The following is a 144,179-nucleotide window of genomic DNA, read 5'->3' on the forward strand; positions in this document are numbered from 1 at the left end:
GAAACAACCACAAGGAAAAAGAGCATGGTAACCTCCTGCTGAACCTGCAGGCTGTCTTAAACAGATGCGTGTGGGGGAGCCTCCCATGGCAATCTGGGGCAGAAGGGAGCTTAGCGTGGTAGTGAAAGGAGAAGCTGGAGGAAATCATTTCATTTGCTCCTTCTTCACTCCATATTGGCTTGGTACAATCCTTGCAATCCATTCCCTAGAAATGAGCAAAACAGCCCACGCTCACGCATACTAGTGTCCTTTGATACCAGGGAGGTTCAAAAGCCCTGTGTATGCAGCTAATGACAGTGGTAGTGGTACTGATTGAATATCTACCCTTGGACAGTCAGTTATCCAACCCCTTTCCATCCAAACTTGCATGGCTCTCAGAAACTAATAGATCAAGTGAAGAAAAGTTAAGCAGAGATGCCAAAGATATGAGCAATATAATTAAGAAACTCAAGCTGTTCAGTTCAGTTGCTCAGTCGTGTCCAACTCTTTGCGACCCCATGAATCGCAGCACGCCAGGCTTCCCTGTCCATCACCAACTCCTGGAGTTCACTCAGACTCATGTCCATCAAATCGGTGATGCCATCCAGCCATCTCATCCTCTGTCGTCCCCTTCTCCTCCTGCCCCCAATCCCTCCCAGCATCAGAGTCTTTTCCAATGAGTCAACTCTTCACATGAGGTGGCCAAAGTACTGGAGTTTCAGCTTTAGCATCATTCCTTCCAAAAAAATCCCAGGGCTGATCTCCTTCAGAATGGACTGGTTGGATCTCCTTGAAGTCCAAGGGACTCTCAAGAGTCTTCTCCAACAAAACAGTTCAAAAGCATCAATTCTTCGGCACTCAGCTTTCTCCACAGTCCAACTCTCACATCCATACATGACCACTGGAAAAACCATAGCCTTGACTAGACGGACCTTTGTAGGCAAAGTAATGTCTCTGCTTTTCAATACACTATCTAGGTTGGTCATAACTTTTCTTCCAAGGAGTAAGCGTCTTTTAATTTCATGGCTGCAGTCACCATCTTCAGTGATTTTGAAGCCCAAAAAGATAAAGTCTGACACTGTTTCCACTGTTTGCCCATCTACTTCCCATGAAGTGATGGGACCATATGCCATGATCTTCGTTTTCTGAATGTTGAGCTTTAAGCCAACTTTTTCACTCTCCTCTTTCACTTTCATCAAGAGGCTTTTTAGTTCCTCTTCACTTTCTGCCATAAGGGTGGTGTCATCTGCATATCTGAGGTTATTGATATTTCTCCTGGCAATCTTGATTCCAGCTTGTGCTTCTTCCAGCCCAGCATTTCTCATGATGTACTCTGCATAGAAGTTCAATAAACAGGGTGACAATATACAGCCTTGACGTACTCCTTTTCCTATTTGGAACCAGTCTGTTGTTCCATGTCCAGTTCTAACTGTTGCTTCCTGACCTGCATACAGGTTTCTCAAGAGGCAGGTCAGGTGGTCTGGTATTCCCATCTCTTTCAGAATTTTCCACAGTTTGTGATCCACACAGTCAAGCTGTTAATAACAGGTAAAACTCAATACCAAATGTAGAATACATATGCAATATTTACAAAAGCAAACCATGCATTAGCTGCATAATGAACTCTAAATTTCAGCCTAAAAAATCCTAAATACTAAGTCATGTAATTTTCTCTCTTTCTTATAATCCAGTAAAATTATATTAGAAATAAAATAATAGGTTAAATGTTTTTAATTTACAAACTAAACATATTTCTAGATAACTACTGCAATAAAATGGAAATCACATAGGAAATTAACACTACAAAAAGATAAGCCTTCATCAGTATTGATTAGCTTTTCACATAATTTAAGACTGATTAAAAAAAAAAAAGTGGAATAAATTCCAAAACTGACCCAAAATGAATTCTTAATTCCTTGGGATATATCAGACCCCTAAATATTTTATCGAATGGGTTGAAAATGCTTAAGACTATGGCAAACAGTCTCCTTTTAGTGGTCATGATACCTGAACATTGCATCTTCTTACTAATCTACTTTGAAAAAGATGAGACCAAGTTTGCAAAATTACATTGTAATCTAGGTTCCCACAAGAACTTTTAGGACCTTCCCCTTTCTTGAGGATTTTTCAGAAATTCCTAATTCTTGATGATTAAATATTCCAAATAAGCCACTGTCCTGCCACTTTATATTAAATTAACAGCATGTGAAAACAAATTTTATAAAAATCCACAACAAAAATGTATGTCATGCTTAGAATTTGGTCAAATGCTAAACTCACAAGGACATTTTTACTCTTTGTAGAGAGAATGAAGAAGACAGAAAAAGGATGACAAGAACATTTAGAAAGTCATAAAAGGAGAATAGAAAAAGGAATAAAATGAGGGATGGAAGGTGACCTACAAAAAGAATTCATACCCTGGAGATAGAAGAAGCCCTAAGACAAGAAGGCCAAAACAATATTACACAGAGAATGCTAGGTGAGAGGTGAGCAATATCATCTAATTCCTAAATCCTGTTTTTTAAACAAATGCTAAAAGAAATGCTAATTAGTGCAAACCCCTGTTAGACCTGGGTTTATTCATTTGTCCTCTTTACCTTCCTCTCTTCTTACCTTTCTCTCCCTCCTTCCCTCCATCTCCTTGGACGTGGGTTTATCAGGAACACTTACAGCTTCCCATGGCAGAGATTTAGCTTCAAGACCTAGTTTAAAACTGTGCACTTGCCTCTGTCTGCCACAAGTCCAAAAATAGGGAGTTTATTGTCTTTAGTTCTCATTTGAGACTTTGGCTTCCTGACACTGAGCCTCTGGTACAACTTAATAGGTTACCAAACCAGGAAAATGGGAGGTCTTAGTTTCACTGATATCATTAAAAGGAAAGCAAACGCTGGTGTTACATATGTATAAATTCTTGAAAAGGCAGTCCGTAAGCTAATTTTGTGACAGCCACATACAAGTATGAACCAGGATGGGGTGCAATTTCCTTCTCAAATGAGTGCCTGCTGAGATGCATAAATCATCCATATTTTAGTTTGACTGAATATGTACATTTTTACCAAAGGCTGATAGGAATAAGAGAAACAGCTCAACTAGCTTCTGAAATGAAAAATTAAATCCAGTGTTTATCTTCTTAATGTGTTATAGACTGTACATTGGACCCAAAGACCACTAGACTTTATAAGCCTTGTTAGAGTCATTTCTATTTTCAACTCGTGGAACCTCTATAAATGTAACTATAGGTGCTACACCATAACTGTGACACCTTCTTGGTAGCTTGAAAGAGTTGGGGCTTTTTTGTAATACTGAACCACCAGGAAGTGATTCAGGACAGAACTGTGAGAATAAAGTGATGTAATGATATTTTAAAATATTCTTAGACGAGTGATTTCTGCCATTCTCATCCCACCCATCCGAAAAGCACTTGGGGATAGCTAGCTACTCCTTCAGGATTATTTGACCCTTTAAAAGGGATGTGAGAGAAAAGTCTTTTTACCAATTTAACAAAATTATGTGTTGATGATGGTTATTTGTGACTACCTATATATACCATGGGCTTCCCTTGTGGTTCAGCTGGTAAAGAATCTGCCTGCAATGTGGGCGACCTGAGTTCAATTCCTGTGTTGGGAAGATACCCTGGAGAAGGGAAAGGCTACCCTCTCCAGTATTCTGGCCTGGAGAATTCCATGGACTGTGTAGTCCATGGGGTCGCAAAGAGTTGGATACGACTGAATGACTTTCACTTTGATATACACCATATTCTGGGCAGTCTTAGTTGGTCAAGGAAAGCAAATGATCTCTAATATTGCCTCTAGAGTGACCTAAAATTCCAAACACAAACAACCGCACTCTCTATTTTGGAAAAGAGGAGGTATATTTTCTCCCACCTCCCTCCTTTCTTAAATGAAGCTGATAGAGGGGCAGGTAGATATGTGATGTGTATTTACAATTTCAGTACCTAAGACAAGACAGGAGGTATACCTTGAGTTATTTCTCAAAAGACCAAGGCATCTGGGTCACTCTGAAACACATCCACCCTGAGCATAAGAGAACTGGGATACGGAACCATTCCGGGTTCTGACGGTGAGCACAGTGCACAGCTAGGCAGAGTCCCTCTTAGTTCTGCCTCATCCACTGGGTGCATGCTAAGTCGCTTCAGTCATGTCTGACTCTGTGTGACACTATGGACTGTCTCCCCCCAGGCTCCTCAGTCCATGGAATTCTCCAGGCAAGAATACTGGAGTGGGTTGTCATGCCCTCCTCCAGGGGATCTTCCCGTCTCAGGGATTGAACCCACGTCTCTTACATCTCCTGCCTTGGCAGGCGGGTTCTTTACCACTAGCGCCACCTGGGAAGCCCCATCCACTACGGCAGCCACATAAATCAGTACCCCAGAACAGTTCACACTTGGTAAAAACCGTCCACTTTCCTCTCTGGATGCTATAGTGCAAGAAAAACGAACACACTTAGGAGCTGGTTCTTGTTACCATAAATTAGATACTGTCTGCTCAATGAAAAGGTGCCATTATCAAAAAGCGTTGCATGCTATTTTAAAATGAAAAATTGTATTGCTCTCTAAAAAAGAAAAACATACAAATTCACCCTACTTGAGGATACTAAATGTCCCAAATTACTGTTCACGCCAAATACATTTCCTCCCCACGTGCATCAGGATGTGGTCAGTCTAATATTGATAGTTGTACATTCAGTGATTGTGAAAACAGTCTTTACACTTTTTTATGGGGGCCCATGAGAGGCCATGTCCTCCTCACAGTACACAGGACACAATTCACTGTCTCATTAATTCAATTCTTTTGATCCAATTTGGAAGACCATACGTGAAATTTACGGTCTCCTCTCCAACTCTACTGTGACTCACTTTCAGAACTGTGCTCATTCTGCCGTGGCTTACCTTCAGCTTCTTTCAGTTGACCTTTCTCTGACTCCCTCATTACACTGGACTCATAAGCTGTCTTTCCCTTATGATAGCTTATTACTTGTTCCCCATTTTCGCAAGCCATTAAGACTGTTATTTTCTTAATCGCTCATCAAAGCACTTGAGCCTGAAATATTCACATATATTTGGCATGTAAGGAAACCCCAGCAAATCACCCCTGGAACAAGTTACGGTCAGTCTGCTGTGAAGTTTTATATTCTCAGTTGCCAGCATTGCCCCGTGATCTGAAAAGAAAGTCTCTAACACTTGGTGGGCTACAGTCCATGGGGTCACAAAGAGTTGGACATGACTTAGCAACTAAACAACATTACCACCAAAGATTTCAAAGCTAGGTCTTATATGATTAAATGTCAAGGCATTTCTCATCAAGGCCGAATCTAGGAAGAATAGAAGTTTATTCTTGCTTGGGAAAACTACAGGGAAAGTTTGATAGAAGAAGCCAAACTGATCTGGGGGCAGTTCCTCCTCCAAGCACAGTTGCAGGTCCTCTCATTGAAACATGTGAAAGGCTGTAAACTGAACATTTTTTATTAAAAATTATTAGTCTAATACTTTAATTGCCCAACCCTTGACTATGAGAATTGTCTCATTTAATTCCTTCAATAGAACAACACAATCTAAAACAGACTTCTGAATTTAAGGAGCTCAAATTCTCATCAATGAAAGACAAGCAACCCAAAGAATTTAGGGTTCTTAGCTTTGGGGTCTGAAACCAGCTACTTGCCTTGGTGTGTGCACAGTGGTGGAGACAGACCTAATTTAATGGAACCAGTGAACAGATTCCGCCTGCGTGGTGTGAAAGGGATGGGTTTTCAGCTAAAGCTTCTCAGAGCGGAAATCAGTAGAAGGGACACCTGGCCTGACTCCCAGCCACGCATTAGTTAGAAACTAGAGAAAGAACCACTTTTAAAACCACTAATGAGCCCCAGGTGAAAACACTGTTAACTAGAAAGCTCCTTTTTGCAAAATTTCCAGTGTTTTGATTGATGAGCAAGTTGTTTAGGATTCCTAATTTTCCATTACATTAAAACAGAACCTTTGTTTTCCCGACTAACACTTTTGTCTTCGGCTACCACATATGCCTGTAGTCAGTCGTAGAAAAGGCCAGCTTCCCCATTTTTGGAATCACTTGGAGAGACAGACATTCTTATGAGTCTGCAAAGTGTTTATGATCCAAAAGAGTAAAATGGAGACCACTTGGGGGTTTAAAGTGGCCAATGAATAAGCACATAGTCTTGCATTTTCTTCCATCTGTGACGCTGTCACATTTGACAAGATTTAGAATCTCCCAATACTTCCAGAGAAATTGCTTGTTTGCATTTGTAGTTAAAATGTGTAAATGTGCAGTTACTCTCAAGTCTCCGGTGCTGAGGACCACTGCCTCTAAGGAAAAAGGACCAAAGTGAAATTTCTTGTTTAGCATTGTTCATTCAGCAAATATTTATCAGGCCCATTGTAATATGATCTACCAAGAAGAGAGAAAAGTATATGTGGGAATTCAGTCACACACCATGTTTTTATTAAGAGCCAAGTTTTGTAGATATATGGTAGTGTTTTAAGATTTGTTTTTAGTCTGACCATTATCTATTCAAAAAATTATTTACTGTACAGCCACCATGGACACTAGGCAACACGGCAATGAATAAGATAAATATGGTTAATGCATTCATGGAATCAGAGTCTAGTGATGCTGATAAACACTAAACAAAGAAAAATACAGATGGAAACTGCTAGAACTATGATTGAATAAGCCATAAAGGAAGTAAGTGTCCAGGGTACAGTGGAGTAGGGTCTATAACAGAGGGACCTAATATTGACCAGAAAATCATGGAGGACCTCCTTGAGAAAGTAATGCTAAGCTATAACCTGAAAGATAAACAGAAATTAGCCAGGTGAAGAGAGAAGCAAAAAGAACCTTACACAGAGCAGAAAAGGACCGGAGGGGAAGCAAACTTCTGGATTAGAGAAAAAGACAGGAATTGCTGTGATGGTTTACATTTCCTTACCTTTGTAACTAAATGCACTGAATGTGTTATAAACACAAAGCTAACACAAGTCATCATTTTGATCATCAATGACTGATTAGCTGTGTCAAGAAATGGTTTCTTTAGGAGCTACAGAGATGCAGAAAGTTGCTGCCCCCGAAATAAATGGTCCCATGTAATTATGCTTGAGGCCTTGTTTTTAGTAGCATTCTTCTTATTGTAATTTTTATCTTATAATTTTATGTGGTTTGGAAATCTAGATAATACAAATAATTTTGTGATTCTTTCTAAAAGAAAATAAACGTTAAAACAATCAGACTCTGAGTAAGAGCATGAGTCATAAATAAAATAGAGAATCTTCAGGTCATGAACTAGATTACACCTATCTTGATGTTCAAAGATCTTTCTATGTCCAGGTCTATGTGAGTTCTTAAGCTATGCCAGTCCCGGCAAGTCTAAGTTTCTTGTAAAAGGAACACTGGGGGATATGCCCCTGTCTGTAAACTGAGCCCTAGAAATAACTAATGTCACTGTGTCTGCATCTCATTCTCCCCCATTCTTTCAATTCCCTTGGCTACTGAACCTAATGACACTTTCATTACAGCAGGAATGATGACATTAAAGACAACCGGGGCTGGGAAGGTCAAATAACCATGGAAGACAGATACTTTCCTAAAAGGTAACCATCACTCCAGCCAGTGGCTGCCAAGTTACCAAAGGACTCAGTTAGGCATTAATATACTACCAGTATGTTTTATTTTTCTAAGAAGTCTGGAATTCTGATTTTTTACATGAAGTTCTCATTTAGAAGTGCTATCGACTAATCCAAATAATTTTTTAAATATGGAAGGCAAATAGAATACATCTGTGAACAGGAATGCCTTCATTCTGAAATCTCTGCTCGAATTGCTGCTTCATGTATAATCTCTGCCTTCCTCATTTCCTCTTCTCAGCCTGACCCAGAAACCAGGTTCTCTCAGACCCAGGCTTCCCTCCAAGCAGTGCTGTGCTGGTAAACGTTTAACAATCAGCTCTCTCTCATGTAAATCCCTGTACAATTTCAAGCTACCAAAGTGACATCTCTGAGTTCGGAGTTAGTAAGAGACATCCAGTACCAGCACATCATATAGATATGATACATGTTAAGAAGTACAAGAGCATAGAGAAGAGCAAACCAATTGGGAAGTGAGGACTTTGAGTTTGTTACCTTTGGGTTTTTTCCTCTGTTTTTTGGTGTGTTTTTTAAAACTTTTAATTTTGGACTGTATAGCCAATTGACCAGCAATATTGTGACAGTTTCAGGTGAACAGTGAAGGGACTTAGCCATATATATACATGGATCTCTTCTCCCCAAACCGCCATCCCATCCAGGCTGCCACATAACATGGAGCAAAGCTCCCTGTGCTCTACTGTAGGTCTTGTTGGTTATCCATTTCAAACATAGCAATGTGTACATGTCCATCCCAAAATTCCTAACTATCCCTCCCCACCATCCTTCCCACCCCACGCTCCCCCCAACCTCCCGCATCCATGATTTCACTTTCTAAGTCTGTGAGTCTCTTTCTGTTTTGTTACCTCTTTTTAATGTAATTTATTTAATTGGAAGTTTATATAACTTAATTTTTAATAATGACTATATTTAACAATTGGCTTGCAAAACTCGTGAAGCTCTCAGCTCCCTTAAGCTTCAGCATGCCATCTTCTGCACACAGGTGCTACTAAAATATGCTCCAGTTTACGCTCACCAGCCACCTATGCCTTCAGACCTCTCCTTCCATTGATTGACTGGGCAGGCAGCCCCATCATGCCTTTAGCCCTCTCTCTGGACCAGCCCTTGGGGTACCCTTTGGGCATCATCCAATTAAAAATGAGAATGACTGAACTCTAGAAAAGAAGATTTTACTGAAGCTAAAATGTAATATTTCAAACAACTCTTTTAAGCCATTTTTATGCATTCACTTGGGTGGGTAGTCACAGTGGTATGCTAAAGAGACACAAAACCACAGACTAACTATAGCACTTCTGCCCGGAGTTACTAAGTTAGTTGGTGTTACTAAGTACCTTTAAAAAAAAAAAATTCAAAGTTTCTGTCATATATAGATGAAAGTAAAATTAGGAGAAATTTGCTTTCTCACATCTGCCAATCTTGAGGGTTTGGGGGATGCAGGAGTGAAACTGAGTGAGACAAATCAGGAGAGCTTTCATTTCTGTGCAAGTTTGTGACTTAAAACTGATCATTTCAAGCATAAACCCAGTAAAGCCAAGATCAATATCAGATCTCTCATGTAGATAGAAGAACATAGGAAGACAATAATGCGCCAAGCTCATGATATAGTGAAGATTAAATGAATGAGGATTTGTAGGGCTGTTAGAACATTACCTAGCCTAGATTCTGCATGCTTGCTATTTCTAGCAGTTTCACATACTTCACCTCTTCCATATTCTCCCCCTTTTTAATTTAGTGGAAAAAACCCAACCTCCTAAAAAAGCATCAGTCTGGTAGAGGCTGCAAAGGTGGAAAGGAAGGGAAAGGAAACACAATAGTCAGTAGTCTCCTTCAGGAGGCAAAGGTCAAAGATTGGTGATGCTCACAAGTCTGTGTGTGGGCACCAGACTGCCTGTAGCATCAGCGCTCCAGCTGGTGGTGCAAGGGATCACAGGAAAGAACAAGGAGCCCACACTCAGAGCACACTGCATATGTTCACAAGTGGTACCAAGGAGGCTGCCATGTCAGTGCAGGAGCTGTGACACAAGAGACAAGCTGCTGAACTGAGAGGAGGGAATATGGCTATCGCAGCCTGGCAGGATTTACTAAATAATAAAATCACTTCTCTGGGGATCAGTAGTTTAATTTTGTTTCTTTCTGATTTTACACAAAACTGGCTTTTTCCACATCAATTCAACTTATTGCTACAAGTGTACCTAATGGACTATTCATAAACATCTGGGTTACTCTTATTTGACTTATTTAGACACATCATTTTAAAATTATATTTTTATTTGCTAACGTGGATTGATATTTAAAAGGAAGGACATGTTAACTTCAAAAAACACAAGATAATAAGGGAACTTAAAACCACATTTAATTATCCTTCTGACTTTTATGGTATTGTTTCTAAGACTCAATATAACTATCTTGACAGTGAGAAAAATTAGAATGTCATAAACCCAATCAGTCAATCAGAATTAGGCATTAGCCTTCTTACAAATATTGGGTGTACACAAAATTTTTTAAATATGGGTTTTATTTTATAGATATGCAATGAATTCATTGCCATTTAAAAAACTGCCACAACAATTTGAATAGTCAGAAGCATTATATTAAATACAGTAGAGAGAATTTTTTAGCTAGGAGCATGACAATGGAAAGCACAATCAAAATTAAAGCAAATAAGGAAAATGAGATGAGGATGCCATGATGGCATAACTGAGACAATACTTCTCCTCCCACTGTAAACAATGACCTTTTTAAAAATGGACAAGCTATCTCAGACAAATGAGTTTTAAAACTTGATATCAGCACAGGACTGTCATTTCTGAAAGAAAGTAAGCAAGTGAATTCAACTCTAATCACTTAGGCATTCAGTCTGAGATACTTTTTGGTTCACGGTTCAGGGAAGAGGTTCATGCTTCCCTGGTGGCTCAGATGGTAAAACGTCTGTCTGCAATGCTGGAGACCAGGGTTCGATCCCTGGGTTGGGAAGATGCCCTGGAGAAGGAAATGGCAACCCACTCCAGTACTCTTGCCTGGAAAGTCCCATGGACAGAGGAGCCTGGTGGGCTAGAGTCGCAAAGAGTCGGACATGACTGAGCTACTTTACTTACTTACTCAGGGAGGAGGACTCACAAGGGGTACCAAAGAGTCTCACTGAGATTATGAGACAGAGATTAGAGTTCATGAGGCTGAATCAACTGGTATTTTAGCATCAGAGTTTGGGAGAAAAGGACACTTCATAGGAAAAAGTTCTAGAATTCTTCATCTCATTCATCTAGCCTCACTGGCTCACAACCAATGTACACACACGCAAGGTGAAATTCCGTGAAACTGGATAAAGAGCAATAAGAAGTCACAAGCTAAACAATTCCCAAAGCCCACATAGGGCTTAGAGGTGTTCATATTTCTTACTCATCTGTGTAAAGAACCCTTGATAACCACTCAGAATATTTAATAAAGACTCCAGAAGGGCCATACCCCGGAGTAAAGGCTCCTCTAAACTTTTACTAATAAAGATTCAAAACAAGCCTCAAAAGAATCAAGTGGATCCATGTCACTTAACTGCATGCATGCCTGTTCATTTTCAGGTACAAATACTAATTATCTAAATCTTTACCAGCCTACACATGATGCTTGAGTTTCAAAAGATTACTATGAGATGGAAAATAAGGAAGGAAAAAAAAAAGAAAGTTTGACTACCCTGGCAATCCATCCCTATGTATTATCGAGAAGAATTAAAATGTTATGGTCGCAAAAAAGTCTGTACACGATATTTACAGCAATTTTACTCATAAATTGCTGAAAACTGAAAGCCTAGATGGTCTTCAAATTATGGATAACTAGAATAGGATTCAACACTAAAAAGGAATGAACTACTGAATCACATAATGACACAGATGAAATATCAATGTATTTTTCTAAGTGAAATAAGCCAGTTCACAAATGCTTTTATTGCATTATTCCATTTATTGTTGTTGCTCAGTTGCTAAGTTGTGTCCTACTCTTTGTGACCCCATGAACTGCAGCACACCAGGTTTCCCTGCCCTTCACTATCTCCCAGAGTTTGCTCAAACTGTAGTCCTCTGTAGTCCCTTTTTTCTCTTGCCCTCAACCTGAACCAGCATCAGGGTCTTTCCCAAAGAGTTGATTCTTCACATCAGGTAGTCAAAGTATTAGAGCTTCAGCTTCAGCATCAGTCCTTACAATGAATATTCAGGGTTCATTTCCTTTAGGACTGACTGGCTGCATCTCCCTGCTGTCCAAAGAACTCTCAATGGGAGCACCACAATGCGAAAGCATCAATTCTTCAGTGCTCAGCTTTCTTTATGGCCCAACTCTCACATGTGTTATGTACATGACTACTGGAAAAACCATAGCTTTGACTAAACGGACCTTTGTTGGCAAAGTGATGTTTCTGCTTCTAATACTGTCTGCATTTGTCACAGCTTTTCTTCCAAGGAGCAAGAGTCTTTTAATTTTGTGGCTGCAGTCACCATCCACAGTGATTTTGGAGCCCAAGAAAATAAAATCTGTCACTGCTTCCAGTTTTCCCCCTTCTATTTGCAAAGAAGTGATGGGACCAGATGCCATGATCTTAGTTTTTTGAATGTTGAGTTTTAAGTCAGCTTTTTCACTCTCCTCTTCACCCTCATCAAGAGGTTCTTTAGTTCCTCTTCACTTCCTGTCGTTATGGTGGTGATATATTCATATCTGAGGTTGTTGATATTTCTCCTGAGAATCTTGATTTCCAGCTTCTGATTCATCCAGCTGGGTATTTCACATGATGTATGCTGCATATTGGGAGAAGGCAATGGCACCCCACTCCAGTACTCTTGCCTGGAAAATCCCATGGATGGAGGAGCCTGGTGGGCTGCAGTCCATGGGGTTGCTAAGAGTCGGACACGACTGAGCGATTTCACTCTCACTTTTCACTTTCATGCACTGGAGATGGAAATGGCAACCCACTCTGGTGTTCTTGCCTGGAGAATCCCAGAGACAGGGGAGCCTGGTGGGCTGCCATCTATGGGGTCGCACAGAGTCGGACATGACTGAAGTGACTTAGCAGTATGCTGAATATAAGTTAAATAAGCAAGGTGACAATATACAGCCTTGACATACTCCTTTTCCAATTTGGAACCAGCCCATTGTTCCATGTCCGGTTCTAACTGTTGCTTCTTGACCTGCATATAGGTTTCTCAGGAGGCAGATAAGGTGCTGTGGTATTCCCATCTCTTTAAGAATTTTCCAGTTTGTTGTGATCCACACAGCCAAAGGCTTTAGCGTAGTCAATGAAGCAGAAGTAGATATTTTTCTAGAATTCCCTTGCTTTTTCAGTGATTCAATGGATATTGGCAATTTGATCTCTGGTTCCTCTGCCTTTTCTAAATCTAGCTTGTACATCTAGAATTTCTCAGTTCATGTACTGTTGAAGTCTAACTTGAAGGATTTTCAGCATTATCTTGCCAGCATGTGAGATGAGCACAATTGTATGGTAGTTTTTGAACATTTTTTGTCATTGCCCTTCTTTGGGACTGGAATGAAAACTGACATGTTCCAGTCTTGCAGCCATTGCTGAGTGTTTTAAGTTTGCTGGCATGCTGAGTGCAACACTTTGACAGCATCACCTTTTAGGATTTGAAATAGCTCAGCTGGAATTCCATCACCTCTGCTAGCTTTGTTTTTATTAACACTTCCTAAGGCCCAGCTGACTTCACACTCCAGGATGTCTGGCTCTAATTGAGTGACCTCATGAGCATGGTTATCTGGGTGATTAAGAAAGGATAGAGGTGAACTAAAATAAACTGTTGTAAGGTTTTCTGGGGCTTCCAGGGTGGTGCTAGTGGTGAGGAACCCACCTGCCAATGCAGGAGACATAAGAGATGTGGGTGGGATCCCTGGGTTGGGAAGATTCCCTGGAGGAGGGCATGGCAACCCACTCTAGTATTCTTGCCTGCAGAATCTCATAAACAGAGAAGGCTAGCAGGCTACAGTCCATGGAGTCAAAAAGAGTCAGACACGACTGAAGAGACTTAGCACATGTGCAAGGTTTGTAAGTGAAATGTTATAAAATTATTTAAAGATAGAGTGAGTGAGTGAAGTTGCTCAGTCGTGTCCAACTCTTTGCGACCCCATGGACTATACAGTCCATTGAATTCTCCAGGTCAGAATAATGGAGTGGGTAGCCTTTCTCTTCTCCAGGGATGTTCCCAACCCAGGGATCAAGCCAAGGTCTCCTGTATTGCAGGCAGATTCTTTACCAGCTGAGCCACCAAGGAAGCCCAAAAGATAGAGTAGCAACATTAAATAAAAATTTTGAACAGATAGAGCAAGTAATAGTGAGAAAAATAAAGTACAAAAACATTTAACCAATGCAAAATAAAACAAGAACAAGGAAACAAATAAAATGGGAAAAAACAGAAAACATTTAAACTGAATCACATATGTAATTTTAATCACATAGGCAATTAATAAAAAAACCAATTAAAAGTCAGAAATGATCAAACTAGATTTAAAAAGTCCCCACTATATGTTGTCTATCAGCAACAAACATTAAATATAAAGACACATGTAATTTAAAAGTAAAAGGATTCAAAATGATATGTTATAAAATGCAAAATGTAAGAGAACTGAGGTGGCAATTTTTACATAAGACAAATTAGACTATGAACATAAATATTACATGGGATATATAGGATACATCAATGTTTTTAATATATCAAAAGATGTAACAATACAGATTTAATGAATTCCCATCAAAATCCCAGTAACTTTTATTGTAGATACAGGCAAGAGTATTCTAAAATTTATATGGAAAGGTAAAGAACTAGAATAGCTAGAATTATTTTGAAAAAGAAAATTAAATGGGAGGAATTAGTCTACTCAAATTCAAGACTTATTATATAGCTACAGTAATCAAGACAGTGTGGTACCAGGGGAGGGAAAGACACATAGATGAATGGACAAGAACAAGGAGTCCAGAAATATTACCCGTGTAGACACGTCCATTTATTTTCTATCATGGTTAAATATATACATATATATAACATAAAAGCATTAATTATATTCACAATGCTGTATAATCACCACCACTATCTATTTCTAAAACTTTTCCATCACACACGGAGAAAATTTAACCATTAAGCAATAACCCATTTACCTTTCCTTGAAGACCTCTGATCAACTTTTTGTTTCTATGGGTTTTCCCACTCTAGATAATTCATACAAGTGGAGTCATAATATGTATCCTTCCTGTGTGGTTTATTTCATGCAGCACAATGTTTTCAAGGTTCATCCATCTTGTAGCATGTATCAGAACTTCATTCCTTTCTATGGCTGAATAATACTTCATTGTACACATATACATTGATCCTTGAACAAAGGAGAGGATAGGCATGCCCACCCTCCATACAGTTAAGAATCCACCTATAACTTTAAGTCAACTGTCCTAATATACCCAGTGCCTCCATATTCGTGGTTATATACCTGTAGATTCAGCCAACTGTAGTATTTACTAGTGAAAAAAAAAATCCATTGATACGTGGATCCTTGAAGTTCAAACTGGTGTTGTTCAAGAGTCAAATATACTACATTTTGTTTAGCAATTCATCTGCTGATGAACACTTGAGTTGCTTCTACTTTTTGTCTATCGTTAGTAATGCTACAATAAACATTTGCATATCTGTTTCAGTCCACGTTCAAATATGTATATACTTGTAAGGGTTTTTAAGCATGTTGTTGTTCAGTCGCTAAGTCATGTCTGACTCTTTACGATCCCATGGACAACAGCACACCAGGTTCAGTTCAGTTCAGTTCAGTCGCTCAGTCGTGTTCGACTCTTTGCAACCCCATGAATTGCAGCACGCCAGGCCTCCCTGTCCATCACCAACTCCCAGAGTTCACTCAGACTCACGTCCATCGAGTCAGTGATGCCATCCAGCCATCTCATCCTCTGTCGTCCCCTTCTCCTCCTGCCCCCAATCCCTCCCAGCATCAGAGTCTTTTCCAATGAGTCAACACTTCGCATGAAGTGGCCAAAGTACTGGAGTTTCAGCTTTAGCATCATTCCCTCCAAAGAAATCCCAGGGCTGATCTCCTTCAGAATGGACTGGCTGGATCTCCTTGCAGTCCAAGGGTTACCCAGTCCTTCACCATCTCCCGGAGTTTTAAATGTTAAGGTTTAAAAAAAAAAAAAAAAAAAAACTGGTTCAAATACACAAGAGTGGCAAATAACCCAAAAGAGAACTAGGCAAAAGAGAAAAATAATTGCACACTTCTTTTCACAAAAGAGTAAAAATTAATGGCAAATAAACATGGCAAAAGGGCTCAGCGTTACTAGTAATCAGATAAATGAAAAACAAGAAAATAAGATACCCACACACATCTGCACATGCTTTTTTCTACTTGGAAGACTCACTGTGTCATATACTGCAGACACATACTTCTGACTGGCTGTATCTTTTTCCTGGTTTCCCTCTATCCTCTGAAAGGACCTAAAAGCAATGACACTCTCATAGCAATCAGCACATCTAGTACAAGGATCTTGGTTTCTAAATCCCTTTCTCTACTAAAAGGAGCCAGCACTTCTTGTAAAAATGCCTGAATCTAGGCCTGGGAAAGGAAAAGTACAAGATGAACCTAGTGCATCTTGTGTAAAATATTAGTAGGGAAGTGTTCAAAGAATGACAGGATATGTCAGTGGGTCACAGGAAACAACATAAGGGACTTCCCCATGGTCAATATGTAACAATTTGAGCATCAAAATGAATAATAAAAATAATACATTATTACTGACTTTACAAAGGAGACAATGTGTTGATATATGGCAGAAACCAATAAAATATTGTAAAGCAATTATCCTCCAATTAAAAACAAATAAATTTAAAAAATAAAACAAAAAGAAAGGAAGAGAGTAAAAAGAAAAGCACATTCTCAGGAGACAGAAAATTCCCTACAAGTGTTTTACATGCTAATTAACAACAATTTTCTGTACTCTCCACCCCCTGTGGATAGCAGGTCCTTTTCCTTTTCTATGTAAACAATTGTAGAGCAGAAGGTACACTCTGGGGAGTTACATGACATTCAGTATATTTCATTGTTTCCAACGAAGAAAATCAAAGGTTCACAAGATGAGTCCAGGTAGCACTCTACACTTACAATACCTTTATGTCAGTTCAGTCAGTTCAGTCACTCAGTCGTGTCCAACTCTGAGACCCTATAAATCGAAGCACGCCAGGCCTCCCTGTACATCACCAACTCCCGGAGTTCACTCAGACTCGTCCATCGAGTCAGTGATGCCATCCAGCCATCTCATCCTCTGTCATCCCCTTCTCCTCCTGCCCCCAATCCCTCCCAGCATCAGAGTCTTTTCCAATGAGTCAACTCTTCGCATGAGGTGGCCAAAGTACTGGAGTTTCAGCTTTAGCATCATTCCTTCAGAAGAACACCCAGGGCTGATCTCCTTCAGAATGGACTGGTTGGATCTCCTTGCAGTCCAAGGGACTCTCAAGAGTCTTCTCCAACACCACAGTTGAAAAGCATCAATTCTTCTTCGCTCAGCTTTCTTCACAGTCCAACTCTCACATCCATACATGACCACTGGGAAAACCACAGCCTTGACTAGACGGACCTTTGTTGGCAAAGTAATGTCTCTGCTTTTCAATATGCTGTCTAGGTTGGTCATAACTTTCCTTCCAAGGAGTAAGTGTTTTTTAATTTCAAGGCTGCAGTCACCATCTGCAGTGATTTTGGAGCCCCCAAAAATGAAGTCAGCTACTGTTTCCACTGTTTGCCCATCTATTTCCCATGAAGTGATGGGACCAGATGCCATGATCTTCGTTTTCTGAATGTTGAACTTTAAGCCAACTTTTTCACTCTCCACTTTCACTTTCATCAGGAGGCTTTTTAGTTCCTCTTCACTTTCTGCCACAAGGGTGGTGTCATCTGCATATCTGAGGTTATTGATATTTCCAGTTACTGGAAACAATGTGGCTCACGGAGTCAAGTAAATCGCAAAGATGGAGTTACAGATAAAGTGTTTCACCACTTCATTCATTGTTTTGAGAAATATGTTCTATGGAGCCTTAGGGAAGGTGTACTAACAATAGTCAGGTATGCTTGGTCCATTCTCACCCCACAGCAGAAAGAGCAAAGCCAAGGACGAGGCAATTTGCCTCATGGACCTGAGCAAGTTCAAAATTCAAAGGTCATGCTCTATTTCTGCACTGATTTACTCTGTAGTCAACTAATACTTGGGTGATACTAATTTTCTCATCTGTTTTACACTTCACAGGATAAAACATGGAGATCTATGATATAGACAGAAAGAAAGTTAAATCAGAATCTAAGTGCATGGAGAGAATTTTGCTTTTGATCTCACTAACACTTTCAGACTTCTACCCGGGATTTGCATGGGGCTGTTTGAATCTTGAGCCTGGGTTATTTGCAATATATGAAACCCTGTGAGTGAGCAGTGAAGTTTACATTTGCAACGAGATCTTCCTCTGAAAGGATTGAGGCTGAACTACTATTTAACTTTCCATGTTTGGAAAAGGAACTGAAATAAGCACTTAAATTCCTTTCCCCCCATTTTTGTAATATGAGTCCAACTTCAGGAAAGCACTCCTCTTTCCCCACACAAAGAAAATTTTTATGTTCCTATCTGGCGTAGAGCTATCTAATGACCAAAGAAAATCCCAAGATCTCTTTTCCTGGAAAAGCCCTTCGTTTTAATGGAACAGTCAGCCTGTCAGGGAGAACACAGCAAACTTAATTGGCGGCCTTGGAGCAGATGGTTTCTGGGGTCCATTCATGCACCTGATGTGGCTGAAAAAGTTATTGAAAGGACAACATGTGGTTTTCAAATTGTGGGGAACTGAATAGTATGGGAACTCCACTCTTCTAACTTTCGATGTCATTTGGCATTTGACAAACTGTTATTTCTCAGATTTATTCTGTGAATAAAGACATCCCAGAGTGGAACTGAAGGCATTCTTTATGATACCTGTTCTGGACACTCAGTTTCTCAATAAATTCTCAAACAACTCTCAACTTTAAAAAGCTAGGACTTCCCCAGTTTGTGCTGTTTAATATCAATATTCTAAAGTGTAATGCTTTGTGTTCAGCCAAGTGCTTTTGTATTTACTATCCATTCATTTACTCATTTAACAAATACTGTGCATCTCGAAAACACAAGATGCTGCAGGGAATACAAAATTACTGACCTAATCTTTTTGCTATGGAGCTTAAAATCCAGAAAAGGTGTAACAGCACCATTTAATTTATTAGTGAAACACAGACTGGGATAATAAGAGAAGTATTAAGTGCCTTGAGAATGCAAAGGAGGGGGAGATCCCCTAGATTTGGAGCAACAGTTGAAAGCTTTGTAGGGGAGAGGGCACTTTCTCTGAAGGCTAAGGACGATTTCACAGGCGAAGCTGTAGGATGGTGAGATGGCAACAGCAAAAGCAATGATATCCAGACAGAAACATGTGGACAAGTACACTGACAGTCAGTCTAATCAAAATGGTACTGTTGCTGACTATGGCAATCTACTGCTGCTCAAATTAAATTATTTGGACCCCAGCACTCCAATAATTTTTAATTGTTAATGGTTTCATGCTATTCCTATGATAATCCCTCAAAATGAATAAAACAATGAATAATATGGTACAGTACATCAATATTTAATGAATACGAACTATATTTGGAATGGAACAAGAACATTACCATTTATGTTACCTTTTCACAGAGTCAAACTTCAAATAGATAAATGTTGCTTTGAATGAATGGTCCATGGGCTTTCCTGGTGGTTCAGCTGGTAAAGAATCCACCTGCAATGCAGGATACGGATACCTGGGTTCAATCCCTGTGTTGAGAAGATCCCCTGGAGAAGGGAATGGCTACCCACTCCAGTATTCTGGCCTGGAGAATTCTATGGACTGTAGGGTCGCAAAGAGTCAGACACAACTGAGCAACTTTTGCTTCACTTCACTTCCATGACATTAGAACTTAAGTATTTTAAATTAATGGCCACTAGATTTTCCAGGCTTTTATTTCCTAATCTGCAAAGCAGGGGTCACTTGATCCAAATAACTCCTTCCAGCTGTATGATTCTCCAAACACACCTTAATCAATAGCACCCAGCTATACATTATCAGTTGCATTCTACATATTGTCCAAATGCAATCAGTTCTCAAACATCAATAACTTTACAAGAGCATTATTTTTTAAGTTAAGAGACAAGAAAGTGGTGCCCAGATACAGAAATGTCAAAAATAACCATCTGGAGATTGTGCTGAGAAAACCATCAGACCACTTGCGCTCTGGCCTGAGAGCCAAACACATCAAGGAGAAGAGGAAACAGATGTGGTGGAGGGGGAAGTGCTCTGACTGGGAATAGGAAATGCACTCTGTTCTCAGCTCTGCTGGACTAGCTGTGGGACCCTGGATAAGTCCTTTCAGCTCTCTGGGCCCCAGGCTCCCTGGCTATAGAGAAATTGATCCAAGGAAGACCTTTGATCCAACTGAGTGCTGTGAAAATCTATGATTCAAAATGAGACATATGATTCAACATCTTGGTGCCAGATCACAGCAACAATGCTCAGCTTCCCAGGTGGCTCAGTGGTAAAGAATCCGCCTGCCAATCCAAGAGCCACAGGAGATATGGGTTCATCCTGGGTTGGGAAGATCCCCTGAAGGAGGACATGTCAACCCACTCAGGTATGCTTGCCTGGGAAATCCCATGGACAGGGGAGCTTGGCAGACTACGGTCCATGGGGTCACAAAGAGTCAGACACAACTGAGCAACTGAACACACCACCAAAAGCATGTATATCATTATTTTATACTGGCACTTTATACCATCCAGGAAGCCTTTCTTACCATCCCTTCTGTTCCAGCCCAGTTTTCCACTTTTATGGCTTAGTCTTCTGATGAAAACTAATTGTTCCCAGTAGTGTAAATGTTCCTGCTTATCTCCTAAGCCCTTCCAACAGGGTTTCTGAAGCTTGTGGGTTACCTATGTCTCCTGTTCCACTCAGTTATGTGGGAAACAAGACTATCTTGATGCTTCCTATTGCTAAAAATGGCATGCATTCAGTCCAGACTTCCAAGTTATAACCCCAGAAGATAAGCAGAAAAATAATTGAAACTCACATCAGCTGCAGTCCCTGCTAGGTCCTTAAATTTCTAGTAATTCATTACTAAGGGGGGAACTTAGCAAACGTGAGCCTTTCATTTGTTTGTGAAGGTCATGAAATGAGCACAAAAAATGAAAGGTTATGACAGTTAACAGAACATATATATTTATGAAGCAATTATTAGTAGAAGGATGTTCTACCTGGCATTATGGTAACTTTTATCCTTACTTCACATGAATTATATCACTGGGTGAAAAGAAAAGGAATCCAAAATTAAATTCCTGTTTGTCAAGAAAGTTTAGCTTCATTTTTAGCTAAAATAGCTACAGAGTGAACTTCATATGGACATTATTTTTCGCTAAGCAGTCTGTGTGTGTGTCTGTATAATTTTGCTTATCTCATTCATTCATTCATTGTTCTAAGGTACCCAGTTTATAACTGGTTCAGAGCCTCAGGTGAGAGTACAGTCACTCAATAGACACAGTAATAGATACTGAAGGTAAATAACAGTCTCCTTCTACCTGTAAATTTACTCATTAATTTTGCAAGATATTTTAATAAACATTCCTCTCATCTTGCCTCCCCACAAACATGCTTTTTAAAAGAATTTTACAAGTTTGTTATTATCATGTCAATTTCTTATGTAAAAACTGAAAAAACTTGTATATTCTTTCCCACTTCATTTATTTGTTGGTTAAAATGGCTATGGGCTTTCTGCGTGGCTCAGTGGTAAAGAATCCACCTGCCAATTCAGAAGGAGCCTCAGGAGACTTGGGTTTGATCCCTGGTTCAGGAAGATCTCCCAGAGGAGGAAATGACAACCCACTTCAGTATTCTTGCCTGGAGAATCCCATGGTCAGAAAAGCCTGGTGGGCTACAGTCCACAGGATTGCAGAAGAGTCAGACACCACTTAGCAACTGAGCACGCACATAAAACAGCTACAGGACACACTCTGGAGTGAATTTTTAAGGCAAAGGAAGATATATATAATCTAGTGAATATGTAATATTTTCAGAGCTAAAGAAGAAACAGAAAATAAAAAGCTTATGAAATGAATAGAAAGGAAGGCATAAAGTATGTTCCAGAAATGCTCTAGATTGGGCTGAGGCTGGTGGACAGCAGGGCCCAGGCTTTTGAAGGCTAAGAAGGAGGACAATTGCATGACTGCATGGTGGAGATTTAGTCAGAGCGGTTAGTGAGAGTGTGGAGGGCTCACAGTGGCAGCCACTAGCAGTTTCAAAGTCCTCCAGGAGAGACATGTGGATGTTGAGATGACTGGGGGTGAGTGTGGAAGGCAGATGGAAGGTTTGTTGTTCAGTGCTACATGGTAAGAGAAGCCAGCATTCCTGAGCCTTAAACTGCATTAATTCCTGGGAAACAGCTCCTATTACTAGGTTTTTAATCAATAAAAATATCTTAAAACTAAAGCATATTATGATACCACTCTAATGGCAGAAGGTGAAGAGGAACTAAAGAGTCTCTTAAAGAGGGTGAAAGAGGAGAGTGAAAAAGCTGGCTTAAAACTCAACATTCAAAAAACTAAGATCATGGCATTCGGTCCCATCACTTCATGGCAAATGGATGGGGAAAAAGTGGAAACAGTGGCAGATTTTATTTTGGGGGGCTCCAAAACACTGCCATCAGTGACTGCAGTCATGAAATTAAAAGACACTCCTTGGAAGAAAAGCTATGACAAACCTAGACAGTGTATTAAAAAGCAGAGACATCACTTTGCCAACAAAGGTCCATACAGTCAAAGCTATGATTTTCTAGTAGTCATGTATGGATATGAGAGTTGGGCCATAAGAAGGTTGAGCACCAAAGAATTGTGAAGGTTCTTAAGAGTCCCTTGGATAGTAAGGGTATCAAACCAGTCAATCCTAAAGGAAATCAACCCTGAATATTCATTGGAAGGACTGATGCTGAAGCTGAAGCTCCAATACTTTAGCCACCTAATGGGAAGAGCCAACTCACTGGAAAAGACCTTGATGCTGGGAAAAACTGAGGCAAGAAGAGAAGGGGCAACAGAGGATGAGATGTTTGGATGGCATCACTGACTCAATGGACATGACTTAGAGCAAACTCCAGGAGACAGACAGTGAAGGGCATGGAAGCCTGGAATGCTGCAATTCATGGGGTCAGACAGGACTTAGTGGCTGAACAACAGCAAAGCATAAGCAATTAAGTCACCTTCTCAACATCTCAAAGCTAGTTTGTGCCTGAGTCAGTGCTCACCCTCATGTCTCCTCCAGTTCCAGAGTAGGGACACAGACTTTGCTTCTTCTCTGGTACCCTCCCTCAGTGCTGTTCTTCTGAGGCCCTGATTCTACTGGAAACTTATCACAAGAATAAGAGTTCTTTGTTACCCATGCAACGCTCCCACAAAGTGCTATAAACCTCTCCAGGAACTTCACATCTGATTGAATCATTACCCAATGCATGTGATAACATACAGGGTCTTTGGTATCCTATGAATGCTGGCATCCTCCTACTTAGCTTACATTTGCCTTATATTTTGTTAATGTGGCCGGCAAGTCCTTTCCCAACAGACTGCATTTTGGTGTCTAAAGAGAAGGGGAAAGACTTTGAATTTAGCTTATATTCTTTCTTTCTTTCCTTCCCCCTCCCCACCTTTCTTTCTTTCTTCCTTCCTTCTTTTTCTAAATGGTTCTATCCCCAGTACTAGCACCTGGAAATAAAACAGCATCTAATCCAATGAGTATAAATATTGTGTATGTGTATGTGTGTGTGTATGTGTGTGTTTGGGGGGGTTGAGAGGGAGAGAAATGTGTGAACTAATATGATATGAACTTTAAATTTTTTGATTTATTATGAATTACTCCAGACATAAACCTGTATTAATAGTAATACAATAAGTGACCCTATACTCATTTCTCATCTGAGGAAATAAAATCTTTCAAATACAGTTGAATTCCTCTAATGTTCCACTCCTAAATAAAGAAATATTTACTTTGTGATTAATTAACTAGAAAGTATAGTATCTGCTTCCATTTCATTTTCAAATTGACATTTTAAATTTCATTTTAAATTAACTTTTGAAAAATTTACTTCCATTAGTAATGAAAGATTCTGTCATCTTCTGTGACCCAATTCTTTGTGTATTTAGATGTCTTTCTGCCACTTCACACTGAAATCACCAAAACCAGAAATAACCAACTTCCCCACCAAACTGCCTTCCTCTCTGGGTTTCCCCACTCTGCGAGAAGCATCATGATTTTCTCAGGTCACCCAGGTCTGATGTGTGGATCATGTAGGATTCTTTCCTTCGCAGGGCCCCCTAAGCCTGATCAGTCTTCAGATGCTTCTGGTTTCTCTGTTTTTTCCCCCTCTGTGTTGGTTCCCTGTTTCTCATCTCCTCAACCACACTCTAGCCCGGCAGTCCTCAAACTGTCATCCAGGGACCCGTGAGTGTTCCTAAGACTCTTTCAGAGTGTCCTGGGGTCAACCGATTTTCATGATAACTTTAGAGTGTTATTTGCCTTTTTCACTGTCTCTCACAAGCATGAGTGGACTTTTCTTGCAACATTGCAACAAACTGAACACATGGCAACAGACTATATAACATTCCAGCTGGATCCTATTAAGCCAGGCAGTAAAGAAATTTGCAAAAGGGTAAAAGTCATTTTTCTCATTGTTTCTTATTTCAAAACCAAAGTTATTTTTTCATGAAAATGCTTGTATGTTAATACATAATGGGTTTATTATTTTAAAATAATTTAATATATATTTTAAAATTTATCTGTATTAACTTCAAATCTGATAAACATTGATCGATAAACACACACAAAAGGACCTTGGGGTCCTCCATCAATTTTAAGTGTATCAATGATCCCAAGACCAAAACTTGGAGAACTGCTTCTACACTACTCCAGGTCTTCACTGCCGTATCTCTGTCGCTTGTGCACACTGTTCTCAGTGATTTCCCAGCCTCCAGTCCTTCCCTTTTCTGTTTGCCTATACATGACTGCTGATTTCACCTTCTTAAGAAAATATTTTCTGCAGTACTATTTCCCTGCTCAGAATCCATTAATGTAGTCATCTTTAATTCCTAAAACTTTTTCAACTTTATCAGTTCTCTACTTTTATCCACCACAACTTCTCTTGCAAAACCATTCACTTGAGTCATCTACTGGTCAGCCCAACTGCACTGACCCCAGAGTATACCGATACTCTCATTCACCTCCCAACCTTTTTTTCAGATTGTTCTGTCCCCCAGTCCATCCCTGGACTCAGCACATCTCCTCTGCCCAGACTGAGTCAGCTCAGAGAACTGCAGAGTCAACAGCGTGTGCTGTATAGTCTGGTTTGAATTCCAGTTACCTCTGAACTGTGTGATATGGACCATTTACCTTCTGGAATTATAAAACAGAAAATAGAGCACAGTAGTACCTACTTCAAAGGGCTGCTGCAAAGATTACACCAGGCCATGTTTAATAATCGTAGGTATTCAGTAAGTGGTAAGCAAAATTGTTACCTAACTCCTACCTAGGATTTCAGCTATTCCATGAAGGCTTCTCAGTCTGTTCATCCAACACTGTTCTCTCTCTCTTCTACTCCACTTACTGGCCCAGAAGGTTCTGGCCCACACATCCCAAATGAGATAGGAAGTGGCCATGAGGTCTCTCTCCTTTCTCCTCTTCTCCTCTCCTCTCTTTTTCTCTTTCCTCTCCTTTCCTCCCGACCCTTTCATTCTCTCTTCCCTCTCTTCCTCTCCCTTTCTCTCTCCACACATGTATCTGTTTTCTTAGAACTCCCCAGTGCTATCACACCTGATTCAATAAATTCAATGTGTGTGTCACTGCTCCTTTGCTTTCCATAAAATGATACACATAAGCCAATTCTCAGCTGAATTGGCAACATAAAATGCATTTGATCTATAACCTTTCATTCATCCTGCCCTTTGCAGAACAGCTAGACCAAGTCTTCCTCTAGGATAATAAATCCATTCATTTGAAAAAGGAAACTCAAACAGGAAACACTTTATATAGAGAGGCAGATCTGATGATAGAATCATCCAAACTACACAAAAATGAGGCCAAAGGTTGGCTGATTCTGGCTACAAATCACTCCTACTGTGAAATGACTTCTAGCCACCCCCAACTTCTTAAAAGTGTGGTGGAAATTTATAAGCTTCGGAATCTTCAGTTAGGGCTCTGTCAGTAAGGGATGCATGTGGATTGTTACAGGCTAAAGCCTCCACCTTGGAGTCCAGACTTGTCCTGATCAGCTCTGAGGTCAGAGGTGGCTGCTTCATAACTGAGTTGGTCCTTTGACCTCTGGAGATCAGCTATGGTCTGTTAAATGGACCACAGTTGTCAAGGGATCAAATTATATATAAATACACACACATATATATAATATATATAATACATAATTATATATAATTTGATCTCTTAACAACCATGATCCATATACAATAATATATGTTATAATATATTATATAATATGTATCATTTAATATGTATATATATATATAATTTTATATAAAATATATATTATATATAATTTGATCCCTTAAGAACCATGGGCCATTTGGAGACCATAATGCTGATCTCCAGAGGTCAAAGGATCAACTCACAGTCATGGAGCAGCCATCCATTTTATGGGTTTCTCTGGCTTCCCTCGTGGCTCATACAATAGAGAATCCACCTGCAGTGTTGGAGACTTGGGTTCAAACCCTGGGCTGGGAAGATCCCCTGAAGAAGGGAACGTCTACCCACTTCAGTATTCTTGCCTGAAGAATTCAAGGGACAGAGGAGCCTGGTGGTCTACAGTCCATGGGGTAGCAAAGAGTCGGACACAACTGAGTGACTTTCATTGGTGGCTCAGATGGTAAAGAATGTGCCTGAAATGTAGGAGACCTATGTTTGATCCCAAGATCCCCCAGAGAAGGGAATGGCTACCCACTCCAGTATTGCTTGACTGGAGAATTCCATGGACAGAGGGGCCTGGAAGGCTACAGCCCATGGGATGGCAAAGAGTCAGACACAATTAAGCTTAACTAACAGTATATTTCATAAGATTGGTGTGTAATGCCGAAAGCCACCTAACACTTCAAACTTCAGAAGTTAAAATTCTTAAAGGTTTGTATATATCAGTCTTGAAAGGCTTCAATATTTTAAAAAATATATTCACAAATGACCTAAAAAATAAAGAGATTTGTCTTAAAAGCAAAACTATAGAATACAACCGCTTATTATGTCACAAGGCCATTATAATATTGTAGAAGGCAGGTACCAGAGCCTTTGTAATACATAGTATATTAACAATTAAGAAAAATAGCATTTTCCTAAAAGTTCTTTCTTAGAGAGTGCCACAAAGCCTTTACTTAAAGAGGAAACAAAGTCCGTATTCAGGAAATGCTTTGATACAACATTTTGGATCACATCAACCTTTTTGCTATTTTGGAGAGGCTAGCCACAAGGGACAGAGTAGCCAAGGGTTTGAACTCTAGTTTGCCTCGTGTTGGTGACATTGCTTGACTGACATCTAGTTCCCAAAGGCAGTGATGCCAACAGCTCCAACAGCTATAGCCCGTTAACTAGGACTGGTGATTAGCTATCTGCTGCTCTGTAACAAATTACCTGAAATGCGATGGCTTCAAACAACACTAAATATTTCTTTCTCTCACAGTGCTGTGGGTCAGAAATTCAGGCCAGCACAGCCGACTAACCTCAGACGCAGAGAACCTTAGGGGTTGGCACTCAAGATGTTAGGTGGTGCTGCAGTCATCTGAAGGTGTGACTGGGGACAGAGGGCCTGCTTCCAAGGTAGCTCTGCCCTGTGGCTACTAAGCTGGTGATGGTTGTCAGCAGGGGAATGCAGTTCCTCTCCATAGAGGTTCCTAGTGTATCCTCCACCCGTGGCAGCTGGTTTCCCTTTGAGTGCACAGTCTCAGAGACCAATGGGAAACTTCAATGTCCTCTATAACCTCGTCTCATGAGTCACACACTGTCACATCTGCCAAACTCTACCAGTCAGACAAAGAAGCCCTAATTTCAGGTGAAAGGACAGAGCACAGAACATGAATACCTGGATGGAGACTGGCTACCCAGGGCAGGCTGCGGGAATTTGAATCTGTATCCCAGAGCAGCTCTAAACCATGACTGAAATGTCTCCTTGGCTGGTTCTCCGACACTCTGAGAGACTGAGTGATTATTAAATACCTTCTAATCAAATCTCTTTTCTTTTCTGCTCAGTTAACCAGAATTGGTTTCAGTGGCTTGCAATTTAAAACGACCTGATATATTTTGAGAAGAAAGAAACACATCTCTACCTGACTATCCTGGAAAGCAACCTAGTATCTGTTTGTAACATGGAAGGTCTTGTTATGTAAGATTAGAATACACTCTTGTTCTGAACTGGGTTACAGCCTTGTCTCACGGTGATTCACCTTTCGCTGCAGAGCTGCCAGCCTGGGCTTCAGGTGGAGTTGTAGGTACCTTTATGAACAAGTTTTCACAAGTTATGATTTAGGTCTCGAAAAAGTTTCACTCAAAATAACTATATTAGCAAAATTATTTGGTTTTTCAGATTATTTTTTCAGTTTAAAACTCTCATGACAAATGAGATTGGGAAAAGCATTATAGTTTAGCTTGTGTGCGTGCTAAGTCACTTTAATCGTGTCTGATTCTTTGCGACCCTATGGACTGTAGCCCGCCAGGCTCCTCTGTCCATAGGATTTCCCAGGCAAGAATACTGGAGTGGGTTGCCATTCCCTTATCCAGGGTATCTTCCTGATCCAGGGATCAAACCCACATCTCTTATGTCTCCTGCATTAGCAGGTGGGTTCTTTACCCCTAGCTCCACCTGGGAAGCACATATTTTAGCATAGGCATACATTAAAAAGAAAAAAAAAAAAAAGCACATAGAATCACTTTGCAAACAGTTCAGCATTATCTACCATACAGTCCCTTGGACTGCAAGATCAAACCAGTCAATCCCACAGGAAATCAACTCTGAATACTCACTGGAAGGACTGATGCTGAAGCTGAAGCTACAACACTTTGGTCACCTGATGTGAAGGGCCGACTCATTGGAAAAGCCCCTGATGCTGGGAAAGATTGAGGGCAACAGGAGAAGGGGGCAAGAGAGGATGAGATGGTTGGATGGCATCACCATCTCAATAGATATGAGTTTGAATGAACTTTGGGAGATAGTGAAGAACAGGGAAGCCTGGCGTGCTGCAGTCCCTGGGGTCATGAAGAGTTGGACATGACTTAGTGACTGAACAACCACAACTGAACATATACATGCTCTCTCTATATGTATAACACACCAACTCTATGGTTTGGTTTATGCCTAAAAGATACGCATGTATGCTGCTGCTGCTGCTAAGTCGCTTCAGTCGTGTCCAACTCTGTGTGACCCCATAGATGGAAGCCCACCAGATTCCCCCGTCCCTGGGATTCTCCAGGCAAGAACACTGGAGTGGGTTGCCATTTCCTTCTCCAATGCATGAAAGTGAAAAGTGAAAGGGAAGTTGCTCAGTCGTGTCCGACTCTTCGTGACCCCATGGACTGCAGCCTACCAGGCTCCTCCATCCATGGGATTTTCCAGGCAAGAGTACTGGAATGGGGTGCCATTGCCTTCTCCTATGCATGTATGTATTCACTAGAAGATGTGTACAACCATGTTCCCACCAGCTTTACTCAGTATCCAGACAGAAAAAACGTACTTATTGAATAATTCCATTTATACAAGATATTAAGAGGCAAGATAAGCATATGATATCAAAAGTTAGAGCAATAATTACCCTAAAAGATAGGAAATGATATCGATTAGCAGAGAACAAGAGATGGGCTCCTGGGAGAATGCTATGGTTATAATCTAGTTCTCAGTTCTAGTGCTGGTTACCAGGGTGTACTCAGTTTCTTCAAGCTGCACATTTACAAACTGTATATATTTATACATACATTTTCCTTCAGAGAAAATATGTGTTTTACTTAAAAAAGCATATTATTTTAAAAAGTAATTATGCTTTTTGTCCGACTCTTTGCGACCCCGTGGACTGTAGCCTGCCAGGTTCCTCTGTCCATGGGATTCTCTAGGCAAGAATACTGGAGTGGGTTGCCATTTCCTTCTCCAGGGGAAAAAGCATAATAGGCACATTAATTTGCTATTTCTTATCTTTTTATCTTCTGTGGCTTTGCTTTTAAAAACCATAAAATAAGGATATTGTTTCTTATAACTTTAATTTGTAAAAAATTCATTTACCAAGATAAACAAGTTTATTGCTTTCACTGTGGCAGTAACTAAATGTGCTTATTTACAAATGCATTTGTATGTGAAAAGCTTCCTCTTAGGGGCAAGGAAGGGAAAACTTTTTAAGGTTTTCAAAAAAGGAGAGGTTGATTTTTCTCTGTTATACTTTAGAATCCATTGCTTTTTAAACTTGGCAAAGAACTAGTCCAGGTGGAATTTGCTGGGACAACCCGAGTAAGTGATGATGGAGTTGGAGTGAATGTTTGGACTTCAAGTACTATATATAACCATGACCAATGTGTTTAAACCAACTCCAGCTCCACCAAGTGACACCCGTGATGCGCGTCCCCTTGGATGAAAGTTGTGGCTAACTTGTTTACTCGACTGAATTTCCTGACCTGTATTTTAACATGAGCCTTGATGGGAAAAAATGTTCCTTCCGAAAACATTTTATCGGAAATCCTGGAGAAAAAAACCCTAAAGGATGGTTTGATTCTTTTGTGACACCATAACTGGCTTTCAGCACTGAAACTTATCGCTTCCTCAAAAATTTACGAACAAACCTAGAGATGTTCATCAATCACAAGCAGAATCTTTTGTGACAAAAGAGATCTTTGACTCTGGGAAGAATTCAAATTGCTCTTTATGAATCTATATTTTTTATTTTCAGAAAGCATGCATGGACCTTCCTAAAACAATAGCTACCTATCGTTAACCATCAAGACCGCACAGGGAACCATGATACAATCACATTCTGGGAATCACGGCGGCTAAAAAGAATGTGGGACTTCCCTGGTGGCTCAGTGGTAAAGAACCAACCTGCCAATGGAAGACGCAGGTTCAATTCCTGGGTTGGGAAGATCCTCTGGAGAAGAGAATGGCAACCCTCTCCGGTCTTCTTGCCTGGGAAATCCCTTGGACAGAGGAGCCTGGTGGGCTACAGTCCATGGGGTTGCAAAGAGTTGGACACGACTTAGCAACAGGACAACACAACTTCTTGGGCTAGACCTAGTAAAAGGGATCTGGTGTAAAGAAATGCCTCTTTCCTTGCTCTCTTAGCCCCCAAGTGTTTTAATTTTAACCTTTCACTTATAGCCACTTTTATTTTGAATTACATGCATGAATTCTGAGGGCACATTTAATAAGTTTTGACAAGTATGTGTATCTGTGTAATGCAAACCTCCATCAAAAGACAGAACATTGTCACCAGCACAGAAAACTCTCTCTTGCTCCCCTTCAGTTAACAACCACCCTCATTCCCCCCACCCTCCAGGTAACAGTGTTCAGATTTACTTTCTCCATAGAATAGTTTAGATTGTTCTAAAACTTCCACAAGTGTTTTATATTAAGTGCTACAAAAGTCTAAAATCCAACATCTGAATGATATGTTCCCATTTAATCAGTAATTCACTGATCTACTAAAATGTTGTGTAAAAAAGCATTTTTCTTTGGCATCCTGGGAATAATTCCAGAGGTCCATTCAGTCATTTCCTAGGTTACTTGTACATACCTCTGACACAATTTTCTTTCTGTCTCTAGAATCCAGCCAATTTCCCAGCAAATAGTAGGTTCTTAATAAATGTTTGATGGGTGCATGCACAAATGAGTAACATATGACCCTCAGGGGTAAGTGGTGTCAGAGTCCTTTACAGAGTTATAAGCTGATACTATTGAATAGAGTGGGCCTGATGAAGAAGACAAACCCAGTTTTTAGTATGGGGTTATTCTATGGCATCACCTGGACTGCCTTTAGAGCCCCTTGACTGCAAAGAGATCAAACCAATCAATCCCACAGGAAATCAACACTGAATATTCACTGGAAGGACTGATGCTTGAAACTGAAGCTCCAATACTTTGGCCACCTGATGCTAAGAGCCAACTTACTGGAAAAGACTAAGGCTAGGAAAAACTGAAGGCAGGAGAAGCGGGCGACAGATGATGAGATGGTTGGATAGCATCACCGACTCAGTGGACATGAATTTGAGCAAACTCTGGGAGACAGTGGAGGATAGAAGAAAGTGGTGTGCTGCAGTCCATGGGGTCGCACGGAGTCAGACACAACTCAGTGACTGAATGACAGCAACAGCGTATCATCTTCCAGGCATGCTGCCTAATCCCAGTTCTACACAAGAAGGTCTGTATCTCTAAATTCAGTTCAGTTCAGTTCAGTCGCTCAGTTGTGTCCAGCTCTTTGCGACCCCACAAATCGCAGCACGCCAGGCCTCCCTGTCCATCACCATCTCCTGGAGTTCACTCAAACTCATGTCCATCGAGTCGGTGATGCCATCCAGCCATCTCATCCTCTGTCATCCCCTTCTCCTCCTGCCCTCAATCCCTCCCAGCATCAGGGTTTTTTCCAATGAGTCAACTCTTTGCGTGAGGTGGCCAAAGTACTGGAGTTTCAGCTTTAGCATCATTCCTTCCAAAGAACACCTAGGGCTGATCTCCTTTAGAATGGACTGGTTGGATCTCCTTGCAGTAACTGTAAATTAGGAAGCAGCTGAATTTTTTTTTAAAAATGAGATATTACTGGAGGACATATCTTGAAGTGGCAATACAGCTAAAGAGCTGTGGTGGGCTTCTGTTTTAAACTAGGATATGTTTAGAATACTCTTTAAAAACACAGACGAAGTACAGAACGACTCAGCCATTTGTGACATGTCACCATTCCAAGAGCTCACAGAGGCAGCCTCTGATAAGCCTTTGTCAGTTTTCTTAAATATCAAACCAGGGTAACAATATGAGTTCCCCCTCAGCGTTCTCAGGAGGCATAGCTAATAACATCCCTGGGAAGCACTGTGCAGATATAAAAGCCACATGCATAGAGTGAGCTTCAGAAAATCATTTCATGGATGTGAAAAAATATTATGTTTGAAATGTGAAGAGTTCTGAAGATTTATTTGACTTTCAGGGAGAAAGACAGAAAAAATACAGAAGACATTTCCAATCCGTTTTAACTTTCAAACCTTATTCAGGTTCCAACCCCTGCTTCATTGCCCTTCACAACACCCCACAGAAGGGAGAACTCAATTGCTAAGCCCCTGCCAAATGTGACACAGGAAAGAACCATTACTGTTAAGCTTAACGGAAAAACCTTTGCAGATTTCAGGCCTCCATTTGAAGGGCACCTGTTTTATTTTGTTTTCATCACACTTAGTAAAACATAAAATTCAGTGGATCCCACCCCTTTTCTAAAGGTTCAGATCAGCCAACTTTATCCCCACACTTCTGCTTGAAAATAGAGCCACAAAGCTCATACGATTAGACATACTTCAGAATGTTTCTTACCCTTTTTGAATATGGGTGGGGGTGGGATGAAGACAGGAGACACACATGTCAGAAGAAAAGATTGCCTTGTGTAAATACACTGGGGCTTTAACCCTAAAATAAATTAAGAATAACAGATATGATTATTGCTTTCAAAATCCATGATGCCATCTCATTGAAAACAATCCAGAAACAAGTAAGAGAAAACATAATTGAGCATATTTTTTTGAACACGTGTTCCAACCTTTCCACAATTTTTCTCTTTCTCATTCTTACAGATTTCATTCTCTTTCTTCTCTAAACCAAATATCCCCCACTGACCTCATCTTAAAAGATCTACTAGCTTCAGTAGTACTAAGGACACACTACCCAAACTGCAGGAATGGAAATAAACCTTATTGTGGGTGAATCATCAATTTATCAAATTTTTGGAAAAATAGTTCAGAAAAAATTGACAGTGGGTAAAAGACTCTGACGCTGGGAGGGATTGGGGGCAGGAAGAGAAGGGGGCGACAGAGGATGAGATGGCTGGATGGCATCACTGACTCGATGGACATGAGTCTTAGTGAACTCCGGGAGTTGGTGATGGACAGGGAGGCCTGGCATGCTGCAATTCATGGGGTCGCAAAGAATCAGACATGACTGAGCGACTGAACTGAACTGAAGGTCACTAATGGATAATGTGCCATTGCATTTGTCGCTTATCCACGCAAGTGATGTCTTGTTAATTCCTCCAGGTGGTGTCACAGAATGTTGTCAAGAGGTTCTGCTGCCTCCCGGAGCTGACCCAGATATCTCCGAAACTTAGGACTACAACATGTACTGCAAAGTTTGAATAAAGAGAAAACACAAAAGATACATAGCAAGTTTCAAAAAAAAAAATCTTACTGTGGCCTCAACAAATCGAGGTTGATTTCTCTCATATTTCACGGATTCTGTAGACTGGCAAAAGCTAGTGTTAGTTCAGCAGCCTAACAATGTCAGGGACAGTGATTCTGAAGTCCTTTCTCTCCTTTATAAGATAGCTGCCCCCAGCTTAGGGCTTCCGTGGTGGCTCAGACAGTGAAGAATCTGCCTGCAGTGCAGGAGACCCAGGTTCTATCCCTGGGTCAGGAAGATCCCCTGGAGAAAGGAATGGCTACCCACTCCAGTATTCTTGCCTGGAGAATTCCGTGGACAAGAGGCACCTGGCAGGCTATAGTCCATGGTGTCGAAAAGAATTGGAAATGACTGAACAATGAATACTTTCACTTTCTGGTAACACATCCCCACCTAAGACAGAAAGAAGAGAAGAAAGGGGAAGGAGCAAAGAAGCCACATCAGTCTTTTTTAGTAGGAAAGCAGAAGTTTTTCCAGAATCCCACTCCCCACCCCACTCCCTACCCCAACTCCCCACCCCACAGCAGTTTTATGCTTCTGCCTCATGTCTGCTCCAGGCTGCAGGGGAGATTGTGACAATAGCATTTAGCTCTCCCAGCTGCTCTAGCAGAAGCAGGCAATGGGGAATGCACGCTGGGTTAACCAACTTGTGGTCTGTCCATGTATGAACTGTAAGTGAGAAGATAATCATGGTTTGCATTACCCTTTCACCTTGGCTGTCCTCACTGGGGCTTATTACTTTTCCCCTCCAGGAGGGTGAGATCTTGAGGGCACTGGGTCCTGTGTTCAGCTCCCCAGATGCTGGGACCTCGCTCTGTGCACTGAATCTTGAGAGCAGATACGAATTCTTGGAATTCCTTGTGTCCTCAGCATCTGACACCAAGTCCCTGGTTGAGTACCTCCCATCTTTTTGTATGATGCAAGACCCCTAGGCACCTAAAACATTTAGTCTTTTCTTCACCTGAGGCACAGGTGCCATTAAAACCTCTCTAGAGGGATATGAATTCCATTACTTGTTTTACTGTGGCCAACTTTTTCCTCTTTTCCCTGCCTGCTTTGCCAGAGTACCTGCGCTCATTAGGACCACCAGGGCAGGGGATGGGGGAAGACTTGGAACTGGTTCTAAGGAGTCAGTTAATTTATGCAAAAAACTATCAAACATATACATGTGGAGGAAAGGCAAAAGCTAACTCATCTTCTTCACAATTGCCTGCTCAGTTCATTAAGCAGAATTTATCCATGCTCATCATTAGCTGATTGGTCTGTCTGTGGGTTCTTTTATCAGCTTTTCAACCTGTACTGGCTGTCTCCTCAGTAGACTGAAGAATCACTCCTTCCCATAATTATTTAAAAATATTTCTAACATATCTATTTGGGAAACGGTTTACTCAATGCAGCAGCTAAAACAGCCATGAAAATAGCAGAAGTCCCATTGTTATTGTAACACTAAGGAAGCAGTTTGGTCAATACCAAAATTATCACCTGGATTTGCCTGGCCTCGGGAATCAGCAAAAATATTCCCCCTGCCTAGGTTTCGTCACACGTGAAGCTCCAGCATGAGAAATTTCTGCAAGTTCTTCCTCCTGGCTGTACCATGGCATTCGGGGAGGTATTTAGGGAGGGATGGCAGAGAAAATCACCAGAACTCCAGTGTCTTTATCTCAACCTCGTTATTCAGAGCACAGGGCCTGGTTTGGCACAGGACGATAGGTGGCTGCTGTTTAGTCGCTAAACTATGTCTGACTCTTTTGTGACCCCAGGGACTATAGCCCGTCAGGCTCCTCTGTCCATGGGATTCTCCAGGAAAGAATACTAGAGTAGATTGCCATTTCCTTCTCCAGAGGATCTTCCCAAACCAGGGATCAAACCCAAATCTCCTATATTGATGCGGGATTCTTTACCACCGTGCCATAATGACCAAGGTCCCAATGCCTTCAGATACCTACTTTCCCTGCCTAGTGACACCTCAGAGCAGACCCTTAGGCTTCAGTCTGGTTCAGCAGGCCTCCAGCAGCCAGGAAACATCACCATTCCTGATCTGAGAAGACCCACTAAGAGACTCTCAGGGTTCTGCTGGACTTTTGTGATGATGCATTAAGAGTACTTTGCAAAAACATAGAGCCCTTTGTAAATGTCAGATATGTGTCTGGCATGGTGCTTAGTGAATGAATGATGAATGAATGCTATTATTTAAATATTAATCTATATTAGGCCTAAGAATGCATATAAATTAAAATATATTGGGTTTTTTTTTTCAGTCTTTAGGTTCACATTTAAATAAAGCTATTTCTTTAAAACATGAATACGACTGAGCACACATGCACAATTGCCAAACTGCCAACAGAGCCAGGACGAAAAATCGACATCTTACTTACTTCCTACCAGCCTCACTCCTTCTTTCTTGGACCTTAGTTACCTCTCTGTATAATGGAATATCATTACTGAAATGTTATAAAATATCATTTGTCAGGCAGCAGAAAGGCCCACCTAACATCAGAATACATCTCTCTTTTTAAGCGGGATTAGGAAAACTTCTCCCAAACAGCCCTTCTCAAACCCTGTAGAGGCTCCACCCTTTGGAGGCCCTGATGATTCCAGGGCACAGGATCCATCTTCACCACTTTCCTTTCTCTGCCTCCCCTCCTCCAACCAGTTTTGTTTGTGAACGTGTATGATGTTGGCAAGTGGCCAGAGAATTTGCCATAAATAAATTTGCTCCCTCTCCAAGTAGGTAAATGACTGCTTGGCCTCACTAATTTGCTTCAGCATAACTGAGGGCTGGGGATGCTACAAGCTTCTGAAGGGTTGTGTGTATGGAAATTTAGAAAATCCTACATTCCTGAGCCTTCCACATGCTGGCTAGAGGCACAGAAGACAAGTTCCTGTGCCCCGAATTTACCACTAGTGAGTGCTAGGTTCACCAGAATTGTATCTCAAGGATTTCAAAGTCAAGTGAAAGAAATAGATCAATCTCTTCCCATCATTCTTCATTGAGGATAGTGGGAAAATCGAGAAAGTATAGTTTTGTCCAAGTTTTAAGTAGAAACAGCAGAAACACAAGACCAGAAATCCCTTCAATTTGTTGTACACTTGAGCTCTCAAAGATCCAAAAGCCACACGTTTCATTTGCTTACAGGTATGATTCATGCTAACATTCCTGTTGCTTCATTAAAGTCCAAAGTAGATTTTTCACAACTATGCATGTATGCTTTCCATAGCTGACTACTGATCTGGACAGTATGAGTCCCCCAAAGATTAATCTGCAATCTGATTTGATTCCAGCTCACTGTTCAGGATATACAGTTAACACACAGGAGGTGTTTTTCTTTTTCCTAAAAGCACCCTTATATTAAAATGCCTAGAAACGGAAACTTCTGATTTCTTCTGAACGTGTAATTTTTATTGAGAGACTGAATAGGTTCACTTTAATTTGGATTATCTGTGTGAGCTTTAAAACTGGGTTCCTGTTCAATTTACTTTTCTTAAAAACATGGAATGCAGTAAACCAGAAAATGGGAAAATTTGACAGCATCCAGTGTTAACAAATCTATACAACAAAGGGAACATGCAGGCTGCTCCTGGGAGAGTAACTTAGTGCAAATGACTGGAAATCAATTTGGCACTGTCTAATAACACTGAGAGTGTGCATAATATGCCACCCAGCAATTCCATTCCTGGTGTGAGTGCAATGTTTTAAAAATTGCTGGTTGACTGATTGTGAAGCATTAGTAGCTCAAGAAATCAATACAAATCTGCGACCATAGGCAAAATTTTTTAAAATGGAATGGAATAGAATAGAAAATATCAAAAGGCATCCCTTGTAATCCTTTGTTTTGTGAGTGGTATAAATTCCAAAACCAATTTGTATCTTCTGGAGGTCATGGTCAGAAAAGCTAATAAAATACAATTCTGAGAAACTTGTATTTCAGCTCAGTTTTATAACAGAAAAACAGGCTTCATAAATTATTTTACATTTACATGCTTACATCCACTAAGAGTAGGTCCAATTGCAATTGGAATGGATAAAAATATCTGTGGGACATTATTACAAGTGAACACTATAGAGCAGGAAACATGAATAACTAGAGCTCAGACTGATGCTGAAGCTGAAGCTCCAACACTCTGACCAGCTGATGTGAAGAGCCAACTCTTTGGAAAAGACCCTGATGCTGGAAAAGATTGAAGGCAGGAGGAGAAGAGGATGAGATGGTTAGACGGCATCACTGAAGCAACGGACAAGAAATTGAGCAAACTCTGGGAGATAGTTATGGACAGGGAAGCTTGGCATGCTGCAATTCATGGGATCACAAAGAGTTGGACACAACTTAGCAACTGAGCAACAACAGGCATCAACATGATGAAATGTTAAACCTAACACTGAGAAAAAAAGCAAATCACAGAGGAACACACACAGTAAATTTCATTTATATATGCCTCAGCAGTATGCAAAACTTAAAAATATTTACTGTTTATGTTACATTTATATGTAATAAAATCATTATGAAAGACAGAAGAATGATAAATACAAACTTTAGGCTCCACCCACCTCCAGGAGGGACGCAGAGGAAGGGCTCTAGAGGGTACATGAAGATTGCAAAGGCATTAGGAACATTCTGTTTCTTAAACTCATTGCCAGGAATGTGGCTATTTATTTTACTATTCTCTAAAGAGTGTATATGGGCTTCCTAGGTGGCTCAGTAGTGAAGAATCCATCTGCCAATGCAAGTAGGCACAGGAGATATGGGTTTGATCCTTGGATCAGGAAGACCCCATGGAGGAGGAAACGGCAACCCACTCTAGTCTTCTTGCCTGGGAAATCCCTGAACAGAGGATCCTGGCAGGCTATAGTCCATAGGGTTGCAAAGAATTGGACACAATTGAGCAACTGAACATGTATGCAGATAGTGTATATATAGCTATTTATATTCTTTTATAGAGATGATGTATGTCATAATAAAAAATATGGGTTGTGGTGTATACTTCTAGAATCTATCATCATGTTTTAGGTTTCACATTGCTCATCTCAAAAATGTCATAAATGAATTTCTTGATATAAATTAAAATAATACTTTTATCTATTAACTATGTAATTCAAGTATTACTTTCACCTTTAATTTATGACTTGATAACTTGAGAAGATTTCATTGCTTTTAGAGCTAAATGAAATACAATATTCAGTGAGGTCGCAACATTCCATATAGGAATCCATTCTTTGGCTTCAGTAGCTGTGATAAACACACTGAACTACATCTATAACACATGAAGAAGTTCTTTACAAGTTTATTGTATGCTCCCTTCATTGGTGTTGCTCCTAACCACCGATAAGCATGGGACAGGCAGACAGGTCCCCTTGAAAGTGAAAGTGGCTCAGTCATGTCTGACTCTTTGCAACCCCCTTGGAATTCTCCAGGCCAGGATACTGGAGTGGGTAGCCTTTCCCTTCTCCAGGGGATCTTCCCAATCCAGGGATCGAACCCAGGTCTCCTGCAAGTGATGCAATTCCTACCAGCATAGTCAAATTCATACTTTTAAAACTAAAATTTAAAAGGAGTTTTACTACTTACAATTTACAACTCTGGCTGATATCATTTGCTTGTATTAAATGTAAATTATTTTCACTATTCACAGTAGAATATTGAACATATTTCAGTGTCTACTCTTAGTGACATAAAAACATAGAAGCATCACATAATGTGGAATAGTGCACCAGTTTTGCAACTGGATGAAACTCAGTATGTTTTAAGAAAAACTAAAAGAAAGAACAATAATCATAAAAACAAAATATCTGAGCTTCATCTTGTAAGTGAAGAACCGATACAATGTATCACATTGCAACCTCTTCCCCAGTCCCGACCATTTAGTTCCAGCACAATCACCATCACTTATTCAGTGCAGACAAGGATATAGTTACACCAATCTAAGATGATCAGACTGTGTTAGAACACAGGGTCTATTTTCTAGCTATTTAGAATAGGTAAATACAAAAGTAGTGAAAATTCAGAAAAGATATTCAGTGGTGATCTGTTTGGATGAATGTAGAACCAAAATTCAGCAAATAGCTGTTCAGTTTGGATTGTAATTTGTCCAAATGCTATTTGCTTTTTAAGACCTTACTCAAATTCTTTATCCTCTGAAAACCTTTCCTGATCTCGTCTTCCCATCTGCACTCAGGTAAATATAATAGTTCTCCCTCTGAATCTGCATGAGTTTTCTTTTACACTTAGCACTATTCCACATTATGTAATACTTTTATGTTTCTATATTACTAAGAATGGACACTGAAATATATGTTAAATATTCTACTATGAAATGCTCAGTTGCTTCAGTCAGGTCTGACTCTTTGTGACCCCATGGACCATAGCCTGCCAGGCTTCTCTGTCCATGGGATTTTCCTGGCAAGAATACTAGAGTGCGTTGCCATTTCTTTCTCCAGGGGATCTTCCCAACCCAGGGATCGAACCTGAGTCTCCTGCATCTCGTGCACTGCAGATGGATTCTTTACTGCTAAACCACCAGGGAAACCCCTACTATGAATAATTAGTGAAGATAATTTACATTAAAAAAAAAAGAAAATGATATCAGCCAGCATTCTAAGTTGTAAGTAACAGATAACTGGCTAAATGAAGCAAAGGTTAATTTTGTGAGGGAAAAAAAAAAAAACACACATTGAAAGTCTGATGCTGCTAAGTCGCTTCAGTCGTGTCCAACCCTGTGCAACCCCACAGACAGCAGCCCACCAGGCTCCCCCGTCCCTGGGATTCTCAAGGTAAGAACACTGGACTGGGTTGCCATTTCCTTCTCCAATGCATGAAAGTGAAAAGTGAAAATGAAGTCACTCACATCATGTCTGACTCTTAGCGACCCCATGGACTGTAGGCTACCAGGCTCCTCCATCCATGGGATTTTCCAGCAAGAGTACTGGAGTGGGGTGCCATTGCCTTCTCCTGAAAGTCTCCTAGAAGGGTGTTTGAAGAAACAAGCTTGAGAGTAGATTGGGAATGGGTACCAAAAAGGAGAAGCCACAGCAGGAAGAGTGGCCAGCACCCCACCCTACAGTAAAAGATCCCTTCTCCCCTCCATGCACACAGCTCCCCACATACAAAAGGCAGGAACACAAATATCCATGGAGTGAAGTAGGAACCTACCTGAAAATGCCCTCATGGTAAAATACGGCACACAACGAGACAGGCGTGATTCTCAGGAAGAAAAGAAGTTTGGGGGAAAGAGAGAGGGAGAGAAGGAAGGGGAAGAGAGAGGGTGAGAGAAATATCAGAAACGTAAAAATAAAAAATAAAGGAAATATAGAATGCTGACTGGGACTTAGAGAAATTGAACCACACATGCACTATTGATGGAATACAAGATGGTACAGCCACTCTGGAAAACAATTTGGGGGTTCTGTTGTTGTTGTTCAGTCGCCCAGTCAGGTCTGACTCTGCGACCCCAGGACTGCAGCACGCCAGGCCTCCCTGTCCCTCACCACTTCCCAGAGTTTGCCCAAGTTCACATTCATTGCATCAGTGATGCCATCCAGCCATCTCATCTCTGATGCCCTCTTCTCCTACTGCCTTCAATCCTTCCCAGCACCAGGGACTTTTCCAATGAGTCGTCTGTTCACATCAGATGACCAAAATACTGGAGCTTCAGCTTCAGCATCAGTCCTTCCAGTGAATATTCAGGGTTGATCTCCCTTAAGATTGACTGGTTTGATCTCCTGGCTGCCTGAGGGACTTTTAGGAGTCTTCTCCAGCACCACAGCTCAAAAGCATCATTCCTTTGGCATTCTGCCTTCCTTATGGTCCAGCTCTTACAACTGTATGTGACCACTGGGAAGACCATAGCCTTTAGCCTTGAATATACAGTCCTTTGTCAGCAGAGTAGTGTCTCTGCTTTTCAACATGCTGTCTAGGTTTGCCATTGCTTTCCTGCCAAGAAGCAACCACCTTCTGACTTCATGCCTGCAGTCACCATCCGCAGTGATTTTGGAGCCTAAGAAGAGAGTTTCTTATAAAACTTAACATGCAATTACCATATGATCCAACATTTGCACTCTTGATTATTTATTCTAGAGAAAATGAAATTTACGGTCACCTAAAAATCTGAACACAAATTTTCATAGTAGCTTTATTCATAACAGCCCCCAAATGGAATCAGCCCATATGTCCTTCATCAGGTGAATGATTAAAGAAAGTGGAGTGCAGAATGCCAAGCAAGTGGAGTGCAGATATGCCACTGCGTGGAATACAATAAACGCAATAAAAGGAATGAACAATTAATATATGCAAAAACTTGGATGAATCTTCAGGGAGTAACACGGAGTTAAAACAGCCAATCCCAAAAGATTATGTACTACATGATTCCATTTTTGTAACATTTCTGAAATGACAACATCTTAGAAATGAAAGACAGATAAATGGTTGCCAGAGGTTAGGTAAGGCTGCCAAAGGATGTGGTAAGAAGTGGGCAAGGGAGGGAATGACATGAACTTGCTTATAAAAGGGCTCAGAAGGGACCCATGTGGTATTGGAACTGTTCAGTATTTTGATTGTGGTGGTAGATCCACAAACCTACATGGGTGATAAATTTTAAGTAATCTTAATACACACAGAAATGAGTGTGTATTATTTCCAAGTAAAACTGAAAAAAATCTAAATAAAATCAGCGGACTGTATCAACGTCAATTTCTTGGTTTTGATGTTATACTATAGTTTTACTAAAGGTTCCAGTGGCGCTAGTAGTAAAGAACCTGCCTACCGATGCAGGATACATAAGAGATGTGGCTTCAGTCCCTGGGTTGGGAAGGTCCCCTGGGGGAGAGCATGGCAACCCACTCCAGTATTCTTGCCTGGAGAATCCCATGGACAGAGAAGCCTGGAGGGCTAGGGCCCACAGGGTTGCAAAGAGTCAGACATGACTGAAGCGACTTAGCACACACACAGAACTAGAGGAAAATGAGCACCATGTAAGGGATCTCTATTGTTTCTTGTTACCACATGCGAATTAAAAGTATCTTAATAGAAATTCCAGCTTAATGCACACACACAATATACACCTTTATTAAACACCAAGTAGGTAGTAAAAATTCTTCTCCCTGTTAGAAGGGAGAAAGCTAGCAACTGAAGGATAGTAATAGTGTAATGAAAAGTGAAAGTGAAAGTCGCTCAGTCACGTCCAACTCTTCACAACCCCATGGAATTTACGGTCCATGGAATTTGCAGGCTAGAATACTACAGTGGGTAGCCGTTCCCTTCTCCAGGGGATCTTCCTGACCCAGGAATCGAACCGGGGTCTCCTGCATTGCAGGCAGATTCTTGACCAACTGAGCTATCAGGAAAGCCAGTAATAGTGTAATAGTTTAGTATAAATAATAGCATAGGAAAAGGAACAGATGAATTACTAATTTCCAAAGAGTATGAAAAGTGACAGTTACAAGCTTGTGTCACAGACTACAGAAGTTGGAGGGCCTGCAACAAGCTAGGAAGAATCATAGAAAGTTTGACATCCCAGACAGGCTGCAAAACGAGACAGCAAAAGAGACACTGATGTATAGATCAGTCTTATGGACTCTGTGGGAGAGGGAGAGGGTGGGGAGATTTGGGAGAATGGCATTTTGAAACATGTATAATATCATGTATGAAACAAGTCGCCAGTCCAGGTTCGATGCATGATACTGGATGCTTAGGGCTGGTGCACTGGGACAACACAGAGGGAGGGTATGGGGAGGGAGGAGGGAGGAGGGTTCAGGATGGGGAACACAGGTATACCTGTGGCGGATTCATTTCGATATTTGGCAAAACTAATACAATATTGTAAAGTTTAAAAATAAAATAAAATTAAAAAAAAAAACCTGAAGCTAACTGGATGGTTGGAGAAAGAACAGGGCACCGCAGGGAGTAATATGTGGAAAAGCAGGAAGCACAAAAGACATGGAATGTTTAAGGAATGGGTCTGAGTGTCCCTGAAGCTTCAGGTGGAAACACAGGAGTCCCAACCATGAAGAGAATTGTATTCTGTCCCGAAAAGCTGTCAATGGGTCCTGGGGGCAACCTGGAGCCAACCAAGACAGTGGACTGGCTGTGTCACCTTAGCTAAGTGTCATGACCTGAGGGAGATCTCATCTAAGACTTGCTGCCTCATCTGTAAAATAGGGATGACACTGTCGTGAAGATTAAGCTGTTGTTCAGTCGCTCAGTTGTGTCTGACTCTTTTGCAACCCCTTGGACTGTAGCCCACGAGGATCCTCTGTCTATGGGATTTCCCAGGCAAGAATACTGGAGTGGGTAGCCATTCCCTCCTTCAGGGGATCTTCCCGATCCCGGGATTGAACCCGCTTCTCCTGCATTGACAGGCAGATGCTTTACCACTGAGTCACCTGGGAAGCTTTACGTAGATAAACGTAATCATGTTATTATATATTATGTTATTAATTAAGTAGACATACACCTAAAGAATTTAACACTGTACTCAATAAATATTAACTTAGAGTAGGGAGAAGAGGAGGAGTAAGAATAGTCACCATGCTGAGACCTGCAGGAACCTGGAAGACCACAGGTGAGGTGGTGATGCTGGGTTGAAAGGAGGGCTGCAGAGCACACAGGGGTTACAGTGCTGGATCCCCCGAGAGCCAGAAGGAGCGAGGGGAATGATCTTGTGGAGAGAAGCATGAGGTGTCATCAAGGAAGGAAAACTAGAACGCACTAACTGCCTACCATGTACTTTATATTAGCTCGTTTATTCTTCACAACAGCTCTACTAGGACAGGTATTATAATTCCACCATGTAAAAGAGGAAACTGAGACTCAGAGATAAAATTCCCCAAAATTATATAGGTAGTAAGTGAAAATACTGAGATTCAAAACCTGGTCTTACTGTACAATGTCCATGCTTTTCCTGCTACACCAGTTAAATCATTTCCAAGTCTTAGGGAATGGCCCATAAAAACCATTCGCCATCAGTAATAAGTAATTCTATACAACAAATAATTCTCTATGACTAATAGGGTTTTTATGGCTCTCAGCTCCCCATTCCCCCAAATCACTCTATTAGAAAAAGAAAAGGAAAAAAAAGTCAACAGGAAAGGAACACGTAATTGATTATGATTATAGCTGGCATTCTAGATGCAGAGAAGATAAATGATTATCCAAGTTGAAGCTGAATCTTTGATAGCACCTTATACTGTCATCCAATAACAATTACCCCTCAGCCCTCACCTTTCTCCAGTTAAAATCCCTTAATGGTTTAAACATAATCTCCCAACCTACACACCAAATTAAAACACAAAGATCCAGGAATCTGAAGGAGGAAATTCATCAGTAGTGAGGGAATAATGGTGGTCAGCTCCTTGGCTTCTACCCTAGCTGGGTTTAAACTTTTCATTCCTTAAGTTAATTCACTATTTAGAACCCAGGTAACAAATCTACTCGATAGGCCAAAAACAAAAGTTCCAACAGTGATTCTCTTTAACCACTTTCTGCTACAACAAACAATAAAATCTGTGATTTGTGATTTATCTATTCTGCTTGTTTCTGAACTGCAGAGATATATGTTCAAGATATCTTATTCTCCTTGATACTCTATGTGTATCATATGTACAGTACACATGCTGCTGCTGCTGCTAAGTCACTTCAGTCGTGTCCGACTCTGTGCAACCCCATGGACGGCAGCCCACCAGGCTTCCCTGTCCCTGGGATTCTCCAGGCAAGAACACTGGAGTGAGTTGCCATTTCCTTCTCCAATGCATGCAAGTGAAAAGTGAAAGTGAAGTCGCTCAGTCGTGTCCCGTGTCCAACTCTTCACGACCCCATGGACTGCAGCCTACCAGGCTCCTCCGTCCATGGGATTTTCCAGGCAAGAGTATTGGAGTGGGTTGCCATTATACTGTCTAATACAGCAAGACGCAATTTTTTCATGAGTTATAATAGCCTAAATGATACAATATCTTTTTCCTAAAAGTACTATTTAGCACTTATTTGTTTAAAATTATATGCATGAAACATAGTTTTACTTTGCCATCTATTAGACAATGTAAGAAATCTTGGGCAGTGTAAAAAGGTAGGGAATTTAAATCCATTTTTGATCATTGTGTCATATATCCTTTCTTTACTGAAAACAGTGTTTTTCAACCCTGGTTGTATTAGAATCACCTAACATCTTTTAAAATAAATCCTTATATCTGGACATCTGTTCCCTTCTCTGGCTCCCCCAGCCCCTGCCTTAAGGTGACTATCTGGGGTGGAGATCACAAATTAAAGCTCTCTCCATGTGATAGCTCAGTTGGTAAAGAATCCACCTGCAATGCAGGAAACCCTAGTTCAATTGCTGGGTTGGGAAGATCCCCTGGAGAAGGGAAAGGCTACCCACTCCAGTATTCTGGCCTGGAGAAAAGTCAGACACAACTGAATGACTTTCACTTTTCCATGTGATTCTAATGTGCAGGCAGGTTGAAAATCACTACACCAGACTCTCCAAAAAGTGACTTTGTCAGCTTTATTTACCATACATCTCTGTTGATCACTGTTCAGACAAGTGATAAAAACTGAGTAAGACACATTGTTGCTCTCAAGGGACTTATCATATAGAGCTCTGTTGTCCAATATGAGAGTCTCCAGCCACATGTGGCTATTCAAATTTATGTTTGAATTAAAGTTGAATTAATTAAAATTTACCCCCTCAGTCATACTAGCCACATTTCAAGTGCTCAGCAGCCACATGTGACTAGTGGCTACCATACTGAATAGTAGATTTATAACAGTTCCATTGCTATAAAAATGGGCTTCCCCTGTGGTTCAGCTGGTAAAGAATCCATCTGTAATACGGGAGACCTGGGTTCAATCCCTAGGTTGGGAAGATCCTCTGGAGAAGGGAAAGGCTACCCACTCCAGTCAGTATTCTGTCCTGGAGAATTCCATGGACTGTATAGTCCATGGGGTTGAAAAGAGTTGGACACAACTGAGTGACTTTCTTTCGCTATAAAAAACTTTAATTGGGTAATACACAATAGATATTGTATCATTAGAAGAAACAAAAGAATAGATATTAATTAAACAATTGTGGGATGGACAGAACTACTTGTATATTAAGCATGCTCTATACTGCACCAAAATTATCTTCACTATCTTTTATATTTTATATAAAGGTAGTATGTTAAACTCTTTTGCACCAGAATTATTTTGTCACTCTATTATTTTTATATAAATGACTATGGCTATGCTAGGGACTTCCCCGGTGGCTTAGCAGTAAAGAACCTGCCTGCAATGCAGGAGATACAGGAGATGGTGGGTTCGATCCCTGGGTCAGGAAGATCTCCTGAAGGAGGAAAGGGCAACCCACTCCAGTATTCTTGCTTGAAAAATCCCATGGACAGAAGAGCCTGGTGGGCTACAGTCCATGGGATTGCAGAGTTGGACACGACTGAAGCAACAGAGCATGTGGCTATGCTAGTTTGTATGTTTCTTTGCCTACATCAAAGCACTGTCAAATTGCCTCACATATACCAAAACTTTACTACATGCCTTTAAAAAACATTTTAAATAATTTTAGATACACAGAAGAATTGCAAAGATAATACAGAATGTTCTTGTATACTCTTTACGCAGCTTTCTCACAGGTTAATGCTTACATAACTATAGTTTATCAAGACTTTTCACCAGGCTTTTCCCATGAAAGACTCTTTCCTGTTCCAGGATCCAATCCAATGCACCAGGTTGTATTTATTTGTTATTTCTCCTATCTGTGACTGTTTTAGTTTTTCCTTTTTATTTTTTGTTTTGTTTTTCCATGACCTTGACACTTTGGAAAAGTGCTGGTCAGATATTTTTGTAGACTGATTCTCTGTCTGTTTGATGTTCTCTCATTAGATAGGGAATACAGATTTGAGGAAAGAACATCACAGAGTCAAGTACCCTTCTCATATAACAAATCACTATATCAGCCTGAATTACTACTGGCTAATAAGGTTAGTGCAGTTAACTTGATTGTTTAGTTTTTGTTAACTGCATGTTTTTCCTCTGTAAAATTCATTTTCCCCCTTTCTATACTTCATTCATTAGAAAGCAAGTTACTAAATCTATATCTGACCCAAGAGGAGGGGGACTAAACTCCACCTCCTGGAAAGGCATCAGGAAACTGTGGAAACACGTTAAGACCACAATGCTGCTAAGTCGCTTCAGTCGTGTCCGACCCTGTTCGACCCCATAGATGGCAGCTCACCAGGCTCCCCCGTCCCTGGGATTCTCCAGGCAAGAACACTGGAGTGGGTTGCCATTTCCTTCTCTAATGCATGAAAGTGAAGAGTGAAAGTGAAGTCGCTCAGTTGAGTCTGACTCTTAGCGACCCCATGGACTGCAGCCTACCAGGCTCCTCCACCCATGGGATTTTCTAGGCAAGAGTACTGGAGTGGGGTGCCATTGCCTCTGATCCACAGATGAATGTCAATGTTAGCGGGCAGAACTTTACAAAGAAACAGGATATTTACATAGCCTTGGTGTATATTTCCTATGACATCTATTAATCACTATTGTGGTCTTAGTGATTAATAGATGTCATAGGAAATATACACCAAGGCTATGTAAATATCCTGTTTCTCCGTAAAGTTCTGCCCATTAACGTTGACATTCATCTGTGGATCATGCCCTGTTACCATTATTACTAAGATGATTGGATGGTAACTTTCTATTTCCCTCATCCTTTCTACATTTATTATTTGGAATTATTCTAAGGAAGTAAGGAAGGTAAGTCTGTTTTCCTCTTTTTGTTTACTTATTCAATAATTATATCAGTACAAACTCAAGAGATACTGATTTTATATCTTAGCTTATAATCCAATACCATTCATTTTGTTGTTCAAATTTGTTCCAGGTTTACTTATTGCAAGCTCTTATAGATTAGCTTTGGGCTTCCCCTATGGCTCAGGGGTAAAGAAACCTTCTGCAGTGCAGGAACCAAGGGAGATACAGCTTCGATCTCTGGCTTGGGAAGATCCCCTGGAAGAGCGCGTGGCAGCTGACTTGAGTATTCTTGCCTGAAGAATAAACAGTGAGGGGAGAAGGCATATTTTCCTTATTCTTGGTCTTGGAAAAAAGATACAAACTCTTACCATTCAACGTAACATAGGCAGTAGGTCTAGTTTTGTTTTGGGCTTTTTTTTTTGTTTTTGGCAGGGGTTGTTGTCTTTTGCTTTTTTTGGTAGATGCCCTTTACTAGGTTAGGAAACTCCTTTATATTCCTAGTTTACTAAATGTTTTTATTGAGCAAGAATGTAGAAATTTGTTAAATTCTTTTTTTACACCATATATTGAAATGACCATTTGGTGTTCCTCATACAACCTATGAATGCATCAAATTATATTAATTGGTTATAAAATGTGAAACTACCCTTGTATTTCTGGGATGAACCTAACTTGGTCATGATAGACTATGTTTTTTATCCAATGATGAATGCAACGTGATCATATTTTATTGAGGAATTTTGTTCTATGGTCATATAAGATATTGTTCTTCTTTCTTTGGCTTTAGTACTGGAATAATAACGGTCTTTTAAATTCATGGCTGCAGTCACCACCTGCAGTGATTTTGGAGCCCCCAAAAAATCACTCCAAAATCATTGCAGATGGTGACTGCAGCCATGACATTACAAGATGTTCACTCCTTGAAAGGAAAGCTATGACCAACCTCAGTCAGTTCAGTTCAGTTCAGTCACTCAGTCGTGTCCAACTCTTTGCGACCCCATGAATCGCAGCACACCAGGCCTCCCTGTCCATCACTAACTCCCAGAGTTCACTCAAACTCATATCCATTGAGTCAGTGATGCCATCCAGCCATCTCATCCTCTGTCGTCCCCTTCTCCTCCTGCTCCCAATCCCTCCCAGCATCAGAGTCTTTTCCAATAAGTCAACTCTTCACATGAGGTGGCCAAAGTATTGGAGTTTCAGCTTTAGCATCAGTCCTTCCAAAGAAATCCCTGGGCTGATCTCCTTTAGAATGGACTGGTTAGATCTCCTTGCAGTCCAAGGGACTCTCAAGAGTCTTCTCCAACACCACAGTTCAAAAGCATCAATTCTTCGGCACTCAGCTTTCTTCACAGTCCAACTCATACATGACCACTGGGAAAACCATAGCCTTGACTAGACGGACCTTTCTTGGCAAAGTAATGTCTCTGCTTTTGAATATGCTATCTAGGTTGGTCATAACTTTCCTTCCAAGGAGCAAGCATCTCTTAATTTCCAGGCTGCAATCACCATCTGCAGTGATTTTGGAGCTGCAAAAAATAAAGTCTGACACTGTTTCCACTGTTTCCCCATCTATTTCCCATGAAGTGATGGGACCAGATGCCATGATCTTAGTTTTATGAACGATAGACAGCATGTTAAAAAGCAGAGACATTACTTTACCAACAAAGGTCCCTCCAGTCAAAGCTATGGTTTTTCCCGTAGTCACATATAGATGTGAGAGTTGGACTATACAGAAAGCTGAGCACTGAAGAATTGATGCTTTTGAACTGTGGTGTTAGAGAAAACTCTTGAGAGTCCCTTGGACTGCAAGGAGATCCAATCAGTCCATCCTAAAGGAAATCAGTCCTGAATATTCTTTGGAAGGTGATGCTGAAACTGAAACTCCAATACTTTGGCTGCCTGATGCGAAGAGCTGACTCACTGAAAAAGACCCTGATGTTGGGAAAGACTGAAGGCAGGAGGAGAAGGGGATGACAGAGGATGAGATGGTTGGATGGCATCACCAACTCAACGGATATGAGCTTGAGTAGACTCTGGAAGTTGGTGATGGACAGGGAGGCCTGGCATGCTGTAGTCCATGGGGTCACAGAGAGTCGGACATGACTAAGCGGCTGAACTGAACTGAATGCTGGCCTTGTAGAATGAATTATTAAGTGAGCCCTGTCTATTTTCTGGAAGAAAATTTGAGGAACTGTCATTATTTATTCATTATTATTGAAATACCTGGGAGCCTGATCTGTGGCTGTATAATAAGACTATGTTTAGCTTTGTAAGAAACTGCCAAGCCGTCTCTTGAAGTACCTGTATCATTTTATATTTCCGCAAACAATGAGAGTTCTTGTTGTTACTCACCCGTGCCAACAATTAGTATTATCAGATTTTTAAAAACATTTTACCCATTGGAATACACATGTAATGGCATCTTGTTTTAATGTGAAATTCCCCAATGATAAATGATGTTGAGCATGTTTTCATATGCTTATTTGCATTTGTGTATTTTCTTCAGTGATGTTTCTGTTAAAATAATTTGCCTGGCTTCTTTGTTTTTCTCTTGTTGAGAGTTCAAAATATTTTTTTAAAATTTGCCTCAAGATTGCCTTTTGGATTCATGGGTTATTTAAAAATGTATTAATTTCCAAATATTTGGAAATTTTCCAGCTTTCTCTTATTAATTTATAATATAATTCTATAATGACCTGAGGACATAGTTGGTACCATGTCTGTTCTTTTAAATTTGTTAAAGTTCATTTGTGATCCAGAATATAGTTTATGTTAGTGAACGTTCCATGGGCACTTAAGAAGAATGTGTATTCTGAAGTTCTTTGGTGGAGTGATAAATGCCAACCATGTCAAGTTGATTGATAACATTGCTTAGATCATTTATGTCGCTACTGATTTTTTTTTTTTTCCCAATTGTTCTATCAGCAACTATAAAGGAGGGTTGGAGTCACCGTGATAATTGCAGATGTGTCTGTCTGTCCTCTCAGCTTTCTGCCTCCTGTATTCTGAAGCTCTCCTCTTAGGTATGTATACCTTTAGGACTGTTAGGTCCATTTGCAGAACTTACCACTTTATCATTATGTAATGTTCTACTTATTTCTGACAATATTCTTTTTCTGAAGTCTACTTTGACTGAATTTAACATAGTTTAGTCCAGCTTTGGCTTTTTTATGGAGGAGTCAGGACACAGTAATTGGTACAGGTATCTTCTGCTTTATACACTCCCCTTTTCTGAAAGACCTCCATTAGTACCTGTTTTAGCTAAGCAAAAAAAATTTGAAGAGGGTTTTTGCTCTTACAAAAACAGACAAAAATCAAAGTGGAAGAGGAAAGAGATGAGAGGCAAGATAGGGGTAGCAGACTGTGTGTGTGCTTAGTCACTCAGTCATGTCCGACTCTTTGGGGACCCATGGACTGTAGCCCACAGGCTCCTCTACCCATGGGGATTCTTCAGGGAAGACTACTGGAATAGGTTGTCATGCCCTCTTCCAGGGGATCTTCCCAACCCAGGAACAGAACCCACGTCTTCTGCATTGCAAGCGGATTCTTTACTGTCTGAACCACTAGGGAAGCCCATGAATAATGGAGTGGGTAGCCTATCCTTTCTCCAAGGGATCTTCCCAACCTAGGAATTGAACCGGGGTCTCCTGCATTGCAGGTGAATTCTTTACCCGCTGAGCTATCAGGGAAGCCCTGGTAGGAAGCAAATTAGGAGATACAAACAACTATGCATAAAATAAACAAGCAACAAGGCTATATAGCAGAGTACAGGGAAGTACAGCCATTATTTTGTAATAACTTACAAAGGGAGTATTGTCTATAAAAAATATTGAATCACTATGTTGTACATCCAAAACTAACACAATAGGGCAAACCAACTACAATAAACAATACGTAGTGTTCAGTATTATTCTGCGGCGTGGAGGTAGGGCACCCCTGGCAGCCAGTGGCACCACCAAACTTCTTCCCTAGGAAGCACATTCAGCATCCCAGCATGAAGCCACCGTTGCTTTGAACCGTATGAGCATCTGTGCTTTACCTTGATTTATTTTTTGCATCTGTTAGCAAGATGTGTCTTAAGATAAATGCTTCTTTGCTTTAAGGCATTTTTGCTTAGGAAAGGTTTCATAGGAACACTTTACTTGTGGATAGTTGGGGGACCTGTATATGCTTTTATTTTAACCTATCTATGTCTTTATATTTGAAGTGAGTCTCCTATAGACAACATAAAACTTAGTCTTCTTTCTAAATCCAATCTAACAATCTGCCTTTTACTGATGCATTTAGACATTTAAAGTGATTATCATTATGGTTGGCTTAAAATCTACTATCTTGCTAGCCATTTTTTTTTTTTTTATTTTTAACTTTACAATATTGTATTGGTTTTGCCATATATCAACATGAATCCGCCACAGGTATACACGTGTTCCCCATCCTGAACCCTCCTCCTTCCTCCCTCCCCGTACCATCCCTCTGGGTTGTCCCAGTGCACCAGCCCCAAGCATCCAGTATCGTGCATCAAACCTGCCATTTTCTATTTGTTCAATTTGGCCCTTGCTGCTTTTTTGTTCACTTTCTGCCTTTTCTGAATGACTAAACATTTTAAGCATATTAAAAAACAGAGACATCATCTTACTGACAAAGTTCTGTATAGTCAAAGCTATGGTTTTTCCAGAAGTCATATATGGATGTGAGAGTTGGATCATAAAGAAGGCTGAGTGCCAAAGAATTCATGCTCTCGAATTGCAGTATTGGAGAAGACTCTAGAGAGTCCCTTGGACAACAAGGAGATCAAACCCACCAATCCTAAAGGACACCAACCTTGAATATTCATTGGACGGACTGATGCTAAAGCTGAAGCTCCAATACTTTGGCCACCTGATGCAAAGAGCCGACTCACTGGGGAAAAAACCCTGATGCTGGGAAAGACTGAAGGCAGAAGAAGGTGACGACAGAAATGGTTGGATGGCATCACCGACTCAAAGGACATGAGTTTGAGCAAACTCCAGGAAATGGGGAACACAGGGCAGCCTGGTGTGCTGCAGTCCATGGGGTTGCAAAGCCAGACACGACTGAGCGACTGAACAACAAAGCGTTTCAATTATCTATTTTATCTCGTACAATTATTTACTATTTATGCCTCTTTTTTCAATGACTAATAATCAATTTATTAAAATAGTTGATTTAAGCAACACAATGGTGATTTCCCCTACTCTCGGCTCAATAATAATAAAAGTAATTTGCTTAGCTCTCTCAAAAGGATTGTCCAAGTGGATGAGTCACTTAAGAATCTTCTGGAAATGCTGGCAAGTCTTAGAACCTTCACTACAAAGCGTTTTTCTCATACTGATTGTCAGTCCTGGTAGACATCTGAACCAGCCCTTCCACTTTAAGGTTCTTTTCCTTTGAGCCTCTCATCAAGTCAGCACACATCTTCCCCAAGGATTTTATATGGCGGACAGTTAGGGTAAATCTTCAGTGAACCACCACTTCTGGGTCCACAAGTGTCATTCCAGGAGCATTAAAATCCGTGGCTGCCATGTGGCAGCAGCATAACTTCCTGACTGACTTCCTTCCTCAGCAAGAAGGAACCATGGAGAGTCAGTGTCTTCCTCATAGAGGCTTGCTGCCTTTTTTAATATTTAACTTTGTAATGGTTAATGAGTTTTCCTTCAAATAATATTATACCACTTCATATGCAACATGACAGTACATTCCCAAGTCCTTCCATTCCTTGTGCCACGGTTGCCATACATTTCATTTTATGGAATAAATACATTGCTACAAGTTTTGCTTTAAATAGTTAGCTTTTAGAACAAGTACAAATTAACAAAACATTCCATTTTAGCTTCATTCTTTATTCTCTGTATAAATCCAAGTTGCTGGTATCATATTTCTTCTACTTGAGAAACGTCAACACTTCTTGCAGAGTAGATCTGTGGTAATGATTTACATCAATTTTTGTTTATCTGAGAAAGGCTTTGCTTCTACTTCCAATTTTTACAAATCATTATTTATTTATGACTGTGCTGGGTCTTCATTGCTGTGTGTGGGCCCTCTCTAGTTGCGGCAGTCAGGGTCTACTCTTGACTTTGATGCACAGGCTTCTCACTGCAGTGGCTTCTCTTGTGGAGCACAGCATCCAGAGCAGTTTCAGTACGGGCTTAGCTGCTCTGCAGCATATGGGATCTTCCCGGACCAGGGCTTGAACACATGTCCCATATATAGGCAAGTGGATTCTTAACCACCGGACCACCAGAGAGGTCCCCTGCTTCATAATTGAAAGATATTTTTTACTAGATATGTCAGATATTTTTCCTTTTAAGAACTTTACAGACATCGTTCTATTGCCTTCTTATTTATATGATTTTTAATGAGAAGTCTGCTGTAATTCTCTTCCTTGTTCATCAATGTAACATCATTTTTCCCTCAGTCTGCCTTCAAGGTTTTTTCCTATGTCTTCAGCTTTCAGGATTTAGAGCATGATGTTCACAGGTGTTGGGTTTTTAAAAAATTCTTACTCATATTTCTTCAAATACTTTTTCTGCTCTCTACTCTTTTTGTTCTCCTGAAAGTTAAAGTAAGTGAAAGTGTTAATCACTCAATAGTATCAGATTCTTTGCGACCCCATGAACTGTAGCCTGCCAAGCTCCTCTGTCCATGGGATTCTCCAGGCAAGAATATTGGAATGGGTAGCTATTCCCTTCTCCAGGGGATCTTCCCAACCTGTGATCGAACCCAGGTCTCTCACATTGTGGACAGATTCTTTACCATCTGAGCTCCTGGAGTTTCAATTATGCATACGTTAGATCCTTTGGTATTGTCCTTTAGCCACTGGATGCTCTGTTCTCTTTTGTATCATTCTTTTTTTTTTTCTCTTTGTGTTTCACTTTGGGTAATTTCTATTGACCTAGCTCCATTTTCAAGTTCATTGGCTCTTTTTCCAGCTATCTTAAATCTACTGGCAAAATCACTGAAAGCATTCTTCATCTCTGCTACTGAACCATTCTTTTCTAGGATTTTCATTTTTATAGTTTCCATGTCTCTGCTCAAAGCATCTACTCAGCCAGGTATGTTGTCTCCCTTTTCAATTACAGCCTTTACCATATTAACCATAACTACTTTAAATCCCTATTGGATAGGTCCAACATATGGGTCATATCTGAGTCTGGCTTTATTGACTCCTTTGTCATTTTAAACTGTGTTTTTTCTTCCCTCTTTGTATGCCTAAATTTTTTTTGTTTAAAGTTGGATGTATTGTACAAGACAAAATAAATATCGGGATATATGATTGTTATACTTGGAGATGGGCACACATTTCCCCCTGTTGGGCTGTTAGTATAGGGGTTCATGCCCATCAAGTCAGGAATTGGGCTGGGTTTGAGGCTTGCTTCCTGCTTGGCTCTGGGTCTTCTACTTGGCTAAGGTTTTTTTTTGTTTCTTGTTTTTTTTGTTTTTTTTTTCTTTGTGCAAAAGACAGATTCTGTCTCCTGCAGCTCTCCCAGTTGTATTCCACTCTTAATTTTATTTGAGAATAATAGGGGGAGTGGTGAAAGGAGATGTTCTTATTAAGCCTCAGATTTAGGCAAGCATTATGAACCTGGATCTCAGGTCTGTGACATTCTTAAGTATTCCTGTTCCTTCTCCAGGGGTAATACTGGGTCTACATGGTCTCAGCTATCCCCCAGATGCCTTAGTCCATATCCTCGTTTCCCTTTCCCTGTATAGTAAGGCTTTGGTTCCTCTTAGATGATATAGAAGGTGAATCTGGCAGTGTTGGCAGTGGCTTCTGTTCCCTCCCCTGTTCCAGCCATATCACAGGGGAAGTTTGCCTAGGCCTCTCCTCAATCTGCCCTGGGAGTTCCTAGAGGAAAATTCTTCTGTGACTGTGACCCCATACACACACGAATGTCTGCAGCTCCAGGGGCTTCACCCTCCCACCCAGGCTTTATTTTTTTTTTTTTACCTTGTTAGAGACTTTTTTTTTTTTACAATATCACCTTTAAAATCACAACAAAGTTTAAGTATCTCAAACCACTATTTCAAATAGCATAGGGAAAAAAAGACTGTTCCAGCCACTTCTTTTTTTTCCCCTCATACATTTGTAGTTTTTATTTATATTTTTTGTTTTTATTTTTAAAATATAAATTTATTTATTTTAATTGGAGGCTCATTACAGTATTGTATTGGTTTTCCCATACACTGACATGAATCCACTACAGGTGTACATGTGTTCCCAATCCTGAACCCCACTACCACCTCCCTCCCCATACATCCCTCTGGGTCATCCCAGCGCACCAGCCCCGAGCATCCTGTATCATGCATCGAAACTGGACTGGTGATTAGTTTCACATACGATATTATACATGTTTCAATGCCATTCTCCCAAATCATCCCACCCTCGCCCTCTCCCACAGAGTCCAAAAGAGTGTTCTATACATGTGTCTCTTTTGCTGTCTTGCATACAGGGTTATTGCTACCATCTTTAGAAATTCATTAAAAACTTCTAGCTGAATCTTCTTATGAATCTGGCAACATCTTTCTTTGCAAGCACTTGTCTCTCCCCATATTTCAGGGTAGTTGTTCACCCTGAAATCTCAATTCTTTCACAGGTTCAAATATCATTAATTTCCACTTGTCAGGTTTTTTTTTTCCCTTGTTGTTTGTGTAGAAGTGATAGTCTTTTCAGCACTCTTAATTTCCAAATGAAGAAAGAAGTCTTTTCTACAAAGAGGCAATCTGACCCATCCCACATATTGCTTATATGACAGTGAATAGACAAAGGGCCTACAAGTGTTTAAAAGAAAAAAACCTAGTTTCTAGTTCCTGCCGTGTAATTAATTAGCCAGGAGTGTGACTTCAAACAAGAAAAATGGACTGATGAGACTTATTAGACTCATCACTCCAAAAGGATCAAGTGGTATAACTATGTGAAAGTGATCTGAAAAGGATTTTAAAAAGACATGGGATAAATGCAAAGTATGAGCTTATATTTTATTCTTTAGTTGAAGGCTGTATGATAAAAATAAAAAAGGGGTTTTATATCTGGCCACATAAAGATTTAGATCAATTCAGTCACATTTAATGAGCCCCTACTACATGCCAAATTCTGTCCTAGTCATTTCTCTATCTGGGGAATGAAAAAGACACAATGTGCACCCTTAAGGAGTTTTTAGTCCAATGAAGAAGACAAATTGTGTTTAATTTGACTCAACCATTTAATTATAAATATCTGAAACTAACATCTGTCCATTCTTAGAAGAAAATTGAGTAACAATATACACATGTGAAAATAATTTTTTTACAATTAAATTAGTCCAGAATTAGTATACTGTTTTAAATTAGGGAAAAAATGACAACTGATTTTCTCTCCAAATATCACCCTGATTAAAACTTCATTAAGTATATGAGAATTCTTCTTAAAACTAAATATTTTACTCTTTAAACAATTAATTTGTAATTCAGATATTACAGTAGCATGCTTTAAAGAGTTAAAATTTGTCATCACCAGGAAAATTACACTAATAACTTTATTTTTAAACAGAAATAACATTTGTATGTATTGCTTAGGTAGTTTCTTAAATGATTTACTCTTTTTTCCATTAGGTCATTTATAATTAAGGGGTTCCTAAGCTGAACAGTTAGATGCAAAAACATGTGTTCAAAGTTGAGACAGAAATGGCAAATGGCCACATTCTTAAGATCATGTAATTGAATGAATTAGGGAATTCAATACCTCAGCAGATGACAAGTTCAAGGATGACCCTGTTTTAGCAAAAGCTAAGTTGGAACACATGAAACCATCTGATTTTGAGTTTTCATGTGAATCATTTTGGAGCACAAGGATTAATGAATGTATGAGAATGTGTGCTTGGATTAGAATGCATTCCTACAGAATGAGAATAAGAAATATGAGAAATATTAAACAGAAACAAATACAGCATTGTTAATTTCTTACGATGTGACTTCAGAAGTGGGTTACTTTCCCACAATGCACCTGCATGCAACAGACAACTGTAAACAGTATATGATTCTGTTCAGAGCCTGTTCACAAGCCACCATCAACTTGGCTCAGTCCTCTTTACACACTACTAGGTTTGTCTTCTGGAACTAATAAGATTAAAAATTCAAATCTGCTTATGCTCTGGGCTAAACAGTAGAATTATCTAAAGACAGATATATATCAGTATCTATACATATACTGATACATAAAATTATGAATTGGAGGGCATGTTTTGAGAGCATTTCTGATTGTCAAAAATGTTTGAAAGTAAATCAACTGTATAATTTAAAACTCAGTTGGTATATGGAAGAATTCTGTCTTCCATTCATGTGAATTATTTCATCAAACATAACAAAAGGGACTTCCTTGGTGGTACAGTGGTTAAGACTCCTAGCTTCCAATGCAGGGGGTGCAAGTTCGATCCCTGGTTGGGGAACTAAGATCCCACATGCCACGTAGTGCAGCCAAAAAAGTTAAAATAAGATAAAATAATAGAGAATGAGCTAAATAGTTAATATAGTTCATTCAGACCTTGCTCTGTTTATAACAAAGGCAAGTCAAAGGCCTGTGAGAATTGTGAACTTCTCAACAGTTCAGGGTCAATATGAACAAGGGTACCAGCTGTTCCATTAGATAATGTCTTGGATAAAGTCACTCTTGAATGAAAATTTTCACACTTTGTAATAATAAGGCATCACTACTGAAATGAAAAAATTAAAAAAAAGATGATGACAAATATCTGAGATAGTCCAGAAATGAATTCTTTTCCATGACCAAATTTATTTTCTAAGCCAAGAAAGAAATAATTAGCATTTTGCCAAACTCTATGCTTTCGTGGTGGTTTAGAAATTAATAATACAGTATGAGTACAATGAGAACACATATTCAAAGTGAGAAAGCAGTTTACTGTGATCTTACTTCCCACTTTCAAGAGAAATAAAAATGAATGAACAGCTACTTTTAACTTTCAGAACTACTGAACAATAACTCGAAAAATTAGGACATGCAATGTACAAATGATGCTGGAATTGTTTTTTATTCCTTCTCCTAAAAGTGTCATTTTTCATCTTCCAAATACCAGATGGCTTGTGGGATCTTAGTTCCCCAACCAAGGATTGAACCCAGGCCTCAGCAGTGAAAGCACTGAGTCCTAACCATTGGACCACCAGAGAATTACTTTGATAAACTTATGATGGTAGCTGCTCTTGAGGTTGTAATGAAATTTAAAGAAAATACTTTATTTGTGCTGCCAAAATATGTTTACCAGTCGAAATGTTTAGCTATATAAATGAGAAGTTGCTTTTAGATTTCATTTTTATATTGAAAGTTTTCTTTTTAGATAGCACAAAATCACAGAACAGTTTGCTAAATTTTCTTCGTCCAAGCCATAATGATTTCTGGGAATTGAGCAGCAGTGTTGAAGATTTGCTTAATAGTAAATCATGTTCTTTATTGCAACTGTGGCTTTACAATGATTTGAGTTATGCCGGGATTCTGTTCTAGACAATTTGAAATCAAACAGGAGAATGTTAATTTCTTACAACCAAGACATCTCATACCACAATATGATACGCATGGCTGCTATACAGTAATAGCCGAGCAACATTTTTTAAGCTGAGAGCAGTTAGTGTTCTTTTTCAAGGCAGATGTTTTCCAGATTTGCTATTGTCACTCATTAAGAAAGTAAGAAGTCTGTGAGTTATGATAATGTGAGGTATGATATTGTGCATAAAATCTCATCCATAAAACACCACAGATTTTTCTCAGCTAATTCTTTCCTCTGCTTGCTTTAATTGGTTCAGTGTGACTATTGGTTTCCATTAGTCTAGAAATACTTATTTTGTCTGTGGGATAAAATGTAACCAAACAGAAAATAGGTAGGCGGTGAATATGCTGATAAAATGGAAAGAGGGTAGATATTTTAGTTAGCAGGACTTATATATTCAAAAATTATGCTGTTTTAAAGTAATTGTGAAAAAAATGATTTTGGGTATTTAATTTGGGGAACAATGTGCATACTTTGGAGGAATTCAAAGCAATGTACAAATATTATCCAATGAACTTTTCCATGTAAGATAATAGAGGAGATTTTACTGTGGCTATAGTTTACTGGAGTAAACACAGTTCACATAGTGACAATGAAGCCCTAAGTGAAACACAACAATGAAAAAAGCAAAGGCTGGGATTTTTTTTTTTTTTTACTCCTATAAATTGAGTTTAATGCCTAAATTATCAGAAAAATACTGTGGTGATAATACCAAAAAGAGACTATAATTTTCAATCTAACATATACTTTCTTAAAGCTATCTCCTTACCTAGAGTGATCTTAAAATGTGAAATAGGGTAGATGAGATATGTAATGTCTTGGTTAAATAACTACTGTTGACCTGATTGACATTACCATCAATTTAAAAAGTGTACTTATCATCTTTATTTCATTTCTTCTAAATGTTTGAATAGAAATATCTTCATTTAAAAAGTTGAGATTTTTAATAACTACTATGAAAAATATATATCTTTTTAAAAAGTTGATTGTCTCTATAGGGGTCATTAGTGGTGAGAGAGGTTTCTGTTTTCCCACAGAAGTGGCTCATGGTATCTGTGCGGGGCTCCCAGCTGGCCTGCTCCTCAGAACTGAATTTGCAAACCCACATTCCAGATTGCCTCAGTACTGCAACATGAGATGCCTTAAAGAAGTAAAAACACAAATAGCTTAAGAGACGATCAGTGGAAATACAATGATGGCTTTTTCACAAAACTTCAAACAAGAAGCCTTTAACAGGGACTACTTTTCTCAAACAACTCAAAAATGATGGCCAGATCCATATACTACTCATGACACTTGAACAATTTTATGCAAAGCACTGAACAAAATATTAAGCCTTCTAGTACAGAAGATTCATAATTCAGTAATGACACCCCCTGCACATAACTTACAGAAGTAGCACTTAGGAATTCATATACCAAATACAAACTCACAGACTCGGCTATGGGTATAACTATATTGGCTCCAAGTTTAGCAATTCCAAGTATGAGTATTATGCGTGCCTCTTCTCTTTTCCCATTATACTAAAACCATAAAATTTATTTCCATCCAGGCAGCCAGCATGCAGACCCAATTTATTATGATTATAATGACACAAGAGGAAGGAGGACAATGGATCAAGAGGAAGGGACTTCACAAATGCAGAACAACCTCTCCACACTGATGTCAATACCAAGGGAATTCTGAGGCCGACTGGGTATCCCAGATGTCATGGATGAGATTTCTACACAGATGAACTGTTGAGCTCTCAACTAGATTTTCTAATGCCCTTCAATGATACTGCTTGGCTAAACTGTACTCAGCCCTGATCTGAATCAAGTTTGTGGCAAGGGCTTGAGAATCCCATGTTGAAAGGGTGCAGTCCTGCAGAAAGATGCTGGACTTACTACCTTTTGATGACACTGTTTCTCTATAAAATAAATGATTCTGGCCTCAGGTAGATTAACTTTGTTGGTGCTGTGCCAAGTCTCATCAGTCATGTCTAACTCTTTGCAACCCTATGGACTGAAGCCCCCCAGGCTCTTCTGTCCATAGGGTTCTCCAGGCAAGAATACTGCTGTGGGTTGCCAGTTCCTTCTCCAGGGGGATCTTTCCAACCCAGGGATCAAACCCATGTCTCTCATGTCTCCTGCATTGGCAGGCAGGTTCTTTACCATTAGTGCCACCTGGGAAGCCCAATTTTATTGATAACAACCTCCAATTAGGTAGACTCTGGAACCAAGAGGCAGCTGGAGTTCATGAATTAGTTTCTGACCACCCAGAATGCCTCCACACAGTGAAAGGTAACAGATGGAGACAAAATCTCAGCACATTTAACAACCAGTCACAACTGAAAGACTTCTGGCTGTTGTTTAGTTGCTAAGTCATGTCTGACTCTTTGCGACCCTATGGACTGTAGCCCACCAGGCTCCTCTGTCCGTGGGATTTTCCAGGCAAGAATAGTGGAATGGGTTCTCATTTCCTTCTCTAGGAGATCTTCCCAAACCAGGGATAAAACCTGCATCTTTTGCATTGGCAGGCATTGACAGCGAATTCTTTATGGCTGAGCCAGCAAGGGAGAAACTCTACTCTTAGCCAAATGAGAATTTCTATCATCAAAAGATAAATTTCTGTAAAGCAATCCAACTACAACTCACTGAGTAACTACTGTGAATCTGGCTTTGTCTTAGGGTACATGTGTGCTAAGTTACGTCAGTCATGTTTGACTCTTTGGGACCCTTTGGACTGTAGCCCACCAAGCTCCTCTGTCCATGGGATTCTCCAGGCAAGAATATTGGAGTGGACTGACATGCTCTCCTCCAGGAGATCTTCCCAACCCAGGGATCAAACCTGAGTCCCTGATGTTCCCTGCATTGGCAGGCGGGTTCTTTACCACTAGTGCCACTTGGAAGCCCGTACTGGAATACATCACACAAGTTATTTCACTTGATTTTCAAAAGTCTTTGAGAAAGAATATATTACCCCCTATTTTACAAATTGAGGCTAAGTAGGGTGAATTTAACTCAGATGACCATTGTATCTATTACTGTGGACAGGAATCCCTTAGAAGAAATGGAGTAGCCATCAAGGTCAACAAAAGAGTCCGAAATGCAGTACTTCGATGCAATCTCAAAAACGACAGAATGATCTCTGTTCGTTTCCAAGGCAAACCATTCAATATTACAGTAATCCAAGTCTATGCCCCAACCAGTAACACTGAAGAAGCTGAAGTTGAACAGTTCTATGAAGACCTACAGGACCTTTTAGAACTAACACCCAAAAAAGATGTCCTTTTCATTATAGGGGACTGGAATGCAAAAGTAGGAAGTCAAGAAACACCTGGAGTAACAGGCAAATTTGGCCTTGGAGTAAGGAATGAAGCAGGGCAAAGGCTAATAGAGTTTTGCCAAGAGAATGCACTGGTCACAGCAAACACCCTCTTCCAACAACACAAGAGAAGACTCTACACATGGACATCTTCAGATGGTCAACACCGAAATCAGATTGATTATATTCTTTGCAGCCAAAGATGGAGAAGCTCTATACAGTCAGCAAAAACAAGACTGGGAACTGACTGTGGCTCAGATCATGAGCTCCTTATTTCCAAATTCAGACTTAAATTGAAGAAAGTGGGGGAAACCACTAGACCATTCAGGTATGACCTAAATCAAATCCCTTATTATTATACAGTGGAAGTGAGAAGTAGATTTAAGGGACGAGATCTGATAGACAGACTGCCTGATGAACTATGGAATGAGGTTTGCGACATTGTACAGGAGACAGGGATCAAGACCATCCTCATGGAAAATAAATGCAAAAAAGCAAAATGGCTGTCTGGGGAGGCCTTACAAATAACTGTGAAAAGAAGAGAAGCGAAAAGCAAAGGAGAAAAGACAAGATATAAGCATCCGAATGCAGAGTTCCAAAGAATAGCAAAGAGAGATAAGAAAGCCTTCCTCAGTGATCAGTGCAAAGAAATAGAGGAAAACAACAGAATGGCAAAGACTAGAGATCTCTTCAAGAAAATTAGAGATACCAAGAGAACATTTCATGCAAAGATGGGCTCGATAAAGGACAGAAATGGTATGGACCTAACAGAAGCAGAAGATATTCTGAAGAGGTGGCAAGAATACACAGAAGAACTGTACAAAAAAGATCCTCATGACCAAGATAATCATGATGTTGTGATCACTCAACTAGAGCCAGACATCCTGGAATGTGAAGTCAAGTGGGCCTTAGAAAGCATCACTAGGAACAAAGCTAGTGGAGGTGATAGAATTCCAGTTGAGCTATTTCAAATACTAAAAGATGATGCTGTGAAAGTGCTGCACTCAATATGCCAGCACATTTGGAAAACTCAGCAGTGGCCACAGGACTGGAAAAGGTCAGTTTTCATTCCAATCCCAAAAAAAGGCAATGCCAAAGAATGCTCAAACTACCGCACAATTGCACTCATCTCACACGTTAATAAAGTAATGCTCAAAATTCTCCAAGCCAGGCTTCAGGAATACGTGAACCGTGAACTTCCAGATGTTCAAGGTGGTTTTAGAAAAGGCAGAGGAACCAGAGATCAAATTGCCAACATCCACTGGATCATGGAAAAAGCAAGAGAGTTCTAGAAAAACATCTATTTCTGCTTTATTGACTAAGCCAAAGCCTTTGACTGTGTGGATCACAATAAACTGTGGAAAATTCTGAAAGAGATGGGAATACCAGACCACCTGACCTGCCTCTTGAGAAACCTATATGAAGGTCAGGAAGCAACAGTTAGAACTGGACATGGAACAACAGACTGGTTCCAAATAGGAAAAGGAGTATGTCAAGGCTGTATATTGTCACCCTGCTTATTTAACTTATATGCAGAGTACGTCATGAGAAACGCTGGGCTGGAAGAAGCACAAGTTAGAATCAAGATTGCTGGGAGAAATATCAATAACCTCAGATATGCAGATGACACCACCCTTATGGCAGAAAGTGAAGAGGAACTCAAAAGCCTCTTGATGAAAGTGAAAGAGGAGAGTGAAAAGGTTGGCTTAAAGTTCAACATTCAGAAAATGAAGATCATGGCATCTGATCCCATCACTTCATGGGAAATAGGTGGGGAAACAGTGGAAACAGTGTCAGACTTTATTTTTTGGGCTCCAAAATCACTGCAGATGGTGACTGCAGCCATGAAATTAAAAGACACTTACTCCTTGGAAGGAAAGTTATGACCAACCTAGACAGCATATTAAAAAGTAGAGATATTACTTTGCCAACAAAAGTCCGTCTAGTCAAGGTTATGGTTTTTCCAGTGGTCATGTATGGATGTGAGATTTGGACTGTGAAGAAAGCTGAGCACCGAAGAATTGATGCTTTGAACTGTGGTGCTGGAGAAGACTCTTGCGAGTCCCTTGGACTGCAAGGAGGTCCAACCAGTCCATCCTAAAGGAGACCAATCCTGGGTGTTCATTGATAGGACTGATGCTGAGGCTGAAACTCCAGTACTTTGGCCACCTCATGCGAAGAGTTGACTCATTGGAAAAGACCCTGATGCTGGGAGGGATAGGGGGCAGGAGAAGGGGACAACAGAGGATGAGATGGCTGGATGGCATCACCGACTCAATGGACATGAGTCTGGGTAAACACTGGGCGTTGGTGATGGACAGGGAGGCCTGGCGTGCTGCGATTCATGGGGTCGCAAAGAGTCAGCACGACTGAGTGACTGAACTGAACTGACTGATGTACAGGATCATGTCATCTGCAAACAGTGATAGTTTTACTTCTTTTCCAATCTGGATTCCTTTTATTTCATTTTCTCCTCTGATTGCTGTGGCCAAAACTTTCAAAATTATGTTGAATAGTAGTGGTGAGAGTGGGCACCCTTGTCTTGTTCCTGACTTTAGGGGAAATCCTTTCAATTTTTCACCATTGAGGATAATGTTTGCTGTGGGTTTATCATATATGGCTTTTATTATGTTGATATATGTTCCTTCTATGCCTGCTTTCTGGAGGGTTTTTATCATAAATGGATGTTGAATTTTGTCAAAGGCTTTCTCTGCATCTATTGAGATAATCATATGGTTTTTATCTTTCAATTTGTTAATGTGGTGTATCACATTGATTGATTTGCGGATATTGAAGAATCCTTGCATCCCTGGGATAAAGCCCACTTAGTCATGGTGTATGATCTTTTTAATGTGTTGTTGGATTCTGATTGCTAGAATTTTGTTAAGGATTTTTGCATCTATGTTGATCAGTGATATTGGCCTGTAGTTTTCTTTTTTTGTGGCATCGTCTGGTTTTGGTATTAGGGTGATGGTGGCCTCATAGAATGAGTTTGGCAGTTTACCTTCCTCTGCAATTTTCTGGAAGAGTTTGAGTAGGATAGGTGTTAGCTCTTCTCTAAATTTTTGGTAGAATTCATCTGTGAAGTCATCTGGTTCTGGGCTTTTGAATGTTGGAAGATTTTTGATTGCAGTTTCAATTTCCATGCTTGTGACGGATCTGTTAAGATTTTCTATTTCTTCCTGGTTCAGTTTTGGAAAGTTGTACTTTTCTAAGAATTTGTCCATTTCTTCCAAGTTGTCCATTTTATTGGCATATAGTTGCTGATAGTAGTCTCTTATGATCCTTCATATTTCTGTGTTGTCTGTTGTGATCTCTCCATTTTCATTTCTAATTCTGTTGATTTGATTCTTCTCCCTTTTTTTCTTGATGAGTATGGGTAATGGTTTGCCTTATTTATTTATCTTTTCAAAGAACCAGCTTTTAGTTTTGTTGATTTTTGCTATAGTCTCCTTTGTTTCTCTTTCATTTATTTCTGCCCTATATTTATGATTTATTTCCTTCTACTAATCCTGGGGTTCTTCATTTCTTCTTTTTCTAGTTGCTTTAGGTGTAAAGTTAGGTTATTTATTTTATTTTTCTCTTGTTTCTGGAGGTAAGCTTGTATTGCTATGAAACTTCCCCTTAGCACTGTTTTTACTGAATCCCATAGGTTTTGGGTTGTCATGTTTTCATTTTCATTTGTTTCTATGCATATTTTGATTTTTTTTATTTCTTATGTGATTTGTTGGTTATTCAGAAGCGTGTTGTTTAGCCTCCATATGTTTGTATTTTTAATAGTTTTTTTCCCCTGTAGTTGACATCTAATCTTACTGCATTGTGATCAGAAAACATGCTTGAAATGATTTCAATTTTTTTTTTAATTTACCAAGGCTAGATTTATGTCCCAGGATGTGATCTAACCTGGAGAATGTTCCGTATGCACTTGAGAAAAAGGTGAAATTCATTGTGTTGGGGTGAAATGTCCTATAGATATCAATTAGGTCTAACTATTACATTGCATCATTTAAAATTTGTGTTTCCTTGCTAATTTTCTGTTTGGTTGATCTATCCACAGATGTTAGTAGGGTATTAAAGTCTCCCACTATTATTGTGTTACTGACAGCCTTCAGAATGGAAGAAAATAATAGCAAATGAAGCAACTGACAAAGAATTAATCTCTAAAATATATAAGCAGCTCATGCAGCTCAATTCCAGAAAAATAAATGACCCAATCAAAAAATGGACCAAAGAACTAAACAGACATTTCTCCAAAGAAGACATACAGATGGCTAACAAACACAGGAAAAGATGTTCAAAATCACTCATTATTAGAGAAATGCAAATCAAAACCACAGTGAGGTACCATCTCATGCCAGTCAGAATGGCTGCTATCAAAAAGTCTACAAACAACAAATGCTGGAGAGGGTGTGGAGAAAAGGGAATCCTCTTACAGTGTTGGTGGAAATGCAAGCTAGTACAGCTACTATGGAGAATAGTATGGAGATTCCTTTAAAAACTGAATATAGAACTGCCACATGACCCAGCAATCCCACTGCTGGGCAAACACACCAAGGAAACCAGAACTGAAAGAGACACATGTACTCCAATGTTCATCGCAGCATTGTTTACAGTAGCTAGGACATGGAACCAATCTAGATGTCCATTGGCAGATGAATGGATAAGAAAGCTGTGGTACATATACACAATGGAATATTACTCAGCTGTTAAAAAAAAAACACATTTGAGTCAGTTCTAATGAGGTGGATGAAACTGGAGCCTATTATACAAAGGGAAGTAAGTCAGAAAGAAAAACACCAATACAGTATATTAACATATATATATATGGAATTTAGAAAGATGGTAATGATGACCCTATGTGAGATAGCAAAAGAAACACAGACATAAAGAACAGACTTTTGGATTCTGTGGGAGAAGGTGAGGATGGGGTGATTTGAGAAAATAGCATTGAACCATGTATATTACCATATGTGAAATAGATTGCCAGTCCAGGTTCGATGTATGAGACAGGGCACTCAGGGCCGGTGCACTGGGACAACCCTGAGGGATGGGATGGAGAGGGAGGTGGGAGGTGGGTTGAGGATGGGGGACACACATACACCCATGGCTGATTCATGTCAGTGTATGGCAAAAACCACTACAATATTGTAATTAGCCTCCAATTAAAATAAATAAATAAATTTACCAAAAAAAAAGAGTCAGACATGACTGAAGTGACTTAGCATGCACACTCCTGTTTGAAGGACTTCCTAGATGGGGCTAGCGGTAAAGAACCTGCCTGCCAGTAGACATAAATGACATGGGTTCAATCCCTGGGTCAGGAAGATCCCCTAGAGGAAATGGCAAACCACCCTAGTATTCTTGCCTGGAGAATCCCCATGGACAGAGGAGCCTGGCAGTTATAGTCCACAGGGTTGCAAAGAGTTGGACGCGGCTGAAGCAACTTGGAACACAACACACACATACACTTCTGTTTGAGAACACACTCCCAAACTCCCCTACTTGTCTCTGGCTGCCCAGGGGCACCACCCAAGTCCTACCCTCCCTGGTAAGCGTTCTGTTCTCTAGACCTAATCTTCTTTCTGAAGACTAGAAAACTGACATCAACTAATTGAGCCAGTCACCCACCTGCCCTTGGCCCCTTCTCCCTACAAAACGAGGGGACTGTTAAATATCCTCTAATGTACCTTACGGAGAAAGCAATGGTACCACACTCCAGTACTCTTGCCTGGAAAATCCCATGGACGCAGGAGCCTGGTAGGCTGCAGCCCATGGGGTCGCTAAGAGTCAGACACGACAGAGCGACTTCACTTTCAGTTTTCACTTTCATGCATTGCAGAAGGAAATGGCAACCCACTCCAATGTTCTTGCCTGGAGAATCCCAGGGACGGGGGAGCCTGGTGGGCTGCCGTCTATGGGGTCGCATAGAGTCGGACACGACCGAAGAGACTTAGCAGCAGCAGCAGCAGCAGCAGCAATGTACCTTAATAAACAAGTTCCTCAGACTTTTCACTTATAGGCAAATCCTATAAAGGCAAACCCCGATCCCTCTGTATGCCTCACCACCGTGACTGGGCGACAGGAGGGGACTCTTGCCCTCCTTCACAAATCCACAAACTTCCAGTCACTTCCTCCCTCTAGAGTGATGAAGTCAACACTCCCCCCCTTACTTGTTCTTCTCCTCAGGAAGGAGGAGTGCTCATCTGTTTGAGGAGCCTGTTTCCCTGCTTGAGGAGATGGCAGGTCACTACTCATTGGTGGCAGGATGTCTAGCTCTCTTTGACCACGTGGGCTCAGGCAGTAGAAGCCCCCTCCTCCTCTGGGGTGAGCCAGCGCTTCCTACCTCTGAGCACAGACCACTGTGGGAGGACCCGCACCACCATTGTGTGTGTGGACTGCTTGCCATTCTGTGTCCCAGCTCCTCTCATCCTCCAGAAGCATCCTTGAATTGGCAGTGAGTGGACTGGACTGCTGCCCAGTCAATTTGGCTCTCTTTGCCAATACAAAGGTTTTTATTTGAGGTGGGAGGCAGGGGACACAATTTTAGCCTCAGGTCTAAGCCACATTCTCCAATTCCAATTTCCCAAGCCCCAAATTTTGTTTGCTACAGCTCTAACAGGATGGCACTCTGAAGCCCTATTTGGCTGGTTCTTCTCTCTCGAGGTGAGAACCTGGCAGGGAGGAGAGGTAATCTTGAGCTCTTATCTGCCTCTAACAGTCATTTCCAAACTACTTTCACACACATTCTTATCATTTCATTCTCAAAACTACCTCATAAGGCCACCAGGCAGGGGTTATTTGTTTTAATTTCCAGCCAAGAAAATGGAGATTTAGAAAACTCAAGTGACTCATCCATGGTCTAGTTAGTTAGTGATGGATGGGGACTAAGTTCATTCATCAGACAATGAGACTAGACTCTCCAAACCAGAGGTAAATGAACTTGCTGCTGCTGCTGCTGCTGCTGCTAAGTCACTTCAGTCGTGTCCAACTCTGTGCAACCCCATAGACGGCAGCCCACCAGGCTCCCCCATCCCTGGGATTCTCCAGGAAAGAACACTGGAGTGGGTTGCCATTTCTTTCTTCAATGCATGAAAGTGAAAAGTGAAAGTGAAGTCACTTAGTCGTGTCCGACTCTTAGCGACCCCATGGACTGCAGCCCACCAGGCTCCTCCATCTATGGGATTTTCCAGGCAAGAGTACTGGAGTGGGGTGTCACTGCCTTCTCCGAATGAACATTGTACAGCTTCAGAATTCTACACCAACTTTCTACCAGAAGAATAATTCACCCAGCAGTTACTACCTGTCCCTTGAACTGCTCTGGCAAGGAACTGTTACACACCCTTAAAAGTTCTAATCTTTACAGAGCATACAGGGTGTAAGTGAAAAAAATATCATGCAAACACCAATGCATCATAACGTCAGGGGCATGATTTAATTTCTAAGCTGCTGGGACGGGGGACCATGCAAATCACACAAAAAAACACATTGCAGATGTTTTATCTACGTAGATCTGAGTGAATATTATGGAACTGGATGCCCTGATGAAGTTGCATTACTGGGTTGCTTCTGTTGTTTTGAAGGACCGTATTGGTCAGGATATTGGATACCACTAGAGATAATGCGAGCCTTAAAGCCTGTCAAATCGAGGCAGGCTGTGCACCTGCATCCAGCCGTCTACCGCCACAGCCGTCCTGGCAGCTGCCAGCGTTCCCACCCTCCCCCACAGGACTGGGAGTACCCAGCCCCGGGCAGACCTTGCAAGCTTATGTACAAAGAGGAAACAAGGTGACACGCAGAAAACTGGAAAATCTTGGCAATCTCATCACTTCTGAGGCTAAACCAGCAAATTCTGAACTCTACCCAGTAAATTCATGAAATATTTTTGAATATGATACCAGGCACGTACTGGATGTAGAGGTGGAAACTTTCAAGAGGAGAATTGCCCCCACGATCCCCAAATCTCTAATTAGGATCTAAGGATGTTGAGCAGGACCAGAAAAAACAGATGACCGTGCCCTAGTATGCCTTGTCTCAGGAAGTGGTATGAGCTTAAAAAATTATTTGCACTTAACATTCCTTGATTTTATAGGCAGTTTTCCTGTTTCACTTCGTGTGTATGATGTGTTTGTGTGTCTGTGAGAAAGCAGAGGGAGCACTGAATATTTTGTGTGGCATATAGATCACTTTGTTCTGTGTTTCTGGATAAAGCAAGAGAAGTAACGAAGTCAATTTCATAGTTTACACCCAAGATATGGAAGGAATAGGAAAATTCTGGAATTCTGGGAGAATGAGAGCAACAAACTTAATCATATGCCTAGTCCATAGTAAGTTCTCACCATCTCCTTGCTGAGGGAGTGAACTTATTTACCTGGGTTCATTACAGAATTTACTGACTGAATATATGCTAAAATGACTACTGTTGCTTATTAGCAACAGGCAACTTGTGCTTATATGTGCAAGTATTATTAAGGAGATAAGAAAAAAAGAAAGAAACTAAACACCTATTGTTTCTTTTTATTCACCTTGGAACAGTCTTACAAAAGTACTACATAATATTAACTTGTTGTCATCAATGATACAAATAGTTAAGGGCACCCATTCTTTTAAGTAGCTTTCCTTCTTGAATGTGCAAGGAAAGTTTTTACAACACAGCAGTTCTTACATCAGACTCTCTCAGTGGAATGATTCAGTCCTCACCCTGGGAAGTCTAATCACAGGAAAGCTATTATGGAAGATGGAGAGGCAAAAACACAAATGCACAGGAGTGTGGTTTACAGGAACGATGTGGTAGACCAGCAATGTGAAAACAGTCTTGCTGAATACAAGCTGCTCCTTGATTCCTCTGATTCTTGCACCAAGAGAAGTTCAAGAAAAGACTGAAAGCAAATTCCTCAACATATGTGAGACCTCTTAACATTCTCCTTCCTACACATGAACAGGATAACTGGCACTTCATGTACTGCCTTTCTAATTGGATCTCAAGATATATATAATCTATTGATACATCACAATTCAGTGGGCCAGGGAAATGATGTCAGCAAAAATGGCAGATCAAGGAACTACAGAAATTCTCTCTTCATTTTCTCCATTAAAGCAACTAGAAAACTCACAAACAATTGTCAGGTTAAGTATTTTAAGAATTCTAGAAATTGATCAAAAGATCCCAGAAATCTGGGTAGTGGTTTTTCAAGGCAAACTGCTTAATCTTGGTAAGAACAATGTGCTTCGAGGCATTTTCATTTGCCCTGTGCTCACTGCTCCTCTCTAGCTCCACAGTAGCCTTGAAAACTGACAGCTCACAATCAGAGTAAAACTCAGCTGACTTGGATACATATACACTACCATATGTAAAATAGTCAGTGGGAATTTGCTGTATGCCTCAGGGAACTCAAATCTGGCTTCTGTGACAACCTAGAGGAGTGGGATGGTGTGGGAGGTGGGAGATTCAAGAAGGGGATATATATATACCTATGGCTGATTCATTGAGTCAACTCTTCGCATGAGGTGGCCAAAGTACTGGAGTTTCAGCTTTAGCATCATTCCCTCCAAAGAAATCCCAGGGCTGATCTCCTTCAGAGTGGACTGGTTGGATCTCCTTGCAGTCCAAGAGACTCTCAAGAGTCTTCTCCAACACCATAGTTCAAAGCATCAATTCTTCGGCGCTCAGCCTTCTTCACAGTCCAACTCTCACATCCATACATGACCACAGGAAAAACCATAGCCTTGACTAGATGAACCTTTGTTGGCAAAGTAATGTCTCTGCTTTTGAATATGCTATCTAGGTTGGTCATAACTTTCCTTCCAAGGTGTAAGCGTCTTTTAATTTCATGGCTGCAGTCACCATCTGTAGTGATTTTGGAGCCCAGAAAAATAAAGTCTGATGCTGTTTCCACTGTTTCCCCATCTATTTCCCATGAAGTGATGGGACCAGATGCCATGATCTTCGTTTTCTGAATGCTGAGCTTTAAGCCAACTTTTTCACTCTCCACTTTCACTTTCATCAAGAGGCTTTTGAGTTCCTCTTCACTTTCTGCCATAAGGGTGGTGTCATCTGCATATCTGAGGTTATTGATATTTCTCCAGGCAATCTTGATTCCAGCTTGTGTTTCTTCCAGTCCAGCGTTTCTCATGATGTACTCTGCATATAAGTTAAATAAACAGGGTGACTACGATTCATGGGGTCGCAAAGAGTCGGACACGACTGAGCGACTGATCTGATCTGATCTGATGGCTGATTCGTATGGATATATGGCAAAAAAACAACACAATATTGTAAAACAATTATCCTTCAGTTAAAAATAAATAATTTAAAAAAAAAAATCAGCAGACTGGCAGCTGCTGGAGGGAGAAAAATGAGGTGGGGCTCTGTTAACTTTCATTCCAAGAGAAATGTCGTTATCTGACCTGTTAGTTCCCTAGAAGACCCCACTTGAAGTGATGCCTTTATTTGACCTCACTCAGCTCAACCAGTGCAAAAAGTCTCTCCTCCAGGTGCATTCGTCAAAAATTACAGGCAGCTGCTCAACTCTGAAGCTGCCTAAGGTGGTGAATAAAGCTTGGGGAAAATAATAGGCTAACCAAAAATGTTAAAAGGAAAAGCTTGGGAAGGAGAATCTTTGTGGGCTTTGAAAAGCTCTGCCATGCTTCTGGGAATTAAGAAAGCCACAAACACAAGTAGCTCTGTGCACATTCCCAGAGCCGTGTACATGCTTAAGAAAGACCTGAATTTAGGGCCTAAATTCTGGATGATCTGGAGGTTCTGTGCAAATAGGAAGAGAAGGTTAAGGCAGAACCTGTCTGATTAAGGGCTGAAGGTTTGAAGCTGTACTTCAAAACACACAGAAAGCCCCTCAGCAAAGACTGGGAAATGTTTTGGTTCCAGGTATGTAAGGAAATCCCTATCTAATCAGCAGACCACTATGATAATCAAGTGGAAACCAAGTAGAAACACAAAAAAGAATGCCGGCTTCATGGGATTGCTGCCGAAAAGTTACTAAACAAACAAAACCAAAAATAAACAATAGAAAACCCTGGGGAGGAAGAAACTCTGATTTCCAGAATTGCCACATTACATTAAATGTCTGATTATCTAAAAAAAATCACGAGGCATGCAAAGAAACAATAAAGCATGGTCCATACATGGAAGGATATTTGTATTAGGGTTCTCCAGAGAAACAAAACCCAACAGGATACATACAACAGAAGATTTATTATAGGAATTGGCTCACAGGATTATGGAAGCTGAGAAGTCCCACACTTGCCCTGTACAAGCTGGAGAACCAGGAAACTAGGTAGTGTAATTCAGTCTGTCTCAAGGTCCAAGCTTCCCTCGTGGCTCAGATGGTAAAAGCATCTGTTTGCAATGCGGGAGACCTGGGTTTGATCCCTGGGTGGGGTAGATCCTCTGGAGAAGGAAATGGCAACCCACTCCAGTACTCTTGCCTGGAAAATTCCATGGATGGAGGAGCCTGGTGGGCTACAGTCCATGGGGTAGCAAAGAGTCGGACACGACTGAGCGACTTCACTTTCACTTTCACTTTCAAGGTCCAAGAACCAGGATGGCTGATGTCCAAGGGCAAGGAGAAGATGGATATCTCAACTCAAGAAGAAAGAGTGAACTTACCCTTCCTCCACCTTTTTGTTCTAATCAGACCCTTCAAGGGATTGGATAATGTCCATCTACATTAGTGAGGACCATCACATTTAGGTAGTCTACTGATTTAAGTATCAATCTCTTCTGGAGAGACCCAAACGGATGCATCCAGAAACACTGTTCTCCCAGCTATCTAGGAGATAGCTTAGCCCAAGCTGACATGTAAAATTATTCACCACCCCTGTAAATGCCTATACTAACAAAAAAAAAGACTTCAAATCAATAACCTAAACTTCCACATTTAGGAAACCAGAAGAAGAAAGAGTAAAGTAAACCAAATGCAAGCAGAAGGAAGAAAACAATGCTTACTGTGGAAATATAAAATATGAAAATAAAGAATAATCAACAAAACCAAAAGTTGGCTCTTTGAAAAGATCAGTGAAATCAAAACTTTAGTTAGACTGACTGAAAAGAAGAGACTGGACTCAAGTGACTAAAATCAAGAATTAAAGACGGGACACTATTACTGACTTTACAAAAATTAATGGGCTTCCCGGGTGGTGCGGTCGTAAAGAATCTGCCTGCCAAGACAGGAGATGCAAGAGATGTGGGTTCAATTCCTGGGTCAGGAAGATCCCCTGGAGGAGGAACTGGCAACTCACTCCAGTATTCTTGCCTGGAAAATTCCATGGACAAAGGAGCCTGGCAGGCTACAGTCCATGAGGTCACAAAGAGTTGGTCAGACACGGCTGTGCACATGTGTGCGTGTGCACACACACACACACATACAGTTACAAAAATAAAAAGGATTATAAGGAGATACTAAAAACGACTGTAAGCCATCAAATTAGATAACCTAAATTATATGTACACAAAGACACAAACTACAAAAACAGATTCAAGAAGAAATAAAATTTCTGAATAGACTTGTGACAAGAGATTAAATTAGTAATCACAAAATTACCCACAAAAAAAGCCTGTAAATTCTTCTCAACATTTAAAGAACATTCACACACTCTTTCAAAAAGCAGAAGTGGAGGGAACACTTCCTAACTTGTTCTGTGATGCCAGTATTACCCTAATACCAAGAACATAAAGATGTACCAAGAAAACAAAATCCGTATTTCACTGATATAGACACAGATATCCTGTTACAAGACAAATATCTTGTCTCTTGAGAAACCAAGAGTTGGACCATAAGGAAGGCTTAGTGCCAAAGAATTGATGCTTCTGAATTGTGGTGCTGAGGAAGACTCTTGAGAGCCCCTTGGACTTTAAGGAGATAAAACCAGTCAATCCTAAAGGAAATCAACCCTGGATATTCACTGGAAGGGCTGATACTAAAGCTGAAGCTCCAATACTTTGGCCACCTGAGGCTAGGAGCCAACTCATAGGAAAAAGACTCTGATGCAGGGAAAGACTGAAGGCAAAAGGAGAAGGGGGCAGCAGAGGATAAGATGGTTAGACAGCATCACCAATTCAACAGACATGAATCTGAGCAAAGTCCGGAAGACAGCGAAGGACAAGGAAGACTGGCATGCTGCAGTCTATGGGGTCATGAAGAGTCAGACAAGACTAGTGACTGAACAACAGCAACAAATAAAATACTAGCAAACCAAACCCAGCATTATATAAAAAGGAATTACATGTGATGATCAATTAGGATTTAATCCAGGAATGTAAAGTTGGTAGTTCAACATCCAAAAGCCAATTATTTCACCATATCAATTGAATAAAGTACAAAAAAGTCACTCACATGATTATCTCAATAGATGCATAAAAAGCGTTTTGCAAAATCCAATCCCTTTCATGGTAAAATATAGATGCCCATCAGCAGATGAATGGATAAGAAAGCTGTGGTACATATACACAATGGAGTATTACTCAGCCATTAAAAAGAATACATTTGAATCAGTTCTAATGAGATGGATGAAACTGGAATCTATTATACAGAGTGAAGTAAGCCAGAAAGAAAAACACCAATACAGTATACTAACGCATATATATGGAATTTAGAAAGATGGAAACAATAACCCTGTGTACGAGACAGCACAAGAGACACTGATGTATAGATCAGTCTTATGGACTCTGTGGGAGAGGGAGAGGGTGGGGAGATTTGGGAAAATAGCATTGAAACATGTATAATATCATGTATGAAACGAGTCGCCAGTCCAGGTTCGATGCACGGTACTGGATGCTTGGGGCTGGTGCACTGGGATGACCCAGAGGGAGGGGAGGGGAGGGAGGAGGGTGGAGGGTTCAGGATGGGGAACGCAGGTATACCTGTGGCGGATTCATTTCGATATTTGGCAAAACTAATACAATATTGTAAAGTTTAAAAATAAAATAAAATTTAAAAAAAAAATTGGGGATAGAATGATACATCCTCAATATGAAAAATGCATCTATAAAAAATCCACAACAAAGATCATACTTCTTGATGAAAGAATGAATGCTTTTCCCCTAAGATCAAGAATAAGAGAAGGATTTACACTGTTACTTCTTGTTTTCAACATTTTAACAAGGACAATTAGACCAAAAAGAAAATGCAAGAAAGCAAGAGAGAGGGAACGATGCAGGAAGGTGGGATGAGGGGGTAGAAGAAGAAAGAAAGAGGCATCCAAATTGGAAAGAAACAAGTAAAACTATCTCTACTTGAAGATGACAAACTTACATACAGAAAATCCTCAGCAATCTACTATAAAAGCACTGAAACTAATAAAAGAGTACAGAAAGGTTGCAGGGTACAAGAATAATGTGCGAAAATAGATTGTATTTATACACACTAGTAATGAACAGTCCAAAATGGAAATTAAGAAAACAATTCCATTTATTGTATACAATGGAATATCATTCAGACATAAAAAGGAATGAAACTGGGTCATTTGTAGAGATGTGCATGGACCTAGAGACTGTCAAACAGCATGAAGTGAGTCAGAAAGAGAAAAACAAATATTGGAAAATAACACATATACATGGAATCTAGAAAAACGGTATAGATGACCTTATCTGCAAGGCAGAAATACAGACACAAAGGTAGGAAACAAATGCATGGATAACAAGAGGGAAAGGAGTTGGGTAGGAGGAACGAGGAGACTGGGACTGACTCAGATACAGTGCGCTCCTGACAGGATCTATAGAACAGACAAGCGATGGGACCACATGCATGGTACAGGGAGCTTTACTTAAGCTCTGTGGCGGCCTGAATTGGAAGGAAGTCCAAAAAGGAAGGGGATATATGTCTATGTATGGCTGATTCATTTCTCTCTGTAGTAGAAGCCAACACAACATTTTAAAGCAACTACACTCCAAGAAAAAGTAATTAATAAAAAAATAAAATAAAAATATTTAGGACTAAATTTAACAAATGAAGTATAAAGGCTATACTCTGAAAACTACAAAGCACTGTTGAAAGATAGTAACAAATATCTAAATGAATGAATATCCTATGTTAATGGGTCAGAAGCTTTAAAACGAAGATGGCAATACTCTTCCCCAGTTAGTCTACAGGCTCAACGCCATTCCTATCAAAATTCCAGCTGGCTGTTTGAAAAGCCGACAGACTGATCATAAAATTCAGGTGGAAATTCAAGGGAGGCAGAATAACCAGAACAATCTTGAAAAACATCCCCAATTTCAAAACTTACTAGAAAGATAGACTTGTGTGCTGCAGTCCATGGGGTCGCAGAGTCAGACATGACTGAGCGACTGATTAGAAAGATGCAGTAATCAAGACTTTACGGTACTGGAATAAAAGTAGACATATAGATTAGTGGAACAGAATTGAGGGTCCATAAATATTGCCTTATTTGGTAAGAAATATTATTCCCATATTCCTCAATTCATTTTGGTCAAGGAGACCTTGACCAAATCTAAGTAGGAAAGAACAATCTTTTCAACAAATGGTGCTGGGAAAAGTAGATATTCACAGGCAAAAAAAAAGAAAAGAATTTGGATCTCTACCTCATACCATACACAAAAAGTAACTACAAATCAAGCACAGAGACAGATATAAACGCTGAAACTATAAAACTCTTATAAGAAAACAGAGGTAAATCTCTGTGACCATAGATTATACAGTGGTTTCTTAGACCTGACACCCAAAGCCTAAGCAATCAAAGAAAAAAAACAGACTTTGTCAAAATAAAAATTCTGTGCTTTAAAGGATACTACCAAATGAAAAGACAAACCCACAGGATGGAAGAACATATTTGCAAATCATATTATTTGATTAGGTTCTAGTAATCCTAATCTTTATTATAAATAAAGAATAGTTACAATTCAACCACAAAAAGACAAATAATCCAATTTAAAAATGGACAAATGGACATTTCTTCACAAAAGATATACAGATGGCCAACAAGCACATAAAAAGATGTTGAACATCGTTAGTCATCAGGAAAATGCAAATCAAAACCAAAATGACACATCACTTTACACTCACTGGAATGACTATAATCAGAAAAAAGCACAATAAAGAGTGTTGGTGAGGATGCAAAGAAATTGGAACCTTTCTACTTTGCTTCTGGAAATGTAAAATGGTACAGCCACTTTGGAAAACAACCTGATTCTCAAAAAGTTAAACAAAGTTACCATACAACCAGGCATTTCCACCGCTAGATATATACCCAAGAGGCTTGGAAACATGTTCACACAAACCTTGTACACAAATATTCATAGCATCATTATTCATAATAGCCAAAAAGTGGATACAACCCAAATGCCATCAATTGATGATTGGATAAACAAAATTTGGTATATATACACAACGGAATATTATCCATCCGTGTAAAATGAAGAACTAATATATGTTAAAATATGGATCAACCTTGAAAAATATTATACTTAGTGAAATAAACTAAGATGGAAAGGTCTATAGTTTACTATACAGATGGCTTATAGATGTAATTAGATGATTCCATTTATGTAATAATGTCCAGAATAGACAAATACACAGAGACTGAGAGATCAGCGGTTTCCGGGAGTTGTGGAAGGGAAGTTTCCAGGAGGTGAAGAGTGACTGCTAAATGTTACGGGGTTTCAGTTTGGGATGATAAAAATGTTTGGGAAATACATAATGGAAATGATTGCACAATGTTGTGAATATACTAAAAACCACTGAACTACATATTTGGAAAGGGTGAATTTTTATGGTACGAGATTTATATTTCTATTAGAGAAAGAGACTCAGTCGTTACATCCAACCAAACAATGTAAAGAAAACTTTGTAATTAAATTCACCATCTTTCAACCAAGTAGCATAATACTATTAAAAAAAAAAAAAAAAACATGAAAAGTCAGTGCATTGATACTTACAGTTACCTGGGGCAGTTTCCTTCCTGGCTAGATTCATTTTTCCACGACTTCTAAAATAAGGACTAAATTTCAAAGACTATGAGATTCACTATCCCTTTATAACACTCCCAATTTAGGAGTGCCTGATAGTACACATTATCTTGCTTACTAAATTCTTTAAGATTCAACAGTTTTTGGTTAAGAACATTATCTGCAGGGTAGGCCAGCAGACTAGACACAGAAGGAAGAGATGAAGTCCAAGTCTGAAGGCGGTCTCCTGGCAGAATCTCCTCTTCTTCTTCTAGGGAGGTCAGTCTTTTTCTATTAAGACAGTCAACTGATGAGATAAGGCCCACTCACATGATAGAGGATGATCTGTTTCACTTAGAGTCTATCTGTTTCAAAGTGAAGCTCATCCAAAAGAGAGAGAGGAATACCTTCACAAAAACATCTAGAACAACATTTGACCAAGTAACTGGGAACTGTGGCCTAGCCAAACTGACACACGAAATTAACCATCATGGGCATGAAATGGTAAATGCAGAGCTAGACTCCTAATCTAGAAGTCTGAGTTCACCTTCAACTATTTCTCAGCAAGGGACTTTGCCTCTCTTAAACTCAATATCTTTAATATAAAATGTAGAGGAATACTAGTGAGAAAATAAGGGCATTTGGGGACCAATCCGACCCACCCTACCTTTTTCCCCCATTAAACTATCTATCACATGCCAGTGAGTACCCTCTAACTAATATCAAGACATCAGGGGGCCTATCATTGATTTAAAATACACAATATTTGCTGTGTTCTAAACTGCTGTGGGATATGTTGAAAAAAAATCTGCTAATACCTCCAGGTAGCCTAAATTTCGAAGAATAGTTTACATGTATGTAGGCATATGTGCATGTATTTATGTATTCTGGTTGCAAGGCCAAGGCACAACTACAAAAATATAAGAAACAGATATTCAATTAAAAACTCAATAATAGATAAATGATAATTGAATATATGGTTCTTCCACATTGAATTCTGTGTCAGTGACACCCTCAAAGCTTGTGCAACATAGTGGTACTGTGTCTCTGCAAATCCTTTCCTCTCCACTAACCCCAAAAGAAAAAAAAAAATTAAAATACACTTTCATTTTTGCCTCCCTCCTGTGTACCACGGGACCCCAACTAAGAAGCTTCATCTAAATCCCTAACAGTGTCTCCCCTAAACTCCATATTACTAACTTGGCTCTCTACCTCATCAAAACATAATGAATCCATTTGCGGCTTATTCTTGCAATTTCTTGTTACCAGAGATGTAAACCTGGCATCTTATTATCAAGATTCAACTATTTCTAATAACCACTATGCTAGAAAACTTCATATTTATTAATGAGAATAAATGCTCAAACTCACCAGGTCCCTTTTTTCTTTTATTTTAGGTGGGCTCTTTTAAAAATCTTTATTGACTTTGTTACAATATTGCTTCTGCTTTATGTTTGGGGGGTGGGGGGAGCAGTTGGCCCCAAGGCACAGTGGGATCCTAGCTCTGACCAGAGATCGAACCCCACAGCCCCTGCTTTGGAAGGAAGTCTCAACCACAGGACCACCAGGAAAGTCCCTCATCAGGGCCCTTAACAGTCTTTGAAACACTTGGTCTTACACCTACTCAGTCCTTTATTCTATTCTCCAAAAGGTTACTCCTCACATTCCCCACCTCTGTTAACCTCAATACCTCATTCCTACTCACAGGGGCTAACCTCTTAACTTCCTATGAGAAACCATTCCTGATCTACAGTGGCATCCTACATTATTTAGTTTCAACTCATTTCAGGCAAAGAGGTGTATTTTATGCTCATCAAAGCTACCTTCCCATCTCCTTCCACCTCCTCTGGGGAACTCCTGTTTCTCATATTTTTAACATCTTTAATTTTTCCTCAAAACATAAGCATGCTTAAGCAATTCTAACCCTTAAAAGCAAACCAAAAAGAAACCAGTTTCCTACCAAGGAGTAATTTCAAAAACTTCCACTTAGGGCCAAAATTGAGTTCCAGTGATAAGACTCACCCTTCCATCTGGAGCAACCACAAAACAGGCAAAAGAGATGAAACAATGCTTCTCCAAACATTGGACAGGAGGCAGTAAAGGACAGTGGACCCTAAGAGATGGGAAACAAGGAAAGGCCTATAATCATTGCCGTTGCCCCAGATCTTGCCATCATAGATGTTTCCAAAGTGAGCAGCAGAAAGGGAGAACCCAGGCAGACCCCTGAGTGGAGAAGCCAGAGCCAAGATAGTGGGGAGAACGAGGCAGCTAGAATCCACCCAACAGAAGACCAGAGAGAAGGCAGGGGCCCAGAGGGTGAACTCCAGAGATCTGCAGGAGGTCCCCCTGGAGTTTTCAGTGGAGCAGCACAAGCACAGGAGGAAACTACCAGAGGTTGAAGGAACTCTCACCAAAAAAGATTAAAGGGAACAGAGTCAGGTAGGGATACAGGGCCAGGAATAACACATGCTCCAGCCAGACTGGAAAGCCTCCATTATGCACAGGGCTTCGGGCTGAGTGCTCAGAAGAGTCTTCCCTCAGTATGGGGAAGAATTAACTTAGAATGAGCACCGTTGATTCCTTCTACCGAGCCATCTGAATAGCAAGACTGAAAAGGATTACACTATTTCCAAGTAACTGCATCCCAGAACGAATATTGATAGTATTTATAAGAATACATAGAAATCCAGCACCAACAGGCAAAATTCACAATGTCTGCTGCCCTCCAAACAAAAGGCACCAAAGCATGCAAAGAAGCAGGAAAAAGCGACCCACAATTAAGAGAGAAAAAAAAAAAAAAAATGAAACTGATTCAGTCACAGAGCCAGTAGGCTAGCTGGGCTTGCTTTCTTTGTTTCCTTGGTGGTTGCACTCACTAAGGTGGACCTCCATCCTAATTTAAGTAGTGACCCACACCAGTCCCCCTCCTCACAGGGGACAATGATGTTCCCCCTTTCTGCAAAGGAACTCAACTCCTGGATGCTCTTGCCTGGAGGATCTGCCAGGAGCTCCAACTGCACTCAACATTCAGTTTCTGTTCTACTCCTGGTCCACAGGGGTATTTTTCTTGCTCTTGAACCTGGCTGCGCCTTTCGAGTTTCCTATTTTTACACTTTAACTCATTGCCATGTGCTTGGAGCACAAGGGCAGCTTCAAAACGTGACTTTACCATACCACCTCAACTGGAAGTCCCCACCCATTATTTCCTGAAACCCCTCCCTTGCTTTCAAAACCAGTAATCTTGGTTTTCCTCTCACCTCTCTGATGATGGCCTTACTTTCTCTGAATCCCCTGCTCTGCTCACCCATTAAATGTGTGGGCCTTTCAGGGCTCCATTCTCCCCTTACACTATGATAAAGGTTTAATGTGAGGCTTTATAGATCTATGACCCTCTGAAATTTTATAAAAATTCTGAATTTTTTTCAATCAGGAAAAAAAATTCTTGATACTATTTAAAGCCAGATTTCATTTTTATAAGGAGAAATTTCATTGCTGGGATGTTTATAATAAACATAATTCTTCAATTATTTAGAATTAACACTCAGATTGTGGCAACTACATTATGAGTAAACTGACATATAAGCTACATTCAAAAACAGAAAATAGTTTCCATAAATCCATTCAGGTAATCAGAAATGTAATTGGATCTCTGTAAGTACTGATAGTGGGGCAGAGCACACAGGAGTAAATTGAGTTGGTTAAGTGAAGGGCAAATAATGGTTTGAGTATGTCTTCCAGTAATTACGGGTGAAGATTAGATCGGGTTCCTGTGTTTTTCAATGTTTTCAATGATCAAATACTTAGGTACTGTCTGTTACAGACAGGGGGAATACCCAGATGAACAAGGCACAGTCTCTGTCATCACTGAGTTGACAATTTAGTCTTTTTGTTTTCTTATTAATTTTAATTCTGCTACTCTCCTCTCTAAAGGAAGTTGCCTAAATGTGGCAATTTAAGAAGAAATAGGGACAGAGTGATGAAACAGGCATGAAGATTCCTTATCTACTTCTGTTTCCAACATCCTCAAGGAGTTCGTCTTTGAAACTTAAAGAGGGCAGCGTTTTCCCCCTGCTAACTGGCTCATTATCCTTGCTAATTGGGCAGAGCAGCACAAATAATCCAAAGGACAAAACATTCAGGAAAAGTGCGCACATTGCCCCAAACACCTCCCTTTTCTCTGATCCCTATGGGAGCTCATTTTAGAATTGGAGGTGAGAGGGACTTAGGGCCAGGGAGACAAAGTTTGTATGTAAATAAGCCAGGCTCCCTTTTACAGAAGACTTTAAGGGACTGGTTGACAAAGTGCACAGGATCCCTGCTCTCTGACACCACGAAGTATCTATTACAGGACAACTTCCTCTGGCGCCAGGCGGCATTTAGTTTTCACTTGATGTTCAATAGGGGATGAGACGCTGAGGGGAAGGGGGTAGAGGGTAGAGGGCTGCTAACATGAGGGTGACACGGAGCAGGGCTCACAATTGAGAGAAGGGGGTAGGACAAAGATGAGTCCCTAGGAAAGAGAATGAAGACAGCAATGTAATAACTGACCTTGTACAATGTTCTGCACTTTCCAGGGAAGCTTACACATGGGTTTGCAGTTCCCCTCACCGCCACCTGGTTGGTGGGCTATACACAGAGAAAGAGCTCCAAGGCAGCCAGCAAGTGTCCCAAGGCCACTGAGGTGATAGGCAGAGATCTCCTAATGTCCACAGCAGAGGGGCCTCTTTCCAGTACATGCCACATGGCAGGATGTCATCTTCTTTTAGGTTAACTCCACAGTTAAATCCAAGGCTTGGGGCAACATACCAGAGACCCTCTACGTTTCAAGGGATGTTTTGGAAATGTAGCATTGTCACAGTTTCAAAGTATTGCCAATAAAAATCAACAGTAAAAGAAAAACTTCTTAGAGACTCAGCTTCTAAGAATGGAAGGCTGTCACAAAGAGTTTTTAAAAAATAAGACTTCTGTCAGACCCATGAATCACAGCGCAGACCAACTTGTGTCTCAGGATCCTCCAAATAAGTGAAGTCCAGGAATTCTGCAGACAAACCTCCAGGGGCCAAGCCATCGCCATGTGTTTCCTCCTGAGAGCTGGGCTGGCTGCTTAACTCTGCTAATGGAGAATTCAAAGTCGTTTGCAGGAATTTGTTGTTGTTGTTCAGTAGCCAAGTCCTGTCCTACTCTCAGCGACCCCATGGACTGTAGCCTACCAGGCTCCTCTGTCCATGGGATTATCCAGGCAAAAATACTGGAGTGGGTTGCCATTCTCTCCTCCAGAGGACACCTTCTCAACCCAGGGATGGAACCTGCCTCTCCTGCTTGGCAGGCAGGTTCTTTACAGCCAAGCCATCTGGAAAGTCCATCTGTAGGAGGCCCGCAGCTTTCTAGTCCTAACCTGGAGTTTGTAGAAATATTGGTTAGTGCCCACACGTATAGCTTTTAAAAAAATCTATTTCAAAGTCACCTGCATTTTAGTTATCAAGACAAATTACTGAGGACTTTTTTTTTTTTCTTCTGTCCTAAATGGCAGAGAAAATCAGGTCTCTGGGTCTGATCACATTCCCTATTTCCTTTTTCATTCTTAACTCCAGTTTTTCCACTTTCAGACTCCGAAAACCTGACCTGTCCAGGCCCAGCCTCTCTAAAGGGCTAAGGTCTCACGGAACTCCACAGAGGCAAAAATCTAGCAGCAAATCTTGGATAAATAACTGGCGGAGGACCGATTGCCTTAGGAACAACAGAAGACTCAACTCGCAGGCCCCACAGTTCCCACAGGCACCTGACCACGTGGCCGTCAGGGTCCAAGTGAGGAGCGTTCCTTTCCTTCGGGTCAGGGAGCGTGGGAACACGCTGGATGAGCCCAATCAGCTCCCCGGCTTCGCGAGACAAAGAAACATGGCAACACTATGCTCCCCACGTGACTGTCCCGCCCCACCGTGTAACCGTATACCACATGACCTGTGCTCCACGTGACTTGCACACTGCCAGACCCTGAGCCTCCCACGCGTGGACGTCGTACTTTGTATCCAGGGATGTTCTGAAAAGACCAAGGAACTGGGCATCCGGAGCCCTGGCATCCGCTGTCTGTGGGGTGACCCAAACTACCTGCGGAACAGATGCCTCCATGTAACTTTTCCCCGTGAGAAGCGCTGCGGAAATTCAAACCCACCAGAAGCCCAAAACCACCGGAAGCATTTCTCCCCGTGTTCTGGGGTTGGACCTATTAGATGGGGTAGGGTACACGTAGAGGGTGCAGGCGAGATGACAGAAGTTAGTGAGAGCAGACGTGCTTCCCGCATTATGGTGCTTTTTCCCACGAGAATGTGCCTTCCGAGTGGGCGGGAGTCGGGCTCACCAACACCTGCCACAGCAAACACTAGACACTCAATGCACAATTGCATCGTTAATCCCTGAATTATCCAAGAGAAATATAATGCGAGCCACATCTGTAAATCCCAATGTCTAGTAGCCACATTATAAAAATACAAAGCCATGGAAAATTATTGTTAATAATATACTTCCTTTAACCCAATATATCAAAACATTATCATTGTTTGACATATAGTTTTTAAAATATTAGATATTTTACATCTTTTCTTCACATTGTCTTCAATCTCCAGTGTGTATTTTACAATACTGGACATGACTAGCCACATTCCAAGTGCTCAGTTGCCTCATGTGGCTGGTGACATCAATAATATTAGCCAGTGTTGGTCTAGACTCTTATTTTTCTAGATCAAAGAAACAGGCAATTTGTTCAGCCAACAGGACAACCCAGAACATCAAGAGTATCTGGGGAGACACCACCAGGAAAATCATATGGGAAATGCATTCCCATTTCTTAAGCACCTACTTTGTACATGCTTTGACTTGGTGTCCAAGAGTATAGACACAGTCCCTACTCTCCCTAAACTCTCAACTATTTGATCTGCACAGCCTCAAACTTCTTCCTCCAGCACTTACTTTGGAGTAATGTGGCATTAAATGCCCTTGGTACCTACTTCGGGGGTGGAAAGGGTGGGTGTGTGGCATTAAATGGCCTTTCCTGTGGCCTGTGACCTCATTCTTTCTTTTTAGAAAACCAGAGTCTGCGAATTTTATATTTCAGCAAATTAAGCACTAAGTGTTACACTTAGTGTGTTGCTTCCCCACAATTTCATTTAACCCTTTCAGTAACTGATTTAGGAGTTTTATTTATATTTATTTATTTAGCAGTTTTCAAATAGGGCAAGGGAGACTGGGAGAATTGCTGTGGCTTTATGGGGAGAAAACGTGGGGAAAGAAAGTCTCTAATGTAGTCCCATCAGTTCCTCTCAGTGAGGTCTTTTCTGAGGCCTGGGGGAAATGTCAGGTAATAGGACCACGCACTTGAACCACAGAAGCCTGCAGTTAAAGAAAAGAAACCTCTGGTGCTGCCTGAAACCCAGAACAAGCCCTTGCTTACAAACCCTGGGTCAGTTCTGGACCCTGACACTTATTAGATGTGTGATGTTGGGCATCACACAATTCATAGTAATAAAAATAACTAGCATTTATTGATTTTTTTTCTCATGCATCAGGCTGTGGCCCAGGCAATTACTCATAGACTCCCCCTTCCTCACAACAAGATAGATATTTCATATTATATATCAGTAATCTGGGCCTTGAAAAAAAAATTGCCAAAGGTCATACAGTTAATAAGCAGGAGAGCTGGGATTATTAATGTTTTAACCATTATTAAATGTATTTAATGTTTGATAATGTAACTTTAACCCACCTCCCACTGCATACTTAAAAAAACATCTTAAAAGAATTTCAAAATCATCAATATATACCATAGAAACCTGTATATTTGTGTTACAAATCTCAAAGGTTATTAGCATGGGCAGATAGGAATTGTTTTCAGTGTGCTTGTTTTTAAAATACAAAAGTAAAGGTTTCATTTTTTTATTTGCAGTGTATGGGGACTTGCTGAAACAATCAAAACAACTGGTTTTTCAAAACAGATATTATATTAGCACTGTTCAGCTTATGAGGTTTTTGTAATCACTGAGAGAGAAGGAAAAGTAAAAGCATTTTGAAAGTATAATATCAGATGTCATTACAAACCTGTTAAAGCAAACTGCAGTTATATACTAACATGCAGTGTATATGAAGATACATTTCTTAATCTTCATTAGGAGTCTGCGACTTGAAAAAAAAAAAAAGAATGAAAGAATAAAAATATAATTAGAAAGAAATGGAGGGAAAGGGAAAATGAAAATAAAATAATGGGAAAATAGAGGAAATGGCTATATGTCTTGAAAGAGATCAGAGGGAGTAAGGGAAAAAGAAGGATGGGAAGGATGGAAGAAAAGAAAGTAGGAAGGAAGGGAAAAAAAAAAAACAGGAAAGAGCTAGTTTTAAAACAACAACAACAACAACATGAATAGTTGGGGTCAGGCAGTTTCTTCAAGAAAAAGAAACTGGCCATGACCTGCTTGGCGTTGAGGCTGGGTACAGTTTTTGTGACTGTTTAGAGAAAATCTAGCGGTCTCCCTGCCATTAATCTTTTCCAAAGAAAGACTTTGTTCTGCACCTGTATAAACAATCCCGTTTTTTAAAACCTATATGCCTGCCTCTAATGTATGAGGCTCTGTATTTATACTGATAGCTTCAGGTCATCAATAGGCGGTGCAAAAAGCGGCCTGAGATCTTCCCTTTACATCTTTTTGCTCCCCTTTCCCTGCCACCCTCCCTTCTCTCTCCTCTCCCCAACCGCCCCTCCTTCCCCTCCTTCTCCCAGCACCTAGAGTCAAGTTCAAGTTCAAGCAGCGGTCCAGGAAAGATTTCTAGCTCTGTCAAGTATTCCTTGACTTTTCCCAGCACCGAGAGAACTGAGAGCGAGCGTTTTACTCAACTGACCTCAGAGGAGACCCTCCCCCAGCTCTCGCCACCCCCACCCCCACCCCCACCCCCGCCACCACCACCCTCTCCCCAAAATGGCAAAATATATCGGGAGAAAACCTCTGCAAACGGGGCGAGCGGGAGAGGTTTGGCAAAACATCCCCACAGGGAGGCCTGGCCTGGGAGACGAAGGTGGAACGATGATGCCTGAGTGATGAAGTCAGCCCTGGCCAGCCACCTGTTGCGGCATTTCAGGCACCAAGCCCGGCGCATTTGTTCTGCTGGAGGAGTCGGCGGGGCGAGGCTGGCCTGCGCCTCTGCCCGCACCGTCCCGGGTCTACTGCCCATCTGTCTCCTTAAGCTTCTCTCAGCTTGGCTGTAGGCTTGTAGGGAAAGGACGGTAAATACCTAATTCGGGTGTGACTACTAAGTTTCCTCAGTGCAGAATGGCACGGCCAACCCAAACCCACTCACAGAATTTTAATTATTTTGCTGTTGTTTCAGTTTTAATTACTCAAGGGGTGCACCGGACGCCTAATCCAGTGCCTGACACTGCAGGCACTCAACAGCTGGCCATTGATGTCCACTCCCAAAATGAAGCACACAGTCCCAGACCACGTATTGCCAAGGCTCTCCCAGTTAGCAAACAAGGAGACCGCAGTTATGCCTTGTCTCCTTTGAGGGGCATACTTCTGGGTGCTGTTTTATCGTGGTTTCTTGTTTGTTTTGTTTTACTTTGGATGGTTGTGCTGACTTTGCATGCTGAATCCAGGAGCGTGCTCTTCAACACACCATCGAAAATAGTCATCGATTCCCTAGACTGTAACTCAGAGCGCGGGCAGGACCCCTCTAGCTTACCGCACTCTGGTGTTGAAAACAGAATTAACGCGTGGAACTCCCCAGATAGCAGAAAACAGACGCAGAGCATCCTGTGCTGTGCGACAGAAATACCGAGGGGCCTGGGATTCTACACACGGATTTTGAGTCCATATTCTGCTTACCAGCCCGTCGATATGGGGTCCTTTACTTAACATCCATCTCTGCGGCTTAGCTTCAAGTTCTGCAAAGTGGAGATAATAATATTTAAGTCACAGATGTTGGAAAAGGAAACGAACCACTGTAGATGAAAGTGCTTTGTAAATCAAACTGCGACGTTTAAGGAAAAGAGGGGAGGAAAATGAGAGGTAATTCGCCCATTGTTCGGTGTTGCTTGTTTAGCTCTTACGCTTTTGTCGGGCCGGGCTTGACTAGCAGTCATACATTATGAGTGATGAACTTGGAAAATACATTTCGGCTGACAAGAGGGGAAGGACGCAGAGGTCGAGATCCTGGGGTTTCCAAGTGTCCGGCGATCTTCGCCTCCGTTAAGATCAGTAGAGGGTGGAAGTGGGTACCTGGGTACGAACAAGGTCCCCTCCTTCACTCACCCAGGAGCACTCATCTCGCAGTGATGGGTCCCTCGAGCCCAGGGGTCCAGATCCGAGTTCAAGAGACTTCCCCTTCCCCGCCCCCACCGGCAGATTCTCGGCACTCTGAAAAGCGGTCCCCACCCATTCCACGCCCCCGCCCCACCTCTTGCCCCCCTTTCCCACCCCCTCTTCTTTGCCGGGGTGGTTTGTTCCGAGGAGTACAGAATAAATAGTCCGGTCAAAACGCGCGGTGCGCGGTAGTGAGCGCCGAGGCTGGGCCCAGGCGCCGACTTCTCGGTCACGCTCTCCCGGATCAGTCTCGGGGCTCCGCGGTTCACGACCCAGATCTCTCGTCGCCTGCGGAGTTCAGCCTGGCCCCCGCCTCCGCGAGGGAGCGGAAGGCGGAGGCCGCGAGACTGGCCTGGGGGAGGAAAGCTGGGGCGCGGGGACGCAACGATGTCCACCGGCTCGGTGAGCGACCCCGAGGAGATGGAGCTGCAGGGACTGCAGCGAGGGTACCCGGTCCCCGTCTCCAAGAGGCCGTCCCTCCGCGGCGCCGAGCGCAGCTACGTGTCGCCCAGCGACAACTCGTCTGCGGAGGAGGATGACCCCGACGGCGAGGAGGAGCGCTGTGCACTGGGCGCGGCGGGCGGCGCGGGAGGCTGCAAGAGGAAGCGGCCTCGGGTGGCTGGGGGCGGCGGCAAGAAGCCCCTCCCGCCCAAGGGTTCGGCGGCCGAGTGCAAGCAGTCTCAGAGGAACGCGGCCAACGCCCGAGAGCGCGCCCGGATGCGCGTGCTGAGCAAAGCCTTCTCCAGACTCAAGACCAGCCTGCCCTGGGTGCCCCCCGATACCAAGCTTTCGAAGCTGGACACGCTCCGGCTGGCTTCCAGTTACATCGCGCACCTGCGGCAGCTGCTGCAGGAGGACCGCTACGAGAACGGCTACGTGCACCCGGTGAACCTGGTAAGCGCCGCGCGCGAGGCCCGGGCCGGGGCGGTCGAGTGATGCCCAGCGCGCTTCCCGGCGCCCGGCAGAGTCTGGCCGCTGGGAAGAACCCGAAGTGGGGCGGGGGGAGGTCTGGTAGGGGTGGTGAGGAGGCCAGTTTGTTCTCCCAAGTCACGGGAGGAGCCAGTCGTTTTCCTGGAAGAGAACCATCCACCCTTCTGTGTTTGCATCAGTCTGATCATTGTGCGTGACGCTTTTGCCGGTTGATGGTTACTATCACTATGGCTAATATCCTGCTTCCGGGGTAAATCTACGTTCCATTGGAGTCCACTGTCCCTTTGCAGATAGAACGAAAAGTCTCCCTTCCTATCTTTTTCCAGATAAGAGTCTGACAGGTTTAAATCAACCAGCCCTACTTTCTGAAAGGAGGGAGGGAAGACCGAGACCTTTTTAAAAGCCTTTGGGTTTTTTCAATTCTTGAATAGCAGAGGTTTCCCCAAACGGGATTTGTCTGGAAAGTCCCTCTCCGACCTGCCAACTCTCCCGGCTTGAGAAAGATCATATCCCAGTTCCTTCTTGGAGTGAATGGCTGATGGGTGTGTGTGTGTGTGTGTGTGTGTGTGTTTGGGGGGAAGGGAACTAAGCCACAAAATCCCAAATTCATGCAAATTTCTCGGAATCACCGCGAGGACAGCAGGAACGGAAAACTCCCTTCTTACGTGATCAAAATCCAGTAAAATTAAAGTCTTGGTTTAGAGAGAAGACGCGAAAAATTCCCAGAATACTGATAAAATCGGAGCTACACAAAGCCAGGGATATCCCGGGGTTTCTTTTGGAGAGCGGTTTCGGTTTGAAATGATCGTTTCTCCGGTATCTGATGTTCTTTCTGGTTTACAGACGTGGCCATTTGTGGTCTCGGGACGACCCGACTCTGACACCAAAGAAGTCTCCGCGGCCAACAGATTATGTGGGACCACCGCTTAGACCGAACTCTAACTCACTTGAATTGTTGGTTGAGCACACGGATTTGGGGAGGAGGGAGACAGTGTGAGAAGCCCCAAGAACGGGAAGAACGTTCCATTGGATTCTCCCAGACTCCCCCAGCCAGGACCGTGAACTGGACAGGTGGCGGGCGTTGGGGGGGTTAGGGGTGGGGGTGGGCAGTTCCCAGGTGTCGGCAGTGAGCCTTGCATCGCAGGGCGCAGACGGCTGGCTCTGCTGCCGAGGGTCTGGGCGACGACACTACACGCGGACCCAGATCAAGCCTCGGGCTTTAGCTGTATAGACTACCCCCGCGGTACAGTCAGAGCCCAGCGCGCAGCCGCCTAGGGGTTAGTTTCCAAACTGAGCCAGATCTACCGTGTGATGGCACGACTTTGCACTGCCCAGGCTTCTCACGGTTAGACCATGGTCAGAACGCGCTCTGGACAACCGGCTTCAAAGACCGAAGTCTTCACGCCAGACCCTACATCGGGGTGTGTTTTTAAGTTGCAAAGAGAGGAGCGCGGCACACCTGGGCCAGAATTGTATCGCACAGGGTTGCTCCCTCTGGGCCGGACGCACGATGCCCTGCCAGTTTGGGGAGAGGTGGGAGCGCGATCGCAGAGACCCACCCTACCGGGTCTGCCCGGAGCGCTCCCTGCGGTCGTGCTTCCGGGGGCCAGTGACGCCCCTCCGTTCCCCGAGGCGAGCATCTCCCCTTAACCAGGCTTAGGTGTGCCCCCTCCCCTTCTAAGGCTTGAGCCTCCCATCCGCCTCTCCTCACCGACCTGGCTTGCGTCTGCTTGGGCACCTCCCTCTGCTCCCTCCTCCCACACCTACTTGCAGGCCCCCTCCCCACCCCTCACTCCCAACTGTCCCCACCTGGTTTCCCCCTCGGGTGGCACCCGCCTCCGACTCCACCTCTCGGCGCCCCCATTCTTCCTCCGGGCGGGATGGGGCGCGGAGGCTGTTCCGTACTAGAGACCATGATGCGGCGGAAGGCGCCGCTGCCCCAGGCAGCACTACCACAATAATTAGCAAATGTAAATAAATTTATTTTTTTATGAATAATAAAACGCATTGTGAAAAGTGCCCTGGGGCGTCAAAACGTGGTCTTTTTGCCCGTGGCTGTTTGGTCTGGGAATTAATTTAAAGCTGCCCTTTGGCTCTGTGTGGGAATTGGGTCATTGTTGGAGGCGGAGGGGTTGATCAGGTTTGGATCGCTGCAATTTTAAGTATAACTCTGCTTTTCTCTGATTCTGATTCCTCTTCGTAAGGCAAGGGTTCTTTGGAAGCCAGGGACTAGAGGCTTGTAAGGCCCTTAATAGTCTTTTGGGGTCAGGGCCACGTGGAAAGAAAGGTATACACTCTTCAAAGCAATATAGGCGCACTTCTTTCTTACACACACACACACACACACACACACACACACACACGAGAATTTCTCCAGCCTAAAAGACACTACAGTGCTAACAATTGCAAGTAGTTCAAGAACTCCCTACAGCCAACACATCCAAAGTAGGGATGAGTCTTGGGTCTAACTGGCACTGATTTGTATTTCAGGAGAGTTTTGTTTTTTTTTTTTTTAATGTTTATATAGACTTTTGATCCAGCCACCCGCAATTTTCACAGGAAGTAATAACTGGGGAAACCCATCACAGGGTTTTTAAATGCAGGTCTTTTTACAGAGGAGCATTCTCTTTGTAGAACCTTAAAAATTTAGAAAAGTGTGAAGGATGAAACTAAACAAATGCCCAATTTGGGGTGTGTCCATTATTTTATGAAATCAAAAGGCAGTTCACTTACCAGAGAGAGAAAATATAGCTGGAGTTTAGGAGGTGAGAGGGAAGTGGGGGAGCATGGTTTCCTGTGTTGCACTAAACCGAACCCAAACTCTGGAGAACTGGTTTCTAGCAGGATTTTCTGGGGCTTTTGTTCATATCCCGGTGGGGGATCCAGCCCTCAGGATCCAGTCTTCAGTGGCAGAAGCTGGCAGGAGCTTTCCCTGGCATCAAGGATCTCTGATTAAAGGAGTACTTGGGAGTAACTAGTGACAGGAAACCTTGTCATGGTGGCTAAAGGCACTTCGTGTGCGTGTTAGTTGCTCAGTTTTGTCTGACTCTTTGTGACCCCAAGGACTGTAGCCTGCCAGGCTCCTCTACCTGCGGGATTCTCCAGGCAAGAGTACTGAAGTGAGCTGCTATTCCCTTCTCCAGGGAACCTTCCCGACCCAGGAATCGAACCCAGGTCTCCTGCATTGGAAGCAGATTCTTTACCATCTGAGCCACCCGGGAAGCCCACTTAGGCCAGTTTTGGGGACCCAGCTTCTTGGGAGTTGGGTATCTGCTGGAAGCCAGACCTGAGTCGAGGTCTTTTACAAAGCTGCCAGCAAATGAGGTCGTTTTAAAGGAAAGGAGGCAATGTCCTAGCTTATAATGTGAACCTGAAAGTCTGCAGAAGCTACCTTGGGATCCAAGCTCAGGCACACCCCCCCACAGACTGGTGACTATGCAACTCCCCTCAGCCTCACTTTCCCCATCTACAAAATGGGGTAGTAACAGTGGCTGCCTCAGAAGATGGTCATCAGGAATAAAAGTGACAGCAGTGTTTAAGCATCCTTTCTAAGGCAGTGAGCCGTGTCCTAAAGGCTTATTGATGACTGAAGGAAACAGAAGGGAAGACTTTGGTAAAAGGGAACATTTTAAGGGGAGGGGGGAGCCACTTTAAACAGGTGGTACCACTTTAAACAGGTGGGACATTTCAGGAATCCATTCTTTAAGACTGGGTCCTGTTTTGAGATGCCTGGATTAAAACAGTGAGAGAAAAGTGCCCCCCACCAGAGTAGAAACAGAGACAGAAAAGAAAAGAAAAAGACCACTTGCAGTGAATATAAGCAGGAAAAAGCATTGGATAAACAAGGAAATATATTAGGGCACATTTTCATAAATAAAATATTTAAAATGTGTGTTACCATGATTATATCCTTTCAGGACACTTCAGGGGCAAACCCACAGATTTTCTGCCCCTCCTCTGCCCCCCACCCCCAAGAAGGGGGTGCTTTCATGATTCACATATCCAGAGTGGTGTTCTCTGCAAGCTCATTTTTTATTGCACTTGATAACCTAATAATTTATAGAGAAGAGAAAAAACTTTCTCAAGAATTTTTTTGCCCCATGGTTTCAGTAAGAAGTTCAATGCCAAGAATTATGTAGTTAAAAAAAGAGGAGAGGCCAATTTCTAGTAAGTCCAAATGAATCAGTATAAATTGCTCAAACTTCTGGGCAAGGGTTGCTGCTGGGAGAGGCCTGGAGTACCCTGAACTGTCCTTTCTTGATCTCCAGTGAATATGGTGATTACTATGTGCTCTAAGGGGTAGAAAGACATCCCAAAGCCTTCCTTCTTTTTTCCCTTCATCAGTTTCTTTTAGGGATTTGGGCTGGATAAACAGGAATTGGGACTGGGGAAATCAGCAAATTAAAAAAAGAGAAGTAAGTTTGTCCTTAGGGTTATTTCGATTTGATTATACTACTGTGAGAGAAAAGTTGAAGGAAGAAAGGTTAAGAAATGTAAAAAGTACTGAATAACAAATCAAATGAGTAAATTGAAAAATACTTTTCCGGGGGCTTTTTGAGGGACCAAAGCATTATTATTAGTGAGACTGACTCAATCAAAAAGAACAAAAATCCCCTTTCACAGGCTCTTCCTAAGATGAATATTCTACATGAAATACTTTCGGCACTGTAATTTTGAAACATTTAGGCGTTTCTCTTGGTTGTGGATGAAGAATTGATTTGGGGCATTTTCTTTTGCACCGAGCTTCAAGTTACAACTTTATTTCAATCTGATATCTCCTTCAACAGATAGTGACAATGACCATTACAATTTAAAGTGGAGATTTTTTTTTACAGGCGCAGCTTTTTTCCCTCTGGCAATAAAATCTTCATAAGTCAAAAATAAATAAGAAAGACATCTCCCCTCTATAAAAAGAACTAAATGGAACACATCCTATTTTAATAGGTAGTAGGTAAATAGCTTGGCTAACACTTTTTTTTTTTTTTTTCCTAATGTCTGGAAAGACAAAACCCAGGAAAGTTCATAATTGACTTCTCATTGCCAAGCATCTAACTTATGGGCACCACCTTTGTACCTGGGCACCTGGCTATTCTCTTTTCGTTGGGCACTTCTGTTTATCTACCTGAGGATGATCAGAATGCTTGCATCTTTGTATTAACTACCCCACCATTCAGGCTTCTCAGGTGGCTCAGTGGTAAAGAATCCACCTGCCAGTGCAGGAGACCCGGGTTCTGTCTCTGGGTTGGGCAGATCCCCTGGAGAAGAAAATGGCAACCCACTCCAGTATTCTTGCCTGGGAAATCTCATGGACAGAGGAGCCAGATGGGCTGCAGTCCATGGGGTCGCAAAAGAGTCGGACACAACTTAGTGACTAAACAACAAAAAGACACCATTCATCTCCTTTTCTACACTATTTTGTCATTTTTATTATCTTTTTTTCTCTCTCCCACAATGGTGAAAAATGATCCATAAAATTTCTTGAAATCCAATGACTCTAAGAAGGTCTAGAAAGTAGCCAGAACTTGAAATCTATATATAATGGTGTTGCTGCTGCTGCTGCTCAGTCGCTTCAGTCGTGTCCGACTCTGAGCGACCCCATAGACGGCAGCCCACTAGGCTCCTCTGTCCCTGGGATTCTCCAGGCAAGAATGCTGGAGTGGGTTACCATTTCCTTCTCCAATGCACGAAAGTGAAAAGTGAAAGTGAAGTCGCTCAGTTGTGCCCGACTCTCAGCGACCCCATGGACTGCAGCCTACCAAGCTCCTCCGTCCATGGGATTTTCCAGGCAAGAGTACTGGAGTGGGTTGCCATTGCCTTCTCCAATATAATGGTATAGATAAACCTAATTAGCACTAAGTACTAGTGCCTTGAATTTTCTCAGCCCTTGTGGTTCTTCTATCACCAAGATGGGTTACAGATCAACTTTGGGGTCCTTCATTGCTTATGGAGCAGCTTTCAGTTGGGTGAAAATATGGTATTTATATTGATTATTACTCTTATCAGTTAACATGTGGAGAAGAGGGGAACAAGGAGCAAGAAACTTGTATTTTTTACTTTGTTTATTAAGAAAGTTTATATATCGAGTTGGCCAAAAAGTTCATTTGGGTTTTTCCATAAGCTCTTACATAGAAAAATACAAATGAACTTTTTGGATAACCCAATGTTATATATTTATTTTTGGAATTATTAAAAACTCAATTTTTTAAAAAGCCTGAAAGTTGCCATGTCATATGTAGCTGATTTCAGTCTAGTCCCACCGTTTCACAGCTCAGCATCCTCATGCACTTTCTTCACTGTGAGATGAGAATCAGTTCAGTCACTCAGTCATGTCCAACTCCTTGGGACCCCATGGACTGCAGCATGCTAGGCCTCCCTGTCCATCACCAACTCCCGGAGCTTGCTCAAACTCATGTCCATAGAGTCAGTGATGCCATTCAACCATCTCATCCTCTGTTATCCCCTTCTCCTCCTGCCCTCAATCTTTCCCAACATCAGAATCTTTTCCAATGACTCAGTTCTTCGCATCAGGTGGCTAAAGTATTGGAGTTTCAGCTTCAGCATCAGTCCTTCCAATGAATATTCAGGACTGATTTCCTTTAGGATTGTGAGATGAGAATAATACGTCCTATATCCCCAAAAGTATTAAAAGTGGATTAAATACAATAATTCTATTAAACACCTAGGCAATGTTCCATAAGTGCCAATTAAAAACAAATTGAATCTTTGATTTCTTTCCTTTCCTCTACGAGTAGTTCAGATGTCTTTCACTCTCCTGAGAATTTGTTCTGTCATTCCCCCCTGCCACTTTTATCACCTTGTACTTTTACACCACACCAGTTTTCCTATATTGACCTTTCTTTTTGTTGTCACTAAGGAGAAATGTTCATTTGGTTTTCTCTTAAAAAATAAAGATCAAACCACTCACCATCAAAACTTATCCATGGGTTAAAAAAAAATTCATTTAGGAGTGCAAGATAGTCCAATGGATTTTGATATAATAGAGTATAAAATTTTCATTGATATGATTCTGTATTGCAACCAACCTTTCAGAAGCTAGATTCGAGGAGCCTTGGTGTTATATCAAAAGAATATCCACAATGACCTAAAACAGCCATTAAAATACTTCTTCCCTTTACAACTACATATCTGTGTAAGGCTGGGTTTTCTTCATATACGTCAATCAAAATAACATATCACAACAAATTGATGTAGAAAGTAGAAATGAGAGTTCAGCTATCTTCTATTGTCAGATATTGAAGAGACTTGCATAAATATAAAACTTTTTGCCCTTTGCCCATTCAACTGTTTGGGAAAATACAGTTATTATAATTGAAAATATGTTATTTACATTCACATGTAATTACTTCCTTATTATTTTTAAATGAATTAACAAATATTTTCTCTCAGGTTTTAATTCTAATCCAGTAAATATCAACAGATAGAAGCCACATAAACAAAAGCTTTTCAGGGTTTAAAAAAAATTTTTTTTAATGTCAAAAAAGACAGAAGCAAAGAAAAGTTTGAGAACCACTGGCCTAGATAATTCCTAAGGCTTATCAATTGATAAGATTGATGTTTTCTTGATTTTGTGATCATCTCAGTAGGACAGGAGCCTGTAGATAAAATCTACATTGGATATAGAAGCAAACACTCGATCAGAAAGATTCTCTAGAGAGGTTAAGTGAAAGTGTTAGTTGCTCAGTCATGTCCGATTCTTTGTGACACCATGGACTATAGCCTGTCAGGCTCCTCTGTCCATGGAACTCTCCAGGCAAGAATACTAAAGTGCATAGCCATTCCCTTCTCCAGGGGATCTTCCTAACCCAAGGGTCAAACACAGGTCTTCTGTGTTGCAGGCAGATTCTTTACCATCTGAGCCATCAGGGAATGGCTTAGGATGAGAGGTTAGGATGATAGCTTAGATGTAAAGGACTTTCTCCATGCAACACTTTCTCCATACATTCTTCCTGTATCTCGCAGGGAAAGCAGTTGGACCAACACGTGCATGGTTCCATGGAGGCGGAAGGATATTTGTATCACTTCCTACTCTTTCTTCCTCATTCCCATCTCTCCTGTCTCCTCCAGGCTCTTAATTTGGTAGCCTCAGGACTGGCCCCCTTTTTCAGATGAAAGGGAAAGTGATGGCCAAAGTTCAAGACCTCAAAATCCCTTTTTCTTTTGTCCATATATTAATATTCTCTTATGGCTATATTAGAATCACAGCCATTATATCATACTGCTGCTGCTGCCGCTGCTAAGTCACTTCAGTCGTGTCCAACTCTGTGCGACCCCATAGACGGCAGCCCACCAGGCTCCGCAGTGCCTGGGATTCTCCAGGCAAGAACACTGGAGTGGGTTGCCATTTCCTTCTCCAATGCATGAAAGTGAAAAGTGAAAGTGAAGTCGCTCAGTCCTCCTAGCGACCCCATGGACCGCAGCCCACCAGGCCCCTTGGTCCTTGGGATTTTCCAGGCAAGAGTACTGGAGTGGGTTGCCATTGCCTTCTCCGTATATTATACTAATAAAGCCTACTTGGCAAACCTACAGATAAAAATAAATTCTTTATTGAGAACCACTAAAAGCAATGCCCATATTCCCTTAAATAAATTTCTCTATATCATACTAATAAATAAATTAATTTAAGGAAATACGGGCATTGCTTTTAGTGGTCCTCAATAAAGAATTTATTTTTATCTGTAGGTTTGCCAAGTAGGGAAAGATACATTTATTCATGATAATATTGATTAACTTATACTGGGCACATCACTAAAGCAACTAAATGCCTGGACATGCATAATTAGAGTAGAAAAGAAACAAAAACAAACAACAACAAAAACCCAGAGAATCCTCAAATGCTTTGGTTGTTGATGTTTAGTTGCTAAGTCGTGTCCAACTCTTTGTGACCCATGGGCTGTAGCCCACCAGGCTTCTCTGTCAGTGGGATTTTTCCAAGCAAGAATACTGAAATAGATTGCCATTTCACCCAGGGATCTAACCCACATCTCTTGCATTGGTAAGCAGATTCTTTACCACTGAGCCATCAAATGCTTTGGAAGCAAGCATCTTCAAATGCAAAGAAAGGAACCCATAAAATAAAAAACTCAGTGACATGAGATCTAAGGCACTTGGCTGATCCTTAAAGAAACTGTTTTAAGAGCCAGGCAGTTGGACAGCATATTATCTGTGCAAAGTAATAGCAGAAACACCTCAGGCTAAATCCAATTAAGGAGAATCAAAATTGCAATGGACAGTGCTTGAGGGGCTTCAAACCAAGGCCTCAGGAGCCTGATGGGTCAAGATGGGTAAACCAGATATACACAGAGAAAAGGAAGAAGCTGTCAGGAGAGGAAAGAGCACAGTCCTAATGCTGTCTCAGACCTCTGCCTTGCTGGACATGGGCTGTGTGTTATGTTCTAAACAGAACACCTGAGGTGTTTCTGACCAGGCCCTGTATGGCTGGCTGTTTACACAGACAGAAATCTCTGGAAATCCCTAACTTTCATGGGCTTTAATTACAGGTTTTCCCTTAAATGTTGGTGGTGGAATAGGTTCAGCTATCTACCTTCTCTGCCTAGGCCCTCTTCCGACCAACACCATTTCTTTGGAGGCTTGGGTTGGGATGGGTTAGGTTCCACTAGATGATGGGGTATCTAATCACCAAAGATGGTCCCCGATGAACCAGACCCCTTGTGTAGGGCTGGTCCAGTGATCTGCTGTAACCAATAGAAGGTGGTGGAAGTGACTCTCTGACAGTTCTGGGCCTGAGCCTTAAGGACCAGCCACTTCTGCTTGTACTTATTTGGGATCCTGGAGCTTTCACATGAGAATTCCAACCACCTTCCTGAAGGGACTACATGGAGAGGCCACAGGACAAAGAGAGAAACCTTGAGTCTACACCTAAGAATGGAGGAGCCTTGCTGAAAGCAAGGTCAGTGAGACCGATGATCCCAGCAGAGGCAACTCTGACGCATATTGTGGCAAATGAAGAAGCCACAGAGAACGGACAGCAGAAGTAAGCCAGTCCCACTGGGCCCTGCCCTAATTCCCCATGCACAGAATTGTGAGAGATAATAATAACAAGGGCTTCCCTGATGGCTCAGCAGGTAAAGAATCCGCCTGCAATGCAAAAGACACAGGAGACGTGGGTTCGATCCCTGGGTCAGGAAGATCCCCTGGAGAAGGAAATGGCAACCCACTCCAGTATTCTTGCCAGAAAAATCCCAAGGACAGAGGAGCCTGGCAGGCTACAGTCCATAGGGGTCACACAGAGTCAAACACTACTGAAGCGACTCAGCACGCATGCATTAATAATAGAGTTGTTTTAAGCTACTAAACTGGGGGTGGTTTATGACTCAGCAATAGATAACTGAAACTTATTGTCAGTTTCCACATCATCCATTTATTCAAGAAACACTTATAGGTCATCCGCAATGAGCCAGGACAACATTGGGTAGAGTGAAATGAATGACAGCTGCCGGCCTCAAAGAACCATAAAGGAAAAGAGAAACAGTCAGATGGACTGATCTGTGAAGTACGAGGGTGCTGCACGCTTTGGAGGGACATGGCCTTTCAGGAGGCAGGGTATAACACACAGCCTTGGATCATCGTGGAAGGCTTCCCAGAGAGCTGACAGGTGAGGCTGGAAGACAAGGTAGGGGAAAGACATCCCAGAAAGAACTATAAGTTATGAAGAGCTTCCAGTACTGGTCAAGAGGCTGAAGTTCACAGCCAGTATGGCAGTGGAGAGCATGGACTCTTACCAGTGACTTAAAATCACTGAATCTCAATTTCCTCACTTGTAGAATGAAGATATAATAGAACCTACCTGAGAGGGTTGTTTATGAAGGTTCAAAGCCACAGTGACTATCAAACACTTAGTGCCTGGTCATCAACAAATGTTCATCTATTAGTATCAGCGTTCCTATCACCATTATCATCACACTGAGATAACCATCTGGGAAGAGTCATTTTCTCAGCATGTAGGAGAAAATGCTAAGTCCCTGACCATTCAGAGCCCCTTATTTTTCCATAAATCTGAAAAATCTCAGCCTTTAACTCTGACTGTGTTTCAATTCTCCTCTAAAGGGATTGGCCTTTTCAGAATTTTGAAATCTTCAGGGTATTGATTTGCACAACAAGCAACACATCTAGCTCATTTGGAGAATAGGTCTCTAAAATATATCTATATGGTCACGACAGCTGGATAGAACAGCGGGTAGATTGACTCTACGGCCATTATAACATATTGAGATTATAAACAGCACCAACCATCTGCGTGGATTCAGATGCACCCAGTCATACTTGATCTGTCCCAGGACCTCGGCTCTGGAGGGAAATTTAAGACCCTATGACCAGAACTGTCCAGGATTAGAATTCACAGACTCTGAGTTTCCCGTTGGCATTCAGCCCACCCGATCTGAAGGACACCAGCAGATAAGAATTTGGCACCAGGACAGCTATTTTCTGCAGCTGCTTGTGATGTGCGCTGGCCAAGCACTGGGAGTCTGCCGAGGGTGACAAGTGGGGGCTATCAGAGAAACTGACTAGTTGGGTGGCCCGGGGCAATCGCTCATGTTCCAACTTTGGGTTCTCATCAAAAATGAGGGGCCTGAGCGAGATGAAACCTCTGGTCTTTTTCAGTTCTAAAATGCTCTACTTCTTACAGGTCTTCCATTCGACATCAGTGATCCAGTTCATTAGTACATAGCAAAAGGGAGGCTGAACCCCTGAGCAGAAGGACAAAGTTCACTTAAAGGTTTCAGGTGAAATCAAACTCCTCAGGTGTCTTTTGACTTGTACAGAAGAATTGTGCTATTATAATACAATTTAACTGTCAGTTATAAACTTTGATACAGACTCTTCATTTTCCTCATACTCAATCTGACGAAGGTGCTAAAGCCTTCTTCGATGTGATGTAGAAATCAAATAAGTGTGGAAATTGTGGTATTTAAAGCTATTCTCGGGACTTCCCTGGTGATCCAGTGGTTAAGACTTTGCCCTCCAGTGCAGGGGGTAAGGGTCCCATCCAAGGGGAGCTAAGATCCACATGCCACATGCCTTGAGGCCAGGAAAAAAAACAAACAAAGACAACAGAAGCAATATTGTAACAAATTCAATAAAGACTTTAAAAATGGCTCACATTTTAAAAACATTTTTTAAAAATAAAGCCATTCCCTTCTAAAAACAGATTTTAATTAGTTTTTCTTTTTTTAATGAGACAAGGAGACTGGTCAGACCTTTGAACAAGCGTTCAATGATTGTAGTTAATTTGCCTCAGACTAAAAATTATAGTGGAAAAATCTGATCCAAATCAAAGCAACTTCAGCAAAAAAAAAAAAAAAAGAAGAAGAAGAAAAGGATGGCTTTCTTTAAACTCCTAGAAGCCTAGGAAATGTTGAAACCCTGTCTGTTGTTCTGAGAATCTGGTGAGCTTTTTCTCCCTTTAGGTAGGATATTTTCCCATTGCTTTCCTTTAGTAAGTTTCACCTTGGTAATTTCTCAAAATCTCTGTTGGTGCTTTAGCATCACACCTGTGAGTTGTTTCACACCCAGAGATGAGATGTGGTCACCTGAGCCTAGACGCTTGGAACACTCCCTGGACTGCAGTGTGCAGGATGGGCTGAAGGACCTGTGGATTGAGCAGACCAGGCAAGAGAAGCTGAGCTCTCAGGCTGAGGGTAATGGTGAGAATGCCTCCCATAAAGGGGAGGATTCAAGAGGCATTTTGTTGCTAGAACTGAGTTGACTGGGTTGTGAACTGGATGTGGGTGATGAAAGACAGGAAGAAATTAAGGATGACTACAAGGTTTCTAACTTGGGCCAGACAGTATACATCATGAGTCATCATTTATCACCGAAGTTTAAAAAGGCAAGTTTGAAAGAGTACAGAATTTAGAAACTCTTTCATTCATTTAGGAACTCTACTGTCCATTGGCCTAACAAGATTCTTACCACATTTGGTCTTGGTCTTGGGGTTCAGATTCTAAACCGGTACACTAGCAACTAAAAGCTGAGAGAGAGAGAGAGAGAGAAAAGGACTCCTTGGTTCAAAGACACACATCTTGGAAACAATGTCCCTGCCACCCTTCTGCATGAGCTTGACTTTCTCCTGTCCCTGAATTGTAAATGTATTCAGATCAGGGATCTTGGTTTTTCATTTTGAGTTTTTATGAAATCATAAGCTCAATAAATATTTAATGAATTAGTCCTAATAGAGAATAGTTACTGTTACACTTGGTTGGGCTTTCCTGGTGGCTCAGTGGTAAAGAACCTGCCCACCAATGCAGGAGACGCAGACTATGTAATTCTGTGAGCTAAAACCCCCAATTCAGGAGTCGTAAGAGACACGGGTTCAATCCCTGGGTCAGGAAGATCTTCTGGAGAAGGAAATGGCAACCCACTCCAGTGTTCTTGTCTGGAGAATCCCATGACAGAGAAGCCTGGTGGGCTGTAGCCCATGGGGTCAAAAAAGAGTCAGACACAATTTAGTGACTAAGCAACAACTGTTGGGGTAAGTTATTTTTTTGTTGTGAAATGATGGTGATTGGGGAAAGTCCATTCTTTAGAGCCCCTGTGAGATACTTAATCATCACAAGCATCCAGGACACGGCTTGACAATGATACTAATTCTTGCCAAACAGGAGGTGCCTCAGCTCTGCCCAGGATCTGATAGTTCCTGGGAGCCCTCAGACAGAAAGGAAACTCACTGCTTGAGTATAATAAAGGACAAAAGCTTTAAAATGGGAAGAGACACACTAACACTGTATACACGCTAAGTCCTATGCTATGCACTTTGTAGACAGTATCTCGTTTAAGTCTCTCCTCAGAACATTACAAAGTCTCTGCTTTTCTTCATTTATAGGTAGGAAAACTGAAGGCCACAGAGCTTCAGGAGCTTGCTGAGAGCCACACGGGTGTTAGTGATAGACTCAGAGGTTAAACCTGGTTCTCTTTAGTTCAGAATCTGAACCCTTAATCAACCCCATCCTGTTATCTTCCTCAATATGTCTCTCAGGTATAAAGGAAGCTGGTGGGAAAATGGTGCCCACCAACCAGGCCACCTTAGCCTTGGATGTGAACTTGGAACAGTGGATGAGTCTACAGAGTTTTACCTGGTTTTGAGTGCTTAAAACAGTGTGAACCTTGGGAAAAGAGCCAGGGTCTGTCTGCTTAGCTGGTAGTATCAACTGAGGCAGACAGGGGAAGGCATTTGTCATCTGTAAAGACATCTGTTTCTTTTTGGTTATGCTTTCCTCTTTATCTCCTAATGAAGACAATTTGAAAAATGCCTGCTCTCTATGCGCTGAACTAAAAGAGGTAAAGCTATTGTCATGCATGCATGCTAAGTCGCTTCAGTCGTGTCCAACTCTGTGTGACCCTATGGACTGTAGCCCGCCAGGCTCCTCTGTCCATGGGAGTCTCCAGGCAAGAATACTGGAGTGGGTTGCCATGCCCTTCTCTAGCGGATCTTCCTGACCCAGGGATTGAACCCGCATCTCTTATGTCTCCCGCACTGGGGTTTTTAGCTCATAGAATTACAGTCTTGGAGAATACAGCACTGGACGCACTCCCACTCTACCTAGAATAGCCAATCAGATCAGAGGTGTTTAATAGAGAATTGCTGAAGTGAGTTTTGGAAGTGACAACTTTCCACCAGCAATGGGTGATTTACTCTTAACCATTTTCACAATGACAGGACAAGAAATGATACGTCTGAATTGAGCCGTGAAAATCAGGGTAAACCTAAGGATATCTGATAGAGAGGTTTTCTAACCATTACTATTAGGGACTGCTGCTGCTGCTGCTGCTAAGTCGCTTCAGTCGTGTCCAACTCTGTGCGACCCCATAGACGGCAGCCCACCAGGCTCCGCAGTGCCTGGGATTCTCCAGGCAAGAATACTGGAGTGGGTTGCCGTTTCCTTCTCCAATGCATGAAAGTGAAAAGTGAAAGTGAAGTTGTTCAGTCGTGTCTGACTCCTAGCGACCCCATGGACTGCAGCCTTCCAGGCTCCTCCATCCATGGGATTTTCCAGGCAAGAGTACTGGAGTGGGTTGCCATTGCCTTCTCCACTATTAGGGATTAGTAATCATGAAATTAAGTAGGATCTGTGTTACCTATTTCATAGAATCATGAAGCCACAACACTTTAGAGCTAGAAGGTGTCTCATAGATATCTACTTTAGCTTCATCACAGTATGCTAAAAATAATTAAAAATAAAGACTAATCTAAATGTCTACTGTGATTACCTAACCACAGACTCTTATGCAACAATTAAAAACTATGGTCTCCAAATTGTGTAACTACATGGGAAAGGCTTATGCTATGAGCAGATAAGAAATTATAATTTTAATAATGGTAATTGAAACCAAGACAATCTATTCATTTTACAGAGAAGGAAAATGAATTTGTATTTTGGAAATTGGATGTGGCTTCTCAACTATCTGGGATTAGAGGAAGACTCTGCTTGAAGATTCAGCTTTCATTCCCTTATCATTTGAGATAATTTCTTAGCTATTTTTTACTGGCTGGTTTGCCTTCCTTTGTCCATGGGCTTGCAAAAGAGTCGGACCCTACTTAGCAACTAAACAACAACAGCAAATGGTATTGGGACAACAGGGCATCCACAGGCCAAAGAATGAACTTGGACTCCTACGTCACACCAAAAATTAACTCAAAATGCCTAAGTGACTTATGCGTTAAATATAATATCCAGAACCATGAAACTATTAGAGGTAAACGTAGGGGTGAATCTTTAAGACCTTGGACTTGGCAGTGGGTATAATACCAAAACCCTGGAAAAAGAAATGGCAATCTGCTCCAGTATTCTTGCCTGGAGAATTCCATGGACAAAGAAGCCTGGCAGGCTACAGTCCATGGGATCGCAAAGAGTTGGACATGACTGAGCACCTAAGACACACACAAATTATATTCTGATAAGGATCTAGTAACCAGAGTATATAAAAGATTCTTAAAAAAAATGATTATATTTTAATACACAACCAAAATATAAAACATCATAGTAACTTGATGGCAATAAAATATGGTATTTCATTTGCACAGCATGACATCCTTAGTCATAAATGAGTTCTGAGAAATCAGTAACAAGACATTGATATACCAAGGGAAATGGGAGAAAAAAGAAAAACAGAACAAAATGAAATAAAACACAAGTGAATGGTAAGGATTAAGCATATATGAAGTTGACTGAGCTGAACAATAACAGAAGGAAAGCAATTTCTTTTTAATTTCATATTGCCAAAGATTAAAAATAACAAAAAGGCAAACAATTCCAAATTGTTTTTAATGGTCAAAGGATTTGAATAGATATTTTTCCAGAGATATACTGGTGGCCAAAAAACACATTAAAAGATGCTTACCATCATTAGTCATTAGTGAAATTTAAATCAAAACCACAATGAAGGACTACTTCACACCCACTAGGATGGTTATTCTAGTAACAGAAAAGGACTATCACAAGCATTGGTGAGGATGTGAAAAAATTGTAGTCCTCCAACAATGTTAGTGGTAGAAATACTAGCTGGTGTGAAAAACATTTTGAGAGTCCTTCAAAAAGGTAAGCATAGAATTACCATATAACCCACGAATTCCACTCCTAGGATTGAAAATAGTTACTCAAACAAATATATGCACATGAATGTTTAAAAGAGCACAGTTCACAGCAGTGGCTGAAAATAGCCCAAATATCCTAAATAAATAAATTGTAGTAGCCTTATACAATAGAGTATTATTCAGTCATAAAAATGAATAAATACCACAAGGTGGGTGAACTTTGAAAACATTATGCAAAGTGAAAGAAATCAGGCACTAAAGATCACATATTGTATGATTTAATTTGTATGAAATTTGTATGAAACAGATAAATCAATCCATCAGGATAAACTGCAGATTGGTTGGTTGCCAGGGGCTGGAGTCGGGGGCCATGGGGAGAGCCTGCTTAAAAGAGTTTTAGTTTGTAATGATGGAAATGTTTCGGAACTAGATGTACATTGTAGTTGCACAAATTGTCAGCGTACTAAATGTCACTACATTATTCACTTTAAAATTATGTCTTGTGAATTTCATCTCAAAAAGGATTTTTCTTTTTAAAAAAGTAGTAATTTTTATCAAGTATAAGAAAATGAGTCCTTTTAAACTCATCTTCAAGGGCAGTAAATACATCTGTCAACAGACATTTCCACACTATATTATTTTCTTCCATAATCACTGTTTCTGCTATTCTGGGAACTCTCTGCAGCTCAAACTCTTATCACAGGATTCAATCAGAAAAAATAATTGAATTTAGAAAGTAAAATATATGATCAGTGCAAGTTCGATGCTTGAAACAGGGCACCCGAAGAAGCCAGTACTCTGGGACAACCCAGATGATAGGGTGGGGAGGGAGGTGGGAGGGGGATTCAGGATAGGGTGACACATGTATACCCGTGACTGGTTCATGTCGACGTATGGCAAAAACCGTCACAGTAACGTAAAGTAATTATCCCCCAATTAAAATAAATTAAATATATATATTTTTATTTTTATTTATTTATTTTTTATTTTTTCAATTTCATAAATATTTTTTAATTATGACAGAAAGCATAAGCAAAGTGGAAAAGACAATACACAGATAAATATTTGCAACATGCATGACAGATGAAGTGAAGTGAAAGTTGCTCAGTCATGTCCGACTCTTTGTGACCCCATGGGCTGTAGCCTGCCAGACTCCTCTATCCATGGAATTCTGCAGGCAAGAATCCTGGAGTGGGTAGCCGCTCCTTCTCCGGGGAATCTTGCCAGCCCAGGGATCGAATGCAGGTGTCCCACATTGCAGGCAGATTCTTTACCATCTTAACCATCCAGATTCTTTACCGCATTGCAGGCTACCACTAGGGTAGCCCAAGAATATTGGAGTGGGTAGCCTATCCCTTCTCCAGCAGATCTTCCCGACCCAGGAATCAAACCAGAGTCTCCTGCATTGCAGGTGAATTCTTGACCAGCTGAGCTACCAGATAAGGACTGACAATCCTAAAATAGAAAGACGATAAGTAGATAATCATCTAATATACAGAAGAAAAACTCTGATAACCCTATTGAAAAATGAGCAAGAGGTAATAATACAGATTTAACAGAAAAAGAAATGCAAATGGCCCTTTAATATGAACATAAGCTCAACATCATTCAGAATAAGAGAGCTGCAGATCAAAACTACAAAGACACCAAAGTCAAGTTTTTGAGCACCATACAACGGGCCCAGTCATGAAAGAATGTGTTCAGCGCGCCATCTAGTGACCAATTTGTAAGTTGCCGCAAACATTTAACCTGCATATATTAACCCTGAGGTTCAGTTCAGTTCAGTCATTTCAGTCGCTCAGTCGTGTCGAACTCTTTGCGACCCCATGAACCGCAGCACGCCAGGCCTCCCTGTCCACCACCAACTCCCGGAGTCCACCAAAACCCATGTCCATTGAGTAGGTGATGACATCCAAGCATCTTATCCTGCCCTCAATCTTTCCCAGAATCAGGGTCTTTCCAACTGAGTCAGATCTTCACATCAGGTGGCCAAAGTATTAGAGTTTCAGCTTCAACATCAGTCCTTCCAACGAACACCCAGGACTGATCTCCTTTAGGATGGACTGGTTGGATCTCCTTGCAGTCCAAGGGACTCTCAAGAGTCTTCTTCAACACCACAGTTCAAAAGCATCAATTCTTCGGTGCTCAGCTTTCTTTATAGTCCAGCTCTCACATCACGCTCAAGCGTTTTAGGTCTCCGGTGGTGAATACAAAGACCGAGGTTACACGCCTTCTGGAAGACAACATTTTAAAACAACAAAAGCACTCTGTCTTATCCTGGATTCCCTAGAGGACAGAGCCAGAAGCAAAAGCATTGGAGCTAACACCTTATGCGGGGAATCTGGGATCACAGGAGCGAGGAAGTGGAAGGAAATGGGAGCGAGGCAGGGAAGGAGGAGATGGAACCCCATGTAGTGCAAAGCTAAGCTGGTTACAGTTTGGGGACAAGCAGGACGTCCTCAGAGAGGACCCCGGGAGCCACCGGGTCCCCTAAGGGTGGTAGTGCTGGGGCTGCTGAGGGGGGGTTAGGGGAAGGGATTTCCCACCTGCTCCATCTCCCTTTCCTGGAGGTCAGCCCCACCTGGGGTCTCCTCCCTTACTCCTGCCTGGGCACCAGGTGGGATCAGGCCCTGAACTTCTCCTTTCACACAGCCCTGCCTTGATGACCTGCCCCCGCCCTCAGTTCACTTGAGAAGTGGTCCCTTTCTGAAAGAGTCAATTCCTAGGCAGATTGATAAGAAGTCCAGGGTCCTTGAGGAGGAGAAAGGTGTCTAGGGCTCTCGAAGTAGAGATAGGGGTCTGGAATTCTCAAGGAGGAAAGGACAAACATCTTTTTTTTTTTCTGTCTCTCTCTCTCTACATTCCCTAGTCTTAGTCACATAAATTTTTTTTCTTTTCTTTAAGCCTGGAACTGATGACTACACAACAAACAACTCAGTTTAAACTCTGCACTAAGGATTATATAACAACAATCCTGCTTGAGGACAGTTTCTCCTTCCTGAAAACCTTCCAGCTAATCCTGTTATCTTAAAATGTAAATTATGGGAGTGGGTCTAGTAAGATCTTTACAGCCTTGAGACATTCTTTTGATTTACTGTAATAACTAATTTTAAAAGCTACATTCAGAAAACTAAGATCATGGCATCTGGTCCCATCACTTCATGTCAAATAGATGGAGAAACAGTTGAAACAGTGACAGACTTTATTTTGGGGGGCTCCAAAATCACTGCAGATGGTGATTGCAGCCATGAAATTAAAAGATGCTTGTCCTTGGAAGAAAAGTTATGACCAACCTAGATAGCATATTGAAAAGCAGAGACATTACTTTGTCAACAAAGGTCTGTCTAGTCAAGGCTATGGTTTTTCCAGTAGCCACGTATGGATGTGAGAGCTGGACTATAAAGAAAGCTGAGCACCGAAGATTTGATGTTTTTGAACTGTGGTGTTGGAGAAGACTCTTGAGAGTCCCTTGGACTGCAAGGAGATCCAACCAGTACATCCTAAAGGAGGTCAGTCCTGGGTGTTCGTTGGAAGGACTGATGCTGAAGCTGAAACTCCAATACTTTGGCCACCTGATGAAAAGAACTGACTCATTTGGAAAGACCCTGATGCTGGGAAAGATTGGGGGCAGGAGAAGGGGATGACAGAGGATGAGACGCTTGGATGTCATCACCTACTCAATGGACCTAAGTTTGAGTAAACTCCAGGAGTTGGTGATGGACAGGGAAGCCTGACATGCTGCAGTCCATGGGATTGCATGGACTGAGCAACTGAACTGAACTGAACTTAAAAAGTACATAACTCCCTTGCTAACACTAGTGACGGGGGCACTCTCCACCCCTTTCTCTGTCCCCTTTCACTGTAATAAAACTTCTGCCACACAAGAGCCCTGAGTGGTCGTCTGGTCTCTGGTCCTGAAGCTTAATCTTCTTCGGAGATCACGAATCTGACATCGTTCACCGTAAGCCATTGTTCATTTCCTAAAGGCAGCTATGGAACGCAACAAAATTTACTTTTCTGGAAGTGTATCTTCTTCTTCTGTAACCATCAAGAAAGCAGCTGGTGGCAGAGGTCTTTCTGGAGACCTAGCCATGCTGGTCGGAGAAGGTGATGGCACCCCACTCCAGTACTCTTGCCTGGAAAATCCCATGGACAGAGGAGCCTGGTAGGCTGCAGTCCATGGGGTCACAAAGAGTGGGACATGACTGAGCAACTTCACTTTAACTTTTCACTTTGATGCATTGGAGAAGGAAATGGTAACCCACTTCAGTGTTCTTGCCTGGAGAATCCCAGGGACGGGGGAGCCTGGTGGGTTGCCATCTATGGGTTCGCACAGAGTCGGACACGACTGAAGCGACTTAGCAGCAGCAGCAGCAGCAGCCATGCTGAAGAGGATCCAAAGAGGCTTACAAACTGGGCGATGCACATGTGTCAAACTGTTAGGAGCACCCACAACACAGTCAGGATTTCTTTCACCTGTGGGCCATCTGGGGGGTCTCAGATCCCCTGTAGTAATTTTTCAAGGACACTGTTGCTATCAGAGCCCTTCTAGAAAACCACTTTAGGAAGCTACCCACAACTACTTAGTTTATGTGAAGTGAAGTGAAAGTGGTTCAGTCATGTCTGGCTTTTTACAACCCTTGGAATTCTCCAGGTCAGAATACTGGAGTGGGTAGCCTTTCCCCTCTCCAGGGGATCTTCCCAACCCAGGGATCGAACCCAGGTCTCCGGCATTGCAGGAGGATTCTTTACCAGCGGAGCCATAAGGGAAGCCCAAGAATACTGGAGTGGGTAGCCTTTCCCTTCTTCAGCAGATCTTTCCAACCCAGGAATCAAACTGGAGTCTCCTGCATTTCAGGAGGATTCTTTACTTCGTTTATGAATGAGACACAGATGTATAACTTGCTTCATCATTTGGTCATATTTGTTAGCAGTGTTACAGTTCTTAGAGGATTTTTGGAGCAGGAGTTATTCAAGGAAGGACCAGTGATGATCAGTTCATTTGAACTTCCAACAATCCTGCGAGAAATAAATGGGGATGATTATGGCCACCTTATACCTGTTAGACCTGGGCCTTGTCTTTAAGAATAAACAGCAAGTGGTAGGTTCACTTGCTACATCTTTATGAAAATACTAGAATCATTCTGATCCTTCTCATGGAAAACCTGCATCCACAGGTATGAATTCTGTGTTTGTGCTTTAAGAGGAACACACTCTCTAATGCAGTCCAGAGTTCTACTCACTCTGTCCATTTTGGTTCTTGTGCTGTGCTGTGCTTAGTCACTCAGTCGTGTCTGACACTTTGTGACCCCATGGACTGCAGCCTGTCAGGCTCCTCTGTCCATGTGGATTCTCCAGGCAAGAATACCGGAGTGGATTGTCATGCCCTCCTCCAGGGAATCTTCCCAACCCAGGGATCTAACCCAGGTCTCCCACATTGAAGGCGGATTCTTTACCATCTGAGCCACCAGGGAAGTCCATTTTGGTTCTTCACTCCAGCCAAATAATATTTTGGACAAAAACAGAAGCATTAAAAAATGGTAATATAGATTTTTGCAGTTTGTTTTGATTAAAAATAGGTAAAACTAAGAATAGGTAAAACTGGTCATGTAAAATGAACACATTACAATGAGTCTATACTTCCCCCTTGTGGTCAAGAGTGGTATCATAGGAAGGAGGGTGTGAAAGTGAGAAAGAAATACGGCTCTTTGGGGAAACTCCTTGTACTGTGGTGGAGATTGCTATGCAACTAAATTCTTTCATTGCTGGTTAACTACTCCAAACTCTCAGATTTCTCATCTGTAAAATGAAGTGAATATCTGAAAGAGTGGCTGGGAGAGTGACGCGTGAACCAATGTTGCTCTGCACCCGGCCTGCTGCTGCTGCTAAGTCGCTTCAGTCATGTCCGACTCTGTGCGACCCCATAGACAGCAGCCCACCAGGCTCCCCCATCCCTGGGATTCTCCAGGCAAGAATACTGGAGTGGGTTGCCATTTCCTTCTCCAATGCATGAAAGTGGAAAGTGAAAGTGAAGTCACTCAGTCGTGTCCGACTCTTAGCGACCCCATGGACTGCAGCCTACCAGGCTTCTCCATCCATGGGATTTTCCAGGCAAGAGTATTGGAGTGGGTGCCATTGCCTTCTCCGGCCTAGGTGAGCACAAAAGGGATGATGCCTTTCTCTGTTAAACTAGAATGACCTTGGGCTTCCCTGGTGACTCAGTGGCAAAGACTCTGCCGCCAACGCAGGAGACGCGGGTTCGATCTCTAGTCTAGGAAGAGCCTTTGTGCCGTGGAGCAATTAGGCCAGTGCACCACAAGTGTTGAGCCTGTGCTGTAGAGCCCAGGAGCCACAACTGCCGAAACCTTCATTCCCTAGAGTCCACGCTCCGTAACAAGAGAAGCCACCATAGTGAGAAGCCCACACACAATGGGAGTGCTCCCCACTTGCCACAATCAACGAAGATCCACCAAAGCCAAAAATAAATAAAATTATGTTTAAAAAAAAAAAAAAAAAAAACTGGAACTTTCCTCACAGGTGGTTGGCAACTGTGGACAATCATTAAGACCCATAGGAAACATAGAGGATAGATGAGTTGTTGTTCTTGTTATTGTGTTTTTACAGATTAGCCAAAATCCAGGACAAATAGATACGTGATGTAACACAGAGTGTAAATGTGAGTGTCTTCCAAGATTTCTCCCTTTCTAGAAAAGTCCTCTGTCTCCCTCAATCTGTGTGGTCCTGGTGACTGGGTCTCTTTCCACACAAATACCACCTGGCCAGGAACTGTCCCTTTGGCTTCTGTGATACAACACACTCTTGGTCCCCCCTCACCCACTCCTTCCCTGATGAACTCTTGTTAGCCTCTTGAAGGCCCACCCACTTCCACCCGTTTCTGCCCTCTGGTACCCAGAGTTCAATCAAATTCCTGTGATGGTCCTTTGAAGGCAAGAAAACAGCATCACATTTACCCAAAGATTCTCTCCAAGCTGAAAATCATGAACTGTTTCATCTGCTGGTCATTGGTCATGACACCCACACTCTAAAGGCTTAGTTGCTTTCCATTGGGTAAGTTAAGTTTGCAGACGTTGCTCTTAGCATGGGGTGGATTCCAGGAATGGACAGAGTAGAGACTGCTTTGCTCCATTATTATATTCTTATTAATGCAGCCCAGAATTGTTGCTATTGATCAGCATGTCCATGTCATTCTCAATTTTTTTTTTTACTTCAACAATAGGAATTTATTCCCTCTGGTTCTGGAAGCGAGAAGTTCAAGCTCAAAGTGTTGGCAGGGCTGGTTTCTTTGGGGGGCCTCTTTTCTTGGCTTGTAGCTATCCAGCAGTCTTCTCCCTGTATTCTCACATAGTCTTCCCTGTGTCTCAATCTCTGTTGATTTACTTTGTTTTTCACACACTGTACCGCTATTCTGTTTAATCTCTATATGCACAGTTGTATCCTTTTATCCCCAATTTATAACTTTGTATGTATGCCCATTTAATATTAAACTGGTAAAATTAAAACTAGCCTGTAATTTTTTTTTTACTTTTTTTTTTTTTTTCTCTAATTTTATTTTATTTTTAAACTTTACATAATTGTATTAGTTTTGCCAAATATCAAAATGAATCCGCCACAGGTATACATGTGTTCCCCATCCCGAACCCTCCTCCCTCCTCCCTCCCCATACCATCCCTCTGGGCCATCCCAGTGCACCAGCCCCAAGCATCCAGCATCGAATAGCCAAAGGGATCTTGAGAAAGAAGAATGGAACTGGAGGAATCAACCTACCTGACTTCAGGCTCTACTACAAAGCCACAGTTATCAAGACAGTATGGTACTGGCACAAAGACAGAAATATTGATCAATGGAATAAAATAGAAAGCCCAGAGATAAATCCACGCACATATGGACACCTTATCTTCGACAAAGGAGGCAAGAATATACAATGGATTAAAGACAATCTCTTTAACAAGTGGTGCTGGGAAATCTGGTCAACCACTTGTAAAAGAATGAAACTGGACCACTTTCTAACACCATACACAAAAATAAACTCAAAATGGATTAAAGATCTCAACGTAAGACCAGAAACTATAAAACTCCTAGAGGAGAACATAGGCAAAACACTCTCCGACATACATCACAGCAGGATCCTCTATGACCCACTTCCCAGAATATTGGAAATAAAAGCAAAAATAAACAAATGGGACCTAATTAACCTTAAAAGCTTCTGCACATCAAAGGAAACTATTAGCAAGGTGAAAAGACAGCCTTCAGAATGTAATTTTTTTTTAAATTGCAGGCCCCAGTTAAATTAATGATGGAGTCTCTAGCCATCTGGTATGAGGTTTTATTAATTTTCCCAAATTATTTTTCCTATTTGGGTCACTGAAAGAGACTATGCTTGTGGAAGATGCAGGTAGTTCAGCAGGTCTGAAGGTTAACAGAGAACAGAGGAAGCCAGCTGTCTTTAAATATTGGAAATCCTAGAGAAAAAAAAAATCCTAGACAATGAAAATACAGTTGGCTTTCTGATAGCATTCAGAAAGGTGTATCACTTCCTCCAAACGCACTAGCAAAGCTTATCTCCTCCAGTTTCTCATGGCTCCAGGAGTTCCTAGGCTTGTGGACAGATCACTCCAGTCTCTGGCTCTGTTTTCATATGCCTTCTCCCCTTCTGTGTCTTCTGTCTCTTGTAAAATACTTGCCATTGGATTTACGCTCCACCTGGGGCTGCCCTGGTGGCTTAGACAGTAAAGAAATTGCCTGCAATACAGGAGACCCAGGTTTGATCCCTGGGGGGGTAAAAATCCCCTGGAGAAGGAAATGGCAACCCACTCCAGTATTCTTGCCTGGAGAATCCCACGGACAGAGGAGCCTGGTAGGCTACAGTCCATGGGGTTGCAAAGAGTTAGACAGGACTGAGTCACTACCACTTATTTACGTACTTACTTGGGGCTTCCCTGGTGGCTCAGATGGTAAAAAATCTGCCTGCAATGCAGGAGACCTGGGTTTGATCCCTGGGTTGGGAGGATCCCCTGCAAAAGGGAATGGCAATCACAGTATTCTTGCCTGGAGAATCCTCTGAACAGAGGAGCCTGGCGGGCTACAGTCCACGGGGTTGCGTAGAGTCAGGTTACAATCCGTGGGGGTCACAAAGAGTCAGAGATGAGTGAGTGACTAACACTTTCACTTTCTAAATTATCCAGAATGATCCTGTCTTGAGTTCTTTAATCATACCTGCAAAGACTGTTTCCTAGTAAGGTCATATTTACAGGTTCCGGAGAGCAGAGTTGGAGTAGAGTATCTTCTGGGGGGTCATGTTTAGTGACTACAGTGGATCATCCCATGACCTCATGTTCCATGATGCCGAGGACTCTGATTGTCACTTCAGCTGACCTTTTAGTTTGATTTTTAAGATTTCCTTTATAAGCTCATCAGTCACCAGCAATTACTCACCATATCCCTGGTTTCTTTTTCTTTCCTTTGGTATCATCTAGCTTGTCTAATTTAGCTGGGGTTGGAGAAGTTGGGTTTCTTGGCACAGACAACATCTTTTCTGGGTGGTCTCCAAACAAACGGTCTGAACTTGATCTCGATTTCTGATCTGTTCTCATCACTGAGCAGCTGTAATATGACAGGAAGGCTCTGTGGGTCCAGAGCTAATGACATTATCATTTGAAGCACTGTAGGGCGCATTTGTCCAGAGGCCTGGAAAGGGCGTGCTAGAGACTCAAGTTTCAACCTGACATAAGTTGTGAGCTTAGTGTCTGGGTAGTGATCATTACTCATGAGTTTTACAACTATCATCTCCCCATCTAAGGCTTATTCCTTTTACCTCTGGTCTTTTGATGATCAGAAGTTTTGAAAATAAATATAGCAAACTTATAAATCATTTTTTTGATATGCAGCAAAAAAAAAAAACCTGCAGAAACATAGAGCAGGATTCTACTTATATAAAGTTGGAACAGGCACAGTAATGCTCTATGTTGCTTGGCAATACCCACCAGGTAGCAGAAGTAAAAGAAGTGCATAGAAATGATAAATACTCAATTGACAGTGGTGGTTACCCCTTGGAGAAAGGATTGGATGGGATTCTGAAAAGAAACGGAAAGGGCATTAATTTTATTACTAATATAATTATCTTTTTAAACTGAGTGGCAGTCACAAAACCAAAGTGTTCTGGAACACACCCTTTCTCCTCCTGGCAGACTTTTTCTACCTGGGGAGAATGCCTTAACCTACAGAGTCTTTAATGTCATGTTTAGACTTAATGTGGATTTCACCATTAACACTCAGCAAGAGCTCTCTCTGTCTGTAAATTCTGGTTGGGTATGAGAACTACACTGATGTCATCACTGTTCACCTCTTCTCTGTTACTAGGGAAGGTTGTGGGGCATATTAAAAAGTTTTGCCCTTTCAATATATGTTTTCTAAGAATTCTCTATTTATGAATATCATATACCATTATTTCTAGAAGTTAAGAGTGATTGGAGACTAGAAGATTTTATACACAGTACCAATGATTCATCTTTTTAAAACTTGTTTTTATTCATTTCCAGCAAACACATTATTTATGGTTTGGACGTTCTCATTAGGATGGGCTTTTAGCCAATTTGGGGCTTCCCAGGTGGCACCAGTGGTGAAGAGCCTGCCTGCCAATGCAGGAGACGTAAGAGATGCGGGTTCAGTCTCTGGATTGGGAAGATCCCCTGGAGGAGAGCAGGGCTACCCACTCCAGTATCCTTGTCTGGAGAATCCTATGGACAGAGGAGCCTGGCAGGCTACAGTCCATGGGTCGAAAAGAGCTGGATATCACTGAAGCGACTTAGCAGCAGCAGCAGCTACAGTTAGCCACTTTAATACTCACTTGCCTTTTTCCCAACTACTGTCAGGGAAAGTAGAGGTGGACAAATATAATCCCTTCAGAAGACCGAGCAGAAATAGGCACTCCCACACCAGGGAAAGGTTGTGTTTTAATGTCACAGTAAATTCAACTCAACAATTCCATAAACTTTTATTGAGCATTTGCTGCCTGGGGCACTTAGCAAGAGATCTGCTCCCCAACCTCAGGAGCTTTCACTCCAGTTGAGGAAGAAGGAGGAGAGAAAGGTACAGCAATTCCTCTAAGGTGGAAATGCTGAAAGTGAATTTGTTCCATTTTATTCTAGTTTTCTCAATACCTTCTCTTCTTACCTAAGATTAGTCGTGAGACGCAGATGCCGACTCTTCTAGCAGGACAGGTGGCTCATTCTCAAGCACAGTCAGATGCTTGCTAGTGAGGGGCCTGCAGTGTTTTCACTTCTAGGGTGGGAACCCAAAGGATCTATCTCTGGCACTCTCCGGCAATTTCTACACAGTAACTTTCTTGATGGAGAAGGCAATGGCACCCCACTCCAGTACTCTTGCCTGGAAAATCCCATGGACGAAGGAGCCTGGAAGGCTGCAGTCCATGGGGTTGCTAACAGTTGGGCACAACAGAGCGACTTCACTTTCAGTTTTCACTTTCATGCATTGGAGAAGGAAATGGCAAGCCACTCCAGTGTTCTTTCCTGGAGAATCCCAGGGACGGGGGAGGCTGGTGGGCTGCCGTCTATGGGGTCACACAGAGTCGGACGCAACTGAAGCGACTTAGCAGCAGCAGCAGCAACTTTCTTGAGATGAGGCTTGAATTGCTCACAAAGAAAATCAGACTCAGCTTAATTTGGTCAAGTTGCTTGCTCCCTGGGAAGAATGAGGTGAATTTTCCATTGGTTATAACCAAAACTGGAATCTCCTTTAGGATGAAAACTGTTTAATGATATGATACATCCAGGCACCTGTGATAATCCCTAGAGTAGCAAGACGAGTTTGGGAATGGATGGACTATGGATGGATTTTCTCATTCTATTTAGTATTTAAAACAGATATAGAAAACAAATTCATGGTTACTAAAGAGGAAGGGGGAGGGATAAATTAGGAGTATGGGATTAACAGATACACCACTGTACGTAAAATAGATAACAAGGATTTACTATATAGCACAGGGAATTAGATTCAATATCTTACAATAATATATAATGGAAAAGATTGAAAATTATATGTATGCATACACAGATATATATGAATCACTTCACTGTATATCAGAAATTGGCATGATATTGTCAATCAACTATACTTCAATTAAAAAACAAAAAATAGATAATATAAAGTAGATGTATTATAATAGGGCATTGAGAATCTAACACAAATATAATTTAGGTTACTTAAAAAATTCCTTTCTTCCTTCTCTCCTTCCCTTCTTCTTTCCATCCTTTTTTCTTCCTCTCTTTCCTTCTTTCCTTCCTTCTATAAATAGCTACCAAATGTTGAGTGTTAGCATCATGCTAAGGATGGTTCATAGATATTTGCATTGAATCCCTGCAATTACTGTCTGAAATGGAAATAACTTGCTATCTTACTTCAAGCTCCTGCTTTGACTACCACACTCTACTGCTTCCAACAAAGGGTTTTTTGTGTTTTTTTTTTTTACCCCCCCAAGGAACCATTGTTTGGGGGCATAGCCTCTAGTTCAGAGGGATACTTAGAAACGGAAAATGTTTCCTTTACTTGTCAAAGAAGTTGTTGGGAAATCTATAGGCCAGGGTAAAGGAAGTACATGGCTCATTAGCAGCAGAAGAAATACAGATTAAGCCAGTTGGTCTTATTACCTTTCTATAATAGGGCTAGAGCAGGCCACGCAGTCATTATCTGGACACGCTTAGCACTGTTCTCGCGAGACCCTGAGCACTGTTCTCGCGAGACCCTGAGCTCTGAGGTTTGAGGATCAGCTCTACTAACAGTCAGCTTCACTGTGGTCCTCGTGGCAGAGAGTGTGGTGTGAGGTGGATTGCAGCCTTCTCCTGAAGCCCTCCAGGCCTAGAGGCCAGCAGGTAAGCTGAGGGGCCTGGGGACAGGCTGGGGGTGTGTCCAGCAGAGCTCCAGAGCCCTCGGCCTGGCTGCCTGCTAGCCAGGCCTAAGCCTTGACCTAATGGCTTCGGCAGTTTCTGTGGGTCAAGGCCCATGGAGGCCTCAGCAACTGAAGTATACCGGACAGTGCTGTTAAAGTAACAGTTTCCACCAGCTTCAGCCTCTCCGTTCAAATTTCAATATTGGTCCAGCTGAAGTTGCAAGGATATTGCATATTATTACTTATGGTCCCACTCCGTTTTGGGGGCTGTTTATAAAGAGGGGCAGCTGTGAGCTAATTGTGAGCTAAAGGGGGTAATTAACTGGTATTTGCTACAACTGTGTGTTAGTTCCTATTAATCCTATACAAATGATTCTCCCCAGTTTAAGTGAAAAGCCTGAGGGCCCTCTAGGCCCTGAGCGCCTGGCTCCCTGGTGATCCCGGCTGAGTAGAGTCTGGGGAGCTGGCTTTGAGGGTGCCGTCAACTTAGATCTGCCTCTTGAGTTGGCCTGGGCAGTGGCAGAAGGACCTTGACTGGGTGCTGAACAATCACTCCCAGGCAGCCTATCCAGGTCTTAGCCAGGCCCTGGACCTGGGAGAGGGAAGTTGAGCCTTGGGACTCTGCCCTTTCTTCTCAGAACAGAGAACAACATTTTATGGTGGAGGTTTACCGGAATACTCTGACCCAACCATGACCTGACCTCAAGAACAAAAGATCTGACACCAAGAGGTTTTCAACAACTAACCACACCCCTCCCTTACCTTTCCTAGAAAGGGGTTTTGCTGAAAGCTTTTGGGGAGTTCAGGTTTTTTTTTTTAAGACATGAGCCACCCATCTCCTTGCAGGGCCCTGCAGTAAGCGTTTCTCTGCTCCAAACTCTTGACATTTTGGTGTTCTTTGGCCTCACTGTGAGTTGGGCACACGAACTTGCTTGCCTTCTGAACAGTCCTACAAGTCTGCTCCTTGTTGTATGCTCTTTCCTCTCTTCCCCACCCCTACCATGTTCCCTCTTTGTACCTCTAAAGAAATCGTCATTAATTTTCCGCGAAAACTCAACACTTGTTAAGTGTCTTTGCCTCACAATTAAGAACTTCTGTGAGCACGAGTCACTGGAGGCCTGACGTACTTGAGTTCAAAGAGTATAGCCCATGTGTTTATGAGCCATTTCCATAAAACAGGAAATAGCCTGTTTTTCCTGAACTGTTGCCCTTGAATCAATCTCTTTGCCAAAAATCACAGGGTGTGGAGTTGTTACCTGTTTTACTAGATGGAAGACTATAGTCTTTGGTTTTTGATCCCAAATTTCAATGTGCTTTCTAGGAAAGACTCATAGACAATGAGTCCACCTGAGTATGCAAGACAGTGAGTCTTGCATCCATGTATATAGCCCAGGAGTTACTTTTTCTCATCAGGTCACTGAAAGTTGGGCCTCAAAATCTGGAGAGGTTTCCTTTCCTTTCTGTAAGACCACACTCGTGCTCCCTCAGTCATGTCTGGCTGTTTGTGACCTCATGGACTGTAGCTCGCCAGGGTCCTCTCTCAATGGAATTTCTCAGAATACTGGAGTGGGTTGCTATTTCCTTCTCCAGGGTATCTTCCTGACTCAGGGATTGAACCCAGGCCTTCTGCATTGGCAGGCAGGTTCTTTACTGCTGAGCCACCAGAGAAGCCCTTGGCAAGACCGCTCATCTATGAAAGGTTACAGTTTTCTGTTTTATTAATAATATTAGCTAATATTCCTTGAGCGTTTATATTGTACAAAATCCTAAGCTTTAGAGGCATGAATTCTCAGAATTACCCTAGAAGATGAGTAGATTTAAAAAATTGTCCTGTATGTTGCTGGAAGACGGAACCCTTCCAGGGCCCAAGAGTGGGCTCTTATCTAACACTTGGAAATGAGTTGTGAGGAGACACACATACTGACAAAGCAGAAGACTTTATTGGAAAGAGGCAACAGGGTAAGGGGACCCAGGAGATCTGCTTTGCTAGGTGACTTGCAGTCTCAGGCTTTATGGTAGTAGGGTTAACTTTCCAGATTGTTTCTGTCCAGTCATCTTGCTTGCACGCATATTTGATCTGACTCAGGGTCCTTCCTGGTGGTGCATTCATCTCTCTGCCAAGATAGATTCTAGTGTGAGAGTTACTGGGAAGGACTATTATGGGCTGGAGTCCCCTTCTTTTTGGCCCCTCCCGAATTCTCCCAGTTAGTTTTTGGTGTCAGCAACATGTTCCTTGTTGGAACCTCTTGTTGTGAGACGACTCATGCATTCGGTTATTATTGTTCCTGGACAAGGCAGGCGGTTTTGCTCAGTGGTTCCATAACATGTAGAGACCTTTAGCTACTTTTCCAAAATGATGCAACAAAAAAGTGGCAGCACCATTGAATGAACTCAAGTGTGTCTGACTCTAGAGCCTTCACCTCTGACCAGTCCTCACTGCTGCCCCATGGGTTGATCTTTTACAGCGCTTAGTATTCTTACTGTACTCCTTGTCTGATCAGTCCAGAGAACTGTTATTGGCAGGGAGTTTAGATTTCACAGGTTATATGTGTGAAAATGAGAAGGGGCTTGGTGAGGAAGGTGAAAGAGGGGTGGGAATAGTGAGTGCAACTTGGGCAGCTGCACTGGCAGTTCTGAGGAAGGAGGCATTAATCAGCTCTGCTAGAGTGAAGTGCTGAGGGCTGAAGAATTGATGCTTTTGAACTGTGGTGTTGGAGAAGACTCTTGAGAGCCCCTTGGACTGCAAGGAGATCCAACCACTCCATCCTAAAGGAAATCAATCCTGAATGTTCATTGGAAGGACTGATGGTGAATCTTTTGGTCACCTGATACAAAGAGCTGACTCATTAGAAAAGACTGATGCTGGGAGAGATTGAAGTCAGGAAGAGAAGGGGATGACAAAAGATGAGATGGTTGGATGGTATCACTGACTTAATGGACATGAGTTTGAGCAAGCTCTGGGAGTTGGTGATGGACAGGGAGGCCTGACGTGCTCAGTCCATGGGGTCCCATAGAGTCAGACACACCTGAGCGACTGGATAACAGCAAAGACTGAAGTGCAGGGAACAGGGTACAGGCAGGGAAGAGGATGGGAGGAGAGGATATGGGGTTGGAACAGGAGTAGTTCTTGTAGACCTCCTTGGAGAACCTCCTTTCTCAACCTTAGAAAGTAGAGTTCTTACTATGTAATGCTTATTTCAAAAAGCTTTTGCAGTGCTTCATTAATTTCCACTTATACATTCAGCCTACATTCTAACACAACACTTAGATAAAACGTACTGTGCTTTACATTAAGACTGCCAAAAGGAATTCCGTGTGACCCTGACATAAAGGAACTGATCATCTTGGGAGATGGTTAATAGAAAGTGGTGTGAGGTAGTGACAAATCACGTGGCTTGTGAACTGAAAGGAAATAGGTTCACATCTGAGCTCCACACCCTGTGTCATCTCAGGCAAATCACTTAATGCCTCTAAGCCTCAGTTTCTGCATCTGTTCAATTTAATAAGAGGAGTAGAAATAATATGCGTAAAACATAGAACCGAGTTCTTACCATATTGTATACTAAAAAAATTCTAGCTGTTACTATGTAAAGAAATCATTATTGTTCATTATTAGAAGTGCTGTCCCAGAAATATGTTCTATGAAAATGAATTCTGTAGTGAAGGATGAACGTGAAGCTGTTCCAAAGGATCAGATGATTTAATCTAAAATGTAAAATTACTACAAGTTTGATAGGCAAATAAGAGGGAGGTTGAAGTGTTTAAGACAAAAGCAACAATTTATGCAAAGGCATGGAGATTGAAGACAGTAATGACAACAGCATGTTGAGGGACCAGTGGGTTGGTTGGTGGGAGGGAGGAGAAGGTGAGGAGGACAGGGGTGTCTGAAAAGGGAGTCTGAGGCTGGATCTGCAAGAGTCTGGCTTCCTGGCTGAGAAGTCTCATTACTAGCAAGTCCCTCCAGATTGCTGAAAAAACGAAGTTACTGAAGTCTGTGTGTAAGTCGCCTTAGTCCGACTCTTTGCAACCCTATGGACTGTAGCCCGCCAGGCTCCTCTGTCCATGGTATTCTCCAGGCAAGAATACTAGAGTGGGTAGCTATTTTCTTCTCCAGAGGATCTCCCTGACCCAGGAATTCAAACCCACATTTCTTGCATCTCCTGCATTGGCAGGCAGGTTCTTTACCACTGGTGCCACTTGCGAATCCCACTAAAGTGTCTGCTATCCCTCGAAAACCATGAAAAGACAGCCTTCAAAATGGGAGAAAATAATAGCAAATGAAGCAACTGACAAAGAATTAATCTTCAAAATATACGAGCAGCTCAATACCAGAAAAATAAAGGACCCAATCAAAAAATGGGCCAAAGAACTAAACAGACATTTCTCCAAAGAAGACATACAGATGGCTAACAAACACATGAAAACATGCTCAACATCACTCATTATCAGAGAAATGCAAATCAAAACCACAATGAGGTACCATCTCATGCCGGTCAGAATGGCTGCTATCAAAAAGTCTACAAACAATAAATGTTGGAGAGAATGTGGAGAAAAGGGAACCCTCTTACACTGTTGGTGGGAATGCAAACTAGTAGAGCCAGTATGGAGAACAGTGTGGAGATTCCTTAAAAAACTGGAAATAGAACTGTCACATGACCCAGCAATCCCACTGCTGGGCATATACACCAAGGAAACCAGAATTGAAAGAGACACGTGTACCCCAGTGTTCACTGCAGCACTGTTTACAATAGCCAGGACATGGAAGCAACCTAGATGTCCATCAGCAGATGAACAGATAAGAAAGTTGTGGTGCATATACACAATGGAATATTACTCAGCTATTAAAAAGAACACATTTGAGTCAGTTCTAATGAGGTGGATGAAACTGGAGCCTATTATACAGATGAAGTAAGTCAGAAAAACACCAATACAGTATATTAATGCATATATATGGAATTTAAAAAGATGGTAACAATGACCCTTATATGCAAGACAGTAAAAGAGACACAGACATAAAGAACAGACTTTTGGATTCTGTGGGAGAAGGAGAGGGTTGGATGATTTGAGAGAATGTCATTGAAACATGTATATTGCCATATGTGAAATAGATGACCAGTCCAAGTTGGATGCATGAAACAGGGCACGCAAAGCCAGTGCACTGGGACAACCTAGAGGGATGGGATGGGGAGGGGAGTGTGAGGGGGGTTTGGGACGGGGGGACACATGTTCACCCGTGGCTGATTCACGTCAATGTATGGCAAAAACCACCACAATATTGTAAAGATAACTAGCCTCCAATTAAATAAATTAATTTTTTAAAAAACTGATGGGAATAATTTTGGGACAAAGAAGATTTTTAAAACCACGAGGATTTTTGTTTTCCAAAAGGAAAGCGCTCTATGGCAACAAGCTTTGACTACTTACTTGTCAAAGGATGAAATATTTTCCATAGTAAAGGAAGGAGGAGGCCAGATAACCCATTGCTCCAAACAAAGAGCTTCACTGTCTTCTTTGTATTAATTTGTTCTTTTTTCCTAATTGATTTCTTACCTCCAAAGCACAGGAAAAATTAAAATCTCTGTAAGCAAAATAGAAATGTTGATGTTTTGTTTCATTTTCCTGAGTTATTCTTTGAAAAGAAATGTGGTGGTGGGCCCAGTGAAAGTTGATGTTCTGGCCCAAGCACTCTAGCCCAAGTTTAAAATTTTTTAAAACTAAATCCTCAAAGATCTTAGCATGTTCAGTGTTTCTGCTATAGTTACTGCTGCTGCTGCTAAGTCGCTTCAGTTGTGTCCGACTCTTTGCCACCCCATGGACTGCAACCTACCAGGCTCCTCCGCCTATGGGATTTTCCAGGCAAGAGTACTGGAGTGGGGTGCCATTGCCTTCTCCAGCTGTAGTTACTATCTTATGCCAAATAGTGCCTTGGATCTTAAAGGACTTGTGAATGAAATAGCAACTTGGGAGGTCAAAAAATTCTTCTGTGGGCACAAGGTAACATTTATTTCCAGTACAAAGTAAAGCAGTTCCCTCTAAGAACCGAGTTGCTTCAGTTCTAGGAGAAGGCAATGGCACCCCACTCCAGTACTTTTGCCTAGAAAATCCCATGGATGGAGGAGCCTGGTAGGCTGCAGTCCATGGGGTCGCTAAGAGTCGGACACGACTGAGCGACTTCACTTTCACTTTTCACTTTCATGCATTGGAGAAGGAAATGGCAACCCACTCCGGTGTTCTTGCCTGGAGAATCCCAGGGACGGGGAAGCCTGGTGGGCTGCTGTCTATGTGGTCGCACAGAGTCGGACACGACTGAATCGACTTAGCAGCAGCAGCATTGAAGTGTTGGTGACTCCAACACAAGGTCAGGCTGACTGCTCTGTAGTTGGTCAGCACTAGAATCCATTCTGGCTTTAAGATGTGAGATGAAACCACAGAAAAATAAGAAACTTCCATTAGTCAGATGGCTTTGAGGACTGGGTTTTTCTTGTTGAATCTTCAGCTTAAATTAAGATTTATTCAATTCCTTTTTGTATTAAATATAAGTTGTTTCAGCCCTCATTGAAAATCTTGAAATGTAGGAGGCTAGCCTGTGAATTCCATGCTAGAAGATCCAGGCAACTGGGCAAGGGGATTTTCAAGTTATTTTATCATGCCTGAGTGCTCATTCTACCTAGTTGTAGACCTAAATGACGAATGTCAGAAGGGCAAGCAACCAGCCTGTCTGTACATTCCAAGATGTACCCAAGTAATGTTTTCATTATCTTCCTTGCTATGGACTGAATTGTGTTCTCCTAAAATTCATATCACTTTGTCGACAAAGGTCCATATAGTCAAAGCTGTGGTTTTTTCCAGTAATCGTGTGGATGTGAGAGTTGGACCATAAAGAAGGCTGAGCACTGAAGAATTGATGTTTTTGAACTGTGGTGCTGTAGAAGACTCTTGAGAATCCCTTAAGCATCAAGGAGATCCAATCAGTCCATCCTAAAGGAAATCAACCGTGAATATTCATTGGAAAGACTGATGCTGAAGCTGAAACTCCAATCCTTTGGCCACCTGATGGGAAGAGCTGACTCACTGGAAAAGACCCTGATGCCGGGAAGGATTGAGGGCAGGAGGAGAAGTGGGTGACAGAGGATAAGATGGTTGGGTGACATCACTGACTCAATGGACATGAGTCTGAGCAAATTCTGGGAGATGGTAAAGGACAGGGAAGCCTGGGGTGATGCAGTCCATGTGGTCACAAAGAGTCGGACATGACTTAGCAACTAAATAACAAAGTTCATATGTTGAAGCCCCAAGCTTCAACGTGACTCTCTGGAGGTAGGCAGTTTACAGAGGTAATTAAGGTTAAGTGAGGTCGTAAGAGTGGAACTTAACCCAACGGGACTGACATCTTTACACAAAGAAGAGATACCAAAGCTTACTTACCTCACACATGAACAGAGGAAAGGCCACGTGAAGACACAGTGAGAAGGTGGCCATCTGCAAGTCACGTAGAGGTGTTTCTCCAGAAACCAACCCCAGTGGTGCCTTGATTTTGGGCTTTTAGCCTCCAAAACTGTGTCTGCTGTTTAAGTGACCCAGTCTGAGTATTTGGTTTTGGCATGCTAGCAAACTAATACACTGCCCTTGATATGACTGTGATGGAGATAAAGATAATAAGGAAAACTTGAATTTGCTGAACAATTACTATGTGCCTGGCTTTGTGTTTGGGTGCTTTGTTTATGTAATTTAATCTGGACCATTATCCTGTGATGGGAACTTGGTACTTCCTTCCAGTAGGAGAGTAGAAGAAGTGCTTTGGCTAGTGGCTCTGGCATCCATTAAATAAGACTTGGTCATTGTAAAGTAAAAATGTGATTTTTAAGATGTATATGACAATCACCTCGTTGACTAAATCCGCCAATCGGAAGCTCATATTCTGCCTTTCAGATCCACAGCAGTAAAAGTTTTCTCATGATGAATGTAAACGTTACACCTAGTATCTTACAACCTTTTATGCAGCACATCTGATAACAAGAGTTCTGCAGTTCAACAGATAAGGGGGTGTAAAGGCTTGTTTCTTCCAGCAGAGGGCAGCCTCTGCCTGTGAAGGGAATAAGAGTAGCAACCCACTCTCTCTATCTCGAATACATAACTGATCTTTCCTCATCTTCTGATACACTTTTCTCCCAGCTCGTTATCTAAATTTAAAATTCTGTTCCTTGATGAGCCTTGGTATAAAATTATCTTAAAAAGGGTTATTTCTGATAGAGCCTACCAAGAAGCTTTTGATACGGTCTTTCCCTAAAGAATGGTTCTCTAGTATTAAAGAATAATAAATCCTACTTTATTTTGTTTTATTTTTGGCCATAGGCTTTTTCATTAAATTTTTCTTTCTTTTTTAATTGAAGTATGGGTGGTGTATAATATTATGTAAGTTACAGGCGTACAATATAGTGATTCACAAATTTTAAAAGTTATACTCCATTTATAGTTATTATAAAATATCAACTTTTAAATTTATGCCTTTAACAAATTTTTATTGTAGTATAGTTGATTTACAATGCTGTGTTTCAGGTATACAGCAAAGAGGATCAGTTTTTTATATATACACACACACACATACATATATCCACTCTTCTTTTTTTTAAGACTTTTTTTTCTTTCCATATAGGCCACTACAGAGTATTGAGTAGAGTTCCCTGTACTATATAGCAGATTCTTATTAGTTATCTATTTTATATATAGTATTATGTATATTGGGCTCAGTGGTACAGAATCTGCCTGCCAATGCAGGAGATGCAGGTTTGATCACTGGGTTGGGAAGATCCCACAGAGGAGGAAAAGGCAACCCATTTCAGTGTTCTTGCCTGAAAAATCCCAAGGACAGAGGAGCCTGGTGGGCTACAACCCATGGGGTTGTAAAGAGTTGGACTCGACTGAGAGACTGAGCATAACAAAGTATGTATATGTCAATTACAGAAAATTTCAAACAGAGAAAAGCACAGAAGACAAAAGATCACAAAAGATAAAGAGTATCCCCTACCACTCAGAGGCATGAAACAAGTTTATTTGATTTTAATTTGCATTTCCTAAGCACTTAAAACCTGTGAAATTTACTAGGCAAATCCCAATGAAAGTGATAAATGAAGGAGACAGGAAACAGATGTTGGGAGTTTGCAGCTGTCATCTCATACCTACCTGTAACTCATGGAAAGATCTTGGAAGCATTGCATTACCCACATAATAAAGAATATGTGTAAGTTAGACAATGTATATTGCAACCCTGATTCTGCCTGCTCCTTGCTTTATGTAACTTGGGCAAGTTATTAACCTCTGCAAACCTCATTCCAACCTATGGAATGTGGACTATTAACTGTCCCCACTTCATGGGGTGGTAAGGATTCAAGTTAAACTGCATATAAAGCACTTAGCACAGCATCTGGCACAAAATAAATGTACAAGGACATTATCAACCTCCTTGGACTTCCTTCAGCATCTTCATGTTTGATATGAGGGCTTTAGAAGAGATCTTTAAGTCCACTAGCAATTGAAAATGCTCAATAATATGTGTGTTTAACTTTTGACTGCTAGTACCATGATCAGGATGGAGGTATTAGACTACGGAGGATCCTGTATTCTCTGTGTCAGGCATATTGATAGTACGTGGTATAAATCTGCATTTTCTTGTTAGTAGGAAAATATCTCCAGGGCCCAAAGTTGATGGCTTTCACTATACTGTGTTCTTTCATGTATATTCTCCCTTATTCTTTCAAGAGTAAGAACCGTATTGCATTTCTGTGTTCAACTCAGAATTGTTTATTAGGTACCTAAAATGTATAAGGCATTTTCTGGACACTGTGGGGAAAGCATAAATGAGACACACATTCTCACCATCATGAGATTATGATTTAGTAGTGGAAGATAAAATATGGTCACAAATATCTGAAAGATAAGAAAGAATGTGATGAATGCTATAAGTAAAATTTACCTTGAGGGGACAGAGTAAACTACTAATTGATAAGACTGTATAAATAAGCCTTCAAAGTCGGTTGGATGAGATGGAGTGGCCATGGGTGCACAGGCAGAAGTATTATAGAGATAGAGATTCAAACACTGGCAAAGCCATTTTTGTCATCTGGACTGGATAAAGCAGGAATTTAATGGGATGTAGCAGGAGGTGGGGCTGAAAAGATAAATTGGAGCCAAATGGAGTTGGCTCTGAAGGCCACCATAAGGACTTCAGGCTTCGTGAGACATAGTGAGTTGAGAAACATGCTTGAAGGGGTGCCAGGAATGGATGGTCATGGAGAGGAAATAGAAATGGAGACCCTGTCCATTAGGTGACTTCAGTGGTCTGCTTGAAGAGATTACATACCTGAATTATGATCCCAGGGATAGAAAGAGAATGTGAATATGAGAGACATTAGAGGATGAACCATTCATTCTTTCATTCTTTCGTTCATCTCTTCCATTTTTATTAAACACTTACTCTGACCATGTATCTTCTTTGTATGAGGGATTCAAAGAAAAATCAGAGAATCCCTGATTCAGGGATCAGCAGTTTAACCAGTACTTAGATTTTCAAGGATGCTTGTCATGGTGTTGGGAAGGGGTGCTTAGAGAGGAAAGGAGAGAGTGATGGACAGGGTTGCCATTGCAGAGATGGTCGACATCAGAGAAGGGGATGATTTAAGGAGGAGGGTGAGATTATTTTGGAGTGGAATTCAGCTTCTAAATCTCAGCAGGTACTTGAAAATCTGCATAAGAATGAAAGAATGCATTATTGCATGAAGGAATGGGTGGAGGAATGGGGTTATTGCCACCCAGCATGGATCAGGTACCTCAATATTATGATTAAATCTCTCCGAGCAAAACAGTCTCTCAATATTTTAAAATATGTTTATCAGTTTAGTTCAGTCACTCGGTCGTGTCCGACTATTTGTGACCCCATGAATCGCAGCACCCCAGGCCTCCCTGTCCATCACCAACTCCCTGAGTTCACTCAAACTCACATCTGTCGAGTCAGTGATGCCATCCAGCCATCTCATCCTCTGTCGTCCCCTTCTCCTCCTGCCCCCAATCCCTCCCAGCATCAGAGTCTTTTCCAATGAGTCAACTCTTCGCATGAGGTGGCCAAAGTACTGGAGTTTCAGCTTCAACATCAGTCCTTCCAAAGAACACCCAGGGCTGATCTCCTTTAGGATGGACTGGTTGGATCTCCTTGCAGTCCAAGGGACTCTCAAGAGTCTTCTCCAACACCACAGTTCAAAAGCATCAATTCTTCAGCGCTCAGCTTTCTTCACAGTCCAACTCTCACATCCATACATGACCACTGGAAAAACCATAGCCTTGACTAGACGGACCTTGTTGACAAAGTAATGTCTCTACTTTTGAATATGCTGTCTAGATTGGTCAAAACTTTCCTTCCAAGGAGTAAGCGTCTTTTAATTTCATGGTTGCAGTCACCATCTGCAGTGATTTTGGAGCCCCAAAAAATAAAGTCTGACACTGCTTCCACTGTTTCCCCATCTATTTCCCATGAAGTGATGGGACCAGATGCCATGATCTTAGTTTCTGAATGTTGAACTTTAAGCCAAACTTTTCACTCTCCTCTTTCACTTTCATCAAGAGGCTTTTGAGTTCCTCTTTACTTTCTGCCATAAGGGTGGTGTCAACTGCATATCTGAGGCTATTGATATTTCTCCTGGCAATCTTGATTCCAGCTTGTGCTTCTTCCAGTCCAGTGTTTCTCATGATGTACTCTGCATAGAAGTTAAATAAGCAGGGTGACAATATACAGCCTTGATGTACTCCTTTTCCTATTTGGAACCAGTCTGTTGTTCCATGTCCAGTTCTAACTGTTGCTTCCTGACCTGCATATAGGTTTCTCAAGAGGCAGGTCAGGTGGTCTGGTATTCCCATCTCTTTCAGAATTTTCCACAGTTTATTGTGATCCACACAGTCAAAGGCTTTGGCTTAGTCAATAAAGCAGAAATAGATGTTTTTCTGGAACTCTCTTGCTTTTTCGATGATCCAGTGGATGTTGGCAATTTGATCTCTGGTTCCTCTGCCTTTTCTAAAATCAGCTTGAACATCTGGAAGTTCATGGTTCACATATTGCTGATGCCTGGCTTGGAGAATTTTGAACATTACTTTGCTAGCGTGTGAGATGAGTGCCATTGTGTGGTAGTTTGAACATTGTTTGGTGGCCAAGAGGAGCTTCCCCTTACCCAAGTTCAGGGGTGGTGGTGGAGAGGAGCTACCCCACGCCCGAGGTCAGTGGCAGCGGCTGAGAAGAGCTACCCCATGGTGAGGTCAGGGGCAGCAGCCTAGAGGAGCAACCCCACGTCCAAGGAGCGGAGGCTGCACAGGCGCAGGAGGGCTGAGAGGAGCTACTTCACGTTCAAGATCAGGAAGGGCAGCCGTGAGGAGATACCCCCATCCAAGGCAAGGAGCAGTGGCTGCGCTCTGCTGGAGTGGCTGTGAAGAGATACCCCAAGTCCAAGGTAAGAGAAACCCAAGTAAGACCGTAGGTGTTGCAAGAGGGCATCAGAGGGCAGACACACTGAAACCATAATCACAGAAAACTAGTCAATCTAGTCACACTAGGACCACAGCCTTGTCTAACTCAATGAAACTAAGCCATGCCATGTGGGGCCACCCAAGACGGATGGGTCATGGTGGAGAAGTCTGACAGAATGTGGTCCACTGGATAAGGGAATGGCAAACCACTTCAGTATTCTTGCCTTGAGAACCCCATGAACAGTATGAAAAGGCAAAATGATAGGATACTGAAAGAGGAACTCCCCAGGTCGGTAGGTGCCCAATATACTACAGGAGATCACTGGAGAAATAACTCCAGAAAGAATGAAGGGATGGAGCCAAAGCAAAAACAATACCCAGTTGTGGATGTGACTGGTGATAGAAGCAAGGTCTGATGCTGTAAAGAGCAATATTGCATAGGAACCTGGAAAGTTAGGTCCATGAATCAAGGCAAATTGGAAGTGGTCAAATATGTTTATAATGAAGGGCAAATAATGAAGAAAAACAAAATTGGGAGCTTAGTTTTTAATTCTACAGATGTACACAGCAAAGTTCAGAATGATAGGATTAGCAGCCAAAACGTCAAAATTTGTGAACAGAAACATTGACTCTGTGTTTCTATAACATCTTCTATTAATTTTTCAATTTCTGCATCACACTTCAGTAATTCTAGACCTGTCCTTTTTCTAGTCTTTGGGCTTTTGAAAAAAAATTTCTGGTGTTATGCCAATTCTTTGTACATTTGCCTGTATGTGTGTTGAGAGAGACTTCAAATCACTCTACTACTTTATTTAACTGCTTGATTTATTGTTACCACAAGTTTCTCCCTATTAAATATTTGAAAAATCTAATTTATTTTGCTACTCTCTGATTTTTGTGATCATCAACATGGGTCTTCCCTCAAGAGAGCCCTAGAAGTGAATAATGAAGCTTCTGACCATGTCCTGTTACTCTGATCTTGTCAGAATCAAATCTAAGGACTTGAGGATTAAAAGGATTGAGCTGATGTCCACAGACACAGGATATCATTTACATTCAGGAGTTCAAGATCCCAAAGCTCCACAGGTTGCCCCATTGTACCCTCAGAAGCCGTCTCCATCAAAGAACAAGCCTGAGCCCTCCAACATCAGGCTTCAAGCATCCTGTCACCCTCACTGTAATTTTGAGGCCATTTCCCATCAAATGCTTCCCTTCTGCCTCACCTGGTCAAGAATCTGCCTGCAGGGTGGGAGACCTGGGTTCAATCCCTGGGTTGGGAAGATCCCCTGGAGAAGGGAAAGGCTACCCACTCCAGCATTCTGGCCTGGCGAATTGCATGGACCGTATCTTCCATGGGGATACTTTCACTTTCATTTTCTTATCAAATAGCTCAGGCTGTGAAGTTGTATGGGGAGCTGCTGGAGTCATGTTTACTGCACTGACCAACCAGGGAGAAGTCACTCTTGACTGGGGAGCTTGAGAGTGGCACAAAAATATTTTGAGATCATCGAGGTCATGGAAACTCACTCCAGTATACTTGCCTGGAGAATCCCATGGACAGAGGAGTCTGGCACGCTACAGGCCATGGGGTTGCACAAAGTCAGACACAACCGAAACAACTCAGCGTGCATGCAGATCATGTCTAGATAGTCTTCTCTAAAGAATGTGGTGTTTCCCTCCACAATTTGACTTTAAGTGAAAGATATATAAAGTCGTCTCAGGGAAACATCTGTCCAAGAGAGAAGGTGAAGGTGAGGTTTCTGCACCAGATGATGGGTGACCGTGCAGATGGATCCTGCCATGACTTGTTCACTGGGACCAGGATTCCCTGGCCACTGCCATGGGGGGAAAAAGGATGTGGAGTCAAGAGGATTCTGTGGACACTGGTTCTCATGACTGTGCAGCTGGAGAGTTATTATCCTGCCCTTATCTGGTTTGGGCTTCCCTGGTATCTTAGATGGTAAAGAATCCACCTGCCACTGTGGGAGTCCTGGTTTGATCCGTGGGTCAGAAAGATTCCCTGGAGAAGGGAATGGCAACCCACTCCAGTATTCTTACCTGAATAAGCCCATGGAGAGAGGAGCCCATAATGCTATAGTCCATGTGCTATAGTCCATGGAGTTGCAAAGAGTCAGACATGGCTGAGCAACTAGCACTCTCGGTTCTGGATTGCGTCTGACACTGAGTTACAGACTATTATGGATCTGGGCCTACTGTGTATGTAGCATTGAGTGTGTGTGCAGGGTTGAAGCTGGGGCATCTATAGCTACACAGTCTGTAGCTATGTGGTAACTGCTTCTTGGATGACATGACCAAGGTTTTTGGAATCTCATCCATGGGAAAGTGCTCTCACATAAGATCAATTCCCCTTAGAGAAATGCATGTAGCTTTGTCTACATGGCTTTATAGAGAGGTGTGCATGCTAAGTTACTTCAGTTGTGTCCAAATCTTTGCCACCCTTTGGACTGTAGCCCACCAGGCTCCTCTGTCCCTGGGATTCTCCAGGCAAGAGTACTGGAGTGGGTTGCCATGCTCTCCTCCAGGGGGATCTTCCTAACCCAGGGATCGAACCCGCATCTCTTTCATCTCCTGCATTGGCAGGCGGGTTCTTTATAGACAAGATTCGGGTAAAATATCTTGAACTTTGTGGAAAGGTTCAAAATCTGAAATGTCAACAACCTTTCCAAAATGCCTCAATTTTGAATCATGTGAAAGTGTAAGGACTTCCAGCAACCTAATGAAGCATAGTTTGCAAGAATGCAATTCTCATCTGTTGCCTATTTTATTTTTTTCAGAATCTTTGAGGTTATAAGAATCATGCACTAGAGGCTATTTCTCCTTGTTTCAGAAAGATGAGGAACTTTATCAGAAGAGTGAGAAGTTCACTCTGGAATTCTCTCATGGGACTCTTCAATTAAGTTGTTGTGACATTTAATACAACCCTCATGATTTATGAGAACTCAGAGAATCCTGGTGAGTAGCCATGGTCTGAAGATTATTTTCATTTTAGTTAAGGCAAAAACATGAATATATGGTTTTCTTAGAGAAAGTATGGACCAAGTCAGCTTGGTGAGTGGTCTAGGTGGGCTTGGAACCCACCAGTACACTCTTCTTGGGAAGTGCTGCTGGGACAATGCTGGCCCATAGGGGTCTGAGAGCGACATACACATATGAGCAGGAAATCACAACTGGGGAAATGCCTCAATTAGTTTCACCAAATATATATATATATATGTGTGTATATAGTACCAATAACAACAGCACCAACATAATAGTACTATATGAACAATAACCAACCTTTATGGAGTACCTCTTGTGAACCTGGACTTGAACTGAGCTTTTTATATATCTAACCTCGTTTCATTTCATTTCGTAGTGGATACTATTATTATTTCCATTTGTGCAAATAGAAAAGCTGAGATTTAGATCCCAAGTCTCCAGCTATTATTTGGGGAGGGGGGGAGCGGTGTGTGGAACTCAAACCCAGAGTTGGCTCTCTTAAAATAGAACAGGCAATAAACACATGCAAAACTAACCCAAATCCCAGAACTCAGAAGGAGCTATTTGTTACATGGCTGTTGTGTAGCTTTCCAAATTCTCCCCTACAAATATTATGTATAAAATTTATATATACAGATATCTACCCATCTTTTATACCCTTTAAAAATTTTTTACAATATATAGCCTAGAACTATCTCTATGCAATTGGAGTTTTAATGACAGCCTGATAGTCTGGTCACTCCATGTCCTCTGGGCTTTGGCCACAGCAAAGTGCTTATCCATCATGATGCCCACAAAGCACACAAGACGAGGGCTCTATAAAACACAGAGCTGGGCACCCAAGTAGATACCAAGACCACAAAGTCCGACGGCTTTGAAACCCACTCCAGCACATTCTCACATTCCAGTATTTTACAGACAAGGGTAATGAGCCCAAGAATTACCGCCCTCCAGCTTTAGGGGAGTGAAAAATGAAGGGTTGTTTTCCAAGTAATGTGATGCCAGACAGCTGGCTTAACAGTCACCAGTGCCAGGCTTTCTCTGAAGGCCAGCATCAGCCCCCACCTCCTCCTCACCACCAAATGTCACGGTGTACCCCAAACCAGGGAAATCTGTCCTTCTACAGGATGTAGAACTGCAAGAGGAAAGCAGGTTTTACGGGCTTGTGGTTTCCTAGGCTCTTGAATGCTGAATGCAGCCTGCGCGTTGGCAGCTGGAGAACTCGAAAGAAACCACGGGATTGGAATTGATTAGTTCCTGTTAGTCCCCCTCTTCCGCCAATACCAGTACCTGTCTCTTGATAAATAGACACATGAACACATTCTAAACACAAGGTCCTCGACAGCAAGCAATAAAAATGTGCCTTGACCCACTGAAATAAATTGTACCAAATGGAGTTATTGTTTCCATGTATTATTTATTAGTCATGTCCCATGGAGCGGCTAGTGGAATAAATATTTTTTTTCAGTGGAAATTGAATGTATGACAATCAGAAGTAATAACAATAACAGAACAACTATTCTCCCCAGCTTGGGCCAAGTTTAATTCTCTCTGCCCTGAACAAAATCCCTGTTGCAGATTAATGACTCTCTTTCTCCACTTGACCATCTTTTAGTTGGTGCCTTAAGTTGTCTCTCTCCTGCTCCTTCTGTTTCTGGCCACCGTAACAAGTTTTCCAGTAGCCCCTTCCAGGAGCTACAGTTAAAGAAAGATTAGTGAGGCCGATAGGGGTTAGAGGAGCTGAGTGGTCCAAGAATGGGTTTTGAATTGATTCAAAGGAAAGACTGCTTCCATACAATATTTTATTTGGAATAAGAGGAAATTGATCTCTCAGTGACATTAGCAGTTTATTCAGAGTCATTGTCACATAAGGACATCTTATACAGAATTTGATGAATTTGTCTCATTCCCAAAGCTAACCTAGAAGATGGAGTAATTTACATCTATTATCACCTAGTATAAACTTGATAATTTGGTACATAGAAATAGCAGTGTTAAAGATTAATCAGGTGGTAAAAAGTTTCCAGTACTCTTCTTGTAACCATAGAAGATAGTGCATAGAGGAAGCACTTAGTTTTCAAGCTTTTTTTTTTTTTTTTGCCATTAAAATAACTCATGCAATACTGTCTGCCTTATTCTATTTTATAATTATCAGAATTTAAAATGTAGGTATTGGTTAAGTGGTGGCCTCCTTGTTGAGCCTGGTAGAATAATGCTGAGTTACAGTCTAAGGTCCATAGTGCTTCTGTTGACCTCAAACTTCAATAATATACTATTTTTAGCCAGAGTGAGCTTTCTAAATGACTGTCAAAGTGAAAGTGAAACTTGCTCAGTCATGTCCTTCTCTTTGAGACTCCATGGACTATAATACAGTCCATGGAATTCTCCAGGCCAGAGTACTGGAGTGGGTAGCCTTTCCCTTCTCCAGGGAATCTTCCCAACCCAGGGATCAAACCCAGGTCTCCCGCATTGTGGGCGGATTCTCTACCAGCTGAGCCACAAGGGAAACCCAAGAATACTGGAGTGGGTAGCCTATCCCTTCTCCAGCGGATCTTCCTGACCCAGCAATTGAGCCAGCATCTCCTGCATTGCAGTGGATTCTTTACCAGCTGAGATATCAGGGAAGCCCAGATGACTGTCAAACCCATCCTTAATCATGTCAGTGGCTCCCTTTGGCCATGAGAATACAGTACAAACTCAAGAGCATGGCTTAAAGAATTTATCTCAGTCTGGCCCCTGGTCATCCGTTCTGTTACTTCCCCTCTCTTTCTTCCCCCTAGTCATACCATGAACCACCATAGGTACCCCTATTTCCACGTTTGTAATCATACCTAAGCCTGAGTACAGGCTAGCCCTTTCACCAACACCCTACAGTTTCAAACGTTTCAATAGTACTTTTTCATGATCCTTTGGTATCCAAGTGACATGCCTAGGCTGTGAGCCAAACCAATGGCAGAGTCAGGATTTCAGAACATAAATTGTCTGAACATTTGACTATGGGTCCTTAAGAACAAGCCTTGAAATATCAACTCTGAGGAAGTTGGCTTCTGCTTGAGACTTTCTTAATACTGTCCATTGCTGCCGAAATGTGTATTCTGTTTTCCTAGCTTGAAGTAGGAATCAAAGAGCAATTTTCATTTCTAAGACAAGATCGGGAATCTAAAATCTAATTGATTTAATTGTTGAATTGACTATTCCTGGCATGGCTCGTATTAGCGTTTCTTTCTTTGACACATGCTATTCATGTTTAAGCAATGTGGCTACAAAAGGAGTTGACAAAATCTTTTGTGTCTCTTTGGAACACCCAAGCCATAGAGGTGAGTTACACCATGTAGGTTGTCAATGAGTAGGTGATTCACCAAAGCATGCTTAGGAATGCAAGGCATTGTGATCCTAGGATTTTATTCATTACTGAAAGTTTCCTGTGTTCTCCAACTTGGATCAGTCATGGAAAATGATAACAAAAGCCTTCTCGATTGCTTTGAGTTCTTCAAAAATATTAGCTCTCTTTCCTCTGTATGAGTGCAAGGATGTATCCCAAACTACTGTCTCTGTCAGTGGGAGCTGTGGATGGGAGGAGGATGTCCTACTTGTAACAGTGAGGGTGAGAAAGTGGGAGAATAGAAAGGAAGTCCTGAGATGCTGTCAGTCAAGTGCATAAGCTGATGAAATGGCTTGAAATGGGGGTGGGTGGGGGCAACAAATCATTTGGTTACCAAAGCAAGGCCACCCACACCAATCATTCTTTTGACTATGTTGTTTTTTGTTGTTTAGTTGCTCAGTCATGTCTGACTCTCTGCGATCCCATGGACTGCAGCATGCCAGGCTTCCTTGTCCTTAACCATCTCCGTGAGTTTGCTCAAACTCACATCCATTGAGTTGGTGATGTCGTTGATTTTGCATCTACCATGAATTACTGCAGACTCACATATTGTGAGACTACCATGAGTGTGTCATATAGATGTAGTCTGAACTGTTTTTACTTAATATTCTAATAAGTTCTACACGTGCTTCTACTAAGCACGTGCATGCATGCTTAGTCACTTTAGTCTTGTCTGACTCTTTGTGACCTTATGGACTGTTACCTACCAGGCTGTTGTGTCCATGGGACTTTCCAGGCAAGAATACTGGAGTGAGTTGCCATTTCCTTCTCCAGGGGATCTTCCTGACCCAGGAATCAAACCTGCATCTCTTATGTCTCCTGCATTGGAAGATGGATTCTTTACTGCTAGCGCCACCTGGGAAGCCCAGTAACCTCTGATATACCTCCAAATCAAAAGCAGCCTTCATGGATATTGAATGCTTATAGTTTTCCTTTTTTAAGGAAAAGTGAATTCTAAAATTTTAAATTAAATAGTTTAATGGAGCTTGGATATTCTTATATTCCTGTCGTGTTGATTATACCTCATGATAAGTAAGCATTGGGAGATCGCTTGCCAGATCACATAAATATGCATGGAATATCTCAAGGGGCCAAATGTAATTATTCTTCTGAAGATTCTTGGGCTCCATTTTATTTCTTAAGATAGATCTATAAATCTGATAGCAATTGAACTACATCAAGTATATGAAGCCCTTAAATAAATGTAAGGAAAAGACAGAATCCTTAAAATGTCATGTCAAAGTAAATAACTGGGTGCTTCCAAGCAAAGACAGCTTTACATCAGCATGGATACCAACACATGGAAGCAATTAATAGAAATATTTTCAGTGAGAAATAGAAACATATCTATGGCCATTACTGAAATGCATTAAACAAGATGAACTTTTTGGAGAAAGTGAAAAAATAATATTTGCTAAAAAAATAAAAGCTTTTTGGCTGTCATACAGTAATGTGTAATACTAGTGTTTCTTAAGTTCCCAGACCTTCAATCCTCTTTATTCACGAGTGCATTGGAAACAGCAGATTCTGATTCAAATCACCTTAAATTCAAGCACTGCATTAATGGTTGTTGGCCTCCTTGGAGGATTTTCCTAGAATGATTGTGCTGTCTGGAATTTTATTTGTTTGTTTTCAAAATGAAGGAAAAAATAATCCAGAGCTGGCTATGGATCACACAGTGTATATGCCTTTTAAGAAATTATTTGCTGAAAAATTACATTCCAAAAAAAGCAAAATTTCCCCCCCCACAAAAAAACCATTTCGTTTACTTCTTAAGCCCCAAATGACCTAAGCTTAAAGATACTTGAAAAATAAAGGTCTCCAGAGAATATTCAACGTGTGGAATGAATTAACAGGAACCACAATGGTACTAAAGTTAATAATTATATAGTAGAAGAATGAAAAATTGGCATGCTTCTGAAGTTAACATAACAAATAGGGAACATGTAAGGAGCACCCTTTGCCAAGTTTAAGATGAACCCAAAACAGAAACTTTCAACTAGAATTGTACCTATTTTCTATGTTAGTTTGCTCAAAGTTGTGTTTTGTTTGTTTGTTTTTAAGGGAAGAAGTTTGAAAATTTTATCTTTTATAGGTGACAAAAAGCTATTGGATATTGAATGGTTCTTAGATAATAATATATTTATGATTCAAGTGTAAATGAGTCAGAAACATATGGATTAGATTTCCTTTAAATCTGTTCAAATATTAAAAGGTTGTGGGGGGAAGGCACTTGGCAAATGTATTGAAAGTTTTTCAAAACTGTGATGTCTGAATACATACTTTGAAACGGCTGTGAAGTTTGGATTCAGTGATTGCCTTAAGCAGGTAGATCCTATGGTTGTAGAAGGTTGACTTAATCATTTCTTCAGCAGTGTAAGCCTATACCTTCATGTAAGAATCATTTATCAGTACTTAATTGGCAACTCTGGAGATTCATCTGCTGAGCAAAAAATTTAAAACCTCATATCTAGATGGACACAACAAGGCCAATTTTAGACATCAGATTCTGGATGTCTAATTTTGGATTGATCTTTTTAAAATCTAATATTGCTTTCAGACTTTTGATAGATATGTTGTATGAGCAGGTTATGTTGTACCATGCAGTCTTTCAGGGTGATATTCAAAATATTTACTAACCTGTAACTTTCGGACATCATATGCAGAAGAAGGGCTAGGGTTCCCATCCACGCCTGCTGAATGTCAGCCCTCACAAGAGCTATCTTTTCAGAAGTGTGAGTTCAATGAGCAAAATGCAACATCCTTTGAAACTGGAAATACTGTGTTGGAGCTGTCAGCTTCCTATGATAACTCATTTGGTTATAGCCCCATGGCAGCATGGACTTCCCAGTGGTGCAATGCTAAAGAATCTGGCTGCCAATGCAGGAGTAGTAAAGAATCTGCCTGCCAGTGCAGGAGTTGGTGATAGACAGGGAAGCCTGGCATGCTTTAGTCCATGGCGTCACAAAGAGTTGGACATGATTGAGTGACTCGACTGAACTGAACTGAATGCAGGAGACGTGGGTGTGAGCCCTGGGTTGGGAAGATCCCCTGGAAGAGAAAATGGCAATCCACTCCAGTATACTTGCCTGGAAAATCCCATGGACAGAGGAACCTGGCAGGCTACAGTCCATGGGGTCACAAAGAGTCGGACACTACTGAAGTGACTTAGCACATGCACACACCATGGCAGCATGGCCAGGACAAGGTTTGGAGCAGAAAGTCATGCCCCTGATTCATGTTCTGGATTGAGCTCAGATCCCACCCATTATCCATGAATTCCTGACCCTCATCATAAGGTGGTCCAGACAAGAAGACTGTGAGGGGGTCAGCACACATTCATCCCTATTGCCAGAAAAAGGAATCAAGTTTTATGGGCCACAACCACAACATGAGGACAGATTATTACTTACATAATAAGCCCACGATTATCTGTTTTGGCCCTCATTTCACTCTAAAATCTTTTAACCTATTTCTTGATGATGCTGGCATTATTAGGAATTCTTTCCCAATCAGCTCACTTTTATTTTATCTGGCAGGAAACAGTAAGGCTTCTAAGAGTTTCACTATATCATGGCTCCATGTGCATTTATTTATTTTTTTTCTCATCACTATAGAAACTGCCAGAGTTGGGCTCTTGTCCAAACTTAAGGAAAATATGTCTATCTCTGGATGTGTATAAATATGGGGATCCTAATATTTGCTTTTGAAGCACTTATGGATGTTTGGACTGTTCAGATTTATTTTTAGGCTTTTCCTTTTCAATGAAAGAAATTCTCCCCAAATAAAGTTTGCTCTGTACTTTCCCCATGATAGGTGAGAAAGTGGTGAAATGCCCTCCCGAAAATATACAAAAAAAAACCCAAAACCTATAAAAAGTTTGGA

General features: G+C 41.6%; 1 protein-coding gene and 1 long non-coding RNA gene across 13 annotated transcripts; one reads left to right on the forward strand and one right to left on the reverse strand.

Moving 5' to 3' along the window:
* Positions 1-15,610: 15,610 nt before the first annotated feature.
* On the reverse strand, positions 15,611-91,057 carry LOC102267733 (uncharacterized). 12 transcript variants are annotated; one of them, XR_011466767.1, is made up of 8 exons: positions 90,510-91,031; positions 88,732-88,812; positions 86,602-86,748; positions 85,192-86,038; positions 82,666-82,756; positions 33,284-33,376; positions 19,370-19,461; positions 15,611-16,122 (listed from the first exon to the last, which is right to left on the reverse strand). It is a non-coding gene; the product is annotated as an uncharacterized lncRNA (long non-coding RNA). The 12 variants fall into 12 exon arrangements; XR_011466766.1 differs by having other exon boundaries at positions 19,358-19,461; XR_011466770.1 differs by lacking the exon at positions 33,284-33,376 and having other exon boundaries at positions 15,612-16,122; positions 90,510-91,028.
* A 93-nt stretch (positions 91,058-91,150) lies between these two features.
* MSC (musculin) lies at positions 91,151-93,935 on the forward strand. The gene is made up of 2 exons (XM_005907226.3): positions 91,151-91,880; positions 92,760-93,935. Exons 1-2 carry the CDS (start codon positions 91,374-91,376, stop codon positions 92,844-92,846), a joined length of 594 nt encoding a protein of 197 aa, XP_005907288.2. The 5' UTR covers positions 91,151-91,373; the 3' UTR covers positions 92,847-93,935.
* The last annotated feature ends 50,244 nt before the right edge of the window (positions 93,936-144,179 follow it).

Source organism: Bos mutus, chromosome 14, assembly GCF_027580195.1.
Source record: "Bos mutus isolate GX-2022 chromosome 14, NWIPB_WYAK_1.1, whole genome shotgun sequence".
In the NCBI taxonomy this organism is placed as follows: domain Eukaryota; kingdom Metazoa; phylum Chordata; class Mammalia; order Artiodactyla; family Bovidae; genus Bos; species Bos mutus.

What these genes read in the sequence shown, in the direction of transcription:
- MSC (XM_005907226.3), top strand. Translation starts at nt 91,374, where the DNA reads ATGTCCACCGGCTCGGTGAGCGACCCCGAGGAGATGGAGCTGCAGGGA. An exon ending in ACGTGCACCCGGTGAACCTG is followed by an intron (nt 91,881 to 92,759) that starts GTAAGCGCCGCG and finishes TCTGGTTTACAG; the next exon opens with ACGTGGCCATTTGTGGTCTC.